This window comes from Talpa occidentalis, unplaced genomic scaffold, assembly GCF_014898055.3.
Source record: "Talpa occidentalis isolate TD23 unplaced genomic scaffold, MPIMG_talOcc4v2.1 talOcc4.12, whole genome shotgun sequence".
Lineage (NCBI taxonomy): Eukaryota > Metazoa > Chordata > Mammalia > Eulipotyphla > Talpidae > Talpa > Talpa occidentalis.
The window spans coordinates 68357440-68501275 of NW_023601212.1; the positions used below are offsets into that span (position 1 = coordinate 68357440).

The 143836-nt window shown below is 46.0% G+C and overlaps 1 protein-coding gene and 1 pseudogene across 1 annotated transcript; both read left to right on the forward strand.

Moving 5' to 3' along the window:
- The first annotated feature begins 321 nt into the window (after positions 1-321).
- On the forward strand, positions 322-69026 carry UCK2 (uridine-cytidine kinase 2). Its single transcript, XM_037506612.1, has 7 exons — positions 322-450; positions 53702-53861; positions 54607-54703; positions 56265-56407; positions 64020-64117; positions 66043-66091; positions 68611-69026. The coding sequence occupies exons 1-7, from the start codon at positions 352-354 to the stop codon at positions 68748-68750; spliced, it is 786 nt and encodes a 261-aa protein (XP_037362509.1). The 5' UTR covers positions 322-351; the 3' UTR covers positions 68751-69026.
- On the forward strand, positions 23568-24265 carry LOC119241365 (U1 small nuclear ribonucleoprotein C-like; annotated as a pseudogene).
- Positions 69027-143836: the final 74810 nt, after the last annotated feature.

A 143836-nucleotide genomic window follows, 5' to 3' on the forward strand; every position in this document is an offset into this window, starting at 1 on the left:
TAAGCGGGCGGGTGGGGAGGAGGATCCGGCTCACACCTTTCCCGGAGCCCTCGGGCGGCCGCGGCCTGGGAGGGGCGGAGGCTGGGGCCAGACGCCTCGCCGCCCGCGCCTGGGCGAATCGCAGCGCCCTGCCCGCCGGATTGGAGCGGCAGCATCACGCTGACCTCTGCCTGGGATGTAAAGCGGCCGGGCTGCTGCGGGCAGAGAAGGTCCTCGCTTCCCCCGGGAAAGCAGTCCCGCAACAGCTCGGAGCCGCAGCCTCACCCGGCAGCGCCCGGCCGGCAGCGAGGGAGCCCGAGGCGCGCGCGCGGGAGCCGTTCGAACCCGCGGCGGCAGGAGGGCGCGCGAGCCATGGCCGGGGACAGCGAGCAGACCCTGCAGAGCCATCAGCAGCCCAGCAGCGGCGAGCCCTTCCTGATCGGAGTCAGCGGGGGCACGGCCAGCGGCAAGGTACGGCGGGCGGCGGGCCCCGGTGCGCCTCCAGGCGGGCCCAGGGCGCACGGGGCCGAAGCCGCGGGCCGTGGCGGTTGCTGCAGCCACCGCGTGGCCCGCGCGCCCCGGCTCTTGGCCGCGCGCCTTCGCGGTCTTCCCCGCGCGGACTCGGGCGCGGCGGCGAGCACGCGGGCCCCGCAGGATCCCGGGGTTCGCCGGCCACGATCGCGGGGCGGGCGCGCTCCCTGGAGCCTCTTTCCCAGGCGGCCTGAACTTGTGGCCGGGGTCCTGTGGGGGAGGGGCGGGGAAGCGGATGCTTATTGTTTTACAAGTCTGTCGGGGTGGGGGGTGGAGAGGGCTTCTGGCCGGGCTCCCCACCAGCCCCCGGTGCGCCCCCTCCCTCGGCCTCGCCGGGAGGTGCTGGCCCTGCGGTGCGGCCCGAGTGCCAAGGGCGGAGCGAGCCGGGAAGCCGAGCGCGAGAATGCTCCAGGCGGCGTCCCGGGGAAGGGGAGCCCGCGCGGAGGCTGGGCATGGCAGGGGGTTCGGGGAGAAATGCTGGGAGCCAAATAGGTGCGGTGACATCAGTGAAATAATCGCCGCCGCCTCTGTTTTTTTTTTTTTTTAATGGCTATAAGAAGAAACGTCGCCGCCTCAATGAGAAAGTTCATGGCTCCATGCGCCTTGATGCCTGGGCGAACGCGATTTGGCTCCCGGGAGGGGGCTCTTCTCGGGGGGGCGCCTGACTCCCCCAGGAACCTGCTTGCTTTGTTTTATTGGCGAGGCCAGGGGAGACGAGGGCCACAACGATCGCCTCGCCGTACCCCTGGCTGTTCTGCAGGTGAAGAAGGGTGGCGCCCTCCCAGATGTTTCTGGCTTTGCTCCCCTAACTGCCTCGAAGATGTGGCTAATTGTTTCCTCTGTCGCTCTGCACCCTCTCACTTCTGTTGCAGCTCCAGGCTCCGCACGACGGGCCTGCGGGGGAGCAGTTCGGCGCACCGGGCTGGGCGAGGCGGGATGCTGCCTCCGGGGCCGGGGAGAGGGAGCTGGGAGGCTGCTTGGCGCCATGAGAAGCTACCACGAGGTTCGCGCTCCGGCGACTCCCGGGTGGCCCCTCCTCCATTTTGGTTTTACGCGTTCTCCTCGGGTCTGGGCTGCTAGGGCGCCCCGAGCCTGCAGTGGCGCTGGGGGAACTTCTTTATTGATTAAGTTCGCGTGGTTACACGCTCACGCAGCTGGGAACCGGCGTCTGCTTTACTTTTAGGGCCCGGAAGTTTAGGTTCCATTTGTCCCGATTGAATGCATATTTTAGTAAAATTTTAGAAAATGGGTTCTTTACTAGCACTACTATTGGTAATCCAAAGCAAAGCCAGGATCCCAGCTCTTGCAGTCAGCTTTACTTGTCTTTTTAAAATTATTGGTCTCTCCTCTTTCCATTGCGTATTCCTATTGCATGGGGCGTTTTGGGGTCGTGGTTTTATTCCCAGAGCTTTTAACAACCATGCTTGGTCAGTTACAATAGGGGCCCTAATAGCAACCCGAGATCCAGTCCTCCTGGGGTGAGGGAGATTTAAACTGACACTCAGATTAGAAACAGAATGATCTTGGTAATTATAAAAAAAAAAATTAGTTACTAAATTATTTAGGGGGAAGTGAGTCTCTCTTCTGTTCGGGTGTTCCTCAATCATCACCTGGTCTCAGCTGATAATCAGTTTAAGTTGTAAGTGTTACTTAGATAACTTGTCAAGTGGGAGCCCGTGGTGGGCAGTGACTTCAGGAAAACGATTGTAGAAAGCTCTTGAGTGGTTTTTTTTTTTTTAGTTTTCAAAGCATGTGCATTTGAGGTAGCGATGATCCTGTCATTAGTGAAGATTATTTTATACTTTTTTTTTGTTTTTTAAAAAGTCTAAAGGCGCATTGGGCTTATAGAATTCCATGTTGTCACCAGTTTGCTGCAGTTCTATCTTAGTTTTATTATTGAGCAGATATCAGTGCCTTTCCTCCAAGGAATTTGCAAAATTTAAAAAAATTTCTTATTTATGCATACAAGAACTGGGGTGTAGGTCAGAGGTAGGGGGTGAGAGGATTCACCAGAGACAGAGTGGGGAGCAGAACAGGTGGATCTACTGAAATACACTGCTGAGGGGACAGGAGAGGTCTGTACCAGGTGGGTCAGCTTCCTGGTGGGGCATTGAACTCATACCACATTGGCTGGGGATAGCTTGACAGGGCTGAGACTTTAACCCCTGTGCTACCGGGGAGGCCCCTGCAGATTTTTTTTTAAGGTTGGTCAACATCAACAAACTGGAGCTCCTTTGGCGTCTCAGATCTGAACATTGTAGTGCAGGAGGGTCTGGAAAGCAGTATTAGCTTTCTGTCCCTGGGTGTTTGTTAGAGGAATTTGGGAGAAGGCACAGGACTAACAGCATCATCAAAAATGACAATTTTAGAATTAGAAGAGACTGCAGAGCCTCCAGAGTCCAATATGTAGCCTTATCACTGAGGATAATGTATTCAAATGATAATGTATTCACTGAGAATAATGTATTCAAATCATGTACTCAGTGACAGAGCCAAGACTAGGCTGGTGTTCCTTCAACCCTGCAGTTTCTCAAGAATTGACTAGGCCATTCCCCAAGAGCACGTGCTTGCACCTTCAACTTGAAAGGAATGGCTGCAGAAAGGTTTCAGAGGTACTTGGCCCGAAAGGAAATGGAAAGGAAATGGAAATGCGGATGGCTGGGGTGACCCAGAGTGTGTCTGGGTGGTTCTTTCTCCTCCCCAGCCCTCCCTGCTTTGCTTTTGTTGAGGACTGGCCTGCATCTCAGTGATGAGGCTGGCCCAGTACAAGTGTTTTATCTCAGATTAGATTAATTTGGTTGTAGAAGGCAAAAATAGTGATTGCAGTCCATGTACTGCATTTTTTAAAAGTTTGTTTTACAAATGAAGATGAGTTAGAACTTTACAGTAAGCTTTGCTAGGCTGACCTGGCAAACCATTGTTATAAAGTCGTCATCTAAAAGTCGTGGTAGGATGAGAAAGTAATTCTGATCTACGTCACAAACCAGATTCATGTATTTCCTACTAAAGGACAGGTCTAGAAAGGGGTGAGACATAGCATGGGAAGTGGGGGAAAGAGCAGTTTCCGACTTCTTCACCTGCATATATACCCATGCCTCTGTCACTGCCCTTGTGACTTCTTCCTTGGTGTCTTAAGCTGCTCCTCCACACTGCCATCGAGTCACCTCCCTTAAGCTCTTGTTTGTCACTTTCTTTTTTGGAAACCTCAGATCACTCCCCATTACTCATTACAGGTCTGATGTTTGAGCAGAGAGCACTTATTCAGACCCCACTGCGGTCCCAGACTGTTTTCCCAGTCTTCAGGCCCTCCTTACACTCCAGTGCAACCGAGCACTTCTTAGAGGACTGCTCTCACACGTTTGCTGCTAGTCTTCCCCTTGGAATAGCCTGTAGCCCCTTTAAAGTTCTCTTCTGCTAATATTTCCTGTAGGGAACTTTGGTATCTGTTATCTTAATCAGATTTATTTTTTGGTCTCTAATACTTCCATAGTTTCACATATTTTGCCTGCAATGTGGCTACTGGTTGGCTGCTTCTCCCACTGTAAGTTCTAAAGAGCATCACATTTGTGTTTGAATATATCACCAGTGTTTGATGTAGCGTCTGTGTTTGGAGTTTGTTGAATTGAGTTAGGCAGGCCATAATTTATAACTACCCTTTGAATTTTTGTAATTCAGAAGACTGTTTGAATTAGGATTTGAAGCCACAATTAAAACCATATTTAACTGTTATTCATGTTGCAATGAGCCCCCCAAATAAAAGCTCCCCCCAACCTAATACATTGGTATTGCTAATTTAGAGCCTAGCATTTATTAAGCATGTGCTTGACAGATATGTATTCAGAAAGTCCTGTTGTACAGAACACTGTAGTAAGTGCTTGGGGTAGAGAAGAATTCAGGATACAAGGATTTAGGAGATAAAGTCTCTGTCAGTATTTTATAAACTGCTTAAATAGTTTTACCATGAAAGTTTTTGTGTATTGCTTCCCTTTGAAGTTAGGGTGGGGATCTTTCTAGATGGTGGGTAACAGAAGATGAGGTTGGACGACTTTGCCCTGCCTGTGGCATGAGCTAGCTCCCTAGCCCATGATAGATTGTGCATTGAAATCTAGATTTTTCTTTTTTTTTTTTTTTAAGATTTATTTATTTATGCATACAAGAACTGGGGTACAGGCCAGATGTGTAGGGGGTGAGAGGATTCGCCAGAGACAGAGCGGGGAACAGAACAGGCAGATCGACTGAAATGCACTGCTGAGGGGAACAGCGGGCAAGTCAGGAGAGGTCTGCTGTGCCAAATGGGTAGCTCCCTGGCCGGGGATCGAACTCGTGCTGCAGTGGCTGCGGACAGCTTCATAGGTTGCGTCCCAACCCCTTGCGCCACCAGGGAGGCCCGAGATTTTTCTTTTCCCAATCTATACTTGTTTTGAGCTTTCTACATGAGCCGCAACCAGTCTTCATGATATTTTTGGGCAGGTTGGTCTGACTGGGCATGAGTAATACAGACCAAGAGAGGAAATTGCAGTCCCCTCAGAGGTGTGGGCTGTTACCTCAGCTCAGCTTGACCGTGAGTCAGCATCTGCTTTTGGAGCCTTCTGGAATGTGCTCTGGACCTGGGTCTTCTTGGCTCCCCTTGCCCTGTTCTTGGAACCTCAATTACCATCTCTGTCTGACCAGATTCCTTATTGCACACCCTCCTTCTATCAGATGCTCCATAGCTGGGACTGGCTTGATCCTTCTGCTCTGGTTGTTTTTTCCCCTCAAAACTGGCCTGGTATTTTTTTCTACCTCTGCAAAACCCCTGTGTGGCTATCAAAGTCAGGTGGGATCTGCCCTGCCCACCTCTTGTCCACCTTCCCCTGGCTCTCCAGTCTAGACTCACCCACTCCTAGAACGTGCCCCTGTTACCGCTCTGCCCAAATGCTTGCTGTGTGTTCTGCCCAAAATTCTCTTATTCATTAAGTCTGCACCCAGCACAGTGGCTAGTGGAAGGGAGAAGAGACCTGCAGCCCCTTGTGGCCCCTCTCCTGCTGCTGCCTTTCCTCTGGGCTGTGCCTGTGGTCAGCAGTCTCCTTTCTTCCTTGACTGTTTTGAAGTGTGATTTCTCATGCTCACTCTGGTCCTGAAGTCCAGCTCACTGTATAGTGTTTGCTCAGGTCTTCTCCCTGATGCCATCATTTCTTTGAGTCATGCTTTGATAAGGCTCTCATGGAGACATGGCATTTGAGTATTTTTCTGCTGAAGACTTGACCTTTAGCTAGTGGTCTCTGAGAAGGTGCTGTTGGAAATGTCCAAGATTTCCAAGTATGTCTCAGTGTTTTAAATCAATAAAAAAAGTTTTGAAGGTGTACTCTGTGAACGTGTTTGATTTGGTCATTAACTATTTTTATCATTGAGTTGATTTGTCATTAAGCATTTGATCATCTCTATGTGTCAAGTGTATGCATATATTAAATGTAATCCATGTGTAATTAAAAACAAAAATAGAAATTATAAAAGGATAGGGAAATGATAGAAACACTTAAAATTGTGGTTCCTTTAGTGGCATAAAAACTTGATTCTTAGAAAGATATTTTTGTGACTAGAGAATGTTTTATTTTTAAATATCTTGTTCCTAATGTAATTCATAATAAAACAAGATTGAAGGTTTGTTCTAAGTTTAGTCTTTTGAACCTTGATTTAATGACCACTAGATTTGAAAGTTAACCCACACAGAGATCTATATACAAGAAACTCATCATTTGCAGTGTTTTGACAAATCATCATAGTCCCATCCCCAATTATGCAGAAGCTTTTGTTAAAAACCAGCTAGAAAATTTTCATGTTCTCTATTGTCCATCTGTTGTTTTTTGGAAACCAAGGTGCTCCATTTTTAAAGTTTTTTAACTAGTAGATTCAAACCCACTGAGAATCCTTATTTGGAATATTTTAAAATAGGTTAAAATTTCTGTTTATAAATTTTTAGAAGTTGCTAGATTCACAGTTTTTCAACAAAGTTACTTAACGATAGTTTCAAATATATATCATTTGATTTTGAATACATGTATTTTCTTTCAATTCAACACAAAACAGCAAGTCAAAACATTTTTTTTGAAAGGGAAATCTGTAACTGCGATGTTTACATGAAAACAAAGATGAAAAGGATTTTCTGAAAGACCAACTAAATGTAATAGTTGTCAGAAAAGACTAGTCAGTTTATTGTCATGAAGGAGTTAGTCTGACATGAGAGATGACTCAGAGAAAACAAAGAATTTACCATTATAAAAGTGTCACCAATAGACTATTAACACAACCTGAAAAGTATAAAGACTCATGCATTAGGCTTTCAGGCTTCTCAGAAGCAGTAATTTGATTAGATATGGGGACATTGGTTATAAAAGGAATTGGGTGTGCTTTGAGAATATTATTGAATGGTGATTGAAGAGAGTAAAATTTCTGAAAAAAATAAAAAGAAGAAATTATATGCTTTGCCACCTGAATATTAAAAATGATCTTTCCATAGCTTATATTTCTTTCAAAAAGCTGTTATTTTCACCTGTTTACTTACAGTGAAACTGCAGAAATTGTCAGTGACTCTTACCCTCCCACACTTCCTATGGCATCTCTGAGTATCCTCTGGACTAATCTTGCATACCCTAGGAAACAGGTGTCCTGTCCCATGTGATCCCACACTTCACTTTGGTAGAATATTCATTTTCACAATAATAATGATAAACGTTCTGCCACATGCCCTGTGTGACTTGTAGAACGTTACTGTAGGGTTTTTGTAAGAATTTTGACTGGTATGTACATGGTGGAAGTGTAAGAACTTTGTATAGTTGCAGTGGAGTTGTGCTTTATTGCTTTAATTAGTATGTAAGTATGCTCTCTTGTCTAATATTTTGGCCTTATTTTTGTTATTTATTTATTTATTTATTTATTTTTTTATAGAGGCATGCTTTATTTATTTGTTTGCTGGTTTGTTTGTTTGTTTTTTGTTTATACATGCACTAGGTACAGTCAGAAGCACGGGAGGGTGAGAGAATTCACCAGAGCCAGAGTGGGGAGCAGAGCAGGCAGAAGGACCGAAGTACACTGCTGAGGGGAGCAGCGGGCGGCAGGAGAGGTCTGCACGCCATGTGGGACCCTCCTCCGGTGGCCGGGGAGCAGCCGGGGATCGAACCGGCGCCGCAGAGGCCGCGGGCAGCTTTGCAACCCAGCGCTCAACCGCTGCGCCACCGGGGAGGCCCCTTATTTTTGTTATTTAAAGGGCTCCATTGGCATATCCCGGCACAAGTCCTCTGTTTGCCCTTGCCTTTCCTCTAGGAAATCCAGAGTTCTGCAAGTGTTCAAGGGTTGGCTCCTGTACTGTTGGGGGCATGTACCCCTACCTGTGCAGGATGGCAGTCTCTCTCAGAGCTTGGAGGAGAGTGGGGGCCACAGTGCTGACCTGTGATTTTGTGTTTATTTTTTTAAAGATTTATTTATTTATGCATACAAGAACTAGGGTACAGGCCAGAGGTGCAGGGGGTGAGAGGATTCACCAGAGACAGAACGGGGAATAGAACAGGCAGACTGACTGAAATACACTGCTGAGGGGAGCAGCGAGTAAGACAGGAGAGGTCTGCTGTGCCATGTGGGTAGCTCCCTGGCCGGGGATAGGACTCGTGCTGCAGAGGCTGTGAACAGCTTAAGAGTGCTGTGCTTGACCCTTTGGGCCACCAGGGATGACCTGACCTGTGATTTTGAACTGTGATCCTCAAACATGTTTGTATCCTAAATGCTTAGGGAATCTTGGAGAATTCTTCATCCCTTTGCATATTTTGACATCAAATTTTTTCATTATAAGATAAAGAGTTGCAAAAGATGTACAGTTACTGACATATTATAAATATTGATATGTTAAAAGAATTGTTTCATTTTTAAATGAATCTGATAGACTTTCCATATTGTAATAATTTGACCTGTGATCATCCATTTATAAATACCTGATTCGGGCCTCCCACTGCATCATGAGTTTGATCCCTGGCCAGGGAGATACCCACATGGTACTCTCCTGACTAGCCCGCTGCTCCCCTCAGCAGTGTATTTCACTCAATCCTCCTGTTCTGTACCCCATTCTGTCTCTGGTGAATCCTCTCACCCCCCACACTTCTGGCCTGTACCCCAGTTCTTGAATGCATAAATAAATAAATCTTAAAAAAAATATAAATACGTGATTAAGTACTTGAGTCAGAAATGTTCATTTTTCCTTTTTTTCTCCTTGAAGCTGTATTTGAATTCACTTCCCCCTGCAAAATGTTAATCTCATATTTTTGTGCATGAAAAAATCTTTTATTGATCATTTATCCTGTTTCTGCTTCAGAATATAGACATTGGAATGATTTTATTTCCTGTTCTTACAAGTCTCTTTAGTGTTAAGTTCTTTTGGATTGCATTACTACTGTCATTAGCATCAATTAATCAAAAACAAGCAGATGTACACTTGTGATAAGTAATTAATCATAAAGGTAGAATTTTGTTTGGAAGCAACTTGCTGAGATAGATGGAGCTCCTCCCCCACCTGATTATTTCATATGTTAGTGGATCATTGCTACTGATGCTAGAATAAGATTTTTTGCTTATATACACATAAGCTTTGACATAAGTAGATAGGAAAGGAAGGACTTTCAATGTATCAGGGTCACTGTTTTTACCTTTCAAATTATATGTAAGAACCTGATAAAATTTTTATGAATCTACTAGCTTGCCACTTGTCTCCCTATTTTGTTGAAAGCAGAACGTTAGAAACCTCTAGACTTGTGAAAAGATTTGTTGTCTAGTCATTAAGTCATTCACTTTTTAGTATAGCTTTAGTATTTCAAATCACCCCTTTGGCCTCTACAGGAAACTAGGGTTCTAGTCTAGCTTTGTCTGTTACATACTAAGCACCTCCATAGAAATGGTCCCTCAACCCTTACAACTTCACATATTTGTGGCTAGTCTTAAGTATCCTGGAATTGTTTTCTCATCACTTGTCACACACACCAAGGAATTTGAATCAGAACCGGCACAATGCAGGTGGCATTTGAAATACTGTGATGGGCTTCTGGAAGACACATTCACTGGCCAACATTTACGTCAACTGGATACTGACTGTATTTCCCATTGGTCCTGGGACCGCGGAGGCTTACTTTCACAGCTGCTGCTCCTTTTTCCTGGAGTCCCTCCCTTTACCCACCATCCTTTTCCGGAGCTGGATAATGCCTGCCCATCTTCCATGTGCATTCTTTCCCGGACTCTCCTGGGATGATTGGTGTTGTCCCTCTTTTGTGTTGCTGAGACCTTCCTAACAGACCTCAGAGTTGTGAACCACCCACCCCACTCCCATGGCTGTTGCTTGCTTAGTCTGACCTTCTCTCTGACATGGGGGGACAAGGGGGTGTCAGGGACTGTTTTTCTCATTGTTATCTCAGGCTAACACATAAACTTTTTTTTTTTAAGATTTGTATTTATGCATACAAGAGCTGGGTTACAGGCCAGAGATGCGGGGGGCGGGGGTGAGAGGATCCACCAGAGACAGAGTGGGGAACAGAACAGGCAGATTGCTGAAATACACTGCTGAGGAGAGCAGCGGGCGAGTCAGGAGAGGTCTGCCACGCCATGAGGGTATCTCCCTGGCCAGGGATCGAACTCGTGCTGCAGTCTGTGGATTGCTTCATAGTGCGGTGCTTAACCACTTGTGCCACCAGGAAGACCCAACACATAAACTTAAAAACAGCTTAGGTATGTTCCAATGATGTTTCTTGAATAATCAAATATTTTAAGAACCTTTTTCAAAGTCCTTGGCATCTTTACCTGGGTCTATAATAGCAATTTCAGGACGTACAGTGTTGAACTACTGCTCTTCCATTAAAAGATGCTCAATCCTGCAACCTTCCCCTTCTCAGCTGGTGGCAGCTTCATTTTTCTAGTTGCTCAGTTGTGCTTGACAACTCTTTCACTTACACCTTATTAGGAAATCTTGTTAACCCTAGCTTCACATCATGTCTGCAGTTCCACTTCTTTCCCCCCCTCTGCTTCCTCCCTGCTCCAAGCCACCAGTCCTTTCCTCTGTCTTGTGGGCATTGCCACTTGATGCTCTTGAACTTCCCACACACTTCCCTGTCCCTGTTGTCCTGCCTGTGTTTGTCTCCAGCTCCATGCACAGGACAGAAACCTAGTCTTCTCTGCCATTCCCCAGCACACCTACCTCTACCCACATCCATCCAGGCTCCCTGTGCCATCAATTCTAATTTCCAAATTCCCCTTGCAATCACTCCCAAATCTAGCTTTTCTTGTCTGGATAACTCTCCAGAGTGTGATTTCCCAGCGCTGGCCTGGACTTGTTCAAGACATTTCTCCATGTTGCTGGTGTGATCTTTTCAAAGATGCAGCTCAGATCATGCCTGTCATCCCACTAAAATTCTTCAGTGGCTCTTCTTTGCCTTTAATCTTGCTGCCAGCATTGTGTACCCCCCCAACCCTTACTACCCATAGTCTCTCCAGTTTTACCTCCACTTAGGCCAGGCCAGTTACCTTAATTTGCCAGCTCCTTGGGGTTCCCTAGAGCCCACCTCCACACCTCTGCAGGGGGTACTACTCCAGCTTCACATGTCCCCTCCCCTTGGTCTGGTCTCTTCAAAGCCCTAGCATTTCCAATGAGTAGGAGGTGTTCTCTGTCCCTTGCAATGGGAGTTGAGGTTTCCATCCTGTCTTTGCTGCAGTCTCCATGCTGCTGTTTGCTTGTCCTTCCCTATAGGCTTGAGTTTGAAGAGCTGTCCTATCTCTGTCCTCTGGGTCTAGAATATCATAGGTACTAAGGATACAGGTTGGAGTTGAAAAGTGTGGAATTATGGAGGAGTTCATCTGAGTTAACATTTTTTCATCCTACATCAAAAAAAAATTGGGGAAGATTTATTTATTTATGCATATAAGAACTGGGGTACATGCCAGAGGTGTGGGAGGGTGAGAGGATTCACCAGAGACAGAGTAGGGAACAGAACAGGCAGATTGACTGAAAATACTGCTGAGGGGAGCAGCAGGCGAGACAGGAGAGATCTGCTGCGCCATGTGGGTAGCTCCCTGGCCAGCGGGGGATTGAACTTGTGCTGCAGAGGTTGAAGAGAGCGTCATAGTGCTGTGCTTAACCCCTTGCACCACCAGGGAGGCCCATCCTACATCAGAATTTTGAGATCTAATGTTAGTGGTGTATGGAGTTTGTGGCTGATGCTAGTACTGATCTTCAGAGGAGTTGTTCTCTAAGGAGCTGAATGTTGAGCTGTGTTTGTAAGAAGTGTGTGAACAGGTGGCACCCTGGTTTATGGTGGGACATGGCTCCCCCCTGTGAGTAGCAAGAGGGGCAGGTGCTGGGTGCGGGGATGGCAAATGCTCTAGACCCTGATGGTTAGGAAAATGGGACTAGTTCAGCAAACTTCAGTCTCGTGCATTTAAAAATTATTAGTTAATAATCAAAAGTTATTTGTGTGGGAAAGTGCTTTAAATGAACACTGTATAGCAATACTGTCACTTTTTCTATAGGGCACTTAGGCAGATATTTGAGTTTTAAGAAGTTGTTGGGTCATGGGTTTTTGGGGTGGCAGATTTTTCATTTATTAGAAAGCACAACTTGTATTACATCAGACAGTACTGTCAGGGCACCTACATGTGACCACTCTATACCATTGCCTTGCTGTATTTTCCTTCTGTCAGGCTTTATAGTTTTCAGAAATCATGTGTATTTATTACTATTTCCTTTCAGAAATACTTCCAGTGATAGCTAGTATTTTCTGAGCACTGACTGTGCTGTTCTAAGTGTTTTATGTGTATTCGCTCCCATAATCTATGAAAGCCTTGAGTGGTAAGTTACCAGAATAACCCCTGGTTTCCAGCGCAGAGAAGTTACTATCTCCCAGCACCTGGTGGGGCCAGAATTGAAACTCAAGCATCCAGAACCACTCTGCTCTCCCAAGTCTCAGTGTTGCCCCAGGAAGCCTGGTTTCCTGCAGCACCTAGTGCCTTGTGCTGCTCACTGGGAGGGAATAAACATGAAATACACCAAGTGAAAAGTAAATTCCTTTTTTCAGCACCTTCCTCCTGCAATGGGGTGATTTCCATCATAAAGCTTATTCTTTTCAGTTGCAAGCATACATTTAGGCAGAGATATAGTCCTTTTTGCATAAGTATTACTCCCCCCCACCCCCACAAGGGAGGCACATTATTTCTCCATGAACCCTTGGGGACTGTGTCTCTTGAGGTGTGACATTATATTAGCTGTGCAGCAATTACCAGTATCTGGGGTTGTTTTAGGTTAGCTAAATGTTAGTCTCCTTGAGATTTGGGACACATTTTAACCTTATCAGCAATATCCTGGGGAGAGGGGTGCTCCTGCAGGTGACAGCTGCCCTCTAGTTCCTTTTGATTCTTTCCAGAAGATGTCCTTCCTGTAAAGACAGTCATCATTGCAAAATCTTAAGGATGTATCTTGTGTGGAGTTTTGAGCCTCTTGGTTTCTGATTGTCATCCTTTCCTAGTCCCTATAATGGGGCTGATAAAAAGGGCTTGAAAACAATTTTTTTAGTAGCAGAATATTTGGTGGTGGTTAAGTCTTGTCTTCTTTTCTACTGGGAGCAGAGGATTTCCCTGCCGGGTAGGAGTTCTGAGGTCAGCCTGGGTCCACAGCCAGGCTTCTGAACAAGCATCAGTCTCTTGAATCTGTATGCAGAGTTTTGTTAAAAGTGCAGTTTTGCTTGGCAGAGTGTTCCTTACCAAGGTGAGCAGGAGGAGCTGCAAAGAGCCCTTTTTTATATGGGTGTTAACGTACTTTGTCTTAGGCTACAGGAACGGTAGCCTAAGAAACGGTCTTGATTTAGAAATTAAAAATACTATTTTCTTTTTTTTTTTTTTTTTTTTTTTTTTTTTTTTTATAGAGGCATGCTTTATTTATTTGTTTGCTGGTTTGTTTGTTTGTTCTGTTTACACATGCACTGGGTACAGTCAGAAGCGCGGGAGGGTGAGAGAATTCACCAGAGCCAGAGCGGGGAGCAGAGCAGGCAGAAGGACCGAAGCACACTGCTGAGGGGAGCAGCGGGCGGCAGGAGAGGTCTGCGCGCCATGTGGGACCCTCCTCTGGTGGCCGGGGAGCAGCCGGGGATCGAACCGGCGCCGCAGAGGCCGCGGGCAGCTTCGCAACCCAGCGCTCAACCGCTGCGCCACCGGGGAGGCCCAAAAATACTATTTTCTAGTCCTGCAAATGAGGTGGGCATGAATGAAACTCCAGGGAGAATATGGACTTTCCTTCATTAGTGCCCCAGAGCTTCTCACTAATGGAGTGGATATGTAGGTTCAGCCTGCACCTGGGGCGGGGTTGGGGGGCACCCATTTAGGTTCAGTACAACTTGGTGGGACCGAAGCATCATGCCCACTTTTGACCCCATCTGAACCTTGCATCATGTAGAGTGGAAATAGCTCACACCCTCATATTTAACTGGCCATTTTTATCTAAACACTGCAGTTGCTTGTGTGTGTACACAATGAAAAATGTAACCTGTATATTATTACTACTCTGGTAAAAGTTGAAAAATATACATAGTATAGAAAGACAAATACTGCTAGTGCTGCCCCAGCTCTGCCACTTCCTAGTCTTGCTGTGCCTCACTTTCCTCACTTATAAAATGGGCACCAAAACAGTGCCCAACCCTCAAAGGTTATAAGCATTGCATGAAATAATGCAGAGAAGGTAGCTGACATGTTGATGGTACTGGCGAACAGCCAGTAAAGGGTAGCTCTGATGAGGATGAAGATGATGGGACAGCAAGGGCCAGATTACTCTGCAGCAAAAAGTTAGAACCAAAAACTTAGAAACAGAGACCACTAGTTCTTCCTCCTCAACCTGTCCATTTCTCATTGACTGCCACTTTTTATTTTATTTTTTAAAAATTATTTTATGCAGGGCTTCCCTGGTGGCGCAGGGGAAGACTCAACCTATGAAGAAATACGCAGCCACTGCAGCACAAGTTCGATTCCTGGCCACCCAGGGAGAAACCCACATGGTGGGACAGATCTCTCCTGTCTCGCCCGCTGCTTCCCTCAGCAGTGTACTTTGGTCCGTCTGCCTGTTTTATTCCCCACTCTGTCTCTGGTGAATCCTCTCACCCTCCCATGCATCTCTGGCCTGTACCCCAATTCTTGTATAAAAATAAACAAATCTTAAAAAAAATTATTTTATGCATACAAGAACTGGGGTATAAGCCAGAGGGGTGTGTGTGTGTGTGTATGTGTGTGTGTGTGTGTGTGTGTGTGAGAGAGAGAGAGAGAGAGAGAGAGAGGGGAGATTCACCTGAGATAGAGTGGGGAGCAGAACAGGCAGATTTACTGAAATACACTGCTGAAGGGAGCGGTGGGCTAGACAGGAGAGGTCTGCCTCTCCATGTGGGTCAGCTCCCTGGCCAGGGATCATGGTGGCTGGTGATAGCTTGATAATGCTGAGACTTTATTTAACCCCTGTGCCACCAGGGAGAACCACTTTTAACTCTTAGTTTTCTTTTTATTTATCTCTGTATTTCATGAAAGCATTTTTATACTGCTATTTCGTGAGTGTCTCAATGTTAGGCATTCTTTATTGACTTCTTGTTGCTGACAATTAGATTTTGTATTTTCCTTAAATTTTATTCATATGTCAGTCATTTATGTAACTAACTTTGGGGGTACATTTTCACATCTCAGTATGTGCACATGCTTGACTTATCCTTGACAATTGGGTTTAAACAATTATCCACATGTCTCTCCTAATGTAATTATACCAAGTTTCATTTGGTTTGAAATTCAGTGTTTACAATGTTATGATAATATAAACATTGTTCACGGCTGAGTCATGGAATAATGTTTGAGAGTTCTGGGTGTTTTTGAGCATTGTAACTGCTAAACTGAATTGAAAAAAATGAACAGGACTTTGTTTTACCTTTTACTTTGAATGAATATAAGGGTTATTCGTGGTTGGTAGCATTTTAAGATGTATTTTATAGCCTGCCCATTTCTTTCTTGCTTAGCTTGACCTCCGTTGCTTTGCATATCTTCCTGGAATCTTACAAATAATTGGTGAACGGTGAGCATCAAACGTGGACTTTGGATGGACTGGGAGCTTGGAATCAGTGGATGGCGTGTAGGCCTGTATCAGCTTTTGCTTCTGGCTGCCCTTTAGGTCCTGTGCTTTGGTTGATGTCATCCATGGATAGAAGCCTCTAACTACCTTCAGAAAATAGGGTAGCTCCCAGGAGCCCCAGAATGGGACTGCTTAAGGGCCAGGAGCAAGACCAGCCTGATGTGGGAGAAGGGAAATGGTGGTTGGGGGCAGCAGAGATTCCTTAAAGATGCACTCAGCATCTCCAACTTTTTGGAGTTGGAGAGTCAATATTAAGTTACTTTTACTTGGTCCAGTTTACCTGGAGTGAGGAGAGGGCAGAGGATAAAGAAAAACGGGGAGTTGTGGTTTTATAGAGCTTGAGGTTTACCAGAGAGAGGTGGTCAGGTGGTGCTGGGCCTCCCACTCAGAATCCCAACTGGAGGCAAAACACTGTCTTTTAGCCCAGCAGCATTGTGGGTTCTGGATCTGGGGGTGTGGAGGAAGCCCAGAAACAGCAGATTCTGTCTCTGGCCCTACAGTTAATATAATCACACTGAAGTGATCCTGGGCTAAGTGGTGGGCGTGGGAAGGTAAAGACAGGAAACTAGGACACCAGTGCTTGGGCAGAGTGGGGTCCGTACTCATCAGTTTTGTACAGAGCAGTAAGATCCTGCATTGATACAGAAACATGGGGTTCATTTCTGTGTAAATCAGAGCCGTTCTTTCTGTCTCGAGCTCTAAACTTTTTGTGTTGGCTGTTAGCCACCCATTTTGTAGTGTTATAGGACAGGGAGAGGGGCAGCCCAAAACCCCACAAACCTGCCTATTCTAAATGGGTTCTGCCATCCGCCGCATCAACACAAAACATAGGAGACTTTAATGGGAAGGAACTTTAATAAAACTAGGAAACAATACAGGTAAGGCAAAGAGTCTAGTTTCTAAATGAAGCACCCAAAGTTACCCATCCCCTCGTGGGTAAAAGTCCATCCATATGGGATTGGCCCAGAGCAAGGCCCCAAAGCCTGCCACAAGTCTAAAGCATCTTCCAGTGGGGACCCACAGAAAAGGGTCACAAACAACTGGACAAGCCCGGAAGGAAAAGAGCAAAATCAACATCAAGATAAAAGCTGCCATGGTCACCTCCCCACGGGTCTCACCCACATCTGTGTCACCCAGTCCACGACCAAAAGACAAGCGCAGTTTCTTCACGTGTCTCTAGGCTCCATGCACCTCCTCCAGGTCTCCTGGCTCCATCCTGCTTCCTTCCTCAGTCTCTTCTGCAGCTTCTTCTCTCCCTGCTCAGCTCCACCCTTCCTTGGGTGGGGCAGGGAAGCTGGAACCTCCCCCTTTCCTGGGGACCACCCTGTGACAATTGTAGGGCGATTGGCGTGAAGGAGAGCGGAAAAGCGGCAGAAAAGTTTCAGACTGGAGAGCGTGTCTCTTAGAAAGTAGAGAGCTACCAGAGAGTAGCTGGTTCCAGGTAGTTTTCCCCATTTTGTTCTTGGCTTGGTTCCTAACTCTACATTTTTCATTCCCCCTTTTATGAAATTTGCTGAGTCGCCACTGCTAGTCATAGGCCTCTGTAACTCGGTCATCTTCTGTGTCAAGGAGGCATCACTGATACTGAGACTGGCTAGATTCACAGGTAAGGGATTTGGGGGTTGACCTAGAAATAGTATGGATTAGTGAAAAGAACCAGTGATGGCTGCGTGTCCCAGAGCGCACCCCCCTCGCCCCCCCCCCCCCCCGCCCCGCCCCGCCTTAGGTAGGGGACTAGATTAAACAGCCTTTCAAGTCCCTTCCAGGTCTCCTAGTCTGGATGTTGGGGAGTGCAAACAGGAGATTGCAAGCTTGTCTTTGGAACTGGCCCAGTGCACCTGGGCCTCTCCTCCATCCTGTCGCCTCCATCCCCAGGGGCAGCAAGAGTGTGTGTGAAAGGTGAAGTATCCACTCTTATCTCCTGGATTCAGCCACAGGTGTGCATATCTTCATGCTCTTTCCATTGTTTTAGAGTCCTCAGGGGCCCTATTCTTTCTTTGGGTTCTGCTGTGGTTCCTAGCAGTGACGTCAGAGCCATGCCTGGGCACCTGGGGCCATCCCCCTTCACCTGGCCATTCTGAGAAGTCCTCTTAAAGGGTGATGAGACTGGAGTCAAACAGGGAAAACTGTTGCTTGGAGTCAAATAGCTCTCAAACATCCAAGAGCTTTCTGCCTTGGCCCCAAGGCCGCCTCCTCCCAGCCCTGGCTGTGACACCTTGCCCCTTTCATGTTGAGTCAGGGTCCCCATCCTGCCTCGGTGCACACCACAGAGGGGCTGCCTCCCCCCAGAGTTTGGCAGAACAGTGAGGATCTCAGAGAACAGGCTTTGAACTGGGCTGTAGTCAGCTTTGGGTGGCTAGTGCTGGGTAGAGCTGTCTCTCTTCTGGGTCCTATCAGAGATATGGGGACATGGGAAAATTCAGGTGCTGGGCAGTGGTTTTCATGCCCACTTATACTTGCATAGTAAAAGGAGGAAGGTGTTCCCCTGTTGCCTTTCCAACTAGTCATGCACTATGGTGAGATTTTTCTGTCTTAATGAAACATACACAGACCATGCTAAATATACCACATTTACATGTTAAGTATACCAAATATGCCAAATATACCACATTTGTTACAGGTATTATTTACAGGTGTTACAGGTATTACAGGTATTACAGGTGTTACAGGTATTATTTCTGCCTGCTCAGCCCAGTGGGTTCTCTCTCCCTCCCACCTCCCAGGCAGGTCTTTGAGAAAGGGCCTTTATCTGAAAAGGAAGTAAAGTCTTCAGAGGGAATTGCTTTTGCTTGAGCTCAGTGTCTCTTCCCAGTGTCAGAGTCTCCTCCATTCCCTCCTCCCTTGGTTGCTCATTATGCATGAAAACCGGAAAGTTTTTTTTTTTTTTTTTTGGTGGTAGTGGGAGTGGTGTTATAGGACAGGGAGAGGGGCAGCCCAAACCCCGCAAACCTGCCTATTCTAAATGGGTTCTGCCATCCGCCGTATTAACACAAAACATATGAGACTTTAATGGGAAGGAACTTTAATACAACTAGGAAACAATACAGGTAAGGCAAAGAGTCTAGTTTCTAAATGAAGCACCCAAAGTTACCCGTCCCCTCGTGGGTAAAAGTCCATCCATATGGGAATGGCGCAGAGCAAGGCCCCAAAGCCTGCCACAAGTCTAAAGCATCTTCCAGTGGGGACCCACAGAAAAGGGCCAGAAACAACCAGACAGGCCTGGAAGGAAAAGAGCAAAATCAACATCAAGATAAAAACTGCCATGGTCACCTCCCCACGGGTCTCACCCACATCTGTGTCACCCAGTCCACGACCAAAAGACAAGCGCAGTTTCTTCACATGTCTCTAGGCTCCATGCGCCTCCTCCAGGTCTCCTGGCTCCATCCTGCTTCCTTCCTCAGTCTCTTTTGCAGCTTCTCCTCTTCCTGCTCAGCTCCACCCTCCCTTGGGTGGGGCAGGGAACCTCCCCCTTTCCTGGGGACCACCCTGTTACAGTGGTTTTGGTATTACCAGGGTCAGTACTAGTGGTATCTAGAAACTTCTTCTTTCTTACCTTCACACTCTGATTGTGTTTCTTCCTTTCCTGAGTATTGCACAACTGGGGAAGAGTGAGCTGTCTTCCTGGGACAAGCACAAGCATGAGGTGCTTGGGTCGTCCTTTGTGGGAGCTGTTGTGTTTAGTTACTGGAGAATGAAAATCTCGTATTTCAAAATTTCTTCCATAGTGGGTTTTAGATTCTTGGGTGATAAACTTTCTGCAGCCTTCTCAAATAAGAACCATAAGGCAGAACTCCTTGCCTTCCTGAGGAGAGTGTGAAACTTAAGGCTCCACTCACATCCCCCATCCTTTGGGCTTCCAGCTGTGAGGCAGGATGCCCTGAGGGAGAGGCAGGAAGTGGCAAGCAGCAGTTCTGTAAAGGCCTCTCGCCCAGGCACCTTGGACCTTGGAGCAGGGAAGCAGGCCTGGGAGTGCCTGCACCATCCCACACAAAAGGACTGGGCCCCCCACCCTGAAATCATCCCCACAACAGAGGGATGGAGGACAGATGGTGGCTGGTCCTGGGATCTGGTGAACTTCCTGCAGGTGATTCCTGCGTATCCCAGGGGAAAGTAGACTTTGATTCCTAAAATGCAGAGGGCCTGCAGGTCCTAGGAGGCCCCACCGCCAAGCCCACCCGTGTATCTGTGTAGCTGTGTGCACAGGGCCTGTCCAGGAAACCATGCCCTACCCCCAGCCCCAAACTTATTTCTTAGACTATTCATCGTAACCTTTTTTTTTTTTTAAGAAAATGTATTTTTCAACAATTATAATAATAAATAAATTATTCAAAAAATGCTTCTTTCGAATTGCTTTAGATTTTCATTTGCTTATGTTCATGTTTGTTCACTGCTGATGCAGCTCCTGGCCCTCCTGCTTAGCTGCTATTTCACCATCTTTTCTAGTCTATTTCTTTATTCCAGTCCAAACCCTTTCCGTTAGATTTGTGTTTTCCTACAGATCCCCAGCACTTCCTGAGCCCTACTTTATTTTTTTTAAAGATTTATTTATTTGTTTGTTTATTTATACAAGCACTGGGTACAGTCAGAAGCACAGGAGGGTGAGAGAATTCACCAGAGCCAGAGCGGGGAGCAGAGCAGGCAGAAGGACCGAAGTACACTGCTGAGGGGAGCAGCGGGCGGCAGGAGAGGTCTGCGTGCCATGTGGGACCCTCCTCCTGTGGCCGGGGAGCAGTCGGGGATCGAACCGTTGCTGCAGAGGCTGCGGGCAGCTTCACAACCCAGTGCTGAGCCCTACTTTAAAAGAACATAATTGAGAAGATTTTAAATGGGTTAGAAAAGCTCAGTTCCCTTCTGAAAGGTATGATTACTAATTTGCTGAGTACCTTATGGACACTGAACAGAGGGACAGGACCTGTAAACCTAACTTCCCTGGGGCATGGCAGTGACCACCTTCGCAGCCTTGAACAGTAAGTGACCCAGCCTGTTTGCCAGCATAGGAGGGGTGGACACTTGTAAAACAAATGACAAGGGCGCCCTTTATCTCTGTAATGCTGTAGATTGTATTGGTTGGGGTCTGATTAGCTCTCTTTAGGACTTCTTTCCGAAGTAGTTGGCCTTAGGATGTGCAGGTTAGTTTGAAAGAGACAGACAAGTTTTCTGAATTCATCCCATAGTTCACAGCCATTTCTAGTTCCTGCCTGAATTTCCATTTATTTTGCAGCAAAGCTGTCCCAAAATAAGACACTTATATTTAGCAACAGATCCTTCTTCCTTGCGTCTTGTTTCAGAACAGCTCACATTTTAACACATTTGAACAGGCGCAGAAACCCACTACGATAGGAAGTAAAACTTTTTAAATAGTCAATCACTTCCCAAATTTGGCATTTTTCCCCTTCACTTTTTAATTTAAGTAACATTGGTTTAAAATTGGATTAAAATGTAGGTATGGGATTATAATTCAACCTCTGTACATAAAGCATTGTAGTCACCAAAGTCTAGTTTTCGTCTATACCTTACACTTTGAGCCTTTTACCTGATTTGCCGACTTCCCCTTTTACTTTTCCCCTCTGATAACCATTGTTTTGTCCTTTAGCTTAAGAGTTTTTGTTTTGCTCATTTTATTATCCGTAAATAAATGAAATATTTTTTCTTTGTCTGATTTATTTAATTTAGCATAATACCCTCTAGGTCCATCCATGTTGTTGCAAATGGCAAGATTCATCCTTTTTTATAGCTGAATTGTATTCCATTGTATGGAATCCATTTATCTTGCTGGGCATTGAGGTAATTTCCAGCTCTGGCTGTTGAAAATAATGCTGTGGGCCTCCCTGGTGTTGCAAGGGTTAAGACGCAGCCTATGAAGCTATCTGCAGTCACTGCAGCACGAGTTCGATTCCCAACCCACCAGGAAGCAACCCACATGGCGCAGCAGACCTCTCCTGACTCGCCCGCTGCTTCCCTCAGCAGTGTACTTCGGTCAATCTGCCTGTTCTGTTCCCCACTCTCTCTGGTGAATCCTCTCACCACCCCCCCACACCTCTGCCCTGTACCTCAACTCTTGTATGCATAAATAAATCTTTAAAAAAAAAAAAAAAGAAAATAATGCTGCAGTGAACATGGGGTTGCATATATCTCTGAATTAATATTCTTTGGGTAAATACCCAGAAATAGCTTAGCCGAATCATGTAGCATGCCCTTTCTATAGTTTTTTGAGGACCCTCCGTGCTGTTTTCTATAGTGACTGTACCAATTTATGTTCGCACCAACAATATAGAAGGGGTCCCTTCTCTCACATGTTAATTCTCATCTTTATGATAATAACCATTCTCATGGATGTGAGATGGTATCTCATTCTGGTTTTCATTACTTTTCCCTAATAAGCAATGATGAACATCTTTTTGTGTGCCTACTTGTTAGCCAGCTGTATATCCTTTTTTTTTTTTAAGATTTATTTATTTATACAAGAATCAGGGTACAGGCCAGAGGTGTGGGGGGTGAGAGGATTCACCAGAGACAGAGTGGGGAACAGAAAAGGCAGACTGATGAAATACACTGCTGAGGGGAGCAGCAGGGTGAGACAGGAGAGGTCTGCTGCACCATGTGGCTTTCTCCCCGGCCAGCCAGGATCCATCCTGCGCTGCAGAGGCTACGGACAGCTTCACAGTGCGGCGCTCAACTGCCTGCGCTGCCAGGGAGGACCCAGCTGTATATCTTTGGAAGTGTTCAGATCCTCTGCTCATTTCCTGATCTGGGTTTTTTTTTTTTTTTTTTTTTAATTAACCAGATTTTGCATTTTCTATTGTAAACGCCTTATGTCCTGTCTAACTGGAACTCACAGAGCCTCTTCAGCTGAATTGCACATTCAGCCTTTCCTCTGGTGTCTAAACACTATTTGAACCTTGCATGTTTGGGTGTCTGAGACCGTGTTGCAGAACATGGGGACCCCTAGAGGGCAAGTGGGTACAAATGGGGGAAGAGAGCTGTGCTTCCCAGACCAGATCTGGGTAGGTGGGTGGGTGGGGGTGCAGGTGTAACTGTTTCTTTGTCCAGGCCAGCAGGGAACACTGGGAAGAGACACAGAGTATAGAAGTAGAAATAGCCTGTGTTTGCCCCTGCTCTGCCCCTGGGTATACAGTGGCACAAGCTGGCTAAATGCTGATTGTCTGTATAAAGGGATTGGGAATGTGCCTTATTTATCTATGGCATCCAGATGTAACAATAAAAAATGAAAGTTGGCATGAAAATGTTTTTAAACTTGTAAGAAACTCTCCATGATAAAATGATCTGTGTCTTCCAGTATACAGGATAGTATGTATTATATTTTCTAAACACTGTTACATATTATGTAAAATACATACCCCAGTTCCACTTAGATGATAAAATTAAGGTTCAGAGAAATAAAAGGATCTTCCCTAAGCTCACACAGTTGTTAAATGGCACAGCCAGTGCTTGAGTCTTTTCTCTGAAATTTGGTTTCTCCTAAGTTAAACAAGGTCCTTTGAAGCAGGAGGCAACTTAACATAGGGTTTTAGGTGCCCTCTCATATCTTAATTTATTCAGCAAACATTAAGTGCCTGTTGTATCCCTCATAACTGGCTTTTTATTTTTTAAAGATTTATTTATTTATGCATACAAGAACTGGGGTACAGGTCAGAGGCGTGGCGGGGGGTGGGGTGAGAGGATTCACCAGAGACAGAGTGGGGAGCAGAACAGGCAGATCAACCGAAATACACTGCTGAAGGGAGCAGTGGGCAAGTCAGGAGAGGTCTGCTGCGCCATGTGTGTGTCTCCCTGAATGGGGATCGAACTCATGCTGCAGTGGCTGCAAATAATTTCATAGCTTGTGTCTTAACCTCTTGTGCCATCAGGGAGGTCCTATAACCGGCGCTTTAGTTGGTAAGTAAGTTTCATTTTGTCTTAAAACTATTTTCCCCTGAAACGGAGGCCAGTGGTCTGCGGGACAACATGCCCAAATTTCTTTGTGATGCTGTGATGCATATGTCACCCCAACTCTCCATCTGTGAGAAAGACACACTGTAGTGGTAGGAAACACAGAGAATATAAAAGACTGTCGGAAATGAGTGGAAGAACAGCTCAGAGCCTGCATTTCAGCAAGGAAAGATTCTCCAGCCCCCCAGGTCTTCACCTTGGTATAATGCCAGCATCCATAGGGGGACCCTCCCATCATGCCAATGATGGGCCCGCCTCCTCCTGGGATGATGTCAGTAGGACCTGCTCCTGGAATAAGGCCGCTTAGGGGAGGCCACATGCCACTGACTCCTGGATCCCCAGTGATTAGACCTCCCGTCCCACCCATGATGGTGCCCCACCCTGGCCAGAAATGACTTGACCAGATGAGAACAGGGGAAGGCCCCTTCTGTCAGTTTTATATTACTTATTCTACTTTGCCAGGAGATCATGGTGCTGTGACTCTGCATGTTTTCAAACAACATGACAAAGTATTTTTCCCTAAGTAAATTGTAATGAGCTTTAAAGGCATTTGGCTTAAAACAGGAAGGGATCATGCTCAGCGAAATAAGCCAGAAAGAAAAAGAAAAATACTGGATGGTCTCACTCATAGCAGGAATCTAGAAAACTTAAATAAGGGACCAGGAAAATGAATAACTATAAGAAAGTGAAAATCAAAATCAACAAAAAACTATGAACCAGAGACACTCTATGGGGGTGGGGGGCGGGTGGGGAGGGATTGGGGTCAAAATAAGGGGGTTGCAATTGTATGGGGAATATAAAAATAAAATTTATTTAAAAAAATAAAAAATGATAAACAAACAAACAAACAGTTCTTCCTCTTAATAAGAAATCCACCCTTGGCTTTTAGTCTTAACTTCTTCTTAGTTGATATTCCTGTGCATGTTTGTCTTGCAATTGACCAGAGGGGTGTCTCCTAGAAAGAAGACTTAGAGTGACTTCAGAGAGGGCACTGGGAGTTGGACACGTGAAGGTGGCAGCTTGTGTGTGGTTGGCCAGGTGTGACTTGACTGTTAACCTTACCAATTCCAGCTTTGGGCTCATGTAGCAGGACCTGGAATACTTTGATAGACAAATTAATTGGGGAATACTTTGAGCGACAAATATCACTCCTCTGGCGGCTGTAGGTGTGAACTAGGGCAAGTGTTGAGCCTAAGAATTAAGGGTACGTGTTAACTAAGGCCTCAGGAGCTCCGGGGTGTTCTTTGTGATGTTTGGGAATATGTTGGTGCAGATGAGACTGGAAGGTTGTCATTCCTGTGCCCTGGCTTCATCCTGCTCATGGGGGAACATTTTGGGGGTAAGGGGTTTGGAAAAGCATGCATATTCTGGGGGAGCACTGACAGTTACCAGACTTCTGTACACCTGCTTTCTCAAGTGATTCTGAGGTCAGCCACAGGCATGTGAGGTAGGTGGTTTGACTCATACCCTCCCTTCTTGTAAGACACAATAGTACCAGGGTTCAGGAAGGAAAGTACCTTCCCGAGGCACACAGCTGGCAGGTGGCACAGCCTGGACCTGCATCCTCTTCTCTCATTCTCAGTTTCTAGATCGCTGAGGCTCCATCAAGACAGTAGGCAAGCCACGGGCCCAAGTATACCCTGGGTCACTTATTTGCCCAGCAAACATTGAGTGCCTGTTGTGCCCCGGTACGTGCACCCAAAGATGAGTCAGGCCATCAGAACAGATAGATAACTGATAGAAGCCTCGGTAGTGCCGTGAGTGAGTCACCTGCTGTGGAATGTGGAGTCCGGTGGAAACACCCAGAGGGAGAATGGCCGTGGAGATGGTGACAGGAGAGATCACTGATTTGGAGCAGGAAGGATGAGCTGGAGTTAGCCAGATTGGAAAGAGGGGTTGGGACACTCAGTGGCATTCCAGAGGGCTGGGAACTGCAGTGTGGCCTCATACTTGCTGAGCAACCCCTGGAGCAGCAGTTTGGGGGTCAGGTTGACAGCTTGGGGTGCTGAGTGGAGGCATGCGATACCCCCTTGCCCCGTGCATGTGCTTTACCTGCTCCCTTGGCTGTCATCCCACTGCCATTCTGCACCCCCACCCCCGCCTCTGTGTTGTCCCCTCTTGCATTTGCCCGTGGCCTTCAGTGTCAGCCGCAGACACTAGCTCCTCTGCTAGGTGCAGTCTGCTCGCTAGAGGAGCCACCCCCCAGGTCTGTATCCGCCGGGGGCCTCGAGAGTGGCAGAGGCGTTCTGAGGCTCTTTGACATCTGGAATGAGCACACTGAGAATGTGAGGGGGCGAGCCTGGAAGGAAGACTGGAGGAAGGCTTGTTCTTCCACACCATTACAAAACCTCTGGATGGGTGTGTGTGTGTTGGGTGTGTCAGTCCCCCTCAGACTTTATGGAGTGTTCCAGCACCATACAAGAGGCACAAAAAAGAGAAAAATGTGCCCATTTACTTCTATGTGGGAAATATTGGTCTGTAATAGGGAAGGGATTGGAGACTCAAGAGTAGTTAACTCCCCTGCCTGGGATTGCACAGACAATTAGGGATAAAGCCAAGGATTCACTTGGCATCTGTCTAGCTCTTCCTGGGTGCCTGGTGCCTCCTGCAGGTGTTGGTGGGTCTGGTGACACTGCCCTGGGTGTCATTCGAGTGCCTCATTCACAGTCTTCCCCCTAAGCAGATGTGCCCAAATTCAGTCAGTTTTGCTGACAGAAGAACGAGCAGGCAGCCAGCTGCTCGAACAGGCCTGGGAACTTGTCTCTGGAGAGAGCGGCCAAATGCAGGGAGGTTATACCAGGTCTCGCAGAAGTGTCTGGCCGTGTTGCAGAATCTGCTGAGTCTCAGCACCTGCTTCATATCCCACTTGGTAGATGGGCAGGTGATCCGGGCCTGCAGGTGCCCATCTCCAGCCTGGAGCCGCCCAGCTGCAGGAGGGAGAGTTCCAGCAATCAATTCTGCTCCTGTGCCATAGAAGGCTCTCTCTTCTCTTCTTATGTTGGGAGACAATCACAGTGCCTTGGGACCATTCTTGCAAGAAAGAGATGAATTGCCCATGAGACTGGAAATTCTTGGAGGAGCCAGACATTACGGCTACGTTCAGAGCAGTGAAAATTACTGTGAGAGTGGGTGCTCCTATAGAGTCGCCCCTTTCGGAGACCGTCAGGGACTGTTTTATTAGCAAAGTGAGTATTAAGCAGGCTGGGTGAACCATGAATCTTATCCTCTAGATTGGCATCTGCTGGATGGATAAACCCTCCATTGGAACTGCTGCTTGTTGTTCTACCATGTTTAATACCCATATGTTTTGAAGAATGGAAAAGATAAGACAGGTCAAGGAATTGCTACATTTATGATCCAGGCCAAGAAGACTATAATTAAATCTGTACAAAGGTCATATTTTCCATGTGTACTTGAAATTTCTTGGGACAGGTATTCCTAGTGCGTGCTTTCCTGCTCTCCCCTGATGGGGAGGCTGCTGGCATCTTAGGGTGCGGACTTGATGTCTCCCTCCTGGCGGTCCTCCAGTCCAGAGCCTCTGTTGTCCTCCCGTGTGGGGGAGGGATCTGTCCTACTATTGTAGGAAAGATGGAGATTTGAAGCTATTTGAACCTGTGAATGGTGAATGGCTCTGCCCCTCCACACCCTTTCTCCACCCAGCAACCCCAAGAAGAGTGTGAACTGGTCACCGAGGAAAGTGTCGTCTGTGGTCATGAGCAAGCAAAGTGGGCCACGAAGGCAGCAGTGTTCTCGAATGGCCTCCCTCCTTGACTGCTGTCTGGATGGGTTAATCTGAGCTGCTCTCATTTTCCTGGTTACCAGTGTCCCAGCTCTCAGTCAAGTGTCATCTGCCCTCTGGGCCCGCATCTCTGAACCTTTGCCTGCATTTCAGACCTCAACAGCCTCTGGAGTCAATAAGATCATTTAGATTGAAAGTGAAAGCTCTTCCCAAACTCGAATCTAGAAGAGACTCCCGGCCTTCTCTTTCCTTTTTCTTTTGAGAACACTGTTGCCTTCGTGGCCCACTTTGCTTGCTCATGACCACAGACGACACTTTCTTTGGTGACCAGTCACACTGTTCTTGGGGTTGCTGGGTGGAGAAAGGGTGTGGAGGGGCAGAGCCATTCACCATTCACAGGTTCAAATAGCTTCAAATCGCCATCTTTCCTACAATAGTAGGACAGACCCCTCCCCCAGTGGGAGCCCTGGACTTCTGCCAGCACCTGTCCATGCCTTAGCCCCAAGCACCCCCATACATTTTAGGATGTACATTTCCCCTACTTTGTCCCCTTCCTTCCTTGGAATTGCCTCTAAGGCCCTGCCCTTTTCTCTGGTTGCAGACTCCTCACTATTGATAAAATGACAGGTGACTATGCTCCAAGACTATCTAGATCCCCTCCTTACAGTTCAGTTGCATGATGTTTGTACAGAGCAAACTCTTAATCTTAATGTAAAGTCATTCCCTTGTTTGTTAGTATCCTTGGGATTCTGATGATAACCTCCAAGAGTAGGGACTAAATTTGCACGATTTGCCTCAAATGCCTCATGATTGGCCAGGCAGAAGTAGGTGTTTAAAAACTGCCCTTTTTTTAAAAAAGATTTTTTATTTATTTATACATATAAGAGCTGGAGTGTAGGCCAGAGATGCAGGGGGCGAGAGGATTCACCAGAGACAGAGTGGGAAGCAGAACAGGCAGATCTACTGAAATACACCGCTGAGGGGAGCAGCAGGCTAGACAGGAGAGGTCTGCTGCACCATGTGGCTTACCTCCCTGGCCCGGGATTGGACTCCTGTTGTAGTGGCTGCAGATAGCTTCATAGTGCTGAGACTTAAGCCCAGGAGGCCCCTGAAATTGCCTTTTTTTTTTTTTTAAACAGAAAAGGAGGGCCTCCCTGGTGGTGCAGGTGGTTGAGCTCAGCTCTGTGAAGCTGTCTGCAGCCTTGCAGCACGGGTTCGATCCCAGCCTGCTGCGGAGATACCCACATGGCACAGCAGACCTCTCCTGTCTCACCTGTTGCTCCCCTCAGCAGTGTTCTTTGGTCCGTCTGCCTGTTCTGTTCCCTGCTCTGTCTGTGGTGAATGCTCTAACCCTCCCGTACATCTGGCCTGTACCCCGGTTCTTGTATGCATGAATAAAAATAAATCTTAACCCTTTGCACTCTGAACCATTCTGGACATTGGCTACCAGGTACTCGACGCTACTTTGCGGTGGAAACGTGCATTTACAGACCCTCGTATTATTTAGTATAATTTTGGAACCAAGTAACGTATTATAATGATATTGGACTTATATGAATTGGGTGACATCGAGGAATGTATATTTGCAAAAAACACAATATTTTATTGTTTACAATTTTGTACAGTATGATAAGTTTTGTAACACTCCCCAATATGCATTGCAGGCTGATTAGTGCATGTTTGACATGTCTGTATGGAGGTCTATCTGGAGCTCATCTTCACTACTACTTGTGTCATGAGACTCATTCGTGGTTGGACGCTTTGCCATTGTTCTAATAAAAAATATGAATAAATGCATGGGTTGAAAATTTCTAATTGTTATTACTAACTGACAAGATGATATTTACCAAAATAGCTTTCACCAAACATTTATTCACTAAGAATCACTTTTCCGATTTTCTCCTCGTTAGATCTATGTGCACTGCTCGAAGCTTCAAACCAAAATGAGCTCAGCTTTGAAAATCGTTTCCTCCAGATGTAGACTTGTTTATTTGTAATTATATATCTCACTATACAGTGTGTGCTATGTTCGAAAACCGACCTTTCTTCTACAAACTCCCCTTATCTAGCTCTTTTCAAGTGGCGTCGCGAAGTGCTCGGACCGTCGTGAGCACGCATCTCACGTTCTCGTCCGACACAAAACCCGCTGACAATTCTTGTATATATCTTAGTAATTTTACGATATTTTGATTTAATTTCTTGTGCCATTTCAAGATAAAACTTCAGGGAAACATGCATGTCTCAAAAAGTTGCGTTGAAATAACTCAATTCCCCGTAATCACTAATAAATTGCAGTGTCCCCTGAGAAGGGGACATCCGAGTGATATGTTAGAATTCCGATGTCCCCTGAGAGGGGACTGCGGAGTGCAAAGTTTTTTTAAAAAAAAAAGGAAAAGAAAACAACTCAACTATAATTTGTGTCTTAGCAGTAAAACAAATTTGCTGTGGCTTATTAAATGCTTAGTACATGGCCATCAGCTAGGTACCCTCCCTACCTGACCCTCTTTCAGATGAAGAAACTGAGGCTGAAGGAGGTTAACCACTTTATTCAAAGGTCCTCCAGCTGCTTCTGAATTCAAATGCAAATTTGTGTAACTCTAGCTCATTTTCTCTTCACCTTACTGTCCTGCCTCCAGGGAAATAGATAAGTTTCTTGATGCCATTTTTATGATTTCAGTAAATTGTTATCCTATTTGACAAAGGGATTGATAATTATTGGTTTGCCCATGGGTGATATGAATTCTGATGGAGGCCCTTGCAGTGTTTATCCTTTAGTGATTTCCACCTGGAGTCCTTGCTTATTGAAAAGAAAGTGCTCCTTTTTTCAGCCTCAGTACAACAAACCCTTTTCTATACTTGACTGAAGATGTTAAAGGCACCTGGCTTCCCTTCAGCTCAGTCTCTGTTTACATGTAGAGTCTTTTATTCTTCTCTGTGGTCCCGCCAATGATTAAAATTCTCCGAAACTCATCCCTCTACCTGTGTTCTGGAGTCTTCTGCTCCATTACAAATTCATTGAAAGGAGTAGTAGCTCTCCCTCAGGAACCAAGGCCAGCACCTTGCTGCATCCACAAAGAAAAGGCCAGAGAGCTTTGTCCTGCTACAGCCCTATGGTCCAGGGGCTGATGGGCAAGGTGATGGCCCGTGGAGATGACCACAGGTGTGAGGTTCCTGGAGGAACCCCCAGCCCCTGGGTTGGCAGTGTTTCAGATAGCTTCCTGCTAGGAGCAACACTTGGAAAAACTGAATTTAGAGAAAAATGGTTGGAAACTATCCCAAGTGCCCCTTTGTTTCCATCGGCAGTTGGCGAATGAACTGCTGCAGTCCTAGACTTATGTCAACTCCTTTTTACAAGCTTTGATGGTGCAGCTAGGTAGCTACTGGCAGCGGCTATGCCTCAACTGACCACAGAGCCAGCAGACAGGCCCTGGGTCCAGCTATCAGGTCCTGTGTGGGTGCTGAGTGGCCTTGACAAAACACTTAAGCCCCTAAAAAAAGAATGAATGAAATAGTGCTACACAGAGGCATGCAACGATTTTGTGATTGTGTCACCTTCTCTTTCACTTGAAGTCAGGCCAGGAAACTTGTTTAGATTGGTGGGTAGAAAAATAAGATATAAGTAACTCTTAAGTGAGGATCTCCCTGTGTAGAAAACGCAAGGCTTTAGTTAAGTCAGGGACTTTAATAAGCATTTGGCTACTGAGAGGTTATTTTCACTGTCTGGTTCTCAGCTGCCCCCAGTCAGATCTGGAGTACCGGAAGCATGTAATTAATTATGTGGAAGCTCATGGTCCCTGAGAAAAGAAACTTAGAGCTGTGAGGATGCCCCTGCCAGTGGCCGAGGTGTGCTGGAGCTTGGCTTTGTAGTTTGGCCCTAAGAGGGATGTGTGTACTGCTCGCCTTGTCTCTGGGGACACACAGGAAGTGAGTGGGGCCCAGAGAGGCTTGGAGGCAAGCTGGCCAGAAGGAGGGGGGCATCTTGTGCGCGGGAGAACAGGCCACACTGGCCATTTTCTATGAGTGGTGTGAAAAAAAAAAGGCTTCAGGGACAGGTCTTTCTAGATCCTTGAGCCCCAGATCAGCTCCGTTGTAGTGTTCTCTTTTGCTTATTTATTTAGAATCATAGCAGCGTTGTCTTCTGTCTGGTTGACCAGCCCCACTATTTCATCAGCAGTTGGGACAAATTGATATTACACCACGCTATTTGGGAAACTAATCCTCACTTCGTTTGTATGGAAAAATATGTCCCCACTTTTGCTTTGCCAGTGAACTTTTAAATGGCAATAAGTTTGAAAATTGGGGACTGCTTGTTAGGGTGTTTGTAAAGAAAGGAAACATTCTTTTCAAACCAAAGCCTTCTGTGGGCTAACGGGGAGTTGTCATTGGAACCAGATGCTGAAAAAGCATGCTCGAATTTAGATTTGGACTTGACCTCAGCTTGAGACCGAATAACCTCAAACAGGGTGTTCTAGAAATGCAGAATATTAAAAGTGGCATCATAGAGAACTTTCACTGCTTCCTTATTGCTGGTTGGCAGATGAGTCTGGACGATGTGAAGATGAAAGTCTGAAATGTATATAGAAAGCATATATTTGGTTACATCCGTTATATATATTTATTAGGTATGACAGTCCCCTTGCATGTACTCTACAAGACCTGTCTTTTTTTTTTTTTTTTTTTAAATAGTTATTGCCTTATTTTTCCAACAACCAGGTAAGTGACCCCACAAGTTAGGCAGGGTCCTGGATCTGCCACCTGTTTTTGTGTATTTTTTGACTTTTGTGTTCGTCAAATAAGAACGGTGCTGAATGAGGACAGAGACCCACACTATCTTATCTCCACCTGATCACAACCTGTCCTGATGACAATTTCACAGGAGCAGGTCTTTTTCCTTTTAGTGGTTACTTGATTTTTTAAAATGAGCATTTCAGTAACATTTTTTATGGGTATTAGCATCTCATATATGGGGTTTTGGGTTGAACCTCTTTTCTGCTTGGGCCTTATTTGATATGTACAAAATATTTAGGGTAGTATAAATAAGAAATCAATGACATACTTCCTTCACCCTCACCTTAGCCATTCTTCAAACTTTAGATTTTTTCCTGAACTTTAACCTTTATAAACCCATATTTTGTTTTTAAACAAAATAGCAAAAAAAAAAAGGTTTGTATGTTAATTTTTTTATTTTTTTTAAAGTTTTTTTTTTTTTAAAGATTTATTTATTTATTTATACAAGCACTGGGTACAGTCAGAAGCGCGGGAGGGTGAGAGAATTCACCAGAGCCAGAGTGGGGAGCAGAGCAGGCAGAAGGACCGAAGTACACTGCTGAGGGGAGCAGCGGGCGGCAGGAGAGGTCTGCGCGCCATGTGGGACCCTCCTCTGGTGGCCGGGGAGCAGCCGGGGATCAAACCGGCGCCGCAGAGGCCGCGGGCAGCTTCGCAACCCAGCGCTCAACCGCTGTGCCACCGGGGAGGCCCTGTATGTTAATTTTTAAACTTAATGTATCTTGAGCATTTCCCCATACTATCAGATATTTTATTGTTGAGATAAATATCTGATAAATATCTTGGGTGGTCATATTACATTGCATTTTATGTCAGTCTATTATAAGGCAGGGTGAGGGGTGGGTACCCCAGGAACCCCAAAACTACCAATTCTAAATGGGTTTTGTCATCTACTGCAAACTCTATAATGTATAAGACTTTCAATGGAAAGTTTAGTAGAATTGGTGTGCAATAGAGAGGAGATGAAAAAATATTTAGTTAAAATAGTTTCCAGTTAAACATCCAGAGTTTCCCATCCCCTCGTGGGTAAATGCTTAGCCAAACAGGGTTGGCCCAAAGCAGGGCCACTGAGGTCCAAAAGCTTGCCACAGTCTAAGAACTCTTCTGGCAGGAAACCCTAGGGAAGGGGCAGAAGGGACCAGGCAAGCTTGGAAAGAGAAGAGCAAAATCAAAATCCAAGTCATGATAAAGGCCACCACTGTCAGCCTCCCCACAGGTCTCTCGCCCATGTCACTGTCTCTTTCAAGTATCTCCTATGTACCCCAAATTCTTGGTACAAATCCAAGGCCGAGAAGCAAGCTCAGCTTCTTCACATGTCTGTCTCTCGCTGCTCCATGTGCCTTCAAACTTAAGTCTTCTTGATCTCCCTCCTTTCTTCTTCAGGTCCTCTCTAGCTTCACCGCCCAGCTCAGCTCCACCTTCCTTTGGTGGGGCAGGGAACCTGGAACCTCCTCTTTCTATCACAGTTACAGGTGTACCATGGTTTATTTAACACACCCTGCCCCCTCATTGTTGACAATACATGTCATCACACACTTATTTTTGTATTGACGGCACATTTTCATAATTTTTGGTTCCCTTTTAAATTATTTCTTTATTCCAGGGTAAATTTCTAGAAGTTGAATTACCGATTAGAAGGATGAACACCCTTTTTCACCTCCTCACCAAATTGGTGGACAAATCCTAGTACTTGCTGCTGACAGTGTGGTGAGTAGTCTCCCAGGACAGCTGGTCCCAGAAGCACATATTGGAATAGTAGTGTAGTAAGATGAGGCCCCTCTACCCTCACTCAGGCCTGGAGAACGCAGTAGTGAGAGCCTTTGCAGAAAAACTGTTTCTAACATTATTGGCCGTTGCATTTTTTGTGGGGGCAGGGGAAAATTTGGATCAATTTTTATTTTTTTCCTCTTTTCAGTGCTGTTTGCATATATTCCTTATGTCTTTCACATAACAAGATAGACCTCTGTTATATAGTAAGTCCTCAGTGTCACTAGGGTCTTAGAGAAACTGACTTTATTTTTATTTTATTAAGATTTATTTATTTTTGCATATAAGAACTAGGGAACAGGCCAGAGATGTGGGGGGTGAGAGGATTCACCAGAGACGGAGTGGGGAGCAGAACAGGCAGGCAGATCCACTGAAATACACTACTGAGGGGAGCAGCAGGCGAGACAGGAGAGGTCTGCTGTGCCATGTGGGTAGCTCCCTGGCCGGGATCGAGCTCTTGCTGCAGTGGCTGCAGATTGCTTCAGATTGCTGGGTCTTAATCCCTTGTGGCGTGAGGGAGACCCAGAAACTGACTTTACGTGAAAGGAAATATATTGAAGCCTGGTACTCATTGTTTCAAGTCAGCCAAGATTGTTTTTTATCTTATCAACATTGTAACAGTGTTACCCAGGGATCTGCTGTATTGTCTTTTTAAACCTCTCTCCTATCACAGAAAAGAGCCAGGGACAGGCTCCATTCCATCTCAGTAGGAAACTCTTCCGTGAGTTGAGACGACAATGAAAGTGATGTGAAAGGAACACGCCTCTGATGATAGTGTCGGACCCCATGAGAAAGCTGGGAAGAGGGAGCCAGGGGTAATTACCCATGATAACCAGGCCATAGCGACCACTTACAGAACATTCATCTAACCAGACTTGGCCTCCATCGGTAGCGACAGAACCCACACCAGGATTCTTGATTCTCTTGGAGCTGTGAGGCCAAACCTAATGCTTCTCTGCCTATTCAGCTGAGTTTTTTTTTTTTATTTTATTTTATTTATTTATTTTTTTAGAGGCACGTATTTTATTTATTTATTTATTTTGTTTATTTATTTGTTTGTTTGTTTATACATGCACTGGGTACAGTCAGAAGCGCGGGAGGGTGAGAGAATTTACCAGAGCCAGAGCGGGGAGCAGAGCAGGCAGAAGGACCGAAGTACACTGCTGAGGGGAGCAGCGGGCGGCAGGAGAGGTCTGCGCGCCATGTGGGACCCTCCCCTGGTGGCCGGGGAGCAGCCGGGGATCGAACCGGTGCTGCAGAGGCTGCGGGCAGCTTCGCAACCCAGCGCTCAACCGCTGCGCCACCAGGGAGGCCCCAGCTGAGCTTTTTAAAGCAGTTATTTGGTGTGTGGATGGAAACTGAGGAAGGACTGCTGAAAGCTGAATGGTGGCCAGTATGATGAACAGGAAGAGGAAGAGGAAGAAAAGGAAGAGCAGGGAGCAGAAGTACTGTGGAGGAATAATCTTTTTTTTTTTTTAAACTCTTCCTGGAAGAGAAAGTTAACTTGGGTAGATTGGAGTGTTTCCTTGGTTTTAGAATATACTAAGAATTAAGCATCTCTTAAGGACTTGGCTTGGTCTCGATTTTTTTTTTGTTAAATATTCGTTAATGAGAAAATTGATTTCCGTAACAGAAAAGAGTCATATGACAAAGCCCTCTTTTCCCTTCCACCCCATTATGTTTCAGGTGCTGCTGCTTTTCAGCTCTCTGAACCTGGACGACATCTTGGTTCTAGAGATTCTACCTGAGAAATGTGACAGATTCAGTCTACTTTTGTTGGGGATGTGGCACAGTTACATAAAGATTAAAGAGATAACATCTTTGCCCTTGATTTAAATGTAGTATATAGTGGATAGTAGTATATAAAGAGATAATTTTTTTTTTTGTCGTGTTAGAATATGCATAACATTTGCCGTTTGGATAATTTTTAAGTATACAGTTTTGTTAGTACCTACCTAGTCATAGTGTTTTACAACCATCATTACCACTCATCTCCGGAGCTTCTTCATCTTCTCCAACTTAGCTCTGTGTTCAGTTCACAGTAAATCATTTCCCCTCCTCCCTGCCCCCGAGCCCCCAGCCCCTGGTAATGACCATTGATCTTTCTGTCTCTATGAATTTGACTACTCTAGGCTCCTCATCTAAGTGGAATCGTATAGTGTTTGTCCTTTTGTGACAGGCTTAATTTCTTGAGGAATTGATCTCAGGTTTCTTCCATGTTGTATCATGTGTCAGAATTTCTGTCCTTTTCATACCAAATGGATATTTCATCGGACGTATATGCCAGATTTTGTGTTTGCCGTTCATCCAGCAGTAGGTACTTGGGTTGGTCCCACTTTTTGGCTATTGTCAACAATGCTGCCATGTACATGGGAGGACAAATATTTGTTACTTGCTTTTGCCTATCTTGGCTATATCCCTAGAAGTGGAATTTCTGAATCATATGGTAATTCTGTGTTGAATTTTTTGAGGACTTACTTTACTATTTTCCATAGTGACTGCACCATTTTATATTTTTTCCAGCGAAATACAAAGGTTCCAAGTTCTCCACATACTTGCTAACCCTTGTTATTTTCAGTGGGTTTCCCCATCTCATCTTCTGATAATAGCCCTCCTAATGGGTGTGAAGAAATATCTTGACATTTTGTGCCATGTGGGACCCTCGCTGGCGACCAGGGATCGAACCGGCGCTGCAGAGGCCGCAGGCAGCTTCGCAGCCCAGCGCTCAACAGCTGCGCCACCGGGGAGGCCCTTATCTTGACATTTTGATTTGCATTTTCCTAAGGATTAGTGAGTGATACTGAGCATTTTTTCAGATACTTATTAGCTATTTATATATCTTTTGGATAAATGTCTGTTCAAGTCTTGACCAATTTTTAATCAGACTTGTTGGATATTGAGGTGTAGGCATTCCTTATATATTCTACATGCTAATCTTATCAGATAAATGATTTGCAAATATTTTCTCCTATTCCTTGGGTTCCTTTTTAACTCTGTTGATAGTGCCCTAAAAATGCACAAATGTTTTAAAATTTTTTTGAAAGATTTATTTATGCATACAAGAAGCAGGGTATAGACCAGAGGTGTGGAGGGGGTGAGAGGATTCACCAGAGACAGAGTGGGGAGCAGAACAGGCAGATCAACCGAAATACACTGCTGAGGGGAGCAGCGGGCAAGACAGGACAGGTCTGCTGTGCCATGTGGGTAGCTCCTTGGCCGGGGATTGAACTCGTGCAGCAGTGGCTGTGGATAGCTTCATAGGCTGCATCTTAACCCCTTGTGCCACCAGGGAGGCCCATATTTTAAATTTTGATGAAGTCTTATTCTTTTGTTGTCTGTGTTTTTGGTATCTTGTCCAAGAAATCATTGACAAATTCAGTGTCATAATACTGTCCTTTTATGTTTTCATCTGAGATCTCTATAGTTTTTCAGCTTTAACACTTAGATCTTTTTATACATTTTGAGTTAACTTTTGTGTATCATAGAGGGTAAGGATACAGCTTCATTTTTATACTCGTGAATATCCAGATTTCCCAGTATAATTCCTTGGGAGATGCTTTTAATATATGAAAGATGATGTTAGGCAGCTACTCACAGGAGTTTTTGAGCCATGGTTTTTGGCAAGAGGGTTTCTGTTGGAATGATGAAGGAGGAAAAGATTCTGACCTCTCTATTATGGAGAGAAAGCACACCAGAGGAAGCTCCCCTGAGGGAACTTTTCCGTGTACTGTTTCGTGGAATCTTCAGGGGCCAGTTTAAGTGAGAGATGGGGCAAGGAGGTCATCAAGGTAAGAGGAGAAACACATAGTATTCGCTGTTCTTCTAATTTCCTGTGTTTAATTCTGTATGTATTCCAATTCACCTTTAGTCTTTGGTTTGTGGGTATTATTTTCCTTTCGGGTATATGTGTATGTGCTTATATTAATGCTATTTGTCATGGTAGGGAGAAACAGGATTTCACATTCTTAATAGAATACCCTGCATGGGTTGGGAAAATGAACTGTGTGTTTCTAAGAAAGATAACTTTACAAATGACCATCTTCCGTGGTACATATTTCTGCTGTTGAGAGTGTGCCACAAACCCCAGCCCTTTGCCTATGTGCAGCTGTGGGCTGGAGGGTTGAAAGCAGATCCTGTGCCTCTTTCCGGGTAAATTCCAGAGGGACACAGCTGCAGGTTTCTCTGTGTCTCTTTGTGTGTGCACAGGAAGTGCCTTACAACCCATTCTGCTAGATCTCATTTCCTTTCAGTTGTTTGCCCTCTCCGCCTGTTCTCTCTGGCTGTCTGGCTTGTCGGTTCAGGGTTCAGAGAGCTGCTGGATTGGTGCCCTCTTGTGGCTCTCCTTTGATCTGGGTGGGATCTTGGCAGTTGAAGGCAAAGAAAGGATGAGAGGAAGCTGAGACAGAATATAGGGGAACCCATTTACATGTTTCTGTATGAGAAAGGCCTTGTTAACTATTACATACTCAAACATCACAATATTAATCAGTGATGTAGCTACATAAATAAGTCTTTGAGGAATATCACTTTAAAGTAAAAAGATGGTCAACTGGAAAGATTTTTATTTTAAAGATTTATTTATTCATGCATACAAGAACCGGGGTACAGGCCAGATGGGCAGGAGGATGAGAGGATTCACCAGAGACAGAGTGGGGAACAGAACAGGCAGATCTACTGAAATACACTGCTGAGGGGAGCAGCGGGGGAGACAGGAGAGGTCTGCTGCGCCATGTGGGTATCTCCCCGGCTGGCCAGGATCAAGCTGCAGAGGCTGCAAACAGCTGCACAGCACTGTGCTCCACTGCCTGTGCCACCAGGGGAGACCCTCAACTGGAAAGATTTGTGATACAAATAGCCATGTTTCTTAATATGACGTTTCAGAAATCAATAAGAAAAGCCATGAACTCAGGGGGATAGCAACACATGGGTTTAAGAAAAACAGAACTTTTTAGGGCCTCCCCAGTGGTGCAGCGGTTGACCGCTGGGTTGCGAAGTTGCCCGCAGCCTCCGGTTCGATCCCCGGCTGCTCCCCGGCCACCGGAGGAGGGTCCCACATGGCGCGCAGACCTCTCCTGCCGCCCGCTGCTCCCCTCAGCAGTGTACTTTGGTCCTTCTGCGCTCTGCTCCCTGCTCTGGCTCTGGTGAATTCTCTCACCCTCCCCCACTTCTGACTGTACCCAGTGCTTGTATAAATAAATAAATAAATCTTTAAAAAAAAAAACAACTTTTAAAAAAAAGACTCATAAAAGATGCTTATTACCGCTTATGATAGATTGGCAGATTAAACAGCATTAAGTGAGAGATCATGAAGAGTATGGGGAAATAAGTGTATGTAAATAAATCACAGTGGGGATTATAGGCTTATGTATAGAAAATCTTAAAATGCAGATTCTTGGCCCTGGCACATCCACATCAGACATGTATTGTCCATATATCCATGCATAAAACTTGTTTTAGAAAAAATTGGACATGATTTAAATGTTCATCACTGGGGGGCTGACTGTGGTTCCTTTATGCAACAGGGAGACTAAATGAAAGGGAGGTGGTTGTAAATGGACAGATGTGATCGTTTCAGAATACTTTGAATGAGGATCAGACAGCATTGTGTTAATGTTGGAAAAGTTTACTGTACACACCCTCGTTCTTATCTGCAGGGACTACCTTTGAAAGGATGAGCATGAAACTGGAAACAGTGGCTTCTGAGAAGTGGTCAGTTAGGTGGTTGTATATAGGTTGGGATGGAAATGATTTTGTACTATATGCTGTTTTGCATCTCTTCAACTTTATACTCTTTTGGAGGTTATTGTCTGGTAGAAGTTTAAAACTTGAAAAGAGCAACAGAGATAAGTCTCAAGTAGTATAAGTAGAAAGGTGTGGGTGACAACTATCCTACTCCCCAGAATTGTAACTCATGTTTTAGATAGCCAAGATTTAACAGTGAAACTAGGACAAATGACAGAATTCTGAATTAGAAAAAATAAAATGATATAATTATCTTTAACCAAGCCTGTATACGACTGACAGCTGTTTTACCGTAGTGGAAGAGTGGCTTTTGGGTAGAAGGAGGAAGGAAATCAGCGGCAGTTATCTTGGAGGCAAACTGTATGCTTCCAAAGATGTCTGGAAAGATGTTTGTTAAAATGGTGACCACATGTGGGCCTTCCCTAGTGGCGCAGCGGTTGCGCGCTGGGTTGCGAAGCTGCCCGCAGTCTCTGCAGCGACAGTTCCATCCCTGGCTGCCGGCGAGGATCCCACATGGCGCACAGACCTCTCGCCGCGCCCGCTGCTCCCCTCAGCAGTGTATTTCATCAGTCTGCCTGTTGTGTTCCCTGCTCTGGCTCTGGTGAATTCTCTCACCCTCCCGCGCTTCTGACTGTACCCAGTGCTTGTATAAATAAATAATTAATTAAAAAAAAATGGTGACCACATGTATCTGGTATGGTGTGGCCAGTTGTTTCTTTGCTTTATTTATTTGTATTTAAGAAATAATTACATATCATTCTATGATGAGGAAAAATAAAACTACTACCCTTTCCATGGAGTCTCTGTACTTTGTCTTTTTCTCCTACCCCTTACCCTGCAGAAATTCTTCTCACAGGGCCCCTGATTGTCATTCTCTGCCCTTTCAAGTGTTTGCCTTTTCTATCAACAACCCGCTCTTCCTAGATTTGTTTCCCCTGTAGCCAGATCTGGGAGGAGACTTTGTCCCACACCTTCTTGAAGACATAGGGTTTCACTGCCCAGAGGTGGGACTGGTGCCGCTCTCCCTGTGTTTGATTATTACTTTCAGATTCTTCTTTCTCCCTCCTGCCCAACCCCACAGCTGTGAATCTCAGTTCCTCAGTTTCTGCTGAGGAACTAGGTCCTCTGTAGTCCGCGAGGCACTTCTCCTGGGTGATATCTCTTACATTCTTGTCTTTACAATATCACCCCTCTCTGTGGCTCTTGGCAATTTCAGTGTAAAGTTAGATGTTCTGCTTTAGCCACTGACTCTCACCTGAGGCCTTCCACTACCTAAGGACCTCCACAACCTTAGCTTCATATCTTCCATTCTTTGAGCATAATCTCTCTTTTTACTTTATCATTTAGCTTTAGTAAAACAAAAAAAAGATGGGGTAGGAGGAAATGTGGATTCTGCTACTGCCCATCTGCCCACTTAAGCAGTGGTTAATGGACTCCCTGGCTGTAAGTTCACCTAGGGCCAATGTGAAGATAAGGCTTCCTGGACCCCCGCCTGCCTCTTGAGGGATAGCTCTGTGATGTGTTTATATACAGGAAGGGTTCTCTTTTTTGGGAATGAATGAGACCCCCCCCAATATACAGTCTCTAAGTTTTTTTTTTTAATATTTATTTATGCATACAAGAGCTGGGGTACAGGCCAGAGGTATGGGGGGTGAGAGGTTTCACCAGAGAGAGTGGGGAACAGAACAGGCAGATTGAAGTACACTGCTGAGGGGAGCAGCGGGTGAGTCAGGAGAGATCTGCTGCACCATGTGGATAGCTCTCTGGCCTGGGATCAAACTCATACTGCAGAGGCTGCGGATAGCTTCATAGGTTGCATCTCAACCCGTTGCGCCACTGGGGAGGCCCTCTAAGTTGTTTCAAGGAGGGTTTTTACCCAGCACCTGTATGACATTGCTATTGCTCTAGTAGACATGGCAGTGGAGGAGCGTATGCTGGCTCCTTCTCATGTTTTCTCAGCTGGCTGTGCCAGGAACACTGAATGTCAGGAAGTGGATGTTTGTTCTGACCTGCAACGTAACCAGTGGTGTGTTGTTTAAGCTGTGTAGTGTAGTGTAGCAGTGTGATAATGTAGTTTTGAACAGTCTTACAGATGTATAGAAAATAAAGCAGATGGGCATGCATCACAGTCTTCAACAACAGAGTTATAAAATAAAAAGCTTCCTAGTGGATGATTTCCAGGAAATATTTGTATAAATGAACATTTGCAGAGATTTTAGAGAAAATAATTTTTTCTGAGTTTGTGCTTTTTGGTAGCTAGTAACACTTAGAGCCCATTTGTGGAACTGATACCATTCCTCAGAGTTCACGGCAAGGATAGGAAAGGTTTAAGAGCTGAGTTGCCCCAGATACAAGTGCTATGGGTGTGGTACAGGTGGAAGCTAGCTGGGGCCTTTATGCTGACCTGATTCTATAGGACCCTATTTCACCTTGCAGAACTTTGTGGATAGGTGGATAGTTTTTTTTTTTTTAAATCAATCTCACTTTTTTTTTTTTTAAATCTATCTTGTCTGGAAGTTTATTGGGTATTTCTATAACACAAAAGCTCTCAAGTGGTCCTTCCACATGCTCAGTGGCCTAATAATTGTGATACATTTTGAAGACCTTCAAATACATCTCTGTATTTAGAAGCAACTTCTCAGTCACCAAAGAAATAGTAGATTAAGTCTGGTGCTCAGTGTGGTTTTATTTGTAAGAATAGTTGAGGTCTTTAAGAGCTGGCTGGTTGTGTTTAGCATGCGTGCTAATGATTAACCAGGATATTTGGTGAAGTAGACAATCCTATAGGCTCACTAGCAACAGTTTATGATTTGAGGAACCACACACCAGGAAAAATTCTGTAGGAACAGATGATGAAATGATAGATCCGTATGGCATATTTGTTCTGGAAGAAGAAAAATATATACAGAAATTGATGTTGAAAAAATGTTCACATCCTCTGTGATTAAAATAAGAGATTTTGAATGCATACGTTGTCAAATATCAGGTGTATTATTTGTTTCCTAGGGCTTCAGTAGCAAATTACCACAGGCCTGATGGCTTAAAACAGAAATTTATCTTATAGTCATGGAGGCTGAAAGTCCAAAAGTCTAGGTGCTTGGCAGCTTTGATTCCTTCTGGAGGCTCTGAGGGAGAATTTGTCCAATGCCTCACTCCAGCTTCTGGTGGAGTCCTTGGCTTTTAGATGCAATCTAGATGTAATTCAGTTCAGTCTCTAACTCTGTCCTCAAACGTGTGTCCCCTGTGTTTTCTCCTGTTCTTTTTCTTAAAAGAAAAAGATACTTGTCCAATAAAAAGAAAAAAGAAAAAGATACTTGTCATTTGCTTTAGGGCTCAGCCTTATCCAAGTGATCTCATTGCATCTTGAGATCCTTAACCTTAGCTGTGTCCACACAGACCTTGATTCCAGAGGAGTTTTGAGGCCTAGTTAGTTGGTGGTGGTGAAGGATGAGCCCGTCCAAACCTAGGTGGGAATTCAGTCTGATGAGAGGATTGGAACCCGTTTCTCAAATGCTGTGAGGAATAAATAGCAACTTGAGTTTTCAAGGACAGTAAAATAAACTTTCAAACTGGAAGGGATGCGGGTACTTGGCACCAGCTTTCCGTTTCCTCCCTGCTGCTGTGCAGTTACACGCAGGTGCTGGGGCAGACCTGAAGAGGAAAAGCAGAACACTTTTTATAACCACACATAGTCTAACTTCTGGTTTGGATAATGAATGCTGGGAAGGAAGAGCTAACTCAAATATTCTCTCCCTCGCTCCCACTCAAGTTTCAGATATTTATTAATCAGTGTAAACCCCAACAATCCACCAACATAATTTTGTGCATTCAGAGTGAGGAATTTCCTGAGTAAGTAGAAAATTATGCAGACGGCTTTTTGGAAGACCTTTGTTTTAATCAGTGTTGCAGTAAAATATTTCATGTAGAAGTCTGGACTGTCTTAACTGCAGTTGCTGTCACCTGCATTTGCTGAGTAGGACTTGTATGGATCATTGGGCTTCAGTTTGTTCTGGGTCTTTCTTTCTGTCCTGACTAACATCTGGACTGAGCCACGCCTGGCACACGACATGCAGCGCTGCTCAGTTCCCCTGGATCCAAACTAAGTGCAACTTGGCCTGACTGAAGATCTGAGGTGGGGCCTGGCTGTGGTAGAGACTTCGGGCTGGGAGCGATAGGAGAATAAACCCACAAGGCCTGGACTAAATCTCTGCCTCAAATATACTTTGTCCAACAAAGCAGTGTTGTGCTGTTTATATCCACAGCAAATGTTTACCCGTGTGTGGCCTTTAGTTTGAAAAGAGTCAGCAGAGGCTCCAGCTGGGACCTCTTTTATCCATTCATATCTTTCAAATGGGTCAACTTTCTTGTCTCTCTCTCCCCCAGAATGACTTAGAGTCCTGGGCCAAAGTTTTTATACTAGGCATGTTATCCTTGCTCAGTAGGCCGAACTGTAGCACACGGGTTGGTCTTTTACGTGATCCAAAGTGTCCTCATCTTTCTCTCAGACAAAGGTTTTCCACCTCATCTGGCCTCCTCATTCTTTGTGGGAAGGAAAGGCAATGGACTTGGGAACCTCACTCGCACACATGACCCTCCAGCAGGCCTCTTCTCAGCATCTACCTTTTGGAGAAGGCTTCCTTGGCAGCACATTCATCAAAGTAGCAGTAAGCCTGGAGACACTCAATTATGTGTGTGATGCCGTTTGTGTTTTCCTGCGGGCAACATGAAGAACTATCCACAGATGCTATTTTCAGGCTCAAAATCATCAGCAAGGGGAGACTGAAACGGATTGTTTTTACTGAACAATTTGAATCCAGTTCTCAGGTCTTCCATGGTTACTTGAGCATAGCTCTGTCCTGCCTGTCTGACCTGATTTTTTTTTTTAAGATTTTATTTTTATTTATTCAAGAGTCGGGGTACAGGCCAGATACCTGGGAGGGTGAGAGGATTCACCAGAGACAGTGTGGGCAACAGAACAGGCAGACAGACTGATGAAATTCCCTGCTGAGGGGAGCAGCGGGCAAGACAGGAGAGGTCTGCTTGCCATGTGGGTTGTTCCGAAGCTGATGGGGATCGAACTGGCACTGCAGAGGCTGCGGACAGCTTTACAGCGCTGCGCTCAACGCCTGTGCCACTGGGGAGGCCCTGGCCTGATGTTTTGCCTTCGGTGGGTGGCCGCAGTTAAATTGAGCTGTGGATGAGACCCATCACTTGACTTCACATCAGGAGTATGCACCCCTCCCCTCTTTGTTTAAGAGGATATAGAAGAATCATAGCAGTTTTCATTTTTGACTTACTGGCTTTCCAGATTCCCCCTCCTGGTTTTTACCTGTGGCTGCAGTCATAGTGGTTACCAGTTTATGTTCTCCCCTGGCCTTACACATGACTTGTATTTCTGTGACCTTCCATGAGTTCATTGTAAGACTGTTCCTTAATAAGTGGCAGGAATGTTGTTATGACCCCTACTCTGTCCTGCTTGGCAAAAGGTTTGTGCAGGTTCCCAACACCCCAGCCAGGTGAGTGCGTCTGTTTTAATATGTTTCAGTGTGTTTAATGTGGTTTAATATGGTGAGGTTTGAAAGAGTGTACTGATTTCTGCTCCCAAACCCCTGCAGGGTTATACTGTTTCCCAGCACCCCAGTCCCTGCTTCCTTCAGCATGTGCTTGGATCCCATTTTCTAGCAAAGGACAAAGTCTCGGAAATCAGAAGTAACCTGTCTTGCTCTTTTCCTTGTAAAATATTTATCAGAAAAATCACCTTCAGAGGAAGCCCACAGGTGTGTGCTTCGCGGTGGGCCCAGGGAGCAGGCTGCAGACAGCCTCACTGCAAATGGCAGCTCCCTGGGGCTCCTGCGGATTCGAGGTTGGCTTGCACCTGCGTCAGTGCCGTCGTGGCTCTTAGGGAGGAGATGAGATTTCCACCCCTTTCTATTGGCGTGGCAAGACTACGTGGCCGGGTTCAGAAGCCAGCCTTGCCTGAGGTTGAAGACTGGCTCAGCTCCTTCCCAGCTGTGTGATTGTGGGCCCAGTCTCACAAAGCACCTCTCTGTTCCCATTTCCTGCTGTGTAAATTGGGGATGTCAAAACACCCGCCTCACAGGGTTGGTTGGAAGATTAAATAGTGCAGTGTATGTAAAGTCCTTCCTCCAACAGCCCTGGCTCACCGTGAAAAAGCCTGATCTCTGGAGCATTCGCTCTTGAGGGGCGGGGGTGGGGGGCTCTTAGTGAGTATTCATGACTCTAAAGAGAACAGAGCCCAAACATGTAATTTTATGAACCCAGAATTAAATTTTTGAAATGCCTTTCCGAGGAATAGAATTTAATGGGCTTGGCAATTTACAGAAAAGTCCCAGGGACAGGGTTATGTGGGTGACTGCTGATAAACCAAAATTTCTTTCAGACCAAAGCCAGCACACGCTTGGCTTTTTCTAGGCTGTACTGGCTTTGCAGCACTAGCCTGTCAACCAGGAATTAGAACTGAGAGCTTCTAGTGGGGAATTTTTTGTGCAACACTGTTTATAATCTTCCAGGTTTTCCCCTTCTGGGATACTGCTTCCTCCATGGCGAACTTGACCTGCAACATAAGCAAGGTGCTGGGAGGTGGGGAGGATGTTGATTTTCCTCTGACACACCAGGGCAAATACATCCAGGGTGGAAGGACAGCACACAGTGGTCTGTGGACTTTGGTCCACGCAGGACCTCCTTCACCCAGGGAGGCTGATGAGATACTTGTGGTACTTGGGAGGAATTAGGCAGTCTCTTGGCCCAGGACTTGAGGAATCCCCTCCCTTCAGGAGGCCACGTACTCTAAGACATACTGGGTAAGTGTGTGTTGACATCTGTATGAGGATCATTTCAATTGCCAGTGACAAAAAACCCCAACAAGTATCAACAAAATTAGTTTACTCACTCTTTGCTATCACAGTTCTGTGACCATTGAGTCTGGGACTCCTTTATTTAACTACCCCACCACCTTTGTTACACTAATACAGATGCAGCAATGTGGCTGCTTGAGCTCTAGCCATCAAGCCTTCATTCCTTAGCCAAAAGGAGAGGGCCAAGAGATTCTTTCAGGCGATTCCAGGGAGCTGCCACTTCACACTTGTGCTTCTGATTGGCCAGAACATAGCATATCATCACGAGCTGCAAGGGACACTGGGAAATGTATTTATGTGTCTGTCCCACCAATGCTGGGACCAAGATTTGGGTACAAAACTAGTAGTCTCTGCCCAAGCCTGTCAAGGTCCTTTGGATGGAATTAAGGCTGATGCTAAGAAGGAGCAGGGCATGCTACATTTTTGAAATTCTAGGAAAAAAGAGGATGTCTGGGTGATTTCACACATTTCCTTTGGTAATCCTTGTAACAACACATGCTTGAGTGAGCTCCCCAGGAGCCAAGTCATGCCAGGCCCCAGAATGAAAGCTGAGTCACAACCGGTCTCTGTTCCAGGAACTCTTAGGTTTTTGGATTGACCTGTGGTTACTCTTTGGTGTCTAAGACCTTTTCAATAAGTAGCAATTTAGTGAGTTTCTGATATAGGTGTGTGTGCGTTGATAGTGGTCATTTTATTGTAACTAGGAGCACCCACCTAGCAGTGTCTGGCTCTGGGGCTCTCCATGACTCCAGGATTGGATAGTCAGTCACACAGATATTCTCAGGGGAGCTTTGGGTGGCTCCTTCCAGTTGCTGTCACACAGTCATTTGGGACAGGAGTTGAGTCAGCAGGTCTGAGCTTTATTCTCAGTCTCACTCAGAGCAAATTACTGGAGCTTTGGTTTTGTCAGGCTTGTAAATTAGAGCTTCTGAGCAGCTTGGGGAGCAGCCGCTGCCCCCAACAGAGTGATGTAATGTCTGGGGGCCACGCTGGGATGCACACATAGAAGTTAGTGGTGTGTTGCTTACTTAGCGATGATGACAGGGTAAGCCACGGTTGAGTGCAATGAGGGGACTTGTGCACAGTCCCAAGCAAAGGATCCGTGGAGCCTTTCTGCATGAAGAATCTAAGGGTCTGGCCTTCCTGTGCCTTCAGCTGTTGGGAGCAGAGTTGAGGACTGATTGGCTCTCCATTCACAGAACAGGGAGGATGTGAGGAGCACTGGCCAGTGGTTTTAAGCCCTGGCTTGTGGTTGCCCGCTCGCTGTTCCATCTGAACAGTCCTCCTATCCTTAAGGGGCTCGGGACAGCTTGCTGAGATTTCGAAACGATAGGCCACATGGCCCTTAGTCTTACTCTCCTGTAAGGGTGCCCATGGAAAATGCCAGACTACCTTCTTAGGCACACACCCTGCCTGAAGGCCTCCTGAGGGCCTCTTCATCTTGCCCCGAGCTGGGCTCTCTCCAGCTTCTCAGCCTCTTAACAAAGAGGCTACTAGAGCGCCAATGCCTGTTTGTTTTACTCATTCAGCAATATTGGAAATGGCCAAGAGGATCTGAGGGATTAAGTCCTGAAAGACACACACTAGACATTGCAGAGTAAGATGAGGTGTGTGAGCCGCCTCCTTGGGGAGACTTTTTTAGAGAAGTGCACTTTCTATAGCAATTAAGGAAGTTGTCAGACTCCACAGCTGCCCTTCTGGAAAGCACCAGCTGCACGGGCCTGGGAGGGCGGTGACTGCTCGTGCGGCATCTGCAAGGGATGTGTCTGTGGAAGGAGTCCAGCATGTTGTTCAGCACATCTGGTGAATTGGCCTCGGTGGGAAGTTGAACGTTGGCACGCTCTCAGAATTGCAGCTTCGGCAGGACTCTCCCAGCCATCCGTGCTGTTCCCCATCACCGCAGCCACTGTCAGAGCTGGTTGTGCGGGATGATCTTGAAAGAATTCCCCGGGCCCCATAATTACCTGCGCCTAAAAGCTGGATTCTTTTTGAAGATAACCAAATTTAGGTTCCAAATACCTTGAACATGTGTGCATGGGCGTGTGTACATGTTGGTTCTTGTAGATTTTTTTGGTATACAAATCACACGCCTGCCTTTAATTGTGTGAAATCCTATGAAATTTTGACATCAATCTTGACTTTCATGTTGCAGTTGGAGAAAATTGTGTTGTATGTCTAACCACTTCCCCCTCTGTCTCCTTTACCCTATTTCTGTTCTCAGAAAGTGAAGTAAATGTATGGAGAACATTGGGGCTGATGCCAAAGCCGCTTCAGTTCTGGAATAATAAAAAGAATTGTGTGCATTTAGAGTTAGAATTTCTGTGGTTTGACATTTAGATCTGTGACCTTGAGCAAGTCATTATCTTGATGAATTCTCTAAGCTTCAATTTCTTCATTAGAAACAAAAAAGACAAAATGACATCTTGTATAATGGAATGAAATGAGTTTATGTCTTGAAAATGCCACACAAGTGAAGAAATTGTAAATCACCTTCACTGATTGTTCCATCTGATATTTTTTCTTTTTCCAAATAGAACTTCATATTGACCTGGTTTTAACTTCATGGGACTGTTAACCTAGTTGGCTTATTGCCCCCGAAATAATGTACTTGAAATGGCAGGGTCAGACTATCTGTGTATAATTTTTGACCCCCACCCCACTACCCTCAACAATCCCTAAAGTCTGCAGTTGACTACAAGCCTTAACGGTAATTTAGTTGATAAATATGCATTTTATAAGTCATATGTTTTACATATTGTGCTCTTAACAATAAAGTAAGCTAGAGAAAAGAAAGTGTCATTGAGAAAGTCATAAGGAAGAGAAAGTACATTTATGGTACTGTAACATGTTTATCAATATCATAAATTTGGGTCTCCCTTGTGGTGCAAAGGGTTAGGACGCAGCACTATGAAGTTGTCCACAGCCTCTGCAGCACGAGTTCGATCCCCGGCCAGGGAGCTGACCAACGAGATGCAGCAGACCTCTTCTCTCTTGCCCACTGCTCCCCATAGCAGTGTATTTCAATAGATTTGCCTGTTCTGTTCTCTTCTGTCTCTGGTGAATCCTCTCACCCCCTGACACTTCTGGCATTTAGCCCTGTTCTTGTATACATAAATAAATCTTTTTAAAAAATCATAAATTTACACCACCTGTTTGCAAGAAAATCTGCATAGAAGTGGACCCATGCACAACTTAAACCCATGTTGTTCAAGGGTTGGGCTATACTCTGGACACCCTGCATGGCATGTGGGGTATAATACAAAATGAATCTCTGACATGGCCCTGATGTCAGTGCCGACTTGCCTGTGGGGCAGGCTCTGGAGTTGACTGTGGGTTGGTGTGCTGGCTCCACTGCCACACACCCCGGCAAATCATTTAACCTTCAGCATTAATGGAATGGGTGTAATAATCATTTCCACTATACAAGGTTATAATAAATAAATTGGCTGCATTTAAAATACTGAAACTCATGAACACCTAGCCCATGGGAAGAAACTGCCTATTAAAAGTGGACTCTTGTAATAATATTTTTTTGTTGTTGTTGTTTTCCATTGTGGTCACATACACACTGCATACAGTATACCATCTTAACCATGCTTGAGCATACAGTTCGGCAGTGTTAAGTCTGTTCATGTTTTGGGAAAACCCATCTTGAGATCTTATAAAACTGAAACTGTCCATTGAATTAAACTATTCCCATATCTACCCTTCCCCAAACCCCCCATTTCCTAACCTCTGGCAACTTCCACCATACTTTCTATTCCAGTGATTCAGACTACTCTAGACACCTCATAGAAATGGGATCATATAGGATGGTTTTTTTATGACTATAATCATTTTAATTCACCATCGACCCTCCCAATTTATTTTTTCGAAGATTTTATTTATTTTTGCATGGAAGAGCTGGGTGTAGGCCAGAGGTGTGAGAGGTGAGAGGATTCACCAGAGACAGAGTGGGGAGCAAAGCAGGATGATTTACTGAAATACACTGCTGAGGGGAGCAGCAGGCGAGACAGGAGAGGTCTGCTGCACCATGTGGGTTAGCTCTCTGGCCGGGGATCAAACTCAGGCCATAGTGGTGATAAGTGCTAAGACTTAACCCCTAGACCCTGGGAGGCCCAGACCTTCCCACTTTAAAGAAAGGTTTGCTTTTCTCAAACCTTAGGCATCAAAGGCTTTTTATTTCCTTTTTTTAGTGAAGAAAACACTGTGTAGCCAGCTTCACTTCATCCTCCTGGAACGGGTAGGATTATAAGGATAAGGGATATTAAAGTGAAGGAGGTGTGAAAGTGGAGAGCTGTCTTTAGTCAGGGAAGACCATCTATACTTCTCCCTCCTCCATTCCCTTTTGCATGAAAACAGATCTATACACCAGCAGAGGGAACAGCAGAATGAACCGGTCTGATATATCTGTTGTCCTGGTTCGACAGGTATCTAGATTTTTCCAGGCTCATTCTCAGCAAGTTCCAGGAAGAAGAAAACATTGGAAAAATATGGATGAATCTACATTTTCTTTCCTTGGTCATGCCAGTGGTGCTTTGTCTCTTGGGTGATCAAGAGTCTCCTCCGTTTTAGGACTTTCTCACCACCTTTAGGTTGAGGAAAAAGGAGCCAGGATTGAATGATTGTCAACCAGTCATAAAAGCCAGTTTGCCAGTCCGTGAATGACAGAGCTGTGCCTTGCAAGGGTGGTTATGATGGAACATCTGGCCCGGGCTGGGCACCTAATAACCAAACAGTGAAAGTGTTAGCAGCTACCAGTGGTGCTGTGTTTGTAGGAAAGCTCACTACTCAGGTCCTTGAGAACTTAAAACTTGAGGCATGTGGCCATGGAGCAGCAAGGTAGCCACACTTTATTCTTCGTAAAGACTTATGACAAGCATAGTTTCTAGAATCATGCCAACTCTACGCTCATTAACTCAATTTTATTGGCTGTTGTGTAAGTTCCGGCCTAGGTTGTGCTTGGGTAAATGGAGATGATTGTTCAGCTGCAAAAATTGGGCAGTGTAACTTCTTTATGTATTTATTTTTTTTGGTGGTGGCAGGTTTATTATTCTAAAAAGTCATCTAATTTACTAGTAACAGCTGCTGGTGTAGACTTTCACCCTCCTGTAGCCTTAGGATGTAAGAAGTAGGTGGATGGTAGGAAATGAAAGTGTGGGCCTTATGTATATGTATGTTCAAAAAACTTAGATTTTATAAATATAATATAGAGCCTTTGATTCTCTCACAGCATTTCTGCTTTTGAATCTTAAGTCATGTGCAAGTTTTACCTTCCTATGATTTTTTGGGTGGGGCATATTTGCAGTAAGGAAAATGTCAATGACATTTTAAAATGTCATTTAAAATGTAATTTTAAATAGCTTTTCTTAGTTAATATACAGAAATGTCATAAATGTGAAATGAATTGTTTTCAAATCATGCACAATTGAGTAAGGATACTGTTCTTCCAAAGATCCTTATTTGGTTGTGTGTCGCAACTCGTGCAACAGGTTAATTTGTGCAAAATAGTCTGCATTAACTAGTACAGCAGGAGTGCCAGGTTTCCCTGTGCTGGGACAAATCAAATGCACAGCTTTATAGGATTGTGACTTTGAAAGGTTTCCTGGTTTTTTCCCCCCTGCTAAAATCATTTGGCAAAATAGATTCAATAGGAAGGATTCTAAGACTGAGCTCAAAAAGTCTTTATGCCAACTTTTCCATTTTTTGCAATTAGGTCAGCCCAGCAGTTCCTGCAGGAGGCTTCCTTATGGCTTCCAGAGCTTTGTAATATAGACCTGTTTATTTTATAATAAATAATCTTTGTTTTTTAAAAAAAGTTATTTAATCCTTTACCGTCTCGGTCTTTTTTTTTTTTTTTAATAAAGATTTATTTATTTATTTATACATACATACATACATACATACATACATACATACATACATACATACAAGCACTGGATACAGTCAGAAGCGCAGGAGGGTGAGAGAATTCACCAGAGCCAGAGCGGGGAGCAGAGCAGGCAGAAGGACCGAAGTACACTGCTGAGGGGAGCAGCGGGCGGCAGGAGAGGTCTGCACGCCATGCGGGACCCTCCTCCAGTGGCCGGGGAGCAGCCGGGGATCGAACAGGCGCCGCGGAGGCTGCGGGCAGTCTCACAACCCAGCGCTCAATCGCTGCGCCACTGGGGAGGCCCGCCGTCTCAGTCTTTTGAGTTCATTTGCTTCATGTGCTTTTATGCTTTTCCTTTTACAAACTATATGACATTCGAGAGGGAAAAACATGGTAGTATATCGTGAAAGTCGACCTCAAACAAAAGCAGTCAGCCATTCCAGCAACAAAACGGCTTATTCACAAACAAAACAGCAGAAGTGGAGAGACCCACTTTCCAAAATTTAAGGTTAACCACCCTTTAAATAACCTCTGTAGAATGCCCCTCAGTTTCACTGGAAGAGCTGTGGGAGCTGGAAGCTCCTGTGGGAGCTGCAGGGCACGTTGAGTCCTGCGTTTGCTGACTTGTGCTCTCTGGGTCGCCGCTAGCCTCCTGATTTCGTTTCGGTGGGGTTCTGAATTTCACCGGTCACAGGTATATTATTACCAACGGAAAACAGAGCTTGTAGGTTTGAGTTCACTTGGGACTGGCCTCCCCAAGTTGAGGTGTTGGTGATGCTTGTGTCCCATGTCATCTGAAAGTGATGGCACACCTGTGAAAAGGCCTCCTGGTTTACCTTGAAGCGGAGTCCCTCGCCTGTGGCTTTTATTGCATTGCTGCGAATATGTGCAGGGGCTGGGGCATGTCTCCTGGGAGCACAGGGGCCCTTCCATCTGCCAGCATACCATCAAGGTGCTCTCTCCACTCTGCTGCCTTGTTTATCAGGGTGCAAGCCGGGTGGAATAAATCAGTGCTGCCTTTTTTTGGTTTGGGGGCTTTAGAAAAGGCTTTACAGAAAAGGAAGCAGAAATTGCTGTTTCTTCCCCCTGCACTCATTGTAGATACCTGAGGGTATTAAGGAAGGGGGGAGCAGGAGATGGGACCCCCCACACTTGCCTCTCAGCAGGTGTATCTTCTTCCCTTTGCCTTCTAACCCATCATAGAAAATGGTAGCCGTTGGGTGCTTTTTTCCAAAGATCTGGCTTAGGGTGTGGGCATCAGCTGAGTGGCTCTACGTTTCCATTGACTCTTCAGTATTCTGTTTCTACAGTCTTCCGTCTGTGCTAAGATCGTGCAGCTGCTGGGGCAGAATGAGGTGGACTGTCGCCAGAAGAAGGTGGTCATCCTGAGCCAGGATAGCTTCTACCGTGTCCTCACTTCAGAGCAGAAGGCCAAAGCCCTGAAGGGCCAGTTCAATTTCGATCACCCGGGTGAGTTTGGGGAGCATAAGGGGTGTGTGTGCTGGTTTAAGGAGGAATTGCTTAGCCTCTCTGAGTGTTTCTCATTTATAAAAGGAGGACTGAGAGCTACCTTGCAGGTTGATGGTGGGGCTTACACAAAATAAGGAATCTTGAAAGACATTATGTATGTAGCACATAATGCTGATCTGGCCTGTGTCTGAACAAGGGTAGCTCTGCATGAGCCTGTTACTCGAGATCGACTGGGCAATGCTGGTTCTTCTGCCTCCTCTCATCTGAAGCAGCCACATCACACCCTCCCTCCACCCTACATGTGTGCACATGGCCTGGATGTGAACCTCAGTGACCAGTGGGAAGGGACGTGGAGGGTCCCAGATGCCTGATTTGTGCCCCGATCTTACTGATCAGCCTGCTGCCCCTTAGATGGTTTGTTTCTTATCATTGTTAGAATGGAAACCTGTTGGTATGGTGCCCATGGTACTCTTGTCATGAGTGGGCTTTCCATGCTAATGAATGCCAGTTCCCAGGGCTTGGAGTTGTGAGGTCAAAGGCCAGGGAGGCACCATCAAGGAAGAAGAAATGACATCCTCCTAGCAGAATTCACTTCCCGTTTTGACATCGGGAGCTTGCATTCTGCTTTGGGTTGAAATCTAGCTGTGGGACTGGTGATGTGAAAAATGAAATGTATCTGTGAGCATGATTCTTAGGAGAAAGTGTGTAAAAATGAAGAAACAGTCAACAGTTTGATTTCCTTCAGATGCCTTTGACAATGAACTCATCTTCAAAACACTCAAAGAAATCACCGAAGGGAAGACAGTCGAGATTCCTGTATACGACTTCGTCTCCCATTCTCGGTGAGTGAGTGACCCCAGGCCATGGATTGCTCCTTGCTGCTCCCTTTTTCTCAGCTTCAGACCCCTTCCTATCCCTTGCCTAAAGACACCTTAGTGGCAGCAGTGAGCACCCTGAGTGCCTGAGTTGGGGAATTCATCCAGGCGCTTCCCAGAACAGCCGAGTCATTTCATGTCCTTAACACTAGAAGATTAAAAAATAGGCTTATGGATTTGGCCGGGGTGGGTGGGTTGGGGGGACTGCACATTGGTCCTGATCCACCTCCCTGAGCTGTTGTTTCTGGAAGAAAATCTAAGGGGGTGGGAGGAGAAAAGGCAGGAAGAACAAAGAAAAGCACTCTCTCTGCTCTCCTGCACCTTGCCCAGAGGAGTGGGGTGCTGATGTCACCAGAGACCAGACGCAAGGCAGCCTGGCACGCACACTCTGTGTCCCAGCAGGGCCCGCCCCTCCGCTGGCCTGGGGCTCTGCCTCTGCGGGCTCATTGTCCCACTTACCCAGTGATCCTCTTCTGGCCGTTTTGCTTCTGACCTCTTCCAGTGTGGTTCCTTATCCTAAACCACAATGGGCACCCTGTTTTCTGGAAGCTCACACCCTCCTAGACTGGTGTTTCTCAACCCTCGTTGCTTACTAGGAAAACCTGGGGGGCATTTTAAAAATAAAATGCGTTTGTTCCATATTGCAATAATGAAGTTTGTGCCTTCCAAGGGTGGGGTCCAGGGAGAAGCTCCCCAGGTGACTCTGTGTGTTGGAATCACAGCACAGCATCTCTTACCAGCCTGACCTTTTTTTTGGGCTTCCTCTGTCCCATATTCTGCCACCTGGGAGGTGACCCCAAGCAGCACCTGCCTGAGAATTTAGACAGGAGTCCAAGGGCCCCAGCTAGTCAGGAGGTGGAGTGTTCACTGGAGGGACATTGGAATGGCGCCCTGCTCAGTGGGCAGCTAATGGGCAAACCCATTATCTTATGGAACTTGGGGGAAACAAACAAACAAACCACACAGTTGTACAGGGTTTTCTAGCCAGTGCCAGCTTGTGGGAGAGTCGGGCAGATGAACTGGAGGCTGTCACCTCTGTGTATTTGTCCTCTCCACCCTTTTCCTCTTCTGAGACTTTTCCCCCTCCTTCTCTCCTTCCAGTTGCTTCAGGATTGGGGAGGCAGGTGGGGATGTTGAGAGAAGACCGAGTTTTTGTTTCTGAAAGTTCAATGTTAGGGTCCACAAATACCCAACATGAGGGAATTCTCCAGATGCCTGTGGAGATAAAAAGAAGTCACATCTGCTTTGGTCTATCTTGAGTCCTCGTTCAGCAGCAGATTTTTTATTCCAAGGGGAAGGACCCTCTGATTTGGTTTTATGGTGTAAACTCAGGAGAACTACTCAAAGGAGGTGGTCCCATTTGGGGTCTTCTTGTAGGGGTTTCAGGGCTCTTCACAGCTATATTGGCTAAACCCCTAGTCCTCCCTGTATGTCTGAGGGCAGGACCCCGACTTCCAGCCAGGAGCCCAAATCCGTTCTCCCCTCCCGCCATGCTTAGCTTGCCCTGTTTCTGCTTTGTGCCTCGTAGGAAGGAGGAGACAGTCACTGTTTACCCTGCCGACGTGGTGCTTTTCGAGGGGATCCTGGCCTTCTATTCCCAGGAGGTGCGAGACCTGTTCCAGATGAAGCTTTTTGTTGACACAGATGCGGACACCCGCCTCTCCCGTAGAGGTACGTCCTAAAGCCTTCAGGCCTGCTGGCCACCAAGACAGGCCCCTGCCCTTCTGGAGTCTGAAGGCCAAGCCTTCCCTGAGGTGGCTGTGTGGCCGTAGGCCCTGCCCGGCTGCGTCGGTTCAGCTCTGGGCTGTCCTGCTGTCTAAACGCTTGGTGACATTTGAAAAGGGATTAGTCATTTGCTGTTTTGGATGAAGGAAGGCTTGTGTAAGGTCACGGAGATGGAATCAGAAGTTTATGTTCTGGTTTTGTCGGGAAAAAGTTTGGTTAAATGCCCATTTCCTTATGATTTTTCCATAGTCATCACTGTCAAGACGGAAACTAATTGGGGGACATCTGGGGGCAGGAACCCCCATGCCTGCAGCGCTGGGCTCTTCATCCCACCAGCCTGCTTCTCTCTAGCCCTTTATTTTCCAGCAGGCTCTGGGAGGTGTGTCACTCTTTCCAGACAGCTGGAAAGCAAGGCCTTTTCCCTCTGCAGGCCTGATTAGGTACCTGCATGTGTCTCGTCCCCAACAGAACTGGTCATCAGCTGGGGAGCTGAGCCTGTGGATTCAGTTCCATAGGATATTGCATAGAGAGTTTGCTCCCACTAGAGACACCAGGAACTTTCATGGAGGAAGTGGGGCTCGGGATGTGGCTGTTGGGCAGGGTGATGACCAAAGAAAGGTACCAGAGTCAACCAAGGAAGGTATTGGGTGCAGCTGTAGACAACTTGTCTTGTTCTGGAATCTATAGAGGGTTGTAGAGAGACATTGGAAAGCTGCTTGCGGCAGGTTGTGGGGACTGAGTTTTCTGATTTGGTTCTTGTAGACAAGGGAGAGCCACCCTAGGATTTTGAGTTAGCCCAGTGACCTGGCCAGAGCTCTCTGGACAATTGTTCTAACACAGGAGATGTAAGTGGAGATGAGACAAGGGTTTGAAGACTGTTTCGTGGATCTGGACTTAACGGGTAGGGCATTCAGTAGTGTAGGGGCATGGGTGGGGGGTGATGGAGAATTGGGGAGACACAAAAAAGGTATTAGATTTGGAATTGACAAGGCCCAGCCAGGGCAGAAGGCAAGGATGACTGAAGAGAGGGTTGAAGGTGATGAAGGCTTTGAGTGTGCAAGAGCAGCGAGGCATAGGCAAGGGCCAGTGAATCAGCTCCTAATCACGGCACATCATTGGCAGATTAAAAGTTTGTCAGCTCCAGCCCAGAGACTTCTGATCTCAAAGTCTGTGAAATTTTCATGAAACACATTAGTAGTTTCACGGCAATTCATGACAGTCATTGCAAGGACTTGACAAGAAACCTGTAGAATATAAAGAAATGAGTTGCTAGGCTTTTACCCTTTCAGGCAGTCACAGGATCTGCCCACTCTTTTTTTTTTTTTTTTTTTTAAAAAATAAGATTTATTTATTTATTTATACATGCACTGGGTACAGTCAGAAGCGCGGGAGGGTGAGAGGAGTCACCAGAGCCAGAGCGGGGAGCAGAGCAGGCAGAAGGACTGAAGTACACTGCTGAGGGGAGCAGCGGGCGGCAGGAGAGGTCTGCATGCCACGTGGGACCCTCGCCGGTGGCCGGGGATCAAACTGGTGCTGCAGAGGCTGCCGACAGCTTCGCAACCCAACGTTCAACCGCTGTGCCACCAGGGGAGGCCCTGCCCACTCTTTTAACAGCTGGGGATACCCTTCTGCTCAGGTGGGCTGAGAAGGGAAGCATAAGGGGAGTGGGAGACCCAGCCAGCAGCTCTCTGACCTCCAGACCTTTATAGGTAATAAGAGGGAGATATAGGTTTCTTTATAGGTAATAAGAGGGAGATAAGCCTGGTTTGTAGGGTGTGACTAGCCAGGCGAGAATTGCCTGTTCTTTCTTGATAATTGAGGCCTGAGTCTGACAGTCCTCAAGCATCTACCCCCAGGGCCTGGCTTGTCACTGCAGCGCACAGCCCAGGTCCTTTGTTGGGTGATCTGCCCCACGTCCTTACTAGCTGACCAAGTTAGGGAGGAGCCTGATGTGTTGAGGGAAACATATTGGAGTCCCATAAACTGGGCTTAACTCCTGCCTTGGTGAAACCTGGTAGTGTATGATCTGGGGCAATTTTGTTTTAACCTCTTGGCATTCATTTGACCACCCAATGAGCAGTACTCCCAGCATCATGGTTGCAGTTGGAGGTAAGGCATTAGGAGGTAAGGCAGTTGAGGTACGGCCTGGTGGGGCTTGGTCCATAGATGATGAGGTGGCAGATCAGAAATCCTCTTCACCTACAATGGGAGACAACTTGTCTTGTTCTGTCTCCCAGAGTTTTTGGAGAGCTTCTGAGTGGTTCTAGGCTGGTCACATCCTTGGGAGCTGGTGATGCCGGCAGACACCATCTTTAGTCCAGCTGCCAGTACTAAAGTCCCAGGGGATGCAGTAGTGCCTGAGGGCAGAGAACACAAGATACTGTGTGGTAGCAGTGTCCCTGGAAATCATATCTTCTCAGCCTCTAATTCCAACAGCTAATCATGGTATAGGTTCAACTGACGTCTCTCGGGCCGGAGGCGAGTAGGGGAAGGACTAGAGGTGATGGTGACCCTCTCAGGGGCTTCCCAGGTCTGCTCTGCACTTCTCCCTTCCTCTTACAGATCTCCTGTCTTCTTGCGTCACCCACTGGCAAGTCACTTTCTTGGACTTGTGGGACTTTCCCACATGTGATTTCTGCCAATGCATTCTTTGTCCACTTTGGACAGAGACCATGCCTGGCGTGTGCTTTGTGGCATGGGTTAGTCAGGAGCGGCTGTTGTGTGAGGACATTCCTGGGGACTTGAGTTGTTCAGCTCCATGGTTTTGCTCATTTGTGTGCCATGCTGGCTGGACTTTGACCCTCACATTCCAAGTTGATGGGTTGCCTGGGGAATCATGTGGCCCTGAGAGAAGTATCTCCTTCCCATGGGTAGATGTGTTTGTAGGGATTGGTTTCCTTCCAGCAGTGCCTTTGCCTTCCCCTCTGTTGTGTACCTTAACCCCTTCTTGAACTCAGAGACCAGGAAGAACCCGGAGAGGGACCAGGACTGCGGACAGCAAGTCTCCCTTGTGATTCTGTGTCTGGTTCACGTGGTGTCAGGGCTGAGGTGGACTCCTGACTAGCCTATCTGTTCTTTTCCACGGAGTTGCATTTCTACAGCTAATCTTGAAAATGAATTGACTAAGAATCGTCTTTATTCCTGGTCCTTCTAAAATTTGTTCTTGGCTTTGGCTGCCAGGAAAGAGCACTCGTGGATTTGGGAAGGCTGCAGGGGAAGGTCGAGAAGGAAAGGTGGTGGACATGTAGCTTCTTGCCCTTTTACTCGCCTTTGAAAGGGCCTTTCTGGGCCAAGCAAATGTGCTGGGGTCAGAGGGATGATGAGGGAGCCAGTTTTGGTCCCTGGAGTTTCTGGTTAGTGCTGAGACCTTGATCTGACTCAGCCCTCTGCTTGGCCTTGTTTCCTGACTGTGCCTGAGGAGCTGGGCGTGTCAGCCCTGAGCTGGCCAGCCATGTGTTAGCCTTGGCTCACAGAGAGGGTCCTGGTCTGTTTAAGGGGATAACTCTGGGGAAGGCTCTTGGGCAGCAGAGGTAGCAAGGCCTTTGATTCTGCATATTCCTAATGTCTGGCCACATCTCCTCCATTTCCAGGGTGGAAACTGTAGGATGGCTCCTCCCGGTCTTCCCTGTTTCTCCCTCTGCTCTGTCTTTCTCTGGGCTTATGTCTTGCCATCCCCTCCCGCACCATCCCCTCACTCCCAATCTGCAGGACTGGGCCCCTCCTGCTGCTCCAGCTCTGGTTTCCTTGTTCTCTCCTATGGCTTCTGTTGTCTTTGCAATTCTCATTGAAACACAGGTTTCCCAGCACAACTGTGTGCCTCCCACTGTGCTCAATTTTATGTGCAAATACACCTGGGAGATACTGCAGGATTGGTTCCAGACCACTGCAATAAAGTGAGCATCTCAGTTAAATGAGTCACACAAATATTTTGCTTTCCCACATAAAGCTTCTGTTTATACTATACTGCAGTCCATTAAGCTTTACTTTGTAAAAATGCAGTTATCTGTGAAGCACAGTGATGTGAGGTCTGCCTGTGCACCTCCCTGTATTCCTCAGTGACAATTTCATGAGAAAGACACTAATGTCCCTAGTTTATATTTAAGGACATGGAGAGTCAAAACAGTAAAATGACTTGTCTAGTCACAGAGGTAGGAAGGGGTGGGGTCAGGATTTAAATCCAGGTCAATTTGACTCCAGGACCACAGTGGCTCTGGTTCACTAGTGGCAGCCCTGTCTTTACCCTCTTTGACCCTACCGCCTTCTGCTCTCCTGGATGTGATACAGGGGGCACTAAAACTGGCCAAGGACACGTTTGAGTTTATCACCAGTGCATACAATTGTAAGACTACTAATACTAAGGTCCAGAGAACAACAATGGGATTTATTTAACCAACCAGGGAAAAACAAAGAGTTTCTGAGGCCAAAAATGGCCATTTAACTCACCTGAAGCAGTGTTCAATGTTTTCAAGTCCTAAACAAAAGCAGCTAAGATGGTGTCTTCCCACCACTGAGGACGCAGAGTTCCTCTCCCGAACAATAGGCCACGTGCCCAAGATGGCATCTTCCTCCTACTGTGGATCTGAAGCATGTGGTAGCTGGACTATAGGCCATGTTCCAACTTAGGAAGACAACAGAAGACACACAGGACATGTTCCTGGAACTGCCAAGATGCCCCAGCATATTACCAGACAGGTGACACTCAAAACAGTAGCTGCAGTGGCTGAATGACCTGACAATAGACCACACTCACTCAGCGAGGGGCCCAGCTCTAGGTATTCGTCTTTTCTGCCAAGTCTGTAACAGCAGCAAAACCAGAGAAACAGTTTTAGTTGTTTGGTTAATTGCAGAGCCTCTGAACTTTTCCTCTCTGAGGTTGGCTGCTAGAGACTTCCACCTTCAGAGGCCCATAGCAGCCTCCTGGAAGATCGGCAGAATCCCAAATGATGAAAGCTCCAACACTGAATCCCGGATCCTGAATCCTCAAACACTGAATCCTGAACACTCTGTAGTCCTTGGCTGCTTCTGCAGTCCCTTATATTTCTTTTCAGTTGCTCTACCCCCCAAATTCCATACTTTTTGGCATTTTCCCTGTGGCTGTCTATCCTCACCAGCAACCCCCCTCCAGGGGGCACCACCTGTGGCAGTCTTTGGCTTCAGCCACCAGTTACAGATGTAGCAGGTGAAGCTGTCAGGTCTGCTAGGTCTGGGGCTGACGTGGGGGCCAGAGCCTGGGCTGAGTACAGCAGGAGCACTCCAAGCATGTGTGTGTGTGTGTGTGTGTTTATAGGGTGTATGGGTTTGTGCTGGGGGAAGGAGAGAGGTCCCAAAGTGTCAAGCCTTTGGCAGTTGTGTGAAAGGTGTGCCTTTGTAGGACTTGAAATAAAAGTACAGCTGCCTGAGTGCAGGTGTGTGTATGTTTTCCTCCCAGCTCTGATACCCTTTTGATCTGGCTTCCTTTTTTCTGTGGAATTTCTCTGGCGAATTGAAGGCTAGACTAGGTGTGTGCTTTTGCCAAGTTGAACTGGGAAGCTCCATGTGCCATGGTTCTGGAAGCTTCTGAGGCGAACCACAGGGCAGGTGTTGGGGCTTCTTAACCCGGTCTCCTTGGTAAGGGTGATTGGGTAGGTACCTGTGTCAGATGCCTGAGAGGACCTTGTCCTGGCTGGGGAAGGCACCATGTGAGTTTGGGTGGGTGGGAGGAGGGGTTGTGGGGCCTTCCAGACATTTTATTTCCAGTGCTCATGTGGACAAAAACTCCTTGTCAATCATTGGGCCCTCGTAGAACAGTCTGGTGGTGGTAGCAGTAGTGCCTGACTTCAACATTGCAGACTTTATCCTGGCCTGGATGAGAACCGCCCTTCTTGCCTGTCCCGGCCTGAGGAGGTGCGGGTATGTGTGTGCAGGTGTGTATGCCCATGTGTGTTTGGTGGGCATCCTTGTGTGTGTGTGTGTGTGGAAATAGAATTACTTTGCATCCTAACTTTCCAGAAATGCACTCGCAAGTATTGCATAGGTGTCTTTAGAGTGTGTTGCCTGAAATGGTATACAGCGAGACCATTAGAAGTGATTGTAAGTGGATATGATCTCTTCTTGGGATGGAGTGAAAGATTTACAGCTTATGAAAATAAGATTTAACATGATAATTTGTTCAGAGGGACTGTTTGGAGGAATCTCCTTCCAAACGGACTGTGAATTTGAGGAAACTGAGACCTAGGATGTTGGTGGAGAGCAACAGAACGGGATTGCAGTCTTGGACCAGCAGACTGTTTTCCATTTTGGGCCCAAAGATGCTATTAAAAAAGGTGTTTGGGCTCCCTGGTGGCGCAGTAGGTTGAGCACTGCACTGTGAAGCTGTCCGCAGCCTCTGCAGCGCTGGTTTGATTCCCAGCTGGCCATTCCCACATGGCGTGGCAGACCTCTCCTGTCTTGCCTGCTGCTTCCCTCAGCAGTGTATTTCATCAGTCTGTCTGTTCTGTTCCCCGCTCTGTCTCGTAAATCCTCTCACCCTCCCGCGCATCTGGCCTGTACCCGGATTCTTGTACAAATAAATAAATCCTTTTTTATAAAAGATTTATTTATTTATACAAGCACTGGGTACAGTCAGAAGTGCGAGAGGGTGAGAGAATTCACCAGAGCCAGAGTGGGGAACAGAACAGGCAGACTGACGAAGTACACTGCTGAGGGGAGCAGTGGGCGCGACAGGAGAGTTCTGCGTGCCATGTGGGACCCTCGCCGGCGGCCAGGGATCGAACCAGCGCTGCAGAGGCTGCGGGCAGCTTCACAACCCAGCGCTCAACCACTGCGCCACCAGGGGAGGCCCCCAAATAAATAAATCTTAAGAAAAAAAAAAAAGGTGTTTGAAGGTCCCTTAATAACACTATACAGGAGGAAGGAAGCAGAAGATGGTATCTTTGGTCAGTCTGGGCTACTTTCACCCCTTCAGTGCTGTTCCCTAAACCATGGTTTTCTCATCTTTCACTAAATGGTTTTCTAATGTAAACCTCTGGGTTGAAGTAAGCAGACACGCTGACCCTGGGAACCACTGGCTGAGAGGGGCTGGGGTGTGGGCGGGGCATGTGTGATGAGGTGTTAACACCGTTGCTAAGTTGCTGGACTAAGGAGCACAGGTAAGTCAGTGCCAAGGGATGAGGACCAAGGTGAGCAGAGGCCACCTGTCCGCTTTGCCACCACCTGACCAGGCCTCGTCTGCTTCCTTTAGCACCTTCCCAGGACTGTCCTGCTATTTATTTGTTCACACTGACGTTTCAATTCTGTCAGATGTTGCTAGAAATAAAGACTGGTGGCCTCAGCTCTCTAGCCTTTGGCACCAGGGAGCGTTTTTGTCATGGCAGACTTTGACTGTAATAGGACACAGAAATATAACTTGTTTTTCCCAATGCTGCTGCCACTGACTTGCTCTTAATGGTCCCCTGGGAACCCAGCTTGGGGCTCAACCAGCAACACGGTGGCGCCCTCGCACGCCCCGGCTGCCTCACACGGGTGAAACAGTGTTGGCTCATACGCCGTTTCTTGATTCCTATTTCTTCTTCTCTTACAGTATTAAGGGACATCAGCGAAAGAGGGAGAGACCTCGAGCAGATTTTATCTCAGTACATTACTTTCGTCAAGCCTGCCTTTGAGGAATTCTGCTTGCCAGTGAGTTTTGTTCTCATTGGATTTAGAATTTAAAATGGACTTGTACAAAGGAAGGGGTGGATGTTAGCACGATTCCCCAATTGGAATCTCATTCTCCCTGAGAGCTCCTCCATGCCAAAGTCCTAAGAAAGGGCAGCTTTGAGTGCTTTGTCTCTTACTCTGCTGAGTTAGTTCTCCGGAAGCTCCAGCCTGCTGATTCCAGAGACTTGGCCATCTGTCTGTCTCCCAGGGGTCTCGATGTGGGAGTGTAGGCAGGGAGGTCTCTGCTACAGGTATCCCTCTGACTCTCTTCTGCCACTCCAAAGAGCCCAGTTTAAAGCTGTCTTTTGGCCCCTGTATAAGCTCCCATTTGGAAAGTGTCCCCACTGGAATAAAGTTCTGTACTTCTGCCCTGGCACAGGCTTACCAGTCCTACCCCTGGCAGCTGGGAATTCTCCAGTGAGGTGGCTCTCAGAAAAGGCAGATCAGGACACAGAGAATTCTCGCTATTTAGCAAATGGCCCTCAATTCTGGAACACCCTCTGCTCCCTGGGGAAAGACTAAAAGGGAGAACCTCCAGGGACAGAGGTGTGGAGGGGGGACACCATGGGAGACAGCCTGGCTTGGGAAGGGAGGCCCCTAACTTTCTGCTCTATGTCTTCTCCAGGTTGTCCAAACCCTGGCTCAACTCCCTGTGGATTTTTATGATTAAGTCGGGAGGAGTGGAGGTGTGGGGAGTGATAGGGCATTGAGAAAAATTGAGAGTGAGGCCAAGTGTGAGGATTTCACAGCTTCTCCTAATAATTAACTTTCTTAACTCCTTTCCTGGATATTGTGATCCCAGATGATCTTTGTTTCTTTAAGTCTGTTAGTAGGTTTTGCGTCAAACCAGACCTGACTTTTGTGTCAGGTTGGAGATAGGCCGACTTTCTGAGTCAGCCTGAGTAACCTGGATGCCCTATTCCTTGCCTTGTGGACGATTAGGTTACGAGATCAGGTTTCTGGGAAGAGGGCAGAGGAGGAGGGCAGAGCTGGGAAATCCTATCCCTCTATCTGAGGATCTCTCTTACCCTTCTTCACTTTATAAGGAGAACACAAAGGAGACTTAACTGTTGGACATGCATTGAGGCTCACTGCCAATTTTCTGCTGCTGAACTGAATTGTGGGTTTCAAAATCCTGCACATTTTTAGGCTGGTTTTTCCTTTTCCCCACTATCTAGCCACACTGTGGTCAGGGAAGATCAGCTCATTCCCATGTAAGCCTGGAAACTGGGCCCACTCAGTTGTCTGCCTAGATCAAGTTGGGTTTGTGCCCCAACACTGACATGTCACATTTCAACAGATGTGGCGTGGAAGCCGCAGAGTAAAGAGGCCGGCACTGAAGACACTGTTTATGTGGTCTTCTGGAAACGTATTGTGTGCCATTAGGTCATTGGGAAAATGGTCCACACAAAAGCTCGGTAAATTTAAAAAAAAAAAAAAAAAAAAATTATATCTAATTGTGGTCTTTAAAAAAGAATTACTGTAATAACAGAGCCAATGGAAAAACAGCCATTGACGGGAATTGCTCATTCTGGGTTTCTGCCCTTGCATAGAAAGACTGTGTGTAGAACTCCAAGGCCAACCGCTCCTCTTTTAAGTTGGGGTTTTTCTAATTCATACTTTTCCTACTGGGGAAGAGGCAGTTACATAATGGGTTTCAAAGACCATGTTCTCTAAGGTCATAAACTTAAGGAATATTAAATGTTAATAATGTGGATTCAAGGAAAAGATGATTCATTGTAATTCAGATAATCTGGATTAAAAAATATGTCTCCAAAGCCTCAAGCTGTTGCCCTCTGGGTTCATGGTGAGGCTAGTCCCTTTCCTGGTTCCCTCCAAGAGGGCCTGGGGCCAGTTTCTCCCTGACCACCTCATTAACACATGGTCAATATCTTTCTCCACAGACAAAGAAGTATGCTGACGTGATCATTCCTAGAGGTGCAGATAATATAGGTGAGTCCTCAGTGGGTGTTGAGACGTGGGCATAGCCTTTATCCTTTGTCAGTCTTACTCTGGGGTGGGACTTGGTGACCAAAGTCCCACCTGAAGGGAATTTCTGCCTACATGTCTGGCCTTGGGAACAGGCTTCTGTGCTATGTATGGTGTGTATGTGTGTGTGCCTACCGGTATAGGCGCGAACTTGAACTTCTCTAGCAGAAATCAGAGGCTCTAGATTGCCCTCTGCTGTTATGCCCATTCATGACACCTGGAGACCATGTGTTTGTGGCCATCTTTAACAAACAGGGATTTACTTTGTAATCTAATTTACGTAGTCTTCCATCAAGGTAACCCTTCCTAAAGGAAGCTGGTTGCTGTCAGTGTGCAATTATTTGTTTGTTTGGACTTGTCTAGGTAGTATGGCTATCTCTGCTTTTAGGCGCAATGCAGAGTAGTATGACTGTCTCTGCATTTAGGTACAATAAGGGCAGATTGATTTGTAAGAAAACCTATCTTAGTTTTCTTTATAATTGTTTTGATTTTCTTCCTTTTAAAAAGGTTTTTTTTTTTGTTTGTTTGCTGTTCCAAGGGGAGTCTATTACAGCGATGAATATTTATTTAATTTTTTTTAAAAAAATGGGCATTTTCACAATAATCACAATGTAATCATCAAATACAGGAATGATATTGTCATTTATTTATTTATTTCTAACGATTTATTTATTTATACAAGCACTGGGGTACAGGCCAGAGGTGTGGGAAGGTGAAAGAATTCACCAGAGACAGAGCAGGGAGCATAACAGGCAGAAGGACTGAAATATACTGCTGAAGTGAGCCATGGGTGAGACAGGAGAGGTCTGCTGTGCCATGTGGGTATCTCCCTGGCCAGCCAGGAATAGAACCGGTGCTGCAGAGGCTGCAGACAGCTTCACAGCGCTGTGCTCAACCTGCCGCACCACCGGGGAGGCCCCTGTTGTCATTTATTTTAACCTGGAGTTCTAGCCCTGTTTGTCTTTGTTTTTCATGACACTGATAATTTTGACACATGCAGGCTAAGTTAACACAATTTGGAGGATTGGGCTCAGTTTACACAATTTGGGTAATTTGGCTCAGTTCACACAATTCGTTGGGTTGGGCTCACTTTACACAATTTGGAGGTTTGTGTACAATCTGTAGGACTGGGCTCAGTTTGCACAATTTGAAGGATTGGGCTCATTTTACACAAGTTGGATGATTGGACTATTCACAAAATGTGGAGTATTATGCTCTGTTTTCAGAGTATGGAGTAGTGGGCTTAGTTACATGGTGTGTCTATTTGGGCTCAATTTATGTAGTTTGTCTAAGTTGGGTTCTGTTACACAGTCTTTTTAAAAAAAATTATTTATGCATACAAAAACTGGGGTAGAGGCCAGAGGTGCGGGGGATGAGGAATCACCAGAGACAGCGGGGAACAGAACAGGCAGATCTACTGAAATACACTGCTGAGGGGAGCAGCGGGCGAGTCAGGAGAGGTCTGCTGTGCCATATGGGTTAGCTCTCTGCCTGGGGACTGAATTCATGTCACAGTGGCTGGCAACAGCTTGATAACGCTGAGACTTTAACCCCTGCACCACCAGGGAGGCCCCCATTACACAGACTTAAGACTTGAGTTCGGTTTATACAATCTGTTGGATGCTGTGGACAAGGTGTCGTGTCGTCTTCTTTATGCATCACCTCAGAGAGCACTTGTTTATTCCACTTTTGGTGATGATAACCTGAATCATTAGCTGAGGGTATATAGTTTCTTTCTTTTTTTCCTCTTTTTTCTTTTTTTTTTAAAGATTTATTTATGTATACAAGAACTGGGGTACAGGCCTGATGTGCAGGGGTGAGAGGATTCACCAGACAGAGTGTGGAACAGAACAGGCAGATCTACTGAAATACACTGCTGAGGGGAGCAGCGGGTGAGTCAGGAGAGGTCTGCTGCGCCATGTGGGTAGCTCCCTGCCCGGGGATTGAACTTGTGGCGCAGTGGCTGCAGCTAGCTTCATAGGTTGTATCTTAACCCCTTGCACCACCAGGGAGGACCTATATAGTGTATTTCTAATGCAAAGAAAAGAGTCTCATTTCATTGCCTTTAGAGAAAGCCCTTCGTGGGTTCACTCTAGGTGGGATGGTAAGGTGGTAGGTCCCAAATGGAAGGTTCTCATAACTGATGGATGGGTCAGAATGGAAGCTCGTGCCGTCAAACCTATAGAATTTGATTGGTTGCTTTTATCCTATCATAGAATTGCTCCTCTGATTGCAAGCCCAGTCATTAAGTGCTCAATGTGTCTGACTTACTCTTAGAACTTCTTTCTTGTGAGGCAGGTCATGTGCGCCCCCCTGGAGTCAGGGTGAGGTTGAGTGGCTGCTAACAAGTACCAGAACCAAGTTCCCTGGAAGGGGCTTCTGCCCTTCCACCCAGACAGACATAGCCTTGTACATGTGTTCTAAACCATCCAACCCCGCCCGCCCTGCACATGCCTAACCCTCTGCTGGTCTCTGCCCCACAGTGGCCATCAACCTCATCGTCCAGCATATCCAGGACATCCTGAATGGAGGGCTCTCCAAACGGCAGATGAATGGCTACCTCAATGGCTACACCCCTTCTCGCAAGAGACAGGCCTCAGAGTCCAGCAGCCGGCCTCATTGACCCCGCCTTCAGACCCCGACTCCCATCTCCATGAGACAGGAGGAAGGGTCAGGAGGCGCTGTTCATCTGTACATACCGTTTCCTATATGACATACTGTATGTAAGAGAACACCATGAAGATGAAATGCCTTTGACCTTTTTCTTTTCTTTTTTTGTACTTTGGAACAGCAAAACTGAACTTGACCCTGAGCTTAAATGACAAACTGTGCCAACTAAACTACTGGTAATGCCTAATAATGACTCCAACGTGTAACCAGTTATAAATACATATACATACATACATACATACATACATATATATATATATATAAAAGGATTTATTTTTGTGTAAATGTACAAATACTGTAAAGCTTTGCTGTAAGTATTTTACAGGAGGACCTGTACTTGAGGGTTTTGGAACTGGAGCTGAAGTTTCACCAAGGGGGATTTGCCTGCTGTGTTCCAGGCGGGCCAGGCCCCGGCGTCCGTGTGGGAGATGGGGAGTGGAGGAGAGGCGCGTCTCTCGTTGCTCTGAGTATATATGGAACTCGATGGGAATGGAGTTTGAAACCTTTGATTGCCTCCCCTGTCAGATGCCTCCTTTTTGTTGCTGGAGCTTAATGATATGTCGATGAGAAATTCTCTTTTCTTTTCTTTGAGTTGAAATTAGGCAAGACCTCAATTCAAAACTCAAACTCAGGGAAGAGGCCCACTGAAGAAAACAAGCCATCTGTGTTTTCTTCTTCCCCTGCCCCCCATCTCTGGCTTCTTGGGTAGCTCAGAGACTGCTTCCTTGCTCAGCTGCCTCACAACCTTCCCAAGAAGTTGGAGGTGCCTGGCCCTCTCTGCTTGCGTGGCAGGGATCTGATGGGTTCCTTCCTGGTAGGATGGGTGAGAAGGGCTGGCACTGTGCCTGCTGCAGTGTCTCCTCTTGCCTCCCAAGGAAGTTACTGAGCTTATTCCTTGGACTTTGTCCCAGATGGTGGGGTGCAGGGGTAGCCCTGTGCAGTCTGGGCTTTGCTTGAGGACTTTTGCTAACCAACAGTTTGCAGCCCCTTACAGGAGGCGAGAGAGCTCTGCCCATATAGGGCCAGTACTTTTGGTCACCAGTACATGGGGTTCTGCAGCAGATGAGGATGGCATGTACCTTTCATCAGGGATTCTTACTGCCGGCATTGCAGCTGGGAGGATTTACTTATTACAAGACCGCCAAGGGGACGCTAGGACTGCGGCGCAGGTCAGGGGGAAAGAGGAAATAGTGTTTATGTTGTGAGTACTCAAATTGGAGTCTTCATTTGAAAACATTTGGAATTCCAACTTTTCCAAGGGCTTCCTCTTGGGGATACTTCTTTATTTGGATTCCTGAAGCTTCTTGGTGGAGGAAATGGGATCAAGTGGGTTCAAGGAGATGTGATTGTAGCATCCTAAAGCCTCAGCTTTTAACTGCAGAAGAGCCTCAATTTTTTCATATCACTGCTGACCAGATGCTTGGTGCATAATTCCATTCTGACCACCACTGCCTGAAACATTCTGGGGCGCCCTACTCCCTCCCTTGCTTTGAGAGCCCATTGGAGCCATTCAGGTCCATCTGACTCTTGCTCTGGGTCACATCAAATTGTCCCTTGAGACTCAGCACCATCCTGTTAGATCCCCTTTCAGGACTCAACTCTAAATCTTTTCTGCTGTTTGCAAAAATCAAACTTAGTCCCCAGTGGTGCTTGGCCACCCAAGACAACCCAGGAGTCGGTGCTGCGGGCTTACAAGGTGCCCACTTTTGTAACCACTGCCTGGTTACAAGGTGCCCACTTTGAAAGCTGGTACTCCCCAGATGGAAAAGTTCTAGAATGTGTGATTCTGAATCAATATTTACTATCTTTCTAGCCATGCCTTGTATCGTTCTGAGCTGCAGGGTGGACAGCAGACTGGGTTTGCTTCCTGAGGAGTCGGGGCCTCTCACCTCCTGTCTGACCTCAGGGGCAGCGTATCGCTGTCCAGGAGAACGTTTCAGTGGGTAGCACGCTCAACTTTACTTGAAGCTCCCAGGTGCCAAACCATTTAGTGCCTTGGCTGACTATCCCACTGCCTTGGAATATGGATTCTTTTCATCTCTGAGCCTTGACTTACTTAACCGCCCTCACCTACCTGTGGTGTTGGGACCAAGCCTCCAGGGTCTCTGAGAATAGCCCAGTCTTAGGTCAGAAACTCCCACCCTTCGTGGCAGTAAAACCATCACCAACTCTTGACTTGACTGGGGTTCCTGGGCCGTGCTCTCTAGGCAGTGCCGACAGCTCCCCTGATCCTGTGACACTATGTCTGGGGCACCATAGAGTATGCCCCTCGATGGTGACCCCAGCATTTAGCCAACTGAGTATCCAAACTTGAACTTCTATGTGACCAATCTGGACTTACTATTTTAAGAGCCACTGAATCTCTGATTCTACTGGGTAGTTGGGGGTAGAATCACCGGGCAGAAACCATGGCATGCAGAGCAGGCACTCTGCTGTGCAGGGAGGAGATACCTGAGCAGAGTGGGGTTGTGTTGGCTGTGTGTGCTTGGGAGTCCCTTGGCTTCAGAGCTGCCCCGTGGTGCTTGCTTCCCCCTCCTTCCCCTGCTACTGTCCATGGACCAAGTGTTCAGAAAACAAGCATCGTGTCGTGGGAGGGCCTGGGGCACTCTCCTTCATGCCAGTGGAGCTTCTGCTTACTTGGATTTCCTGCTCTTCAGTGGTCCCCACCCAGCACGAGTAGAGGTGAGGGTCTGTATACGGAAGATGCAGTGTCACCTCCTCAGTGTCCTCTGCTTGGGAGTGGATGGGTCAGCCCTGGAAGAAGAGGTGTTTAGGACAAGGTTGCTGACAAGCAGGGGGAGGAGGGCAGGGCAGGGCTCTCGTTCACCCTTCAGAGGTCACTATCTTTCAGCAAATCCTCTGTTCTTGACTACTCAGCTCTCACGCAGAGGCTGGCTTCCTGCCTCTCCTGGGCTGGACACTGGGTGCTTGTCTCCATGCCTAGGGAGTGTTGGCAGTCTCCTTAGGTCATTAGATTGGGCTGAAGGCTTGCCTGCTCCCTGAAGCAGCTGGCAAGCAGGAGGTGCAGGAGTCCAACTGTTTACTTTGCCCCCTGCTCCTGTGCAGCTCCTGGATTTAGCAGCCTTGACCCATGCTGGTGCCCAAGACTGTTGGAGGGCAGTAGTAGCTTCGTGCAGACAGATAATTTGCTCTCACCCAGGTAGGCTGGGGTGGGTGCCGCCTCACAGGGAGGCTATGCTTCTGGGAAGACCTCTTCATCCTGTAATTAGGGTGCTGCCAGAGAGACAGTCTTGGCATCAGCTAACGCAAAGGTGAGAACAGGCTGGGAAAAATCACTTGGTGGGGGACTCCATTCAGTGTCCCCTTTGATCTGTGTCTCTGGGTGTCACTGCCTCCTGGGGCTGCTGACTAGACTCACAGGCCACCTCCTCTGCTCAGAGGTAGTGAGTGCCTCGCATGTCCTGCTCGGGAGTGGGTTGAGGAGCTCAATCCAGACTTTGGCTTTGTTCCCTTTCAGATGCTTGCTCTGCCCCCTTCTCTTTCTCCCATCCCACTGTATTGTTAGTCGTTATAAAAATGACAACATATCATGTAATTTGCTGTAAATAAAGATGTAACAAAAAGAACCACCTCTTGCCTTTTTTTTTTTTTTTTTTTTTTTTTTTTTTTTGTGGTATTCAAGCTGGAGTAGCCACCGAGGCCGTGGGAGGGTGGTGCTTCGCATTTGCAGAGTGGATAAGGTGACACAGCCTGCTGTCACCAAGCCTCACAGGCCTGGCTGTGCCCCAGACCTTGCTGGCCTCCGGTCCTGGAGAGAGACGTGCGCTTGTGCGTGTCTCCTGCATCCCTGGCACCTGGACAAAGTTACCTGGGCTGGTCTGGCTTGCTCTCAAGAATGCCATCGGGTTTATATGTCATCAGATTATGCAAACTCATTACCTCCCTGGGCCAACCCCACATTAGAAACCCAAACAAAACCTAAATAATCTTTTGTGGGCTGGGGGCAGGGGAAGTTCACACCATGAACAATTTCAGATGAATACACATACGTTTGGGTGTGTTACTCAGAATGAATTTAATAGTCTTACCAACCTGGAGAGATGTTCTTGTATCTCCCTATATTTCTCTCCCAGTTTTTCAAAGACCGAGGTCACTCATCAAGGATGTTAACACTATTGGCTGTTGTGCTCTTCATAAGCCCTACCTGTTTCTCATCCCTTCACCCCCTGCCTCCTGGGTGCCCTCATTCATGTGAGCACGAGCTCTTAGGGCGGCTGCTTCACTTGCAAATGCAAACACACTTTAAAGTTCAGCAGAGCCATGGGCACTATGGTTTAAGTGACGAAGGCTGCTGTGTTACAGTGATCCTTCGGGTGCTGGAAGAGCTGGTATTAATCCAGCATGACTGCCTCTGGCAGATGAAGACACCGTGAGAGGCGGTGACTGTTCTCACTCCTCCCGTCCCTGGTGCTCCACCTCTGGAGTTTGAGGCCTTGGAACTCAGCTCACTTTTCAGAACTTAGCTTTGCTCCTCAGTTGTCACTGGAGGGAGAGTGTTGCAGATCTTGGGAGCTCTATCTGCCTGGCCTCCCACCCTCTTGCCACCACATGTGAGTCAACCTCCCACCCTTGTTTGGCCAGTGTTGCTTTAGTCCAGCCCTATGCAGAGGAGAGGAAACCTGATAGGACAAGCTTCAAGATTTTTAAAAAAATTTTATTTATGCATACGAGAACTGGGGTACAGGCCAGAGTTACAGGGGCTTAGGGTGGCTGGTGAGAGGATTCACCAGAGACACAGTGGGGAGCAGATCAGGCAGATCTACTGAAATCCACTGCTGAGGGGAGTGGTGGGTGAGACAGGAGAGGTCTGCTGTGCCATGTGGGTAACTCCCTGGCTGGGGATTGGTGCTGCAGTAGTTGCGGACAGCTTCATAGTGCTGCGCCACCAGGGAGGCCTAAGCTTCAAGATTTTAAAGAGAGCCTGGGAGGAGACCTGGGATGTGGGGAAGCTCACTAGGAGAAGGAACCAGGGAAATGGATTTCTATTTTCTGGTGCTGGCGGCTGTTCTCATAATTATTTTGAGGTGTAGCATTAGATCATTTTCTAAAACAGAATGAAGTAAACCCATTTGCTAAAACAAACTGCCTGTGTGAGAGAGAGAGAACATGCACATGCGCTTATACAAGTTGTAGCCCAAACTTTGGGCTGAGATCCTCCATTTCTAGACTTCCTGTCAATCCCGGCTCCTGCACTGTGTGAGCTCTGAGGTGGGAGCAGGGTGGAGGGGAGTGAGGAATACTCTGTGTAGTACATAGTAATTTCAAATGGATCCTGAAATCTAACGGTGTGTTTCTGAGGACCTCAAAATAGTCTTAGCACCACAATCAAGGCCTGAGAGGGCATGTTATCTCGTTCTGTTGCTGAAGGTCATCTGTGGGGCAGACCACTGTTGAGGGGTGCTGGGAGTACTCAGTGGGACAGAGGACCCTGTGCCTGCTGCCCCTCTTTGGGTGGCACCTCCCAGATGCCTCTACCTGCCCTTCCTGTCCTCCACTTCCCAGGATGTGCTGGTTCTCCTGCTGATGAAATGCCCTTGCCTTTCGTGGTTAGGATTTTTTTTTAAAGATTGATTTATTCATGCATACAAGAACTGGGTACAGGCCAGAGGTGTGAGGGGTGAGAGGATTCACCACAGAGTGGGGAGCAGATCAGGCAGATCTACTGAAATACACTGCTGAGGGGAGCCTCGGGTGAGACAGGAGAGGTCTGCTGCGCCATGTGGATTGCCTCCCTGGCAGGGGACCGAATTTGTGCTGCTGTGGACAGCTTCATAGTGCTGACACTTAACCCCTTGTGCCACCAGGGAGGCCCTCGGTTAGGATTTTTAACCTTTCATTGTTCCGTGGGCCCCCCAGCGTTCTGCAGCCTAAAGCCCTCTGCTCAGAATAACGATGTATATACATGAATTTGTAGCCAAAACACATCAAAGGAAGTAAATCATTCTGCAGCACAGTTACCAAATATGCAAAGAAATCTGTGAAAGTATAATATATTGTATTTTATTAACACATCAAATAACAAGACTCAGTGGCAGGTCTAATCACTACAACTGTAGCAGTGATGAACCTAAGTGGTATTTTGAATCATGAAACTATCATATTATGAAAATAACTGATTTCTATTGCTGACAATTTCAGCTGATATTCCTGCAGTTTGTTACCTACCTTCATATTGAAGGGAATGCTAAATTTCAGTTAGAGGCCAGTGAAAGTAAAGATAGGAAATTTAAAGTGTTTAGGTCACCTGAGTTCTGTCAGGCTTCTGTTTTAAATCTTCAGGTCAAGAACCCTGGTCTATATTCGAGTCAATCTGAAAAACAAAACAAAACAAAAAACCCCCCCCAAAATAGTGATCCCAACAACAAAATGGATTTATTTGGAAACAGCAGAAGAGGGCAGGTTGGGTTTCATGGTGAGACCCCTGTGTATGTCCCAAATCCAAGGCTAACAGGGTACAGGCCAGACAGAGAGGCCCTGTCTTTGTTTTCTTATATGTTCATGGGCATTAAGCAGGATTTTTTTTTATTTAACCTAGAATTTCTAATTATTTTGTAATAGAGGGACTTTTGTATATCTGACCCCTGATAATTGAAATATGTAAGTATTTTATTGGATTTCTCAATGTTTTTCTCCAGAAAAGTCTGTTTTGACTACAAGATCAAAAGTTACTTGGACTTCTCAGACTTCCATTGCTATAAATATGGAATGTGGAGAGTCATTACTCCAGATTAAACTGTGGGCTCTTGAGATCAGGCATGTGAAATAGGCTTTTTTGCATACAGCTTGTCCACATAAGAGATGTCTAATAATTGGTTGACTTCCTTATTGGATGTTTGTTTTGGAGCCAGGACTGTGCTAGCATGAGTTACACACATATTTTTATTTATTTATTTATTTTTAAAAAGATTCATTTTTATACAAGAGCTGGGGTACAGGCGTGGGAGGCATGGGAGGGTGAGAGGATTCACCAGAGCCAGAGCGGGGAGCAGAACAGGCAGACGACCTAAATACACTGCTGAGGGGAGCAGAGATTGCAAGGGGAGGAGCGTCTGCTATGCCATGTGGGAATCTACCTGGCCGGCCAGGAATCGAACCGGCGCTGCAGAGGCTGCAGACAGCTTCATAGTGCTGCGCTCAACCCGCTATGCCACCAGGGAGGTCCCACACATATTTTTAAAGAGTTTGTTGGAGGGCCTCCCCGGTGGCGCAGCGGTTGAGCGCTGGGTTCGATCCCTGGCTGCCGGGTGAGGGTCCCACATGGCGCGACAGACCTCTCCTACCGCCCGCTGCTCCCCTCAGCAGTGTACTTCGTCAGTCTGCCTGTTCTGTTCTCTGCTCTGGCTCTGTTGAATTCTCTCACTCTCCCGCGCTTCTGACTGTACCCAGTGCTTGTATAAATAAATAAATCTTTAAAAAAAAAAAAAGAGTTTGTTGGAAATATGTGTCTGAGTTTTTTCTGGCCAGTCGGGTGGATTGCCAGGTAGGTGTTACCCAGCCTGCTGGATTGGCCTGGAAGTTCTACTCCATCCATGGTCTGTTGCTCCTGGAAGTGGCCACTAGATGGCAGGAGTGAGCCACAACACGTCAGACTTGCCGTCACCTTCAGAACGGCTGGAGGACAGTTAGTCCAAAACCCTGAACACCTACTGGGGCCAGCACTGTGCAAGTGGTCATTCAGGTGTAGACACAACGTTCCCATGAGGCAGAGTGCAAGGTGCTCAAAAGGCAGTGGGATTCCAGTTCCCAGGTCCAGGGGTTCTCAGGGAGGAGGAACATCTCTGTGGGACTCGGATTGGTCTGTGTCAAGATGCCTACAGACCGTGCCCCATGCCTCCCTCTCACCTGACTTCCCATGGTGGTTTGATATGTAGGTGTCTAATCACTTCCACCCAGTTTTCCTATGAAAGGCCTCCTGGGCCTGGCTTCGCAGTGAACTCATTGTGTGACCCCTGAGTAACCACTCTCTCTGCCTCCATTTCTTTCTTTAGGGAACTTAATACATCTTCCCCACCTCACAGGGTTGTGCCATCATTATGTGAAGTCATAAAGATGAAAGTGCTTTGAAAATTCTTAAGTTACTTATGAAACATTAACACACTTGTTCATCTAAATTTCCCTAAAGTTCCTGCAGGGAGGGTTCACTGTGGGCATTTATTGAATTGATTAGAATGTAAAGACTCTTCTAGAAGAAGAGAGCAGCATGGGCGATGTAGAACAGCCTGGCCCAGACAGACCACCCTGCTGAGAAAACAGCCAGGCCGTTGAAGTGCTGGCTGAGCTTCAGGCGCTGATGCTCCTGGGCATGAGGCTGTGGCCTGGCACCCGAGGGGGGCTCTTCCATAGCAGGAGTGCCCGTGAGAGGGACCCTGAGGTGAGGGGCTCCTGCTGTCCCGCAGGGTCCCTGAGGAACTCTAAGGTGGGGCTGGACTGTATGGGTCTAGCATGAAGCTGCCTAAACGCCTGAAACCAGGAGAAAAGTCACTGTCACTTTTCAGGACCAATGTGATAAAGTTGTTGGCTGGCCAGCAAAGGGTTCCCATCCCCTCTCTCTTTTTTTTTTAATGCATACCAGAACTGGGGTACAGGCCACAGGTGCGGGGGGTGAGAGGATCCACCTGAGACAGAGTGGGGAGCAGAACAGGCAGACTGACTGAAATAAACTGCTGAGGGGACCAATGGGTGAAACAGGAGAGGTCTGCTGCACCATGTGGGCTGGGGATTGAACTCATGCTTCAGAGGCTGTAGATAGCTTCACAGTGCTGTGCTTACCCCCTTCCACCATCAGGGAGACCTCCCCCTCTCACTCTTGAGGGAAGGAGACAAGCTCCTCCAGCTAACAGGTGACTTTAGGTCCGTGGAAGAGGGGCGAGGAGGGCTGCCTGTTTACCCTCCTGCCACACCAGGAAACACACCTGCAGTTTCTCAGGCCCCCTGCCACCAGCGTCCATTTTAAAACCAATCTGTTTAACTAGGTCAAGAGTAGGTCAATGGCCTAGAGTAAAGGACTCTGGGTCCTTTACTGGTGGGTGTGTTGTAGCAACATATATCTGAGGAGGTATGAACCTGTTCCCCTAAATCATGAACGGTTTGGTAACCAATGTTACCTCAAAAATAAACAAACAAACAAACAAACAAATAATAGATCTGTTCATTAATTTGATCACAGTGATTCTGTAACTTCAGTTAAAGTGAGATTTTTGTACTTCAATGCAGGCATTGTGTGGTGTGTGTGTGAACATGCGTTGTGCGTGTGCACGCGGCGTTGGCCTGGACCATCACCATCTCCTAAATGCTTTCATTGTCTGACATGCAAGCCTTCTGTACTCCACCAGGGGGCAAAATTGAAATTTCTCCCAGTTACTTCACTCCTTAACCATGTGCTTCATGAGCCTCTCTTGTGTCTGTCTCTGAAATACATTATTTTGTTTTAAACCTCATTTGATTCCTATGAGGTGGATTATGTTCCTCCAGAAGGAACTGAGGTTTTGGAGAGGTTAGGTAAATGACCTCAAGCTGGGATTTGAACCGGGTTTTTCTGATTGTAAAGTTTAAACTCCTCACCTTCTATCCTGTTGCCTCAACTGTGTCATGCTTTCCTGGAGCTTGAGTTCGGGTTTCCCACCATCCCCACCTTCCTGTCTTCACACGCACCCTGCTTCTCATTCAGCTAGTCCTTTGGAGGGCCCTGTTCATCTCCCCAGAGGTGATGACCATGGTGTCTCCCAGCCTGGGCCTCATCTAACAGCCTCACTTGCAACTGTATAGTTCCTATCTTCATTTTCCAGACCCTCCTCACTGACTGCACCAACTTGGATGCCACAATCGCAGCCACTTTCTTCTAACTGGCTTGAGGCATGGCCCAAGTCTCCTTCAGGGGCTCCTCCCTCAAGTCAGGCCCTTGGAGGTATCAGGGCACAGGGGAAAATACCTGCTTATCTAGGTTCTACTTGGACTGGACAAGCAATCAAAACAGCACCAGACAGGTAGCAAAGGAAAAGTCAATTTAATGACCAACACTGGAGAATTCATAAGGTTATAAACTCTAAAGAATAATGGGGTTGACCAGGGATACTTATGGTGTTTTTAAGGACCTGAGGCATTGAGGAGAGAGAAAGGGAGAGAGTTCACTTGACTGTAAGGAGAGGATTACCTCATCCTAAAGATGAAATTATCAGGGTCTTTCTGGTGGCGTAGGGGGTTAAGCACAGCACTGTGAAGCTATCTGCAGCCACTGCAGCACAAGTTGGATCCCCAGCCAGTCAGGAAGCTATCCACATGGCGCAGCAGACCTCTCCTGACTCACCCGCTGCTCCCTTCAGCAGTGTATTTAAGTCAGTCTGCCTGTTCTGTTCCCCACTCTGTCTCTGGTGCATCCTCTCACCCCCCACACCTCTGGCCTGTACCCCAGTTCTTGTATGCATAAATAAGAAATCCTTTTTTTTTTTAAGATTTATTTATTTATTTATACAAGCACTGGGTACAGTCAGAGCGCGGGAGGGTGAGAGAATTCGTCAGAGCGGGGAACAGAACAGGCAGAGTGACGAAATACACTGCTAAGGGGAGCAGCGGGCGCGGCAGGAGAGGTCTGTCGTGCCATGTGGGACCCTCGCCAGCGGCAGGGGATCGAACCGGGGCTGCAGAGGCTGCGGGCAGCTTCGCAGCCCAGCACTCAACCGCTGCGCCACCAGGGGAGGCCCTAAATAATAAATCTTTAAAAAAAAAAAAGATGGGATTCTCAGACAGAGGACTTGTTTACAGATGAACTTATACCTCATTAATAGCCCTCTTTTCCCCCTGCCCCCCAACATTTTCTAGGTCATAAGAAGAGGGAACAGTGATGCTTCTTCAGTTAGGAAAAGGGCAAACAACTGATGAAGCTTCTCTTGGCCTTGCAGGCCTTCAACTGCTCTAAGTCTTAAGTAATGTGTGTTCCTTAAGCAATAGACTTTCTCAGGCTTACAGGGCCTCTGTGGACCTTACCTCCCACACCAAAGTCACACTTATCGGAAGAGGCCAACTCTGGGCAGATTAAGAAAAGCCTATCAGACCCTCTTAGGGAGATGGGCCCCTCAGAGGAGAGGGACACTACTTCTAGACTCTTCCATGCAGCTACCCACTAACAGACCTGTCAGGTAGGAGTGAGCCCTGATGGATGCTGCCTGGGAAAGGTAGGGATGGATGTTGTCCTGAGTGAAAGGAGACTGATGAGAGGAGAGAGGCCAGCCAAGACCTTGGTCATGGAATTCTGATTGTGTATTTGGCTAAAATATAATTGGGGGTGACAGGAGTGCAGATGGGTCAAGCTTGTGTCACTAGGGGCTTCAGAGGACCCCCAAGCTCATCACTTTCTCAGCAGAATTTATGCTGATTTTTAAAAAAATTTTGTACCAGAACTTAGACCAAGTTGGGGGAAAAACTGGAGGAGAGGGAGTGAGTCTTATTATCCAGTTGACTAGAGTCTTTTCGTTTTATTTTGTGATGACTCTAGAGATTTCTTCACATTACCTGTATTAAAACCCTCAGCTTTGAGAATATGGTTAAATCTATTCAAGGACCCTGCTCAAGGCTATTGATTTACTTTGTGCAAAAAGACATCCTTGTCAGCAAGCCATATTTCCTGCAGATGGGGTGTGGGGCACCTCACTGACCTGCAGCCCAGTGCACATGTGGGTCGCTGAGCACAGGAAGGGACTCCCCGGGGAGGATACAGGCAGTTCCCATGCTGCTGATACCGGAATTGTCAGGCCTAGTCTCCCAGCCAGGAACGGATCCCAGGCTGCAGGGCAGCGCTGAGCCCCAGCCGCTAGACCCCCACGGGTTGGTGTCTCACGAAGCCACAGCAGGAACTTCGCAGACTCTCAGGCAAGCAAGCAAGAAGAGGCAGGTTTGTTTAGAGAAAGAAAAAGTTTATTGAGGAGAAAAAGAGCAGAAATAAAGTGGGACTCCCAGGTCAGGGAACCAGGCCTGGAGGGGCAAGGAAGCCAAAGTGGAGTCGTGTCCCAGGGAATATAGACCTTCTTTCCCTCATTATTCTAAAGCTCCACCAGTCTCTTTGTGATTGGTGAGTTCTCCGCTGTCTCACTTAATTTGCTACTGAGTGGGGGATCTTCACATTCCTTATCTAACAGGTCTGTCTTTCCCCATTTGTTGCATCTTTATCTTTATGGCCCAATCCTCTGGATGGACATCCCTGCATTGAAGTTAAACAGCTGCCCTTCTAATGTGACCATAAATTAAACCACTCTCCATTTCTCCAATCTCCGCCTCCCTTTACCACCTGAAGGAAACCAGGACCAGCGTTAACAATGTTGTCCTTGGTCCTGAGATGTTTGTTTTTCCTAGTGGAATGGGTTAGATTCCCTTGGTTGTCCTTATCTCTGAAGCCTCCCTAAATTCTCCGAGGTCCCCTCCTGCAGTGTCCCTAAAACTGCCTAATTCCTAGCTTGCCCTGTGTCTCACTGCTTCCAGAATGCTCGTTAGAGATTTCACCTGCCTTCCAGCAGCCTCTGCGGAGGCTACAGAGAAACCAGCACGGAACGGAATGTTTGGGAAAATGGTCCTGGCAGTGGTAAGCAGACCCACTGGGGTAGTCCATTCACCCACACTGTGCCCCCACACACCTGGGTGTGGAGCTCGACTCCCAAGATGGCTCCCTGGAGGCAGAAGTCGGGCTGGTGCTTTTTTTTTTTTTAATGATTTATTTATGCATACAAGAGCTGGGGTACAGGCCAGAGGTGCGGGGGAGGGTGAGAGGATTCACCAGAGACAGAGTGGGGAGCAGAACAGGCGCATTGGCTTATACACAGCTGAGGGGAGCAGTGGGTGAGGCAGGAGAGGTCTGCCGCGCCATGTGGGTAGCTCCCTGGACAGCTGGGGATTGAACTCATGCTGCAGAGGTTGCAATAACTTCACAGTGCTGTGCTTAACCCCTTGTGCCACCAGGGAGGCCCCAGGCTGGTGTTTTCCTGTGAGAACAAGGGGAGCAAAGGGGGCCTTGGAGGTAAGAGTGTCTCTTGATCTGGGTAGTGTTTACTATGTGCATTCTTTTTGTGGTAATTGATCCAACTATGTGCTTAGAATTTGTCATATTTTCTGCACATATATTAAATATCAGTAAAATTAACTGAAATAATTTTCTAAAGAACTATTTTAAGTTTAATAAATAAAATATAAATATAAAGCCGTTTTTAAAATCTAAATTTCATCTCATTAATTTTCTGGTCTTGGTTAAATGAGCTAGGTTCTCTGGCCTCAGCCCCATAGTCCGGGCTGTGTAATGCCTGCCTAGCAGCATGGTGAGGACTAAGTCAATAAATGCCACTAAGCTACTAGTACAGGGCCTGCCTGGCACGTTGCTCAGCAAGTGTTAGTGTTCTTGCTGTAGTTTCTGATGGGACCCTCTGGACGGCAAGCATACACCCCTCTGCCTCCAGCCTGTAGGGTAAATGGTTTTCAGGCTTCTCTGCCTTCCCACCATTAGGATTGCCCTGCCTGATGGGGCACCTGCAGTTGTTACATTGTTGTTGTGTTTACTTCTGTGGGCCATGGGAGGAGTATTGAGACAGTCACCAGAGAAGCAGAAGCAGGAGAGAGGCAGGAAAGGGAAGGGGAGAAAAGAAGCCAGAGGAGTCCAGAGTGAAGACTTACTGGGGACCTGGAGGCCTGCTGGCACCCCTGCCTGCTGTGTACCTGTTTGCCACACTACATGTAAAGGTCAGTAAAAGCCTGAGACACCCACTGAGGGCTCCAGGACTCTCTTTTACCCATCTGCTTGGATCACAGAAAACCTGCTCTGTGGCCACCCTGGCACTACAACACTTTTCACAGCTCCGTGCCTCTGCTTACACATTCTCCTATCTGATTGTCCTCTCCCTCTAGCATACTTTGAAGACCCCTTCCGTCACTCCTGGGATCATCCTTGGATTCTGCTCCTGTGCCCCACACACCAGCGATCAGCACACAAGACCTTGTGACATGCAGCATGGCTCCCCAGCAGACACCCAACAAGTGGTACTCAGGAACAGATATTGGCATGAAGCAGAGCCTCCTCAGTGGGGCATATGGTGTGGCTCCCTGGATGGAGGGATGTGTAAAGTGTCTCCCTGGGTGCTGTGCTCTATGCCACTCTCTTACATTAAAGTGGTGTGGTCTGTTTGTACTGCTGGGGGAGAGTCATTAGAGGAATACACAGCAAGTGCTAGATGGGGCATCCTGCTGCCCTATTGATGGGATGGGTGAGGAAGCAGGGATGGTTCGGTGGCTGGAACCAGACCTCAGGCAGGACATTCTGGGCTCCTCCAGTGTCTGTGGTCAGGGGTCCCTGGCCAGGGTTGGGGGTTGCTTCCAGAACAAGCTCAGCCTCAAGAACTGGTCATCCACGTACCATACCCTGCACGCTCATCCTCCCTCTGCTCTTGGACTCAGGGCTTCCTTTTCTGTTTCTGGGACTAGAACATGCCCACTTGGTAAAATTTCACAGAAGGGTTGTGGGGGGTCCCAATCCTGTTGAATCCTTCAAAAATAGATCCCAAATTACCTACTTCTCAACATTTTCCCTGCTTACCCCAGAGAAGAGGCACCATGATCTGTCAGATGTTCGTTAATGAATTTATAACGGGACTGGGCTCCCTGCTTCCATTCCTGCCTGTTCCCCCCATAGCTGTGAGCATGTATTAAGAATGTCAATAAATAAAAACACTCACTTCTCCCACAGCCCTCTGTGTCCTAGCACAAAATGTTTCCTGTGACCACCCACCTCATTCCCAGCTCTAAAACCTCACCTCCAATTGTTGGGGGCACGGTAGGTCCTGAGTGAACATCAGGTCCACTGATGCCTAATGGACTCCACCCACACCTCCCTGCCAAAGAGATCCCAGGAGCCCAGTACTACAACTCCCGTCATGCCACGACCCATGAGTTCTTGAAGGGGGGCTTGCTGGGAGCTAAGGGTGGAGCTGAGCAGCCATGCTTGGTGTAAAATCGAACACGTGGGCTGTGGAGGCTTGGTTTTGCCTGCCTTCAGCATACACCCGGGGTCTCAGCTCAGTCAGTGTTACGGTAGGACATATTGACCAATTAATCTCTCTCTCTCTCTCTCTCTCTCTCTCTCTCTCTCTCTCTCTGTTCTCCCCCTCTATTTCCCTTATAAATAAACATTTTATTAGCCTTTGTGTGTGTGCCTGACCTTGGGTCTTGTTCTCAGGTTTTTTTTAAGTGCGGGTGAGGACTCACACCCAGACTATCCTATTTCCTTTGGGATTGTCCTGTAACACCACCGCCCTCCTTCTCGCTCGTTTCACCATAATATCTTACTTGCCAAAACTTGCTTACCACACTGCTTGCTTCTTGGGAACTCTGTACTGGCTGCTCCCTTCCCCTGATACTCACATTTTCTCACTTCATTTGGGGGTCCTGGATGAGACGCTCAGTCCTTGACCACTATCCATCATGAGCCCTGATTTAATTTTTTATTGAACTTATTTATGTCTAGGTCCATATCCATCTACCTATCTACTACCATTCTTTTGGGTCTGTCTGCTCATTGGAATGTAAGCTTTTACAAAATTACATATGTGTGTGTGTGTATACACACATTTATTTGTGTATATATATATTTACTGATATATAATGTCATAAAATATTTTATAATATAAAATAATATGTCATCTATATTGATTATAAATGGTTTATAGCATATATATTTCAGGTGTGCAGCATCATAACGTATATATTATATATACAATTTTATATTTTTATAGATTTATTTTTTATACAAGATTTATTTATTTTTAAAGATTTATTCATTTATACAAGAACCAGGGTACAGGCCAGATGCGCGGGAGGGTGAGAGGATTCACCAGAGCCAGAGTAGGGAACAGAACAGGCAGACTGACGAAATACACTGCTGAGGGGAGCAGCAGGCGAGACAGGAGAGGTCTGCCGCGCAATGTGAGATTCTCACAGGCAGGCAGGAATCGAACCCGCTCTGCAGAGACTGTGGACAGCTTCACAGTGCGGCGCTCAACCACCTGAGCCACCAGGGAGGCCCTTAATATATATATTATTTTATGCTTGTCCCCAAAAGTCTAGTTTCCATCCGCTGCCATACAATTAACCCAATTTGAAACTGACCAAACCGGGTTTTTCACTCATGCCCAGAAAGCCACACTCTGAATCATGAGAATTGTCTTTACATGAGGTGTTTTATGCGAGATGGACATCAAGGGAATTGGCGGGATAGGCCCCCAAAACAACTGTCTCCTGAATGACAGGAGTGCTGGGATTATGTAAGGGGGAGGCGTGTGAGGGAGGTGGAGGTCAGGGCTATGCATCTCCACATCCAAGGAGGCCCCAAGTCTAGGGAACAGGAGTCAAGGTGTGTACCTTTCCCAGCAGAGGGTTTCCTTGCCAATTAGCAGATATTTGTTTCTGATGCCACTATCAACTCAAGAGGGATGCAAAATTTTATTAGGGATGGAACACAGTTTTCCAAGTTCCCAGGAATGGAAGTGGAGGCAGTTAATAGTTAATCCTAAAGTGGGGTGGGGCGCAATTCAGTGAGTGAAGAGTCCTGGGGAGGGAATGTTTAACATTTAATTCCACTTATTTCTAATTTTTAGTCTAAGGCTGTTTTCTGTTGAAAAACAAAGGGAATCTGGCTACACCTTTACCCTATTTCTTCATCCTCTTTCCCCCTTCACTCTGGTAACCAGTATTTTGTTCTTATAGTCTGAGTTTGATTTTTTTTTTATTCATTTATTGTGTTGCTTTGTCTTCCACACATGAGTGAAATCTTACGGTGTTTGTATTTTCCGTCTGACTTATTTCACTAAGCAGAATATCCTCTAGGTCTTGAAAATGGTAGGATTTCATCTTTTTTTTTTTGATAGCTGAGTAGCACGCCATTGTGTAAATAATACCACACGTTTTTTATGGGCACTTAGGTTGTTTCCAAAAGCTGGCTATTGTGAATAATGACGCAAAAAACATGAGGGTGCAGATATCTTTTTGAATTAGTGTTTTCATATTTTCAGGGTAATACCCAGCAGCGGGAGGGCCAGATCCTATGGAATTTCTATTCTTAACTTTTTGAGAAATCTCCATATTCCGGAATGGCTGCACCAATTTACATAGAATGAGTTTTATGGGCAGGGACGTTGTGCTACTTCCTGCTGTAACTTCTGAGCTGAGGAGATAAACGTTCACTGAGTGGGTGAGTGAGTGGAATGAGGAGGTGCATGGGGATTGCTTGGAGAGAGGACGCAGCCCTTAGGCTGAATCACCCTTGGGCTGAATCTGCAGTTGTGTCTGCCTCTGCCCCGAGCAACTATCAAGCCTCCCTGGGCTCTGTTTCCCCCAGGCCAGTGGTGAGAGCCCGGGCTCCAGAATCAACTGACTCAGAAGCTGAACCCAGCTCTGCCTCCTCCTGGTTGTGTGAGCCTAGCAGTGTTACCTCAGTCCTGTCGTCTGTAACAAGAGAAGGGCATACTTGCCTTGCGTCTCCTGACTCTTGGAGATAGAAACATACATCCCTTGGCCCAGAGCACGACTCAGGAGTTCCTTCCACCTTCACGTCTGCATGCACGTGGGACATAGTAGGACGATATTAGGGAGACACAATAGCCACAGGCTGTGTTTTCCAACACAGTTCTACCACTGAAACTATTTTATTTATTTATTTTTATAGATTTATTTTCATTTCTCCATGCATACAAGAGCTGGGGTGTACGCCAGAGGTGCAGGAGGTGAGAGGATTCACCAGAGACACACTGGGGAGCAGAGCAGGTGAATCCTCTGAAATACACTGCTGAGGGGAGCAGTGGGCAAGACAGGAGAGGTCTGCTGCGCCATGTGTGTCAGCTCCCTGGCTGGGTATTGAACTCAGGCCTTTGTGATGATAGGGCTGAGACTTAACTTGTAGGCCACCAGGGAGGCCCCCCAATCAAACTAATTTAAACAACAGACTGCTTCATTTTTTTGCTCTTAGTTCTGTTCTGAGTTTGGAGAAGACAGCAGCATGACGGATTGGCCCCTAAATGCAGGCTCTTGTTCTGACCTTCACTTAGCTCTGTGATGTATACAAGTGTCAGTCACCTCCTCCTTTCTCAGATAGGTAACTGAGGTTTACCAGGCCCCCTGGTCAAGGAGGGGCAGAGCTGGAATTCACTCCAGCTCACTGGCTCGAGCCCTGGGTCCTTTCCTTTCCCCTGGAGTGTGTGTGAGGAGGTGATGGCAGCATCTGGGGAGGGGCCGTGGCGGATCCGTCAGCTGGTCTGCCCTGGAGCTGGCAGGGCTGTAGCTGTCAAAGGCGCCAACTGTGCTACAGAGGTTTGGGGAGGCGTGAGGGGAACTGGGGTGTTAGAAGGTGGCACAGAGCCAGGGAGGCAGCAGAAAGGGCACTGGGGACTCTCCCAGACACCTACCTGACTAGGGAAGAGCTGGGGAGCTCATTAGCTGGATGCCTTGGCTAATTAGGAGCCTGGCTGAGGCAAAGGTACAGGCAGGGCCCCTAAAGGCCACAGGCCCTTCCCATTGTGACAGAACAGAGGTGAGAAGAAGTCTTAATGGGGAAACTTGGGGAAGCTTGTGTAAGAAATAGAAAATAGGGAAGGGGGAGGGAAGAAATAGAAAACAGCATTTGGGGAATCAAAAATTTTCTGGGTGTAGGAAGACTACACCTGCCTATGTATGTCACAGAGCTATTTTTCTCTCTAATGTCTCCCCAATATGGCAATGTGAAGATGGCTTTGAAAACACTGATGTGTTTAAGCTGTGACCTGCTGTGAGGCTGAAACTTGCCTCTTCCAGCCCCCAGCAGGTGTGCGAAGGTGGTGTCCAGAGGGCCTGCTGTCTGCATCAATTGACTGGCTTTGACCTCAGAGTCTCAGTTTGAGTCACTACCTGGATCCAGATGTGGTTCCAGGGATGTCCCAGCTACTTCCATTCCTTTCAAGGGCCTGGCCTCACTATTTGCCCTCTTTCTCTCATTGTTTCAGCTGTACCCCACAGATGAAGGCTTTGGGGAGCAAGGAGTGAGGGAGCAGATTCACCATAGATGACTGGAGATGATTGGAGAAGAAGGGTCTCCAAATCCCAAATTTTATCAGTGGGCTGGTACTCAGGGACAGGGTTGCCTTTACTAGTTTTTCTTCTTCCCACCAGAGACAATGGGCTTGCAATTTAGAGCCAGAAAATCCTGGTGGGGTGACCCTTGAGGAAATTCCTTAAGCTCGCTTACTCTCAGATTCATCATCTGTAAAGATTTGCCTAAATAATGTCTAGCTCGTCGGGCTAGCTGTTGAGACCCTAGCCACCCATTGCATCGGTCTATACCTTTTTTCATCTCTGTCATAACTTGCCTTTAATTCCCCTGCGTTTTTCCCAGGGGGCTCCAAATTGCCACACCCATCATTCCCAGTCTCCAGAAGGTCTATAGAAAAAGTTCAATGTGTACTTCCTGAATCACTAGCAAGACCCATCCCAGATCCCAGCCCTGGGGAAGGGTCCATCACATAGGTAGCCATCAGTACAGGAAGAGGGGCAGAGGAAAAGGGACTTGGGCTGGGTAAGCATTGAGAGATGTGGCTAGAAAGACCCAGTGCTCTGGGAGAAATCACCCCTTGGGAGGAGGAGGTAACAGGGTGAGCAGCCTGTGGGGCTCGGGTGCTGTGAACAAGGAGCAGTGACGGAGGACAGAGGCAGACTGAGGGCAGGGTTCACATAGGGTGGCTTTCTCCTCTGAACTGAAACCTTGACATTGGGCCTGGGGAGGTTCTGGGCCCATTTGCTTTGTTGACCAGCCAGGTCACCTTCTGGAAGAATCCTCCATCCAGAAAAGACCCTGCTCCCTGCCATCCTGGGGCAGGCGCAGGTACTGCCCAGAGCTAGTCACAGCTAGTCATCCTGGGAGGTCCCTTTTCCAACACAGTTTCTGGCACAAAATGGGACTCTTAGGGTCCCTGCCCCACAGGGCAGGCTTCCAGTATCAGCCAGCTTCACCTCCTGCCTTGGTCGCACCAAGCTACCTTGTTTCCTGTGCTGGGCTGCTCGGGGTAATGAAACAGTCATAACGAAACCCTTAAAAAATTTAAAGCTCAGGGAGCCGCAGCCCTGTACCATGTTGAGTTAAAAATAAGTCATCCTGGAGAGGGCCTCCCTGGGCCCCATTTTCTCTGCTTTAGCTGCCTGCCTGTTGGAGCTTTTCTTTGTGAGTGGATTGGAGGCTGCATTTGACAGATCTCTTAGGAAGAGTTTCCCCCGTTAATTTTCCTTGGCTAAATTCAACAAAAAATGTTGAGGATCAACCGTGAGCCAGCAGGGCAGGGATTTTTTTGTCTGTTTTGTTCACTGATGTAAGCTCAGTGCTGACAATGGTGCCGGCGTGCAGTAGGGCACCACCAACACATATGTCTCACTCATGGATCCTCAGCACAACCTGTGAGGTGACTAGAGCGTCCTCACTTACAGATTGTAAACCAAGGCACCTTGTCTTAGTGTCTTGTCCAAGGTCACAGAGAAGTGGGTGATTGGAAAGTGAGAGTGAGTACTCATTCCTGGGTTGTCTTAATGACTTGGGTTTGTATTTATTTCCCCACTGTGCTACCATATAGGGAGGAGAGTGGAAGGTTGGGAGCTGCGGTCACACTGTGTGATGTTTCATGCCCTCTCCCTCCAGATGTCATCCTGGACACGCAGCCAGTGGTCTTTGCCTGGTAGCTGAATCCCCGAATGTGGTTTGTTGGGGAACCAGATGTGGAGGAGGCCGTAAAATTGGGGGCAAGTTGTCTTCTCAACACTTTGTTCTTAGCTTCAGGGAAAGCTCTTTTAAAAGTGGATCTACTGAAACAGGAGGTCAGAGGTGTCAGGAATGTCATTCTTCACGGTGGAGTTTGTGCCCCTCCACTCTCCTCATTCTGTCTTATTTCTAGATTGAACATGGTCACAGGAGAATGATGTCAATTCTTTCCTTGGAATCAACAAGTTCTGACTGTGTTGGAGTGTTCTAGAATAGGAGTGGCTCCTCCTGAATGGGGATTAAGGAGGACACAAGGCCCAAGAGTGGCATAGCTCTTAACCATCAAGGAGACCAGGGTCTCTCAAGGTACATCCTGGGACCAGCAACAGCAGCAGCCTCAACTGGGAGCATGTTCTAGGAGCAAAGCCTCAGACCCTACTGCGGATGGACTGAGTCAGAGACTTTAGGGAGGGACCCACATCTTTTAAACAAGTCCTCTGGGGCATTCCCCTGACTACAGTTTGATGCACACTGGTTTCTAGACCAGGTTTCTCATCCTCAGCACTGTTGAAGTTTGGGGCTGGATAATGCTTTGTTGGGGCGGAGGTGAGGCACTGTCCTGAGCTTAGGAAGATGTTTAGCAGCACCCCTGGCCTTTCCCCACTAGATGCCAGTAGTACCTGCCTTTCAGTTGTGATAACCAAAACTGCCTCCAGACATTGTTAAGAGTCCCTTGTGGGGCAAAAGCATCTTCTGTGAAAACCCTTGCTTCTCAAAGTGTGGTTCATGGACCAAGAGCATTGGCCTCACTGGGAACATGTTAGAAATGAAGACTCTTATGTCCCACCTCAAATCTGCTGAATCAAAAGCTGCATTTTCATAAGGTCTTCAGATGGCTGTGCAGTGAGAGATTGACAAAGCATGGATTTTGAATCAACCTCATTTTATAAGGGGGAGATAACATTCCAGAGGCAGAACACAGCCCAGGTCATATCTCCTGTCTCCTGAGCCTTCCAAGTGCAAGTCTTTGTGCCCATTTACAATGGGTATTTATGAAGTGAGAACTGCCCACCTGGAACTGGAGGCCCCGATTTTCAGAGGGACCCACAGCAGGGAGTCAGTGCTTTACCCTCGATGACAGGGCTGCTATCCCTTGAGTGCCTGTTCAGACAGCAGTTCAAGGGCACTCTGCTTGCACATTTTCTAGATTGTCTCTCATTTGGGATTTGTCTGATGCTGTTCTCATGATCAGATGAGAATGTGAATCTTTGGGAGGAAGACCTCAGAGGTAAAATGTCATTCTCCTAATGTCACAGAGTCATTCTTACCAATAACTGATGATATTTTCCTGAACACAAAATGCTCAAATGCCCTCCCCACCCTTCCACCAGCAGAACAGCTTTCCTTTGCTTTGCTGAATGCAAAGCCAGTCTTGTATAACCAAGTGCTTTCGAACAGTTCCCACATCTCCTCCCAGAGGCTCCCGTGGCCGATAAAAAGCAGCCAGGCAATGTGAGAGCTGAGATTTGATGCAAAGCCCCACCTTTCTTTGATTAATGGGGAGTGACAGGCACAGCCCCTCTCTAATGAGCAGCCAGCCAACCACTCAGCAGCTCTCCTTTACAGTTCCCACTTCTGATCACTGCGCCTCCCTAATTAGTCAGGCTGACAGCAGGCTCCTGAAGAACAAAGACTGTGTGAGACCCCTCATTCCAGCTAGTCACAGTCTTGTCCTGGCTGTGGCATTAACCCCACTGGGGGTTTCCCCACTAGAATAGATTGTTGCCATCTTGATAAATTTCCAACACTCCTTATAACACACCCCAACTCATATCCTAAAAGAGAGACAGCCAAAAAGACACACACACACACACACACACTGGCCCACCAGACTTTACAAATTTTCTTTTGCTGGAAGGAGCGCCACTGAGTTAAGATAGTAGAGGTCTCTCTGCTTAAGCACAAGTGTCATGAAGCCCAGTGTGGCTCGTGTATCACTTTAAGGTGGGACACGTTCTGAGAAACACATCATTAGGTGATTTTTGTGCACACATCATAGATGTAGTCACACCAGCCTACATGGCATAGCTCACCACACGACTGCAACATATGGTATAGCCTGTTGGAACCCTGTCATGTGTGGGGTTCGTCTGAATATGTGGCTGACTGAAATGTCATTAAATGACACATGACTGTATCATTTTCTATTTTTGTAATAAATCATCACAAACTTAGTATTGTAAAACTACACTCAGTTATTATATTACTGTCTTATCTTCTGGAGGTCAGAAGTCTGAAATGAGTCCCATGAGCTAAGTCAAGGTGTGGGCAGGTTTTGTTCCTTCTAGAAAATCTCAAGAAGAATCAAACTCCTTGCCCCTTCCAGCTCCCAGAGGCTCCCACTCTGCTGGCCTCATGACCCCACCTCTGTCCTCATGATGTTTGGGTCTGACCCCTGCTTCCCACAGCATAACTTCTCTCCAATGCTGATGCTTCTACATCGCTCCTAGAAGGGCCCTTGGTTACCCTGGACCTGCTCAGGGAATCCAGGTTAATCTCCTCATCCCGAGAGCCTTATCTCAATCACATCTCAAAGTCCCTTTTGCCATAGTAAGTAACATATTGTCAGGGTCCAGAGACTAAATAGGTGTATCTTTGCAGGGGGTAAAGAGGATTATTTAACTTATCACACTCAATTTACTCTTCGGTTAAGTGGTAATTATAACAATATCCATTATAAGGACTAAATTAGATGCTGTAAGTTAATAAGATGCTGGACATATAATAAGATCCCAGTAATATAGGCTAATATCGTTATGGAATGATATATTAAGTGCTGAATGACACTGGGTATGAGTTTCCTCACCCAGTTGTTTGGAAAGGCCAGGAGGCGATCAGAATGAGGTGAGTCTGGTTCATGCTGGGAGCAGAGGAGAAGGACCAAGAAGGTGGAGAATATGGGAGCTGTCTAGGGCATGGCTGATTCAAATAGTTTATTGCCATGAGCAGGCAAAAACCTGGTGATAGTGGTGGGGAAAGCGTGTGTACAGAGACGTATAAGGAACATCGAGAGGAGAGTAGAAGTGACTGTGAAAAAGAAATGTCATTTGCTGCACTGACTCGAACATTTGTTCTCGAGTTTCCCTCATCTCCTAATTGATGGTCACTTATCTAAATTTCCCCACCATTTTCTTTTCCTCCTCATTCCCCTGCAGCACCACTTAACACCTGCTCCACTTTCAAGTTCCGGATCAAGTGGATCAAGTGCCACCTCATTTACCTCCTTTACAGGAAGCCTTTACTAATCATTTAGTGATCATGGTCCTTGCCTTGCCTCCAACTTACCAAGCTGGCATGCCCTGGTCTAGTTTTAACATTTAGCTTGTAAAGCATTTTGTTGCCTTCTGTGTTGCCTTGGGTGTCTGGCCAGGTGTTTGCTTTGCACTTGTCCACATTTTTAATATCACAATTCTCTCCACTCCCCTCTACAAAGCCAACATCAGCCTGTGATTTTCCCTTTCTCTGTTTAAAGTTCCTTTCCTTTTCTGCCCCCTAAGCATGGAATCTTGGTCATTTTAATTTTTTTGAACTTTATGATTTTATTGAAGTATCATTGGTTTACATTTTATATGATTTAGAGGAATAACTACACACTTCTTAAGATTCATGTTACCACAACACACCCACCACCAAAGTACCCATAGTCCTTTACCATGGGCCATTGGGCCCCAACCCAGTGCTCCCCCTCTAATAACCTCAATTCTGCAGTCATTAATTTATGGTTGGTTTTGGTTTAGTTTTCCCAGTTTCTTTGTTTTGTTCTATATATTCCACATATGAGCGAAATCATCTGGAATTTGTCTTTCTCCCTCTGACTTATTTCACTTAGCATCATTTCCCTCCAGCCCCATTCATGTTGTCTTAAATTACAAGAGTTCATGACTTTTTTTTTTTTTTTAAATATTAAATTTTATTTTTATATTCCCCCATACAATTGCAAACGCCCCATTCTGACCCCAATCCTTCCCCTCCCGCCCCCCACCCCCAAAAAGTGTCTCTGGTTCATAGTTTTTTTTGTTGATTTTGATTTTCACTTTCTTATATTCATTTTCCTGGTCCCTTATTTAAGTTTTCTAGATTCCTGCTATGAGTGAGACCATCCGGTATTTTTCTTTTTCTTTTTGGCTTATTTCGCTGAGCATGATCCCTTCCAGCGCCATCCATGTTGCTGCAAATTGCATGTGTTTATCTTTTTTGAATGCTGAGTAATATTCCATGGTATATACGTACCACATCTTCTTGATCCAGTCATCTATTTTTGGGCATTTGGGTTGTTTCCAAAGCTTAGCTATTGTAAACAGTGCTGCTATAAACATAGGAGTGCAGGTGCTCTTTGGAATTGATGTTTCTGTGTCCTTTGGGTAAATACCTAGGAGTGGAATTGCTGGATCATATGGAAGCTCTATGTTTAGTAGGTCCAGAAATCTCCACACAGCTCTCCATAGTGGTTGGACCAGTTTGCACTCCCACCAACAGTGCACAAGAGTTCCTTTTTCTCCACATCCTCGCCAACATTTGTTGTTGCTAGTTTTTTTAATATGTGCCATTCTCACTGGTGTGAGATGGTATCTCATGGTAGTTTTGATTTGCATTTCCCTGATTGCAAGTGATGTTGAACATTTTTTCATATGTCTGTTGGCCATTTGCATTTCCTCTTCAGAGAAGTTTCTTTTTAGCTCTTCTGCCCATTTTTTGACTGGATTATTTTCTTTGTTGTTGCTGAGTCTCATCAGCTCTTTGCAGATTTTTGTGATCAGTCCTTTATCATTAGTGTTGGGTGCAAAAATGTTCTCCCAGTTGGTGGGGTTTCTCTTTGTTTTTGTTATTGTCTCTTTTGCTGTGCAGAAGCTCTTTAATTTGATGTAGTCCCAGCTGTTTATCTTTCTCTTCACTATCACTGCTTTGGGTGATGTGTCTGTAAAGATGTCTTTGATGTGCAAATCCCGTAGTGTTTCGCCTATATTTCCTTCTATGTATTTTATGGTTTCAGGTCTTATGTCTAGTTCTTTAATCCATTTTGAGTTGATTTTTGTGTATGGTGTGAGGTAGTGGTCAAGCTTCATTCTTTTGCATGTAGCGACCCAGTTTTCCCAGCACCATTTATTGAACAAACTTTCTTTGCTCCAATGCATAGTCTTTGCTCCTTTGTCAAAGATTAGTTGACCATAAATCTGTGGGTTTATTTCTGGATTTTCTATTCGATTCCATTGGTCTGTATGTCTGTTCTTGTTCCAATACCATGCAGTTTTGATGATTATGGCTTTGTAGTATAGTTTGAAGTCTGGGAGTGTGATGCCTCCATTTCCTTCTTTTTTTTTCAGTAGAGCTTTGGCTATTCGGGGTTTTTTGTGATTCCATATGAATTTCATCAATAATTGTTCTATTTCTTTGAAGAATGCCATTGAGATTTTGATTGGAATAGCATTGAATCTGTATATTGCTTTTGGTAGGATGGCCATTTTAATAATGTTTATTCTTCCAATCCATGAGCAGGGGATGTCTTTCCATTTCTTTGTGTCTTCTTCTATTTCTTTTAACAGTGTTTTATAGTTTTCTTTGTATAGGTCCTTTACCTCTTTTGTTAGATTTATTCCCAAATATTTGATTTTTTTTGTTTCGATAATAAAAGGGGTGGTTTTTTTGATTTCTTCTTCTTCAGATTTATTGTTTGTGTATAGGAAGGCCACTGACTTTTGCGTGTTGATTTTGTATCCTGCCACTTTACTGAATTGATTGATGAGTTGAATTAGTTTTTCTGTGGAGATTTTGGGGTTCTCTATGTATATTATCATATCATCTGCAAATAGTGATAGTTTGACTTCTTCTTTTCCTATTTGGATTCCTTGGATGTCTTTCTCTTGTCTTATTGCTCTGGCTAGGACTTCCAGTATTATATTGAAAAGCAGTGGTGAGAGTGGACATCCTTGTCTTGTTCCAGATCTTAATGGAATTGCTTTCAGCTTTTCACCATTGAGAATGATACTGGCTGTTGGCTTGTCATAGATGGCCTTTATGATGTTGAGGTATGTTCCTTGTATCCCAAGAATTTCAAGGGCTTTTATCATGAATGGGTGTTGCACTTTGTCGAAAGCTTTCTCAGCATCTATTGATATTATCATATGGTTTTTATATTTCTTTTTGTTGATGTGTTGGATAACGTTGATTGATTTTCGGATGTTAAACCATCCTTGTGCCCCTGGAATGAATCCAACTTGGTCGTGGTGAATTATCTTATGGATACATTGTTGGATTCTGATAGCTAAAATTTTATTGAGGATTTTTGCATCAGTGTTCATTAGGGAGATTGGCCTATAGTTTTCCTTTTTTGTGTTGTCCTTATTCGGTTTTGGTATTAGTGTAATATTGGCTTCATAGAACGTGTTTGGTATTGTCCCTTCCTTCTCAATTTTTTGGAAGAGTTTGTGAAGGATAGGCACTAATTCGTCTCTGAATGTTTGGTAGAATTCATTTGTAAATCCATCAGGTCCTGGGCTTTTGTTTTTGGGGAGGTTTTTAATTACCATTTCAATTTCGCTGCTTGTAATTGGTCTGTTTAGGTGTTCTATTTCTTCTTTATCTAGCTTTGGGTGATTGTAGAGTTGTAGGAATTTGTCCATCTCCTCTAGATTGTTGAACTTGTTTCCATATAACTGTTCATAGTAGTTACTGATTATTCTTTTGATTTCTGCTGTGTCCGTTGTGATTTCTCCTCTTTCATTTATGATTCTGTGTATTTGTGCTTTCTCCCTTTTTTCCTTTGTGAGCCTGGCTAGGGGTTTGTCTATTTTATTTATTTTTTCAAAGAACCAGCTCTTGGTTTCATTGATCTTTTGGATTGTTTTTTTAGTTTCAATTTCATTTATTTCTGCTTTGGTTTTTATTATTTCTTTTCTTCTACTGGTTCTGGGGTTTTTTTGTTGTTCTTTTTCTAGATCTTTGAGCTTCGAGATTAGGTTGTTTCTTTGAGTTCTTTCTTGTTTTTTGATGTGAGCTTCTATTGCTATATATTTTCCTCTTATTACTGCTTTTGCTGCATCCCATACATTTAGGATATTGGTGTCCTCCTTGTCATTCAATTCAAAGAATTTTTTAATTTCTTCTTTGATCTCCTCATTAGTCCAGTGGTCTTCCAGTAGTGTGGCTTTTAATCTCCATGAGGTAGGATAGTTCCTTGCCTTCTTTTTATAATTTATTTCTAGTTTGATGCCTTCGTGGTCAGAAAAGATGGTTGGTATGATTTCAATCTTGGTGTATCTGTTGATGTTTGTCTTGTGCCCCAGTATGTGATCGATCCTGGAGAATGATCCGTGTGCGCTTGAGAAAAATGTGTACTCCGTTTTTTTTGGGTTTAGTGTTCTATAGATGTCTGTTAAGCCCAAATGCTCTAGGTCCTTATTTAGAGCTTTAGTTTCTTTACTTATTTTTTGTCTTGTTGATCTATCCATTGTTGATAGTGGTGTGTTGAAGTCTCCCACTACATATGTGTTTTCTCTGATGTCTGTTTTCAGAGAGGACAACAGTTGTCTGATATATTTTGGTGCTCTTTCGTTTGGTGAGTATATGTTAATGAGTGTTATTTCTTCTTGAAGTATTGTCCCCTTAATCATAATGTAGTGACCATTGGGGTCTCTTTTTATTTTTTTGAGTTTGAAGTCTGTTTTATCTGATATAAGTATAGCTGTTCCTGCTTTCTTTTTTGGCCCATTTGCTTGTAGGATTGTTTTCCATCCTTTGACTTTGAGCCTATTTTTATCTTTTGTAGCTAAATGTGTTTCCTGGAGACAGCAAAAGGTTGGGTTTTGTTTCTTAATCCAGGCTGCAACTCTGTGTCTTTTTATTGAAGAGTTTAGTCCATTTACATTTAGAGTTAATATTGATATGTTAGCATCTGTATTTGCCATTATGTTTGTCTTTCCTTTGAGTTTATTTATTTATTCTTTTAATAACTTTTTTTTTTTTTGGTCTTCTTTCGTTGTTATTCGTCCCTCTGAGGTTCTGGCTTTAGGATTCCTTGTAGTATTTTTTGGAGTGGGGGTTTAGTCGCAATGAAATTCCGGAGTTTCTCTTTGTCTGGGAAGGTCCATATTCTTTCTTCATGGAGGAAAGAGAGCTTTGCGGGATAGAGTATTCTTGGTTGGCATCTGTTTTCTTGGAGTCTGTTGACTATGTCCCTCCACTCTCTCCTTGCCCGTAGTGTTTCTTCAGAGAAGTCTGATGTCCGCCTGATTGGTTTTCCTTTGAATGTTATCTGTTTCTTCCCTCTTGTCAGCTTCATTATTTTTTCCTTGTCCTGGATTCTTGGGAGCTTTACTATTATGTGTCTTGCTGTGTTTTTCCTTTCGTCGTGGAAGTTTGGTGTTCTTCTTGCTTCTTGTATATCAATTTTCAGCTCCTTCTTCTCATTTGGGAAGTTCTCTTCAATTATATCCATGAATATTTTCTCTGTTCCTACATCTCTCTCCTCTCCTTCTGGAATTCCTATAACTCTTATATTTCCTTTCCTCATGGAGTCAGATAGTTCCCGAAGTCTTTCTTCATTCTTTTTCCTTCGTACTTCTCTTTCCTTTTCTGTTTTGGTTCTTTTTATTTCTGTGTCTTCAAGAGTACTTATTCGTTCTTCCATTTCATCTATTCTGCTTTCATTGCTTTTCCCAGAGTTCTTTAGTTCCTCCATTAATTCTTTGATCTCCTGCATTTCTCTTACTTCCCTCTTTAGGGACTCAATTTCCTTCTTCTGATCTATCACTTTTTTAATCATGGCAATTTTAAATTCTCTTTCTGGAAGGCTCAGAAGTTCTTCCAAGTTGCTGTCGTTGCAATCTGGGGAGTGGTTTTCTTTTTGTGGTGTGCTTCTTTCCTGAGGAGTTTTTAGGTTGCGTGTGGTTCTTCTACTCCCTACTGTCTGTTTTCTAATTTGTCGTATGCGTTGGGACACTGTGTTGCTCGGACTGACTGACATCTTGGGTGAACTTCTCCGCTCCCCTCTGGCTCTTCCAGGAGCCATCTCTGTCTTCTGGGGGAGCTTTCTGCTGGTTTTAGGCAGTTTTTACTGAAGAAATGTCCCTGTTCTCAAATGGCGAAGCGGGATGCAGTCCCTGCGCCTCCGGTTTCAGGCACACTCTTCTGTGCACCCGGTCTGCCCCGGACGTGGGTGCCTGCTCCCTCTGTGGGCTCAGACTGCTGGTCGGAAGGGGCCTGGCGTGGAATAACTTCCCGGCTGGCCACTGGGTCCTCCAGAAACCTTCTGCCCTTTTCAAGCAGTCTTAAGAAATGTCCTGTTTTATAGGGTGTTAGTGACTTTTTTTTTTCCTGGTCGCTAGGTGGCGCCAGAGATCTCTCCTATTGTCCTTGGGGGGCTGTTTTTCGCCTCCCCCCACCCCGTGGGACAGAGAACAGAGCGGGAATGGTAGGGTACACCTCAACAGCTTTGGGGTGCTGTGTCTGACTTGTGCCCCACCGTTGTGGAGAAACCACGCCCCGAATTTTCGTGCCCCGGGTCTCAGTTCAAAGCCCTCAGTTCCAGGACCGGGCTGTAGCCCAGTTCAGTGGCGCGGGAATGGCGCCTTTTGCACCGCTCCCGTGCCTGGGCGCCTGGTTCCTGCTCACTCAGGGAGGGACCTTCACCTCAGTGAGGACCTCCGCGCGTCTCCCCGCAAGCCTAGGTCGTCTCCCCGCAAGCCTAGGTCGCAGGCGCGGGGACCTGGGCAGCCGAGATCCAGGTCTGCACTTGCTTTTCAAGCGCGCCGAGCACTCCGCGTTTCCGCGCCAGCTTACTGGCAGCCCGGGCTGGGTGCGCGTCTCCCGGGGTCTTTGTTCTTCTCTAATGGCGCCCGGAGCCGTTCGCTCACCGCCGCGGCGGATCCTGCAGGGTTCGCCTCAGCTCCCGTTCACGGGGTGTGGTGGCTGCAATAGTTCCTTTCCGCTCACAGTCCCGCTTGCTGCGTCGTTTGTTCTTGTGGGCCGTTTTGGTTTGTTGTTTCCTCCTCTATGCCGGTCGGAGAGTGCCGCCTCTGTGGGCGGGGGAGGGGAGCAGGGTTCTGCGCTTCCCTCCCTTCTAGTCCTCTTTTATGGCCAGTTTCTTCTTCGGGTAGTTTGCTGGCGTCACCCGTTTATCTTCCGTGTCCCAGTTCTCACTGGGACCTGCCGCTTTTCCTCCCTATTCACTTTTTTTAATGGGAGATCTTACTCGCAGCGTCTCCTCGCCGCCATGTTGCCAGTTCATGACTTTTTACAGCGGAGTAGTATTTTGGTCACGTTTTAGCGTATGTTCTTTATCACACATAATCCAGCAGTAATGAAGTTTGGATGCTTCTTTCTTAAGAAAAGCACAGGTATTGAAGGCTCAGCCAGACTTGGGGAGACAGTGGCATGATTAATGGGAACGCTCTTGAAAGTCAGGACTCCAGAATTCCAGTCTCATTTCTGCTTTGAAGGAACCAAAGCGGAACCAAAGTGTTCTTGGGGAAGTGTTGTCTCCCCACCCCCTCTCGCCTCTCTTGGTCTTCATTTTCCTTGTGTGTAAAAGGAGAGCATTGGGTCAACTTGTCACAAAAAATCCTTTGAGTTCTTACAGTTTTTTGTTTTTGAACACAGATCAGGGAGCTTGCTGCTCCTTACTTACTGCTAGTACCCAATGCCAGGCCTGTTGATCGTCCTCGACTTCTCTTTGAGATGGGAGAGGATGGAGTTGTTTTTCAGACATCTTATGTCAGACCCAGACTCTCTCTGTAGAGGATGAAGCTACTGATTACTGAGCAATTTGCTCCGGACACACTGAAGATAATTAACAGAAGAAGAGGCAGTGCATCTGGAGTGGAGTTCTCCTAATCCGTCAGGCACTGATCAGTCAATTCTTGATCACTGTACTGACTGGCCAGACTTAGGTCAGGGAACTTAGCTCAGCAGCCTCATGGGCACTATACTGCGTCTTGCAAGGGGACAGATACTGGTTTAGTTTTACTTGGGGCTGTTCAATGAACAAAAGGAATGCCTGGCATTTTCTTTTTCCTTTTATTTAACATTCATTCATTCAGAAGAACATTTTTTTTTAAAGATTTATTTTTATTTATTTATACAAGCGCAGGGTACAGTCAGAAGCGCGGGAGGGTGAGAGAATTCACCAGAGCCAGAGCGGGGAGCAGAACAGGCAGACTGATGAAGTACACTGCTGAGGGGAGCAGCGGGTGGCAGGAGAGGTCTGCGCGCCATGTGGGACCCTCACCGGCGGCCGGGGATCGAACTGGCGCTGCAGAGGCTGCGGGCAGCTTCACAGCCCAGCGCTCAACCACTGCGCCACCAGGGGAGGCCCCAGAAGAACATTTTTGAGTGTCTAGTACATACGTTATATTATCAGTGACAAAAGTAACTTTGCCATCATCTCTACCCAGTAGAAACTTAAAACAGTGAAAAAGAGATACTGATCAATAATTGCATTGTGATGTGGAGTGTGAGATACGGTAAATGAGGCACCCCAAAGTGCAATGGAGGGTAAGAGGAAGGTGAGCTCTGAATTGGTCCAGTTTGTGCTGACTCCAAAGGATGGCTACGTTTTGTGGGCACAATGGGGTGCAAAGGTACCAGGGGGGAAGGGGATGGTACAGGTAAATTCTCATTAGAGAGATCATTCAGGGCACATTCAGAAAGTGGATAATGTTTGATTTTGCATAGATCATAGCACTCTATGCAATGTGAAATAAACTTAAAAATAGGTCAGACCAGCTTGTTTGAGACTTGAAAAGATATTGGATTTAATTTTCTGGCAATAAGGAGACATTTGGGCTTTCTTTTGGGTATAAGAGCAGCATGATGTCTAGAGTCACATGTTAACAAAATACGAACAAGTGAGAAAGAAAAGCTCTCCTATCTTCTGAGATGAAACCAAGAAGTTGTACAAAAGGAAAACAAGGATTGCAGAGTTTACATGCCCTGCTATTCTGTGAAAGTAAGAACTGACACTGCCAAGTTCCATGCTACCATTTCTGAAATTCTAATGATTCCCTGGGCTGGTGGAGTGTGGAGGGTGTGACAAGAAGCTACTTTCCCCAAATCACTCAGCTGCCAGGGGCTACTGTGATGCAGCTGGTTTAGGAAAAACAAGCACATGGAGATCTATTTGTTACTCAGAGTTTCCTCTAGGTGGCCAGAAACACCCCCTAGAATGAGAGGGGGCGGGGGAAGGAGAGAAAAAGACAGAGTCAGAAAAAGCATTCAAAAGTCCTCAATGTCAATAGTTTCTTGGAAACTGCAGCTTTAAGTGAAACAAGGTAGAATGAAACCAGGTCCTTGAATAATGTCCTTTCATTTATGTGGCCAGAATTTCTTTTTTTCTTACCCATATTATAATGGAATGATGGAATGTTATTCAAGGACCTGCTGTACTCAGCTGCTTAACAGGGCATGTGACTGTAGGGAAAGATTTCTTCTGCATGCGTTCAAGGGGAGAAAAGCCTACTCCACTAGTTGCCTATCTGCCATCGTCTGGTGGAGATTCTGGGACGTGGGAGTAAGTAACATCCACACCAATTAGACACAAAATAAGAATCAAGCCCTATTAGTAGTGAATAGTTTTGGGGATTGCTGGTGTGCTAGTCTTGGGTACAGCCTCCTCATTTTCCTCAGCTGCTTGTCATTAAGAGAAGAATGATGGAGGACAGAGGAGGGCTGAATATGGAAGTTTGGAACTGGGAAGGAGGAAATTCATTCAGCATATCATTTCTTTTTTTCTTTTTTTTTTTTTTTAGCACATCTTGATTTGTGTACTGCTTGACATCCACTCATTGTGGGATTCTTGGGCTGGTTGCAGGAGACAAAAGAAGGGGAGATTGGGTCCCTTAGGGGATAAAAGACGCAAAGGTGGTCTCGGTCCCCTGTGTCTTGCTTTTGGGTTGTAAGCTCTCGGAAGGCTGGGGCCATTTTTTAGGGCCTGACATCAAATGTGGCCTCTGGCACATAGTAGGAGCTTTGCAAACACAGTGTGCAGGGGACAAAGTGATTCTGCCTAGGAAAATGCTCTGTACACAGCACTGCTCATCCTGGGCTCAGAATAAACGATACCACTGAGGTTCGAGACCTGCTGTAGTTTTCAGAGCCATGACGGGAGGGCCTGTCCCATGCTGCTGCCTGCCTGCAAGGAATTGTGATTTACAGGACTTTATAGCTCTGTTTTCAGGTGTTCGCTCACCATTTACTGCTCTGCTGCTAATAAACATCTTGTCATAAATGATAAACGGGGCAGATCCAGGGGGACGTGGGCGCCATATTGAAAGAGACATAGTGTTCTGAAAAATAGCCAATCCTGCCTGTGGACTAAGCCACCACAAATTTATTTCTTAGAGTCAGTCTGTCGTTATCATTTATGTGACTGAAATCCAGGAGAGACAATGTGCAAAGCAGTTTTGTTGGCGACCCCCTACGGGCAGAGCCCGCGAGGAGCTGTCCAGGGTCCTAGGAGCGGACCAGCGCAGGGCTAGGTGCCGCTGGCTCTTGTTCTCTGGTCAGGCAAGTTGTGGTCAGGAGAATAGGGAAGGCTTCTTAGAGGCAGATTTCCTAAGCTTCCTGGACAGTGACATCCCACATTCCTCAGTGCTCAGCAACTTGAGACGACTGGGAACAGCTCCACCCTCATGGCTCAGAGACAGGTGCCTTGGCTGTGACAGAGAAACATCCCTCCTGGACCCAGGCTTCTGAGACATGTGCCAGATTCTGTCACATGCCAGATTCACGTGTATTTAGTGTTCTGTTGGCACCCTCTAGGCCATTCTTCAGAACGCTTCCTTTCCTTCCCTCCCCGTCTTGGTCCCTCTATCCCTCCCTTTTCTTCTCTACCACATCCAAACTTCACACCTGCTCCATGCTGGAGGGCTGAGATGGGAGAAGACCCAGGCTGCTTGCAGGTGGGTATTGTGTGGTTCAGGGTGGGAGGAAATAAAACATTCAAAGGAAAGTGAAAAAGCTTCAAAGTGACTGGCAACTGGGAAGAAGCCAGTTTGAACTTGCCAACTTTGATTCAGGCAGATGTGAGGTAGCTGGTGAACAGCCTGTTGCCCATGACACTGGCATTTCAAGAGTGATGAGGAAAATGTCGGGATGTCAGCCTGCTCTATGTTGGAGAAGTAAGAGACCTCAATTTCTTGAAAAGGGGATTTCATTTGACAATGGGAAGATACATAATTTTTTCTGATGCTTCCATCTAAAATAGAAAGATAGCATTCCAGATCCTGCTGGGAAGTTGGAGCTCCAGGCAGCAGAGTTCCTTGGTTCAGGTGCCAAGGGAATTCTTGGCATTCCCAGATGTGGGATTGCGCTTCTGCCGGGTCTTCCGGGTTAGTCAGGTGGCACAGCCGGGGTTCTTTATTCAAGTCACTTCATGCAGGAACATGTGACTTCTGGGCAGGGCAGGATGTGTCCAGCAGTGAGGTTGCAGTTCCAGCCTTCTCTCGGATAGGGGGAAGTGTCTGGATAGCAGCTTGGAGGAGGTAGGAGAAACCACAAAAACCTAACCGTCTTAGCAGTTTGAATATTATTCACACAATTCAACCAATTATAGATTTATCTGGGCAAAAGATGTTCTTCCTTTGAAATTTTCACATTACTTGGAAGGACTAAGGCTCACACTTAAAATGCAGAACCTCTTGGCATTATTTATGCCAAGCAGCGGAGGCTCTGGGGCCCCCTCCCGGTTGGAATGGCCCATGGGATGCAGCTACCAGCCATGTCTCCTTCTTGTGGCTGCTGAGAGGCTGGCTTCAACCTTGATCTCAGAGTTAGGCTAAAATTTCACAGTTCTGGGACCACCAGAAAGGACAGTGCTGATTGCCTTTGGCTTTATCTTTTCATGTCTTGACAATGTGGTAAGACTACAGGCTTATGTTCAAATCCCAGCTTCCCTGCTTAATAATGAGGAAAGTTACTTATCGTCCTCAATCAAATGAGAAGAAAGACATCACCTCTTGTGTTGTGAGATTTGGTGACTTTGGATTTGAGAAACACCTGGCACACAGTATGCTCAGGTCAGGAGTTAGATTCTCAGCAGGAGAATAAATCATACTTTCTATCAATAAGGATAATACTCTTCTTTCCAAATGAAAGCCTCTTATTTATGGTTCATGTCTTATTGAGTTGTCTAGAACTTTATAAACAACATAATAAACCATAATGGACATGGTGGGCATCTTTGTTTTGGGCCTCTAGTGTTTTGCACACAAAAATGCTGTCAGTGGAAAATGGAATCTCTCTATCATGTTGAGATTCCCATCTGGTCTGGCATCTTAAAGTGTCATTTGGAATGCATACACATTTTATTAAATGGCCTTTTCACATCTATTGAAGTAATCACGTGCTTTAGCCATATACAAATTGTGATATGTTATACTCAGCGATTTCTTAGTGTTGGATTGTCCTTATATTTATGGGCTAAATGTTACCTCATCATGGGGGAATATTTTTTAATGCACTGAATCTCATTCATAATATTTTGATTTATCCTCCTGTCTCCATTCTTTCAGTCCAAATTCCACACAGCAGCCAGAATTTATCTTTCTAAAGTATAAACCAGATCATGTCATTCTGCTGCTTAAACACCTCCAACCACTTACCATGTTAATGGGAACGACATAACACTCCTTCTCATGACCTTTTATTATCTGATTACCACCTAGCTCTCTTTCTACATTTCCCTTGTTCCCTAGATCTGGCCGCGCTAGCTTTTAACATGCCAACAATACTCTGTCACTGGGCAATGTTCTCCCCCCAGATCTTTTCTGAGTCACCTCTTTCTCACCATTCATAAATAACCCAACTCAAATGTCACTTTTTATAGTGAGTTTCCTAAGCTCTCTCTCTAGTTAGGTAGCTTCCCAATCACATTGTCCTATTTTATCTTCTTTTCCTTTATGTGGTGATTGTCTCATCCAGTAAAATCTATGTCATGAGGGTGAGAATTTCTAGTCTTTACTGCTCACAACTCATAGAAACTGATGCCTGGTAAATATTAGGTATACAATAAATAGATTCAAACTGAAATTGTGCTATTAACCTTTTAATTTGGATCCTTTATCTTGTAATAACTTCAAACAACTTGATGAGATATCTTCTCATCCTTCCCTTTGTCTTGGATTATCTTATATAACACAGGCCCTTCAGAATAAAATGGAACCTCATGGGTCATTAACTCCCTGACTTGTTCAGGACAGGACATCTCCAGTCTACCCTGGAAGATGACCATCCAAACTCTGTAGAGCTTTCGGGGACTGGTATGAGTATGGAATTGCTCTGCTTCTAGTCTTAACCCTAAAATCTGATCCATTTCCATATTTCACTTTATGGGGGAAAGATTTTTGCAATGGGGAGGCCTGATAAGCAATAGTGGGGAGAACATGAGGTGAGCCACAGAGTCTCTTGTTCAGGGCCACTTAGAACCTGTCATAGATTCATATTGGTTAAAAGGACCCATGTAGTTGGGATCATCAGTGGTGTCATGAGTATGTCTGTAGCACTCCCCCACATTGGGCAGACTAAGGCTTAAACCTTGAGGCTGCTACCTACTACTAGTATGATTTTGGGTATGTTGCTTTAATATTTTCTGAGTTTTAATTTCCTCATGTAAAATGGAGATCTTAAAGCCTATTCCTTAAAGGCTGTTAGGAAGGATTAACCAAAAAAAGTTTTATAAAGTACCTGTACTTAATAGGCACTCTGTCCAGCAGCCTTTTAAATTAGTATGGCATGTTGTCCCAGACATCTGAGTGGGGCTTAGCTTATTTATCCTGGCTCATTATCATTGTTATGGAGACTTGTCTGCCCCCTCATCAGTTGTAATCACCCCGTGCAGTCATCCATCGGGACTGGAGCTGCCATCTGCTCAGAGACCTCCTGGGCTGGGCTCCTTTCCTCTTTTTGGAGCCCAAAAGCAGGGTGGGAGGCTGAGCAGGCAAGACTTCTGTTGCTGCTGTTAAGCAGATGAATTTTTGGAATCCCTGCAAACAGCTGAAACCAGAATGGCAGAGCAGCTCTATGATTCCTGGGGGGCCTGCTAGAGCTTCGCCCATGCCCATGCCCATGCAAGAAACCCCTGTTTTGTTGGCCTTCCCCACTTCCAACCCACTTTCTTTCTTTCTTTCTTTTAGTTATTGGAATTTTCTGTTGTTGATGGTCAAATAGGACAAGAGATTGCTGTGTGGGTGTGCAAGCAGGTATAGGGAGAGGCAGAGAGGAGGGGCAGAGAGGAGGTAGGGCTGATGTGACAGGGTGGGCTCTAGCTAAATGGTTTTTAGGGCCTCCTAACCTCAGTCTCCAGTAGATGTATGGAATAGGCACAACAGTAAACAGGGGTTCAAGGTATCTGGGGTGGGAAAATAGCATCCTCGTTAATGGGTCTGGGACTGTGGACAAGTCACCTCCACAAATGGGAGCCAGTGTCTTCACATATGTGATGAGGGGTTGGCTTAAGTGACTTAGTGGTTTTAAAGGTCAATGATTCTCTTCCTATGTTTCTGGGTCTCTCTCCCATTTTGGGATAAGTGCCTGTGATCTTAAGACCCATCCCCTGGGTTATGGAATTTTCTATAAACTGTCGATAATAAAAGTTTACATTGTCAGATAAGCTTATTTTGCTTTTCCTAGAGTCTTTCTTGGGCAGGTAGACTATTTTCAAAGGTAGAAGCCTTTCTCGTATTGAAATTTCAGGCACTGCACAGGAAATGGCAAGAAATGTGGGGGTGGAGAAGAGAGAGAGAAAGAAAGGGGGAAAAAGAGAAAGGAGAAGCTGGAGAGAGTGAGAGCACACGAGAGAATGAGCACAAAGGCCAGGGCTGGAGGGCCAGGGGAGAGAAAGGTCTCATGGGCCATCCCTTGGCTCTTACGTGGAGGAAACATGTATGCGCGTCATGTCTGACTGAGGCTCTGACTACAACGCTGTCACTTACCCAGTACCTGTTGTGGACCAGGCATCACTGAGGATCTAGTCCTCCCTAGCACCCTGCTAGGTGATCATTGCTGTATTTAGCACCTGTGACTTCGGCTGTTCTCCAGGACCTGAGGTTCCTGGTGGGCAACGTGCTGTGGAGCTGAGTATATTTCGTGTGCTGTGAGGCTGGCGAGTACTGATGAGCCTAGTGAAGGAGGTTTTCTGACCACCCTGTGTCTGAACCCCTGTCCATCAGAAGCCATAACTCATGAAAGGATCACAGCTTAGTGTCTTGGTGAGAAATTACCTCTGAAAGAAAACAATGACCAGTGGTTGAGGATGGGGTAGGGAAAAATGAAGAGGATCAAGAAAGTGGATCAGAAAATAGAAATTTGAGATAAAGATTGGAAGGTTAAATATAGTCATGACTCTGATTTATAATGTGACCTAGAGAGTTCTCTGTATTTTCAATATAGAAATAAGACAAAATGATTCATGAAAACTGGTTGGATGAGTGTTCTGAACTGTGCAAATGATGGTAGTTGACTATGATGTGTATGGCATTCAAAGTGGAGTTACAGAGAGTGTGGGTCAGACAATAAATGACCAGATATTCTAGAAAATTATATAAGAGAAATGCCCACGAATTGGATGCTTAAAAGGGTACTGGAATTCACCGTAAGACTCATTTACGACTCTGGTCATCCAGGAAGACCTCTCAGAAGATTGGGGTTACTAAACTGGGTGCTAGAAGGATTTAGAGGGCAGGATGGCAGTTCAGGGTTCCCAGATATGGTTGGAACATGGCAAGTAGACTAGTTTGGCACCCTTTTCATACTCCCATTATTGTCTATATTACCCCAAATGGTCGGTAATATAGAATCCCCAGGATCCTATGTCCATGTCAGTTCCCCAGGATCTAATTCATATTGATCTGCAATGGCTGCAGGTTGGATGCTCAGGCATGGTTTGTAGGTAGACAAATGAATTTGCTTTGAAGGGTGGATTGGAACCTGGGAGGCCAGCTTTTGCATTTGTCCCAGTTAACTTTAGAGAAAGAAAGACACTCTCCTCAGAGTTGATTCTACCTTTCTATTGGGAAACATCTTGTCATTCCTGATGTATATGACCATCGTGTTAATAATTAAAATTGAAGCAGAATGCTTATTTCTTGGAAGTAGAAGAGGGCTGTTGGCTCCTAAGGGACCCAAATGCAATTTTCCCCATCCAGTGAAGCATCTGGGGACTGCTCCAATCTGGCTTGGTGTGTCTGGAATGCTCTCCTTTCTGCCATTCCTGGGCTTAATGAGTACTTGAGTCTGGGAGCTTCTGGCTCCAGAGAGATTGATGTGGGCAGCTCTGGCAGCGACCACTCAGGAGTGCAAAGTGTCTTTTGAAAAGTGCATTGCTACTGACAGCCCCAAGGTTGATTTGATTGTGACTGGATTAGAGGACCCTGATACAATTAGCTGCTTCCCTTCCTTCCCAGCCCAGGGCAGGCAGAGGCTCCATGTGGGGCCAGATGGAAGCATGGGTATAAATCCCCCCTCTGTCTCAGGCGGAGGGTAATTTGGTTTCAGTCAAGACCATAGTTTTCTTGGGCTGCCCACGTCACTGTCTGTGTCGCTGTCTGTTTCTTGGCAGCCTGAACAGCATTCTAATGGGGGCACTTGGCTCCAGAGAAGCTCTGGTTAAGGATAAAGGTAGGGGCTGTGCTCTCTGGGGTCAGGCATCCAGGCTGGGGGAAGAGGTGGTGAGGGAGAAGATGGCAGGGAAAGGGTGGACGAGAAAGGAGGGTGGAAGGAAGCCTTGCGCTCTCCAGGTGGGTTGTATTAACAGCCTCTAGACTGAGATCCTAGAGCCATGTCTAGATCAAGACTTGATAAAGAATCTGAACATGTTAGGCTTGTGTGGAGGAAGAGAAAAGATTGTTTTGTTTTTTTTTGTAGGATGGCAAATAGGGAGCCCCCTCAGCCTGGGGATGAGGTACTTAGCTCTAGCCTTTCCCTTGCTTCTCACTAGTTGCATAATCCTTTATTTTTTTCTCTGCACGTATAAGCTGGAACAGGCGGGAGTGTCCCCAACATATTTGGTACCCCAGTTACCTTGACCTTGTAGGCACCCCCACTGCCAGGACTTCAGCCCATTTCGGGGTAGCAACAATTTTCAAGTGGTATGGCTTGAACCTGCAGCTGAGGCATTCATCATTGTATAATCCTGGGCAAGTTATTTTGAGTCTCTGGCATCTGTTTTCTTCATCTTTAAGACAAAGCAGTTGGACGAGATAAACTCTAAAGTCTTTTCCAGGACTACTATGCTATGAATCTGCTTGGAAAGTATTCCTTCAGTCCTTAACGCCCTATTTAAAATATACAGACTCATCTCTGGAATTAGTCTACTGGTCAAAAGTACTAATTTGGGTAAAGATTTAGTTTCCCCTTCTGCAAAGTGGAGATGAAAATAGTACCACTTCATAGCATTATTGATAAATTTGAATTAAACAATACATAAAAAGTGCTTGGCATGGTCCCCATTTATTAGTGCATACTAACAAATAATAACCATTCTTGTTGTATTACATGACTGTCATTTAAATATACCCATTTATTTGATCATATGACTCATGGGAAAGTGTGAATTCTTACTGAACTTCTGCAGTGTGTACTCTGGTGGCACTGGAGGAATACAATATAGAAAAGTTACCCTGTTCTTCTTGGGCAGAGGAGACAAAAAATCTGAACTTTTCTTTGGTTCCTCTATATTCCATATATAAATGAATCCATCCGATACTTATATTTCTCCTTCTGACTTACTTCACTTAGCATGATCCCTCCCAGTTCCACCCATGTTGCTGCAAATGGCATGCGTTTCATCCTTTTTTTTTTTTTTAAAGATTTATTTTATTTACACAAGAACTGGGGCACAGGCCAGATGTGCGGGAGGGTGAGAAGACTCACCAGAGACAGAGTTGGGAACAGAACAGGCAGACTGACGAAATACACTGCTGAGGGGAGCAGTGGGTGAGACAGGAGAGGGCTGCTCGCCATGTGGGTTTCTCCGAGGCCAGCGGGCACTGGCACTGCAGAGGCTGCAGACAGCTTCACAGCACTGTGCCCAACTGCCTGTGCCATCAGGAGGCCCCAGCATGAGCTTTATCTTTTTTTTGATCACTGAATAGTATTCATTGGGTATATATGCCTTATCTTCTTGACTATTGTGATGGACAATGGATACTCTGATGGTGGGAGAACTGCGGTGATCAAAATTACTCAAAATTTGAGTAACCCCAAAATTTAACAGCAATGTAGGGAAAAAAATTAAAATATAAAATTCAGAACAGCTTAAATAGCACCAGGAGGCAAAAGAGTATGTAAGTGACAACAAGGATCGGTAATGTGAAGCTTAGGAAGTATTGGGGAATTTGGAAAGGACTTTGTGGGAGAAGTGAGCCTTGCAGAACAAGCAGACAGTGGCAGATATGGGATCAGCATTTTAGGCAAGGAAATAGCAATGAAGTGACTGCAGTCAACATGGCATGTGGGACTTGGCCCATCCATCGTACATACACACATGCTGACTCTTTTTTCATTCTTGGTGATGGGAGACAGTTACTAGTCATGGCTGCTAACTTCCATGCCTGCTCCTAATCTCACTTGGCTTTGAGGTTGTGCACCTGTGAACATGCTGTGGCCTTGTGTGTTGCTGCTCTGGCACCTGATGAAAATTAGATGACTGCCTTCCCAGGGCCAAGTCTTACTTAATTTTTAAAACTATAATAAGATCGGAGTTTCAGGAATCCAAGAGATTGTTAGGTTCTCATTGCTCCTTTATTCCTCTTCCAACCCATCATGGAACAATAACCAGATATTATCTGCATGTCCTCCAGGCTGGTGTTGAAGGTGCAATTTTCAAATGTTAGAACAGTCCTGGATTCTTGAAGGCAAATCCAGGGGTTGGCTCACAGCTCACAGACAGGCTTAAGCATGATAGGAAACCAGCAGCGGTGGTAGTGGATGTATGGTGAGAGTCATGATATTTTTCCTTACCATCCCTGGGGCAGAAATCATGGCCTATCATGACATTCAACTATAACTCTCTGTTCCCATTTGGAATGCTGATAGGAACATAAAGAGTAAGCCAGCCTGATTTCTAAATACAGAGGCTCAAGCAAGATTCTGTCATTACATTTTCTTCATCTTTAGAATTGTCTCTTCAAAGAAAAGGGCGCCCTGATCCTGATGTAATTCACCTCAGAACAATAAATGGTCATGACTCTTAAATTCCATCTGCTTCTAAGAAAAAGGGAAATAGTCCTTTTTCGTGATATCAGAGTTTCTCAGAATTTTCCTCCAGGTTCTGCCACTTTTCTGGCTCATCTCATCAGAGTAGGAGGTAGAGATTGTTCAGTGCCAGTTATCTGGCTGTGTGTGGGGGGCTCTGTGTTAGGTGCTGATGGTGGGTGGATCTCAAGAGGGTCTCGACTTGGGCCCTGAATGGAGCAGGTGATGGGGCTGGGAGCACAGGTGTCCCTGGCAGGTGACTCAACAGTGGTCTCAGTGGTACAAACTCCACTTAGAAGTTTTGAGCCCCGAATATACTAATATGTTTATTCATTCAAATGTCAGCTAATATTTGTTCAGGATAGTCTCTGTTCCAGGTATCCTGATAGGCATTGGCTCCACCTGGTCAGGCAGCTCTGGTTCCTCATAGAACTTAGATTTAGTGAAGAAGGCAGCTAATAAATGAGTAAATGAAAAAAAAAAAAAGCAAAATCCTTAAAGGTTGCTAGAGCTGCCACAAAGGAAATAAACAGCGTGCTGTGATATAAAGGGGATAGGTTTCATGCCTTTCCTCCAACTTCTTGTTCTTCCTCATCCCCAGGCAAGTTAGCCTCTTGCAAAATTGAGAAAACAGAAGCTATCAGATGCAAACTCCATCTTCCAACCACAAATCTAATAATGTAAACATATCTTCTTCCCTTGTGTAACAATAGAGGATGCATCCCTTTTCCCATGAAAAGGCAGTCTTTGCACTCATCTCTGAATCTCATGTCTTCTCATTCTCTCAAGGATCACACCTCTCAGATGATTCATTTTCTCTCCAGCATCATCAACCTCCCTCCCTCTCTGTTGAATCATCTCTGTTCTATGCAGGAACACTCCGATAACTCCAGATCTGAAAATCCTTCTATTTGACCTCATCTTTCTATCTAGGTACTATTATATTTCTTTGCTTCTATTATATTATTAGGTATTATTATAGTTCATATCTACTTTTTATGAATAGGGCTCAAAAAGTGCCCTTGCTTCCTTTTCTCTCACTCAGTTCCACCACTCACCAAACTTCTCTCAATAAACTCTTGTCAAGGTTGTACCAGTTCCGTCCCCCATCAGACTTGATTTTTTGGCACACTGAAGTCATTCCTGAGACCCTCCCCTGCTTCTAGGTCTGGTGGCATTGGCTCTGACAATGTGGAGGTCACCAGGGACTGGTGGGGTGTTTGGGCTGTCTGCCCAATAAGAATGGGTTCAGAAGAGAAGGACAAGTGGAGGCAATAAGCATGGAAAACTCTTCTAAGTTTTGCTTTATAATAACAGCATAGCTGGAAGGGGCAATGGGGTCAAGGAAGGTTTTTTTTTTAAACATGGGAGATATTAGAGTGCTTTTGTGTAATGATGGAAATGATCCAGCAAAAAGAAAAATATAATGATACAGGGGAGAATACAGGAAATGATTAGAGTGATGTCCTCCCACGAATGAGAGGGAGTAGAATCTGCTGTATAAATGAAAGTGTCTCCCTAGACAAGGAGCAGGTGGAGTTTTGCTGGCGACCACTGGTTCATGAGCAGACTAGGATCAAGGAAGGGCCATGGGTCGCATTCTTCTTAGGCCCATCCAGAGACCACTGACCCATAGCAAGTGCCCTCACATTCTCCACCACACATATCCTAATGTCCCCTAACTTTCTGAATGCCTCTAAGACTAACAAGACCTTAGACTATTTACTGCTTTCCCAGTGACCCAAGGAGGAGTTTATCTGGGAGAAGTTCTCCATCAGATGCCAGGGTGTCTTTGATTTCCCATGGCTAGACACACAGAGAGTGCTGTATAACTCTCTAAAGAGGGAAGCAGGAGATGGGCCCTGGACTCTGGCAGGGGGACCTGATCCAGTTATTGGAGTGGAATGAGAAGTTTAAATTAAATTCTTAAGTCAGACGCTTGGGAATTTCACTCCAGGATGTGACATCATTTATTGAAAGTTAATTGGATACTGGCTCTGTGCCAAGTCTTGGGGTGAAATGATAAGTAAGCATTGTCTTTGCTCCTTAGGAACTCTGAGCCTGGAGGGGAGAGAGATACCTGCTTTATGATGCAAAATGAAAGAAGTTTCATGGAACAGATGTGAATAAAGGGTTATAGGAACCTAGAGGAAGTGACTATAGGACTAGGAGCCAACTTTGGCGGTGGGGGCCCGGGGGAGTTTGTTACCTCTGCTGACTAATGGGGAGGAGAATGTCCTGGGCTGTGCTAGCTCGGCAGGGAGAATGCCCAGGCCAGCAGCTTCAAGGCTAATTAAGTGAAAAATGATGCGATTGATTTGTTTGCTTTTAGCTGAATAGAACTTGGTCAGCATGGAAAACCAATGTGTTTAAAATTTCTCCACTTTGAGCTTGCAAAATGATTTCAGTATCTTTCTGCAACTCTGCATTCTGAGGTTGAAATGTGATGTTATTTAAATGTTTTTAAAATGCACCACAGCAGCAGGGTGAATGGGGCGACTCTGATGGCCGCCCTTGAACATGTGAAAGTGAGGGGAGGTGGGCTAGTGAAGAGATGTTGGGAGATGACATGGTTGATCTTTCTTTGTAGATCATTTTGGTAGTGACCGGGGAGATGAATTGGAATAAGACAAGGGGCTGGAGCCCAGGAGGGGGCCATCACAATTGTTCAGGCAAGAGCTGAGGAGGGCAGTGGCAAAGGAGAGGAAGAAACATTTCCCAGGAGGAGATGCTAGGATCCAAGATCCTATTTCATCCCTGGCAAATTTGCAGCAGAAAAATTAGCTGTCAGCTATTTCATTACTAGGGTCAGATCTTGAACTCAAGCAGCTGACTGAGTTGGCTGAATCCAAATTCAAAAGCAGGATATTACCAAATCCTGCTTTAAAATTTAATTTTAGCAACAGTATTTTGAATGACAACAATGTGTGAAATCCCATGTGATTGGTTTTGGGGTTAAAAGAGGAAAACGGGGCCTCCCAGGTGGTGCAGCGTGATGAACGCCACGCCGCAGCCTCTACAGTGCCAGTTCGATTCCCGGCTGGCCAGGGAGATACCCACATGGTGCGGCAGACCTCTCCTTTCACACCCACTGCTCCCCTCAGCAGTGTCTTCAGTCCTTCTGCCTGTTCTGCTCCATGCTCTGTCTCTGGTGAATTCTCTTACCCTCCTGTGCCTCTGGCCTGTACCCTGATTCTTGTATAAATAAAATGAAAAATCTTAAAAAAATAAAAATAAAAAGAATTATTGAAAAAAAAAAGATGAAAATGACACAGACCTGCCACTGGGGATCCTTAGGCTCACCTGGTCTCGCTGGGACTGAGGCTTCAGTGCAAGTGCAGGAAGACACACCTGTGTGTGCCACCTGCTAAGAGAGCAGGAGAGCCAGATCTGACTCTCTTGGTGGAGTCAGGAGAGACTTCGCCACCTCCAGGGTGAGTAGTAGCACACTAAATGATGACTCAGAAGCCAGAAGGAAATGTTGGAAAAAAAGCATATGGACAAAGGCTCATAAACATATAGCAATGTTGTGGTGTAATGGTTAAGAGTAGACAGCTTATGCCTAAATTCTGGAACTTTCTGTTCTAGACTTTGGGCAAGTTACTGAACTTTCTGCAGCTCAGTTCCCTCCTCTTTTAAATGTGGTTATTAACAACCCTATGAGATAGGTATTATTATGAGGATGAATAATACCTGTAAATTACTTTGAACAGTGACTGGCACGTGGCGAGATTTTCATCTGACTGAATATTTCTTTCTTTATTTTTTAAAAAAGATTTATTTATCCATGCATACAAGAACTGGGGTATAGGCCAGAGGTTGGGGGGTGAGAGGATTCACCAGAGACAGGAAAGAGAATCAAGAAGGAATTGTTCCACAGAAAGGAAGCTGAACCGGAAGATTTGGAAAATTCTCAACTTATCCATATTGCAACAAGTGAAAACGTTGTGCAGAGAATCTAAAAGTGTGGCTGAACAACCAGATCATGGGTGTGACTCATGGACTTAATCAAGTATTTCAATAGAAGAAAAAGAGATGAAAAAAATGAGGCAAAATGATGGGAGATGGTCAGATTGCACAGGGCTGTCCCATAGAATTCTTCAGCTATGAACCTGCACTGTTCTTCCAGAAAAGGGAAAGACTTGAAGAAGGTTCGGAGATGACCAGGGTCATGACTTGTGACAAACAACTTTAAGTTACCCAGCCTGTAGAATTTTGCCAGAGCGGTGTGAACAGCCTAATATGATTATCTAAGAGGGAACTTGAATTCCAGAATAGCTGGTGAAACTCGGGATTAAGTCCTGAACCTTTTTTATTTACCTTCTGGAGCAAATCAACTAATTATTCACAAATTGCTACATCTCAACAACTGCATTCAAACAATATATTCCTCTGCAGAGCTGTTCCTTACTCTCACTGATTTTAAGGCTAAAGCTTGTCTTGTATACTAGAGGAAAATAATGTCAGTGCCTGGGAAGAGAACTGTGCATTGGGCTTCACTGAGCTTCCCTTTCAATGATGAACACTAATGGCACCCCTTCTGCCCCCAAGTCATAGCTAGTGACCATCGTGCTAGGGAAATACCAGACCCAACGAGACCCTGAGGCCTCTGGTCATGGAAAGGAAACATACTGAGATTTTCCGTCCCCTTGACTGGTCAGTAGTCTGTCTTTTGGGCATCTTGTTAGTCAACTTTCTGAACTAATAATTTCTGCTTTTGGGGGGAGGAGAGGATGATCATTTCATATTTCTCTGTGTCTGTCTTTATACTAAAAGGTGTCAGTGGTAGTTCCTTCCTATCGCCTTCACTTTGCCAAATCAACTAGAGATACATGGGGGCGGAGGTGATCACCATTCTCTTCCTCTCTAGCTTTGGAGTCTGGAAACTCCAGTGGAACAAAGAAGCAGAAAATATATCACATACCTACTTTGCTCTCCTCCCAGAAAGGCACTATGAGGAATCAAAATTAGCATACCGAGTGTGAGTGTGTATCAGTACATGGAGGCCGGGCATGGAGCACTTGATGTTTGCATTAAATACAAAGTTCACAAGTCTATGAAGTAGAAAGTATTATGTATAATTTCCTGATGACAGATCTAGAACTCAGAGATTTTAAATAATGTGTCTGAGGTCGATTCAGCTAGGAAAACTTGAACTTGGGGCTTGAACTCAAGACTTTCTGATTCCAGAGACATCTCTATTAACTACTCTGGTATTCTGTCTTCCTGATGCTAAAGAAGTGCGAGACTTGGTCCTGTCCACAAAGACAGACATTGTGCTGGTTTTTATGGACTCTTATAGGACATGCATGCAAGGGTTACTTATGAAAGGAAGTAGTTACACTAGTGAGTAAGTCATCTGGGGACCTTCAGGGACTTAAGGTGGAGGGAAGGGGCATGGCTTGCTGTCAAATATACCACAGGATTCAAATGCAGTTGTGACTTGGGCATCTGTCCCACAGGTGATGGTGAAGGAGGCAGGGAAGGTGCCAGGGTGCTCAGGTGATGGTTTTAACTTCCTCTTCCAGGTGGATGTTCAGTTTTAGAAAAGAAGAATCTGAGGTCATAGAAAGTTGTTTGTGATCACATTTGTAACAGCCCCCATTTTACAAATGATACAGTATGGGCTCAATGGAGGTAAAAGTCACATAGTAAGGGTTTGGGGGAAACCTGAACAAGGGTGAAAAGTCTGAGAAGGAGATACACTGAGATAGGACTTCAACCCAAAGACCCTCCTCAAACAGCAATGTCTTCCATCCTGTGGCAGGAGGCCTGCCCTCTGTCCTTTGGCTTGGCAAGCTTGGCATCTTGTCCAAACTCTTCCTTATCCTCCAGAGAGATAAATCAGAGGGGGAGGCCGTTTTTACACCCATGAAAGAGTGTCTAAAGTGTTTGAATGGCTCCTGGTTATGTATAATCTGTCTCAACCATTATTTGCAGGTGAAGGGTTGATGTGTATTTATGTGTTTGTGTGCCTGTGCCTGTGAGTGTAACCACATGTACCTGGACATGCATGGACCTATGTATCCGTGTATATTTACATGTGACTATATGTGCATGGAGCTACCTGTGCCCATTACATGTATTTACCTGTGTGTATTAGTGCATGCATACCTATGTGAATGTGTGTGCAACTGTGTATGTGTGTGTGTGTGTGTCTAGAAGTTAAAGATTTGGGTTAGTGGGTAGGTAGCTCAGCTTATGAGAGCGGCTACCAGAATAGGTTCTGGAAGTAGAGAAGTCTGTGATCAGGTCTTGCCTTCTTCATCTATAAAACTGAATAGCCAACTGAGTAACTATACTTACTTTATAGCATTGTTATGGGGACTAATTGTGACAATAGATCAGGCCCTTAACATAATATCTAGGTATTCAGTAAATGCTTTTACAAAAAGCCTTAGCTCCATTATTATAGGAGAGCTCGGGAGTGGCCTCCCCAACCAATCATTCCTTGGGTTGGAATCGACTCTCCTCTTCCCCCAAGGACACACAGTAGGCTGTACAATACCAACAGATACATACTGGCCCTTAAAGATACAGTCATGCTTCGCTTAAGGACAGGGATCTGTTCTGAGCAACGAGTTGGGTGATTGCATCTTTGTGCCGTGTCATGGATGCCGTGTGATACACAAACCTCAATGGTACAGCCTGCCGGGACCACCACCATAGACGTGGCCTGTCACTGACTGAAACATTGCTAGGTGACACCTGACTGTAGTTAAAATTCAGATAGTACAGAAACATGAAGCATGAAAGTCAAGTCTTTCCTTCATGCCGTATTCATTAAGAAACATCCTTCTAGACATTCTACACTGGAACAATGTTTGCCTTTGGGGTGCTTATTGCCCTATAGCATTATGGTATCTTTAGGCAATGAGTGGAGACCAGTCCCAGATACTTTGGGTACCAGGCCAGGAATTCCCTCTGAGAGCTGCCCCCCTCTCCTTAGGAGATGGAGTTCAAAGGAAAGGGAAACCAGCTTCCTTCTTTTCCATGAGGAGGGTCATGGGGTCTTCCTGCAACAGGAGCTGGTATCAGACTTTGGGGTTGTCAGGGGCAACCCTAATTCCTGACTCTCAGTCCAGTAAGAGCAGAGCAGGTTCTAGCTGAGTAGACAGTGTCAGCGAGAAGGGTGTGGCTTAGAAACCTAGGAAATAGAAGGAGACAAGGACTGGCAGACCCGCACCGGGGACAGATGATGGGAGAAGACAGATGGACTCGTGGGAGCTTTTGTATAGATGGCTATAGATTTCTCCTTATTTAATTGTCACAGATGACAAGAGGTAGGAAGTAGGTAGTTAGACATATTACAGATGATGAAGCTGATATCTTTTTTTTTTTAAAAAAAAAAACTGCATACAAGAACTGGGGTTTAGGCCAGAGGTGCAGGTGTGTGTGTGTGTGTGTGTGTGTGTGTGTGTGTGTGTGTGTGTGAGAGCAGCAGTTCAGACAGGAGAGGTCTGCTGGGCCATATGGGTCAGCTCCTTGGCCGAGGATTGAACTTATGCCGCAGTGGCTGGTGATAGTTTGATAGCACTGAGTCTTTAACCCCTGCACCACCAGGGAGGCCCTGAAGCTGATGTCTTCAGGGAAGTGAAGGGACTTTGCCGGCATTGTCCACGGGATACCCGACCCCGTGTCTGCACTGAGCCACTGATCCTCACCACTGTGCAGCAACTGAGAGCGCTGAGGGGTGGGGAGGCGTGGGCTTAGCAAGAGAATAGTTTACCTGAGGTGGCTTTAAACGGGAACTCAAGGATAAGGAGAAAAATGCCAGACTATTGATTGTTAACCATGGAGAATAGGGTTCTAAGATTAAAATAAGATGGTTGAAGTGTCCAACTTTTCTAAGGAGAGAGAGAGAACATGAGAAAAGGAACACTTAAGACTTTGTACGTGGCTCTAGTAAAATATAGGACATAGAGAAGAAAGACGTGCCAATATTTTAACACAAAGTAATAAAGAAGGAAGTTCTCTGAGAGCACAAAAATAGGATGAGGAAGCAGAAGTGTAGGGTGGAGGCTGGAGGATACCCAGGGGGCTAGGTAACCACACAGAGGGTCCCAGGTGCGCTCAGATATTTGAATACTTTGCATAAGTCACCCAATAACCAGGAAAGCATGAAAGATACAGATGTACAGGGCCTCCCCGGTGGCGCAGCGGTTGAGCGCTGGGTTGCGAAGCTGCCCGCAGCCTCTGCAGCGCTGGTTCGATCCCCTGCTGCTCCCCGGCCACCGGAGGAGGGTCCCACATGGCGCGCAGACCTCTCCTGCCGCCCGCTGCTCCCCTCAGCAGTGTACTTCGGTCCTTCTGCCTGCTCTGCTCCCCACTCTGGCTCTGGTGAATTCTCTCACCCTCCCGTGCTTCTGACTGTACCCAGTGCTTGTATAAATAAATAAATAAATCTTTAAAAAAAAAAAAAGATACAGATGTACAAAAACAGTATCTGAATAGATAAAGCCCAGAATGAGATACAGCTTGCAAAAATGGTCACGGACCAAAAAATAATATATACGTATATTGAAGTTACCTTTAGAGCAAGAAGCTTAAATAAGGGCTGAATGATAGGTCCCTGGCTTGGGGTAGATGTGATAATGTTAACCGATGGCAGAAAAGACAGTCTTATTTTACTTCTGTCTTCTCTATCAAGCAGAATGACCTTAATACTGGAAAGGGTAGAACAAACATGATTAAGAGGGAATTGAAATCTAAGATAGGTGAAGAGAGAGCACAAAGCAGCTCTAAATGAGTTCAAACCCAGATTGAATTACTTTCAAGGGAGCTGGAAGAAATTGCAGATGTGACCGCAGAAGAGCTGCCCTGAACTCTGCACACTCAGGAGAATGAGAGAGTTGCACGACTGTGTGCTTCCTTATCTCCCTAGAGGGAAAAAAAGTTAAGCTTCTAAGACTTGACATTGACACCAGGTAAAAATCCCAGAACGTATCTTGATGTAGAAGTAGATGGAGCAGAGGGAATGCTGTCCCTTTGAAACTGGCATGAGTTCTTTCTGCATTGGGCGAGAGACCTACGAATGAGATGTTCAACGTGGGCAATGAGGCTGATGCTGCTCCTCAGCATGACTCTCTACGTGAGAATGATGTCTCCAGAAGGAAGCAGTTTAAACATACCGTATTTCCTAAAGGTGTTGGAAAGGATCTGATGGAGCCGGGGTCTGTAACAAGGGTCTGGCACCAGCACCCCTCTTCCCTACCTGCATCCCAAACAGAGATAGCAAACAAAAGAGTAAGCAGGGCCTCCCTGGTGGCCTAAGGGTTAAGTCTCAGTGCTACCACAGCTATGGCCTGGCCAGGGAGCTACCCACATGGCACAGCAGACCTCTCCTGTCTCGCCCGCTGCTCCCCTCAGCAGTGTATTTCAGTAGATCTGCCTGTTCTGCTCCTCACTCTGTCTCTGGTGAATCCTCTGACCCCCTGCATCTCTGGCCTGCACCCCAGTTCTTCTATGCAAAAATAAATAAAATCTTAAAAAAAAATAGAGTAAGCAGAGGGAGCTAAAACAGCACCTTACTTACCAATGAAGGCAAAGTTGGAGAATTTAGCTTAGTGTGAGAGCCAACTAAATCCCTCTATTAGACAGCCAGCTGCTCACCCCACAGGCAGCACAGAGGGAGGCAGGCTTCTTGGAGAGAAGACGTATGTTCTCTGTAGGTGACTCTCTCAATAGAGACAGAGACAGCTGCTGACATGGTGTCTAGTTTATTGCTCCTAAAATCACTAGCCAGATGAAGCCACTACTTTTTTCCTGGGGACGAGCAGTGAGAGGTGGGATATGTCAAGAGAGCCGGGATATGGCAAGAGAGCCACAACCACATGTGGAAAGAAACAGCAGGAGCCAAAAGACGTGGCCCCTCCTGTCTGGTGTCAGCCTCACCATCTTTCCATTTACTCATCTACTCCCTTCACCATCTCCCTCAATCACTTCCTCGCATGTTGAGTGTTCTTCAACAGATGGTATGGGATAAATTATTTTTTTTGGAAATGTTAACTGATTTGTTTTTAATTCTTGGTAAATCCTGCTTATTCCTAATTCTACCTTTCACAAGGGCCTCCATCCATTAAATCAATGGTACTCACTGTTTCTACAGAAAGATATACACGGCTTTAGGCACAGGAATCACTGCCCAGTTTTGCTTCAAAAGAGCGTTTTGTTTCAAACTAGTTTAAGTCCCTAGCAGAGACAGTAGCCTGAAAACGGATTTGTGAGAACCAGGTTTGCATTGTTTGTTGGTATCAGAGAAACAAAACTAGGTCTATTTTTGTTTATTCAGTTTGCAAACTGACAGCTTGGACTCAAGTTTACTCAGCGTGCTAAAGATCGAGCATGGTCAGGTTAGCTTGGTTGAATGAGGTGCTGTGCTATGATCAAGAGAGAGGATTATATTTTCATATTCTCATATATTGCACATACATTCTCATACACTTCAGTGAATGGGGTGGAGAAAGCTAATAATATAAAACCTTTGCTTCCATGTCTATTCAGTTAATGGCAGAAGCTTCGTGTATCAGATCCAAGCCTGATTGGACCACTTTCAATCCTAAGCATCTGATTAGATTATTTAGCAACAATCAGTTTGTTTTCCATTTTCAATCTAAATGATTAATTAATGAAGGGAACCACTACCTAATTGGTCTGTTTAGCTCATGCCTGATTGGCATTTTTGAACCTAGAGCCAGATATAAAAGGAGTGCTATCTCCACCTGCCCTGCACTCAGGTCCGGGCAGGCCTGTTTGCTCAGGGAGACTTGGCTGCTGCTGCCCTTGTTGGGGCTGGGGAAAGGGGACCGCCACTAGGGGGCAGGCTGAGGCTGTGGGGGATCCGGTAACAGAACCTGTCCTGTGGCTTCTGCACCGGTATTAATTCTCCTTCTTCAGAGCAACGAAAGGAACTTCTAGTACTGGAAGTAAGTTTTGTCAGCAAATTATTGTAAAATAAAAGCATAACATGGGACATTGCAAGGAAGCATACAAGAAGAGGTTTTATAACCCTTGAGAGTTTAAAATCTCCGGGCTTGAAATTCAAAAGGGCACCTGCACCCCTATGTTTATAGCAGCACTATTTACCATAGCTAAGCTTCTTCAACCCAGAAGATGTGGTACATATACACCATGGAATATTACTCAGCAATCAAAAAAGATAAACTCATGCAATTTGCAGCAACATGGATGGAGCTGGAAGGGATCATGCTCAGCGAAATAAGCCAGAAAGAAAAAGAAAAATACCGGAAACTCACTCATAGCAGGAATCTAGAAAACCTAAATAAGGGACCAGGAAAAAGACTAATTATAATGAAGTAAAAATCAAAATCAACAAGCAACTATAAACCAGAGACACACAACGGGAGGTGGGGAGGGGAGGAGGGATTAGGGTCAAATAAGGGGGGTGGGAATTGTATGGGACATATAATCAAGATGAAAATGCATACATTATGCAAAAATGAAAAATGATGTAAAATATATTAAAAAAAAATCTCCAGGCTTCAAAACTGCTGCAATATTGCAAAGCAAATACCCACAGATTTCAAAGGAGAAATTAAAAGTCATCATATTGTAGGGGCAAGAATGACCACTGAGCAGGTTTTCTGATCCAGCAGACCGGGTGAAGGAGGATACAGAGTCCTCAGTGACTTTTGCAGGTCCTTTTATTTAGATTTACCAGGCAAATGGCAGGCAGGGGTGCTGGGGGGCCGGGAGGCTGGCAGTCCTCCCAGCCCCCAGCAAATCCTTACTCTATCTGGGCTCTCTGGAGTTTTCTCTGCTTCTCTTCTTCTCTCGGCTTCCGTTCATTCTTGGCTTCTCTCTCAGCTTCTGCTGCTGCTGGCATCCCTGTGATGCCACCCTTAAAAGCCCAGTCTTAGCCCAGGTGAATCCCATCTATCTATGCCCACACCCTACTCCAGGTGTCCACCATCAGGCATGCATTCAGGACCGCAAGGATCCATCATCTATCCTGTTTGCGGGAGGGCAGAAAAGCCTGACATTTTTTTCCTTACCCTACAACATTTGATAGAAAAAAAAAACAATTTGCATATGACACTTTGGATGCACCAATTATTAATGAAGAAGACCATTTGAAATGCACATTCTCCTTCTAATTGAAGGCATAAGTGTATAATTCATACATAGACATTTTGAGTGATACACAAAGCATGACACCATGTTTGGTTGCTTGTAGATCCTCCACAAGTAACAGGAAATGTCAGAGGAAACATTAAAATGCCATTGTACAAATTTATATTTAAAACTAAATTCAGACTTACACAAAACTGAATTGTATGAAGGGTTAAGTATTTTTAGAAAAATTGTTTTGCAAAAACCATCAGCTCTAGATGGGCTAAAATTTATACTTTGAAATAATTTATCAAAAATGTATTCAATGTCATCACAACCTATAAAATATTCTTAACAGTTCCAGCAACAGTTGCATCAGCAAAAAGATCCTTCTCAAGATAAAAAATTACCAAAAATTATTTTCCAAGAGAAATGTAGTTTTCAATTATAGCAGCTGAAAATGAAGTTGTTAAAGTATAAATTTTTATAACCTAATAAACAAATTTCCAGAAAAGCACACCAGAAAAATATTGTGGTTAATCAAAATACCACATTTGAATTTTTATTGTTATGTAAATTATGCTACAAAAATATTTTTATAATTTATAAATTTTACGCATGGATCATTATCATCCCCATTATGTTTTATAAGTAGTGCAATATTTTTAAATGAACAAGCTTTATATTTTAGTACCTTTAACTGCACTGCCCCCAGCTTTTTGAATAAGGGGCCCTGCGGTTTTATTTTGCACAGGCTCCACAAATGATGTAGCTAGCCTTGCTCTCGGGGCTACTTTTTAGCTAGCCTTAGGATTCATCGTAGGAAAAGGATCATTTCTCTTGTCTGCTTTGGTAAAAGCCTCCAGTTGACTCTTCACAGAGAAAGCTCTGGAGATTGTGTAGTGCTAACAGGTGGTGAGGACCAGGAGCCCAGCTCCTGGAGCCGATTCCCCGTGCACTTGCCCATCCCTGCATGGGGCTGGCACAAGTTCAACGAACATTTGTTGAATGGAGGCGTTGTGAATGCCGAGCCATCATAGGAGCAGGTGGGCTGAGTTTCAGAGAGTCTAATCAGAATGTTCAAAGACACAGAGCAAATGGGGAGGGGTGATTGTTGAGGTAGCTCATGCAAACCTAGGTGTGCTGACTTAGTCACGTGTGGGCTTTCAAACTTGTTTCTTGGCACACTCATTCTGGGATGTGACTAGGACTCTTGTGAAACCAGAGTGACATGGGCAGAGCAGGCTTGGGAAATGGTAGGTGAAGCAAAAGTAGACAAGACTTTCAACCACAGCGTTTAAAAGTCAACATTCCGCTGTGCGCTGTGACTCTCTGAGAGGAGAATGTGCTATGCAGTCTTCCCTCGGGTTGTATTCTTGGCATTGTTATTTGATGGATGCTGTCAATGAGATACAGTCTGGGAAATGGTCAGCTGGTACTGCTTTTTCTAGTTTCTTCTTGGAACTGAGACTCCCTCCCCCACTTGGGGCTCCAGTGCCTGGCCCCAGAGCGCTGCTTTTGGGCAGTGCAAGTGGCAGTGGGTGACAGGCATTTTACTGCCCACCACCAGTGGCCCCACCAGACTCCAGCGGCAGGCAGAGGCCAGCAGTGATGGTGGGGGGGGCAGTGTTTTCTCTACCATGCCACCCCAGAGCATGCAGCCCCTGGTTCAGGGCTGCAGGGAGGGGAAAGAGGCCCCATAAGCCAGCTCCAACAAATGGTGTGGCTGCCTCCAGCTGCAGGCAGTAGAGAGGCCCCTGGATTTGGTGCCTTGATTGTGGAATGGACCCATCAGGTGTGAGCTATAAACTGATTGGTGCAACGGTCCAATCAGCCTTTGTCCTGAAACTGGTCCAATCAGACTTCTAGGTAAGGGGGTGGGGACCCTGAAAGAGAATATAAGGCAGGACAGGGACCAGCTTAGGGCTCTCAAACTATCGGTTCCTGGCTTCAGAAGAGATAAGCTCAGACGTGCTCTGTTCCTGACCTCCGAAAAATTCAGCAGCCAACCTTAAAGAAGTGAAGCCAAAAAGCTTCACAGAGAAGCTAAAGAGCTTTGTAGAGGCTGGGGCTGCTATACCTGCCTCTGGCCCTGCCTCTAAGATAGCCTGGAAAAAGTGCCGAAGGCCCTGGGCCTGGTGTCTCAAAGGGCTGGCTTTTTTTTTTTTCTTGCATTGAAGAACTAGGTGTAGGCCAGAGGTGCGGGGTGGGGGGTTAAGATTCACCAGATGAAGGAAATTCTATGGGTACTACACCTTGGTGGGGGGGAAGAAAATATTGTTTAAAAATGAACAATGAGGTAAAAGGAAATCACCAGAGACGGGGGGGAGCAGAACAGGCAGATGTACTGAAATACACTGCTTAGAGGAGCAGCTAAGCGAGACAGGAAAGGTCTGCTGTGCCATGTGGGTTAGCTCTCTGGTGCTGGCTTTTTTTTTTCTTGCACTGAACTGGGGTGTAGGCCAGAGGTGTGGTGTGGGGGGGGTTAAGAAGATTCATCAGATGAAGGAAATTCTTTGGCTACTACACCTGGTGAGGGGGGAAGCAAATATTGTTTAACAATGAAGTGAAAACAATTCAGAGACAGTGGGAAGCAGAACAGGTGGATTTACTGAAATACACTGCTTAGGGGAGCAGTAGACGAGACAGATCTGCTGTGCCATATGGGTTAGCTCTCTTGCTAGGGATCAAACTCTGGCCATAGCGGTGAGAGCGCTGAGACTTAACCCCTAGGCTACTAGGAGGTCCCCTCAAAGAGCTGTTGTTGTGGGACAACTCACAAAGAACTGGGGTGCTAGTGACTAGGTAACCAGCACTATTTGCCAGTGCTGTCCAGTCTGAGGCCAGGAATTGAAAGTCCCAAGCTGGCACCGGCCCTGCCTCATGTCCTTTTTTCAGGGTCTCCCCCTCCCCCCAAGTAAGTCTGATTGGACTGTAGCACCAATCAGTTTATAGCTCACACCTGATGGGTCTATTCCAAGACCCAGGGGCTAAATCCATGGGCCTCTCGACTGCCTGCAGCTGGAGGCAGCTACAGCGTTTGTTGGAGCTGGCCTGTGGGGCCTCTTTCCCCTCCCTGCAGCCCTAAACTAGGGGCTGCATACTCTGGGGTGGCATGGTGGAGGAAACACTGCCCCCCACTATCACTGCTGGCCTCTGCCTGCAGCCTGAGTCTGGTGGGGCCACTGGTGGTGGATGGTAAAGTGCCTGTCACCTGCTGCTGCTTCTGGGGCTGAGTGCTGGAGCCCCAGATGAGATGAGACAGGTTGGGGGTTAGTGGGGCGGGGAAGTTTTAACAAATGACTAAAATGTGATGTCAAATTCCTTCAGATATCTGTTAGGTAGCAAGGTTAGCTCTCGATTGCTGGGCCAGGCAAGGTGGTATCAGAAATGAGTATGGTTCTGGAGACTGGACCGCAGTTTTTCTTCTCTCTTAACTGTGTGATGTTGGGATAAGTTGCCTTATCTCAGTTTGCCCACATCCCAAATGACAATGAAATCTATATCCTGGGTTATCAGAGGCTTAAATGTGATGTCTGTGACATTGAGTAAAAGGCCAGTAACAGGGTAACTGGTCAGTCTTAGATCCTAAGAGCACAAAGATAGGGGAAAAAACTTATCTGAACTTCTCGGAGATTTGCTTTTATAGACACAGCAGAGCTTGGAGGCTTCTTGACCTTGAGCTGAATTCCAAGGCTGCAAGAGCCGGGAATCTGCAGAGGAGAGGGAACCCATGGCATGTCAGAACACACATGGCATGTCAGAACACACATGGCATGTCAGAAATGTGCCAGGCACAGACAGGGAACCCATCAACAGAAATTCAGAACTCTTATCTGAAGAAAAACCTTCATACTTCATGTAGGAACTTCCCTGTAACTAGCCAGTGAACTTCAGCCAACTGCACATTTTTGTCCCAAACCTGCTTTTCAGTCCAAATTTAACTTTTTTTTAACCCTGGTACCCCCAAGCCTATATAACTTTAATTGGGGCAGTATATTTGAGTTTCTCCTACCTCCTTGCCAGTCAATTTGCAATAGAACTTCTCTTTTAAGCCTGATGTGACGCTGTCAGTCTCTGTTCACTGGGTAGGGAGACCACTTGCTCAGTAACAGAACCTGCTGTTCAGTAAGTTGTGGATCTCAAGTTTCTGCAGTCAGCATCCTTTCACTGCTAAGTGATTTGCAAATTCTTCCAAGGTTGTGGAATAACTCAGCTGAAATCTTTCAGGGAAACCAACCTAGAAAGTATGGTGGGATTGGAGTGAGGTGATAGTAAGGCTGGGTGCGGGAACATTTTCCATGTACTCACCTTCTACATCCAATTGTTCACTGACTGTTACACTTGGATGTTTACTAGGCTTCTGAAAATTCTTTTTGCCCCCAGAGCTGATGAGTCCTCCAATTCCCATTTCACAAGACAGACCCTGCTGTTTACCTGGTGGCTTAGGTCCCAGTCCAGGAAACCGATTTCTCTATCACTCACACATCCAGCAAGCCTCGCCAGCTGACTTCAAATCCACCCCTCACCATCTTCACTCTACCTCTGACTTCAAGCCATTGTTGCTCTAGCCTGGTGTAGTAGGCGGTCGGTGCTCATCTCTCTGATTTTGCGTATCTGGGGGCTCTCCTCTCCCTATCTTGAAAGACCCTGCTGCTGCTCCCCTGCTGCTGGTTGTCAGTGCCTGGAGTAAACAGCCACTGCTCAAAGACCCCAGCTCCCTTGCCTCTCAGGTGGAACTATTCTGAGGTGTTTTGAACAGTTTCCTTGTTTATCAGAATTAAACTCCAGCTGCTTACCATGAGAACTGGCTTAATATAATGCACTTTCCTGATTCCTTGGCCTACCCCTGTATCAGCCACGCTCTTACCAGGTGTTCCCTGTAGCTCCTAAATAACAAATTGCACTTAAGCTTTAGTGTCCTCACCTTGGAGAATGGGGCCCCACCACGGGGATCAAGCGTCCGTCCCCGTGAAATGAATATGCTGGGCAGAAAATGAAAAAGGGTCTCAGGGTTTGCTGCTGGGGGAACCCAAACAGACTCTGGTTTACTGAAAGAACTGCCTTTCCTTGCAAAGCCTTCTTTGTGCATTAGCCAGGCTGAGATTCTGAATTGTAAAGTGGGTCATGTCTTTTCTACTGATAGGTCTCTGCTCACTTCCCACAGGCCTGAAATTCATCTCCCGAGTCCTTATAGTAGCTCAACATGGTCCAGATCGGGCCTCATCGCTACATCCTTTCTCACTTTAGTCCGCGCACATCTTGGCTTGTCTCGAATTTACTCACCCTTGAGGCCATTTGAACTGTTCCTCCTGCCAGGACTCCACAACTTAAGGGGCTGGGCTTCCTCTTAAAATCCAACTCTGTTCCAAACAGCACCTGCTCTGAAGTCACCCCAAAGCAGCCATGCCCTCTCCATGATGACTCTTTGGAATTAGCTTGATACCATGTAATTTTGTCTTGTTCTCATTTGGTTTCCAACACCTACAACAGGCTTAGCACTTACCATAGACTTTTTATACACACACACATTTACTGAATGAAGAAATTTATTCACACAACAGTTATGGCATGTCAGAAATGTGCCAGGCACTGAAGATATCCAATGAATGAGGCATCTCTATTCTTTCATGGGAAATACTTTTTTAAAAAGTATTTTAAAGTATTTTAAAAAGTATTTTATATTGGGCCTCCCCGGTGGCGCAGTGGTTGAGCGCTGGGTTGCGAAGCTGCCCACAGCCTCTACAGTGCTGGTTCGATCCCCGGATGCTCCCTGGATGCTCCCCGGCCACCGGAGGAGGGTCCCGCATGGCACGCAGACCTCTCCTGCTGCCCGCTGCTCCCCTCAGCAGTGTACTTCGGTCCTTCTGCCTGCTCTGCTCCCCGCTCTGGCTCTGGTGAATTCTGTCACCTTCCCGCGCTTCTGACTGTACCCAGTACTTGTATAAATAAAAATAAATCTTAAATTTATACAAGAACCAGGGTACAGGCCAGAGATGTGGGAGGTGAGAGGATTCACCAGAGACAGCGGGGAACAGAACAGGCAGACTGATGAAATACACTGCTGAGGGGAGCGGCTGGTGAGACAGGAGAGGTCTGCTGCGCCATGTGGGATTCTCGCCGGCTGGCCAGCCGGGATCTAACCCGTGCTGTAGACACGGGACAGCTTCACAGTGTGGCGCTCAACTGCCTGCGCCACCAGGGAGGCCTGGAAATACACTTTCATTGAGAATAGAAATCAGCGGAGGTCTTATTATGTCTAACATAATCGGCAATGGCTGCTCTCTGGTTTTCAGTTTTTCAGTTTTGCCCAGAGTGTTTCGCTGTGATGGTTGATTCTCGTGACGGTGCTATAGTTAGCCCCATTCTTCAGGTGTGGAGACTAAAGCTTAATGAGTGAGTCTTGGAAAAGCTCACATAGTTTGCAAGAGATAGAAGTGGGGCCGGAACTAAATTTGAGCATTCTTGAAGTCGTCACACTCTTCCCACTGCAGCGCCTACTTAAGCACAGCTGCACACAGCAGATGCAGGAGGGTGGGTGGAGGGTTTGGTGCTGACACTGCACGGAGTGTCTGCCTGTGGAGCCCCTTGGATGCCCTGATCAAGAGGCCTCAGCTGCAGCCACTGCTGCCGGTCTAGAATGACACGGTCATTGTGGAAGAGAATTGGCTTTTTGTAAAGCCATTCTACTATTGGTCATGATATTGGATGCAGGCACATACCTGCTAAGTAGAGAACCCATGTTTTAATATATTGTTAGTTGAACCCACTAATGGAACACACTGGTTAAGTAAATAATACGTGTAATTCACTAATGTGCATTGGTGCCTAGTGCAGTCAGTCAGTCTTTAAATACTATTAAGAGAACCAACCCTTTTTACGGCATAGATTTGCTTTATGGCAAATTGAGGACAGGGAGTTAATAGGTTTCTTCTTAATTATAAATAATGGATGGAGCTTTGCTTTAGAAAGTTGAATCTGTAATTTAGAATTTGTCTTTCTACACATTGCTTAGACACAGCTCTGCCACAGGTGTGCCTGTGCTGAGAATGCAGCTTTTTGTGAAGCAATTAGCAGGACTGCAAGGAGGGATAAAGGGAAAAGAATATGGAGTAGAAATTGCCCGAGAAGTTGGGTGGGATTAGAAAGGGCAGTTTGCTTTGGTAACTGATGAGAGCTGAAGGTGAGGAAGGTGAGTCATTTAAACTTTTGAGGTGAGGGGTGGGAGGTGACCTAGTGTAAGTCTGTGCCATCCAGAAAGGAGCCTTATCCAGCCTGCATGCTCTTCTGCTTCCCTGGTTACTTTGGCTCAAGGGGAGAAAGTCTCGTGAGTCCCCATGGCCACTGGTTTCTTTTCACTACGCAGGCCTCACCTGCAAGAAAGGAAGACAAGGGCTAATTTGATCAAAAGGGACAAAGTCATGTCCCTTCCAGGAGTGGCCCTCAATCAATGAGCAACTGGTTGGGGATAGCGCCCCACCTCCTTGCTTCAGTTTGGGCCTGCTCTACAGACCCCACTCAGCTCCAGAGTTCCTCAAAGGAATCTGTAATGGTAATTGAAACAAAGCACATATGAGTATGCTTGAGCTGAGATGGAAACTGTTGGGACAAAGGTGGTAGTGGGGTCATTCTCTTGTCTCCCTTCCCTCTGCGTTCCATCCCCCCACTCCACACTCGATTCCATGTTGACTTTTCTATGTCCTTATTAAATGACATGGGACTTGGTGGGGAAGGGGAGGGCAAAGGGAAATGAGAAAATAAGAGTAGTGGAGGAGTGCCTTGAAATGGAGAAACAGGGGCCTCCCCAGTGGCGCAGGCGGTTGAGCGCAGCGCTGTGAGGCTGTCCTCAGCCTCTGTAGCGTTGGTTCGATCCCGGCCACCGGTGAGGGTCCCACATGGCGTGCAGACCTCTCCTGTCTTGCCCGCTGCTCCCCTCAGCAGTGTACTTCGGTCCTTCTGCCTGTTCTCCCCGCTCTTGGTCTGGTGAATTCTCTCACCCTCCCGTGCTTCTGACTGTGCCCAGTGCTTGTACAAATAAATAAATGTTAAAAAAAATATGGAGAAACAGTGTTTGTGTATAGAGTAATCAGCTTGGAGCACCTGAGGCGAGGAGTGAGCCAGAGGGGAGAAGCCTATCAATGGGAATGGCTTTGAGGGAGGCTCCATCATTCTTAGACTTAAAGGGAGGTAGAAGCAGCGGTGATTGAGCAACTGCTGCGTCCTGGTCACTGGTCACTTACTCATTTAATTTCCAGTAATCTCATACGTGGAAAGAAAAGCTTAGAGAAGCCAAGAAACTCCCTAAGAACACAGTTGGAAGGTAGCTGGGTTAGATGAACCCATGCAACTCCAAAGTCCTTGTTTTTTCCAGGATACCACAGAACATCTGGACCAGAGGACACTGGCAGCCAGGAGGTTCAGATTGAGTCATACGACTTTGTGTTCTCACTGGGCTTTTATTATGTCAGAGCATGCAAAGATCTACCCTTTTCTCCCCGAGTTAAGTACACACTGCCAGGCTGACCTTTCAATTGAGCCTGCTCTCGGTCTCCTAGGTTCCTAGCCAGCTCAGATGAAGGGAGAAAAATGAGCTATCATTTTTTTTTTGTGGGAGTTGAACGACTACTTCTTGTAAATACCTAGAAATCAATCCTCTGAATTAAACTTTCATCAGCTATCAGCCAGATTCTAAATCATTGATAAGAAGGAAGACCTCCCAATTCATTGATCAAAATCATGAAATGTTATCAGTTTAAATAAAACAAGCAGCAACATCTGGGACAGTTATTGGCAGTTATTCACTTGAGAGAAGCAGTGCTTGGAAAATGCTCACTATTCTCATTTGATGTTGAGGCAGGTGACATTTCTTTCAACTTTTTTTTATCATCAAAAGACAAAAAAACAAAAAACAATGCCCTGTGGGCATTGTATGTAGAGCTCTGTTTTAGGTGCTACAGATTCGGCAGAGCAATAGGCTATAACTCTAAGTCCCAGATTTCTCAGGATCAACCATACTTAAAATCACTTACATGATCCTGACCAATGCACTGGAACTGACCAGGCAGGAATTTTACGTTGACTTAGTTTTGAGAATCTTGAAGTGTATTTTTATGGGTTTTCCTAAGCACTTGGCAGTTATCCAAAGGTGACCGAGCATGCCTAATATGCACTAGAAGATCCTATTAATTCAACAGACGTTTAAGGAATGGTGGTCAGCCATGCATGTTTACACACTGAAGTCAGGTGAAAAAAAACTCAGGGAGGTTCTGTTTACTGCCGCAGAGAGGGCAAACCCATCAGGAAATGAAAGCTGCACTTCCAGGTAAAATAGTGATTTCTTTCCTCCCCCCAAGACTCCTTAAAATAACAGTAAGACCGCAGAAAATTCTTTCCTACACTGACGAGAATGAGAGTTCAGATTTCTGAGGGATAGAAAATAGGTGGAAGAGTCATGTGGGCTCAGGTGACTGAGACCCCAAGGCAGACTTGCGGGATCTGCTGGAAGAGCCAGGGCCTCAGAAGTTCTAGATTAGTGCCCTGAAAGCAGGACTACAGGGGATGGAGGAGGAAGGCCCTTCCTCAGGCAACACCTAGAGGGGCTGAAGAGGGAACTGCAAGCCCTCGAAACCAGGTGCAGAAACAGACCCAAGCCCAAATGCAAGCAGAACCAGGAAAGTGCAGGGCTGCTAGTGCCCTGCACCCGGAGTTGGAGTTGCAGTTGCTGGGAAGGAGCCACAGTTGCCGTGGGAGGAGTCAGAGGTTCTGTGGGAGGAACTGAAGTCGCTGCAGGAGCAGCTGAGCCAGTACCAGGAACAGCTGCTGAAACAAGAGGCTGAAGGCAGGCACAGACCCTCAGCAGGAAGATGTTGGAGCAGTTGCAAAGTGGCTGGGAGGGCAGTCGTCATGCCCGGGAGCCTTCAAGGACAGACTCGGGATGTCTGGCAGGAGTACGCTCTCCTCTGGACCTCTGTTCATGTCCTCAATCTGAGCTGTCCCTGGCTACCACCTTCACTGTGTTTCCTTCACCTAATTTTGAAGTCAATCTGCAGTAATAGCTCTTGGGAAGTTTTAAGAAAGCTAATGTCCACCCTTCCCAAGCTGGAGTCAGTTTACAATGCCAGGTACAGAAATTCCAGCAGAGGAGGGTACCTATCCTCAAAGGCGCTAAGATGCTGCTGAGTGACCTATAAGAACTCGTAAGTGTCCTTTGCGCACCTTCCAGGCCAAGGCCCTGTTTCTGGGGCCCCCTAATCCTCCCTTCATCTAGTTGGTGTCTGTCCTCCTGCCTGAGGTTTGTCTGTGCTGGCCTATCCCTGCCCACCAATGGCAATAACATTTAACCCTAAGAAAAAAAATACATAACCTCTAAATGAAGGGCTAAGCTAAGAACGAGAAAGAAGCAGGACCCAGGAAAAGTTGGATCCATCCTAGTGAGGGCAGAGGCCATTCAGCACTCCTGGGTCCAGCTCAGGAGACTGGCCCAGGAGAGGCTGCTGGCGGGGAAATGTAGCAATCATAGAATAGGACTGAGATTTCATAAATTTTCAGCTTTTCTAATTCATCAGTGGGTTATTTGAATCCCAGAAGTTGACAGATAGTAATTTTACTGTTCTATACGCTATTCTAATGTTCGTTGTGATTCCTTCATTGCACACTTAGAAGATGTAGATCTTTATTTCTGAACATACAGATTTCTGGCAACATTTTTGATATTGATATCTGGCTTAATTGCATCGTGGTTAAAGTTACTCAGTTTGATTTCTAGTCTTGAAATTTGTTGCCACTTGCTTATGGCATAGCATATGGCTAATTCTTTCAAGTGTTTTGAGCGTGCTTGAAGAGATTGTATAATTTGCAGTTGCTGGGTGCCGTGTTCTAAATATGTCAATTAGGTTAGGTTTGTTACACATGCTGTTGACATTTTTACATCCAGACTGATTTGTCTGCCTGTTCTATCAATTTTTGCAAGAGTTGTATTTAAATCAAGTCCTGGTTTTATAGATTTGTTCTTAGTAGTTCAGCCAGTTTTGCTTCATTTCTTTTGAAATTAAATTCTTAAGTACACAAAAATCTTAAAGTATATTTTCCTGGTGAGCTAAGTTTATCTTCAATCTCTGGTAATGCTTTTTGCCTTAAATGCTATGTAGAGCTCATTGGCTTTGAGTTGGCATTTGTGTGGCACATTCTTGCTGTCAGCCTCTGCTGTTCCTCATGTTTTCCACGTGTCTCCTGTAAAGACCACATGGTTACGCTTTGTTTTCACAGACAGGTTGATGATCATCTTGTCTTTAATTGGAACACAGATTTGACTTACATTTAACATAATCACTGATGCATGTGGGTTTAAATTGCTCATCTCATTCTGCTTTTCATCATCCACCTGCTTCTAGCTCCTTTTTTTTTCTTTGCTTTTAGATTGAGTTTTAAAATTCATTTCCCTCCTCTATTAGCTTTGAAGTTATGCACTCATTATTTTTTTATCGGTTACCTAAGAAACGGCGGTGTGTATCTTTGACTTATCACAGTCCACTATTAATTGGTGCTTTCACCCTTTTCACAGAAAATACAAAGATCTTAGGTATTTAAACTTTGTAAGGTAAGGTAAAAGGTATCCAGCTTTTCTGCCCTCCCGCCATCAGGATAGATGAGGGAATCCTGTGATCCTGAATGCATGCCTGATGGCGGGCACCTGAAGTGGGTACACCTGGGCTGAGAGACTGGACATTTAAGGGCGGCGTCACGGGGGATGCAAGCAGCAGCAGTAGTGATCGACAGGGCTGGGGGGCAGTTGTAGCAGGAACAACCCCGTATGTCATGAGCAAAGTTCCAGCTCTCCAGGCCAGAAACGCCCAGCCACACAGCCCCCCCCCCCACTTGGCTGGCAACCTCAGGGGGTACTTGGACTCGGCACAGGGACAAGGCTAGGCCCAGAGGCAGGTGACGCGGCCACCCAGCCCGCCAGGCCACCCCATCACCCAGTGGCAGAAGAAGCCGAGAGAGAAGCAAGAGAAGCAGAAGCCGAGAGAAGGCTGGAGAGCCCAGATAGTGAGGCTTTGCTGGGGGCTGGGAGGACTACCAGCCTCCCGGCTCCCCAGCACCCCTGCCTGCCATATGCCTGGTGAACCCCAATAAAAGACCTGCAAAAAACCACTGAGGACTCCGATTACCCCTTTACCCAGTCTGCATGGGATCAGAAAACCTGCACTGTGGTATTCCTGCCCTACAACTTTATTTATCCCCTTGTGGTTTCTATGCCATTCTTGTCATGTATTTTGACTTAAATACCTTAAACATAAGACCTATTTATGATGGGCTCACAGGGCCAATATCATACACACCATTTTCCTTTTCAGTCCTCTTCATTTCTTCCCACACTTATGTTTGTAATAACTTATTTTCTGCTTCACACACTCACTTTAAGGTTTCCTTTCATGCAGGTCTGCTTGTGACAGGCTCTATTCATTGTGTTGGTCTCAGATTGCCTTTGTCTGGCTTCATTTTTTTTCTACCTTCAGTAAGATTTTCTGTTGCTTCTCCAAGGGGCCTGAGCAATTAGGAATCACCTTCGTTTCACACCAGGGGCTGAGAAGATTGGAAGTGAGCTGTTGTTACTGTCGGGGCTGGTTCACCTACGTTTCATCTTGCAACTTTTGGGGGTTCCAGACAAAAATCATGCTGGGCTTATTAGACTTTCTCCATCACATTGCCTGGAGCTTTCAAATGCCCTGAAATCAGTGGATGTTCCTAAGGGAACAGTGTTGGTTTCACTTTTTATTCCCACTTTCTTCTAGATTGTGACTTGGTAATTCTTTACTAGCCTATTTCTGGTATTTTCAGGTGGCTTTTCCCTTCCTTGCCCCCGCTCTCCACTTCTTCCCTCCCTCGTCTTCCTCTCTGGCTCTATGTACTCTGTCAGGCTTCATGATAAGGAAGCAAACAAAGCCAAAGGGCACTCATGGCTGAGTTAGCACATACGTTAAGTCGGTGTATGAGGCATGTCTAATGTAAAACCATCGTTGAATCTAGTTTAATAATAAGGGTAAAAATGAGTAGGAGCAAAGAGCAGGGATAATTCCACCTGAAGACATTAAAGAAGATGTATGAAAAGTTTTGGTGCATAAAGGAATATTTCTAAGTTACCTGGCAAATTCTCTTGTATGTAGAAAATATGGTTTTTGAAGAGTGTTCTAGAATTGAAGTAGACCTAAGACAGTTTTTTTTTTTATAAAGGTGATTTAAGTGAGATGAGCTCCAACTTTTTGTCAGATACTGTGCTAGGCACAATTGCTGCTTTGAGGAACTTATGGTCTTGAAAGTAAGACAATCCTATATGTATAGTAGAGTGACTGGTGACAAGACATGTCTTTTGCTATATTGAATTATTCCTTATAGAGAAATATGGATTCCTGGAACAGAAAATTCCAAACACCAAAAACTACTTAACAAGGGGAGGCAGGCCAGCTTTTTTATGCAAAGCCCTGCCAGGACCTGGCACTCACTTGATAGGACTTTTTCATTTTCTTTCAGAACATTCCCATTCATCTTCCCAGGTTTCTCATGAGCAAAAAAGGGAAGGAAAAAAAATCTTATTTTAAAGGTGATTTCATTTAAATGGTTTAAGATCGATCTTTTCAAAACAGAGGGCCTGGGTCATAGAATGACAGATGTGTAGCAGGCAATGTTACAGACACCCTGTGTCTTTTCCTCCGTCAGATGGGCTGATGCTGTCGGCCCAGCTTGAAGGATACAGTCAGATCCAGAATAAGACACAAGCCCTGCCACTGACCAGACCTATGAGCCCGGGCAGGTCACTTGTGGCACCCCTCTCTCCACACTGACCCATTGCCTAATGGGGTAGATCCGCTCAGTAGATGTAGAACTAAGCATCTCCAAGTTTTTCTCCAACTCAGAAGTTGGGGGTACACCAGGGGCTGAGAGGATAAATTGAGACAGTGCCAGTGACAAAGATTTATAAATGGTAAAGGGAGATGCAAAGGGCAATGCAGATCTGAAAGGGTTAATTCAAATCCATACCTCCACTGAACTGCTTTCTTTGCCCCTAAATTGGGTATGAGATTCTTGGCTAAAGTGCGGCTGGGTTTTTGTTTTAACTTTGGTGAAGTTCAGGGTGCTTTTTTATGGCAGGATGTTCAGGGAGTAGGCTACTCTTGGAGCCAAATGAGAAGAAAAGACAACAAACAAATCATTTCCACTGGCAATCTTAGTGAGGACTAATGAAAAACAAGGGCTGTCTTTGATCCAATGATCATATTTTCTCCGAGTCTAACCTGATTGTATTATTGAATGTTCTGGAGCCCTGTTCACTTACTTAACTATTATGATCCTTACTTATGGGCTTCAAGATATAATTATGGTCTCCTCCCTCTAATGAAATGAGAGTTTTTAACTGAGTTAGTCCATCATCAGCTCCTGATGAAGCTGACAGATCTCTTTTTGGACTATAGAAACTTGATAACAGCAATGCCAGGGCCCTTTCTTTACTGTGCACTCACTTTTTTTTGTGCTGGTTGAGCGATAAGAAAGCATTTGTGACATCTTGAGAGTCAGAAAGGAATTAGTGCCACTTCCATGCATGATTAGTGTCCTATGGTCTCTGCTTCCTAGAGACTCAGACTGAATGTAATACTCTGGGCAAGTTCTTTATTGGCTGAGCTGCAGGAACCAGCATTTCAAGTGAATGGGAGTAGAAGAGCTGATCTGGAGAAGGGCAGGAGGGAGGCTGGGCTCTCCCTTCCTGGAGTTCTCCTGGGAAAGGTGTATTGGTGACTTTGATCATCTCATTAGGACACTTCACTGATCAGGAGTTAGGCTCTGAATAGGGCTGATGAGGCTGGTAGATTTTTCTAAGCTTGGGCCAGGAGTGAGTGTCACTTAAATGTATTGGCGGTCACAGGTGGATTCTGGGGGTGGGTGTGGTAAAGGAGGGTTGGACTTGGGAAGCCCCTCTGGGGTGGTGCTGCCAAGCTAAATATGGAGCAACTGGAGAGTTGAGTCTGGGAGGGATGGTTGAGTCTGCCAGCTGGTCTTCTCTTTCTAAAAGCCACTCCCCTGCCCCAGGTGCCCATGTTTTCAAGGGTTCATAGAAATAGAAGGAACCTGTGTTCTCACTGTCAGTGAAACTGATGAAGTGTTCTTCATCTCTGAGTAAATATTCATTCCTGTATTGAACACATTCTCCCATATATTCTGCTGAAGTCTTGTTTTATAATTCTCAGTCCTTTTGAGTTTGATCTGTAATTACTCTCTACAGATATAGAAATTGAGGCTGAGATGTCTAAGCAACTTTTCACTGTCATCCAGTCATTTCTACAAGACACCAGAGAAAAGCTCCATTTTTTATTCATTCCACAAACTCTCCTTGAGATGCTTACTATGTGCAAGATAGAAATGACTAAAAACTCATCGCCCAGTTTCTTACAGACTTAGCTTCATTTATTTCTAATTTGTTCAGCTAGCCTAAGAGCTCCTAGACAGATAGTTATTAGTATTTTGAAAAACCTCCAGGGGAAGAAGTTTCTTACATTTGGAGGCTGTTAAGTTTCCCAGAACTTTCAGGGATTTCTTAAGGCTAACTTAAGACTCTTTTGCTGTAATTGAAGCCAACATCTCATGAGGAGAAGGAACAACCAGAGCCAGAGGGTAGTCTTTGAGTGCAACCTGTCTTTAGAAGGAAGGTAGATCTAGTGAGATGGGGCCACAGGGTTAAAGAATATTAGTGCTAACAGGTACTTTAGAGGCTGAAGACTCTCATTCCCCCACTTATAGGGGAGAAAATGAGCCTAGTGAGAATGATTTCCCCAAATTACTGAGCTATGTAGTATCAGGGCAAGAACCAGGGTCTGGGTTGCTTATTTTAGGGATGCCAAATGCTGTGATAGAAATAGCTGGAACTTTGAAGGCAGACAATCCAGTATGCCGAACCTGGCTCTGCACTTCCTGGTTACGGGAATGGACAGGCTTTGCGATTTTGTGTACTTGATGCCTTGGTTTTCTCATCTATAAAAGAGGGCCAATATCAAACCCTCAGAGGTATGCTGAGGGTTAAATGCAGGTGAATTGCTGGGGTGTAGAAAGGACTCAAATAATCATTCCTTCCCCAGGACCCAGTGTTTTTATCGATTGTGTTAGTTAATGTAACAAGTCACACCAACATTTAGTGGCTTGAAACTACAATAATCATTTATTATCTCTAACAGTTGGTCAGGAATGTGAGCAGGCTGTTCGGGTGACCCTGGCTTAGAGTTCCTTTTGTAAGGTTCCAGTCAGATAGCAGCTATGGTTACCTCATCTGAAGGTTTGAGTCTGGACCATTCAACTTCAAGTTGTCTCACTCACCTGGCTGGCAAGTTGGTGCTGGGGGACTCAATTCCAGATCACCTGGGTCTCAGCCCCATAGGGCTGCTTGAATGTCTACACAGCATGGTGTCTTAATGAGCCCTCCCAGAGACCAAAAAGGAATCTGGTGCCTTTATCATCTAGTGGCAAAAAGCATGCTCTTCTGCATATTCTGTTGACTACACAGGGCGAGCCCTGATTTACTGGGAGACAGGAACCACACAAGAATACAAACCCCAAGAAGCGAGGACCGCTGGGGCTGGCCAACACACTTATCAGTGAGATTCTATTTGCAGGTCCACAGTTGTGCAGTGTCATGTCCCTGTAGACCTTCCTGTGTCTTAAGTATTGGGTTGGAAAGTTTCAACAGTTACTCCTGGCTCATCAGGACAGACAGGGGCTCTGGGCCCCTTCTCTCCCGCTCGCCACCTTGGTGTCTTCTGGAGTTCTGAGAATGCTGTTTATAATTAGCGAAGCAATAAGCCCCACCGCTGAGCTAACTCTAAGGCTCATCTGCTTGCTTCTCTGGAGGTTTTTAAATAGACAGGGATGTGTTAATGACATAGTACATTATCTGTCTGTTACCGTTTTGGCAGGCAGTGTGGAAACGTGACTTTTTAAAGGAGGAGTTAATCAGTATTAAAGCAGCTCCTGTGGCATTGGCATGAAGCAGATGCCAGAGGCTGCCTGGGAAGGCTGGAGCTCCAGAATGCTGGGGTCCTTGACATCATGCCCTTTGAATTGTTATTGGGCATGACCGATGGGCAGAAATGAATGAGGTTAATATGAGACATTGCTGGGGCTCCAGCATCCTCACCCAGCTGGGCCCGTTACTGCTGACATCTTCCCTGCACTTTGAAAGTACTGCCTCTGCTCCCAATCTCAGCATTATTCTCAAGGAGGGAGCTGCGAAGTGTGGTTGTGGCTTCCTTGCTGATAGCTTTCTGATTGATTTACCCTACCCCCTAGCAAACCTGGCTCTTGGCTCCAGACTACCCAGGGCTTAGCTTTGTCTGCATGTCCTACAGGCAGATAACTGAACTCAGAACGAACTTTCCACCAAATTCATGTATCGTCCTGATTTTTTAATCTCAACAAATGGTGTCACTGTTTCCCCCATGACCCCAGCCAGACACTAACGGAAGGATAGAGGAGATTCTCAGTGCTAAGCAGTGTATCTCTGCTTTCACAAACTGAGTGGACTTTGGCAATTTGCTCTACTTGGGTAGAGCATATGAATCTTCCCTTCATTTCAGAATGGAGATAATAACAGAACATTTCCAATAATCCAAGGATTTTTAGGGGAATTAAATAAGATAGTTCATGCCTGGCATATGGCAAGAGCTCAAGAGATGCTCAGAGTCATTGGGGTCTTTGGTTTTATCCCCTGAACATTTCCTGAACTCACATACTCATTTACACCTGTTGCCCGGGTCACTGTCATCAGAACACACTGTCATGCTGAGGCATAAGAATCTCTACAGCCAAAGAAACATTTTATTTATTTATTTTTTTTAATTTTTCTAGAGGCATGTCTTATTTATTTATTTATTGTTTGTTTGTTTGGTTTATACATGCACTGGGTACAGTCAGAAGCGCGGGAGGGTGAGAGAATTCACCAGAGCCAGAGCGGGGAGCAGAGCAGGCAGAAGGACCGAAGGACACTGCTGAGGGGAGCAGCGGGCGGCAGGAGAGGTCTGCGCGCCATGTGGGACCCTCCTCCGGTGGCCGGGGAGCAGCCGGGGATTGAACCGGCTGCAGAGGTTGCAGGCAGCTTCGCAACCCAGCGCTCAACCGCTGCGCCACCGGGGAGGCCCCAAAGAAACATTTTAAATGTGGGTGATGTCAGGTCCCCACTCAGCCCCAACCCCATTGTTCTGAGGACATGTTCCTGGCGTGGACTGAAGAGCTGCACAGGCCTGGTCCCTGCCTGCTGTCCAGCCTCGTCTCCTCCCCCTGCCCTGTTGAACTCCTTTCAGTTCCCCACTTGCAGGTGTAGCGGCAGGAATGGACACAGTGCAGGTTTTCTGATCCAGCAGACCGGGTAAAGGAGGAGTCAGAGTCCTGGAACCCTCAGTGGCTTTTGAAGGTTTTTTATTTAAATTTACCAGGCACATGGCAGGCAGGGGTCCTGGGGGGCCGGGAGGCTGGCAGTCCTCCCAGCCCTCAGCAAATCTTCACTCTATCTGGGCTCGCTCTGGCGTTCTCTCTGCTTCTCTTCTATGGGCTTCTGCTGGCGTCCCTGCAACACTGCCCCTGTATACTCAGTCTCTCAGCCCAGGTGTACCCACTTCAGGTGGCCGCCATCAGGCATGCATTCAGGACCACAGGGTTCCCTCATCTATCTTAATGGCGGGAGGGCAGAAAAGCCTGCTACTTTTACCTTACCCTACACAGGCCTCACACATGCTTTTCCCTCTGCAAAGAAAAATTGCCCCATCAAGTCTTCTCTGTGTTCATGAAGGACTCTCCTGTTTAAGAAGAGAAGGCGGGGGAGGGGGACCAGCTCAAGATGTGTTCTCTTCTTTTCAAATGATTCCCAGGCCTTCAACAGACCCAAGGATGGAGCCGGTGTTTGACTCCCAGGTGTATTTTTGTGCGAAGGGCAGCTGATTGGAGACGTATCCAGCCAAGCCTGGGTGTCAGCTGTGTGTCCCAAGACACCTCCAGTTCTGCCTCCCTTGCTTGGCTCTTCCATACTTTAATGTCAGTTAACAAATCTCTCCTTTGGGGGACTGTTCCAGACCTGGGACTTGGCCGGTGTCCCACACCACCTCCCTCAGTCTTGATGCTTCATCTCCCCTCGCCTTCTCCCTGCATCAATGAAACTTTGTTGAAATTGAACCAGGGGAAATGTCACAGACCTGCCCAAATGAGTTCTTGGAAGAATGAAGTGAGGAACGACAAACTCTGTGATGTAAAGAAGTTAGGAATTAAGGGAAGGAGCGTGAGTACAGCTTCCTCAGGGGAGGGTGTCCAGTGAGAGGCCCAAGAGCTAGTTTATTATCTACTTTATATATTCTTTCTAGGTGGGCTTCTGGCTTCCTGCTGCGGCAGGCACTGCTGAGGTCTGTTGCTTCATTCCCAACTGTTTTTTCCTTATTGTCTTTCTCTTCAGTCAGCAGATGTTTTCCTCCGATATTGGATTTGGTCCGGGGTCTTTGGCCAGCGAAAACCCACTGGGTGCTTATCTTACTGCCTGCCTCAAAATCGCTGCTTATTCATTGGGGGTCCTGTCTGCTCAGGGCCTGCATGTGGGGACTAACAAATATGTTCAATTACTATATGAATGGTGATGGGGTCCTGGGGGCTTTTGACTATATTGCAGAAAAGAATTCTTCATGTGGGAGTCAGAGTAGGTGAGTTAGAAGTGAAGATTATAGGCAAGAATATACACTCGAGTGAGTGCGGGCAGATTCAAGACAATCACTTCTTGGCTCTTAAGGCTAATGATAGAAATACTTGCTTAGTTTGAAGGGCCAGGGGCTCACAGGTGGTGTCCTGAATGGTTCTGAACAGTTTTGCTTAACAAGACCACTGGGCCATGACATTCCCTGTTGGTTAAGTAAGAGAAAATATGAGTTTTACAATCAATGGTGCTCAGCATGAGGTAA

Coding starts and splice junctions, on each gene's coding strand:
- UCK2 (XM_037506612.1), top strand. CDS start 352: ATGGCCGGGGACAGCGAGCAGACCCTGCAGAGCCATCAGCAGCCCAGC. Junction 56,408..64,019: donor CACCCGCCTCTCCCGTAGAG/GTACGTCCTAAA, acceptor CTTCTCTTACAG/TATTAAGGGACATCAGCGAA. Junction 64,118..66,042: donor TTGAGGAATTCTGCTTGCCA/GTGAGTTTTGTT, acceptor CTTTCTCCACAG/ACAAAGAAGTATGCTGACGT.